General features: G+C 42.0%; 13 protein-coding genes and 1 pseudogene across 13 annotated transcripts; all 14 read left to right on the forward strand.

Annotated features, from left to right (window-relative positions):
- Window positions 1–3,878: 3,878 nt before the first annotated feature.
- On the forward strand, window positions 3,879–4,832 carry LOC105008498 (olfactory receptor 6N2-like). The gene has a single exon (XM_013134697.3). It carries the CDS (start codon window positions 3,879–3,881, stop codon window positions 4,830–4,832), a length of 954 nt encoding a protein of 317 aa, XP_012990151.3.
- A 7,317-nt stretch (window positions 4,833–12,149) lies between these two features.
- On the forward strand, window positions 12,150–13,112 carry LOC106024392 (olfactory receptor 52K1-like). Its single transcript, XM_013134686.3, has one exon. It carries the CDS (start codon window positions 12,150–12,152, stop codon window positions 13,110–13,112), a length of 963 nt encoding a protein of 320 aa, XP_012990140.3.
- Window positions 13,113–21,820: 8,708 nt separating this feature from the next.
- On the forward strand, window positions 21,821–22,777 carry LOC114839529 (olfactory receptor 10G4-like). The gene has a single exon (XM_029121159.1). The coding sequence runs from the start codon at window positions 21,821–21,823 to the stop codon at window positions 22,775–22,777; it is 957 nt and encodes a 318-aa protein (XP_028976992.1).
- A 13,388-nt stretch (window positions 22,778–36,165) lies between these two features.
- On the forward strand, window positions 36,166–37,123 carry LOC105007277 (olfactory receptor 10G4-like). Its single transcript, XM_010866152.5, is given in 2 exon segments — window positions 36,166–37,032; window positions 37,034–37,123. Coding segments are annotated over 2 exon segments (957 nt in total).
- A 7,298-nt stretch (window positions 37,124–44,421) lies between these two features.
- LOC105007278 (olfactory receptor 6N1-like) lies at window positions 44,422–45,369 on the forward strand. Its single transcript, XM_010866153.2, has one exon. It carries the CDS (start codon window positions 44,422–44,424, stop codon window positions 45,367–45,369), a length of 948 nt encoding a protein of 315 aa, XP_010864455.2.
- Window positions 45,370–49,146: 3,777 nt separating this feature from the next.
- LOC114839525 (olfactory receptor 10G4-like) lies at window positions 49,147–50,109 on the forward strand. The gene has a single exon (XM_029121154.2). The coding sequence runs from the start codon at window positions 49,147–49,149 to the stop codon at window positions 50,107–50,109; it is 963 nt and encodes a 320-aa protein (XP_028976987.2).
- A 9,482-nt stretch (window positions 50,110–59,591) lies between these two features.
- Window positions 59,592–61,758, forward strand: LOC106024393 (annotated as a pseudogene).
- Window positions 61,759–65,943: 4,185 nt separating this feature from the next.
- On the forward strand, window positions 65,944–68,227 carry LOC105007279 (olfactory receptor 1F1-like). The gene is made up of 6 exons (XM_013134688.2): window positions 65,944–66,090; window positions 66,479–66,531; window positions 66,833–67,054; window positions 67,227–67,343; window positions 67,483–67,680; window positions 67,972–68,227. Exons 1-6 carry the CDS (start codon window positions 65,944–65,946, stop codon window positions 68,225–68,227), a joined length of 993 nt encoding a protein of 330 aa, XP_012990142.2.
- Window positions 68,228–78,181: 9,954 nt separating this feature from the next.
- On the forward strand, window positions 78,182–81,735 carry LOC105007280 (olfactory receptor 52E8-like). The gene is made up of 6 exons (XM_010866155.2): window positions 78,182–78,334; window positions 79,573–79,625; window positions 80,079–80,300; window positions 80,847–80,963; window positions 81,063–81,260; window positions 81,471–81,735. Exons 1-6 carry the CDS (start codon window positions 78,182–78,184, stop codon window positions 81,733–81,735), a joined length of 1,008 nt encoding a protein of 335 aa, XP_010864457.2.
- A 5,006-nt stretch (window positions 81,736–86,741) lies between these two features.
- LOC105007281 (olfactory receptor 1500-like) lies at window positions 86,742–90,870 on the forward strand. The gene is made up of 6 exons (XM_010866156.1): window positions 86,742–86,888; window positions 89,223–89,275; window positions 89,495–89,716; window positions 89,970–90,086; window positions 90,223–90,420; window positions 90,606–90,870. The coding sequence occupies exons 1-6, from the start codon at window positions 86,742–86,744 to the stop codon at window positions 90,868–90,870; spliced, it is 1,002 nt and encodes a 333-aa protein (XP_010864458.1).
- A 10,504-nt stretch (window positions 90,871–101,374) lies between these two features.
- LOC105007282 (olfactory receptor 145-like) lies at window positions 101,375–105,393 on the forward strand. The gene is made up of 8 exons (XM_034293015.1): window positions 101,375–101,432; window positions 101,907–102,095; window positions 102,792–102,844; window positions 103,096–103,317; window positions 103,561–103,677; window positions 103,814–104,011; window positions 104,321–104,552; window positions 105,262–105,393. The coding sequence occupies exons 2-8, from the start codon at window positions 101,949–101,951 to the stop codon at window positions 105,391–105,393; spliced, it is 1,101 nt and encodes a 366-aa protein (XP_034148906.1). The 5' UTR covers window positions 101,375–101,432; window positions 101,907–101,948.
- Window positions 105,394–111,677: 6,284 nt separating this feature from the next.
- LOC105007283 (olfactory receptor 146-like) lies at window positions 111,678–116,591 on the forward strand. Its single transcript, XM_034293016.1, has 6 exons — window positions 111,678–111,824; window positions 112,153–112,205; window positions 112,571–112,792; window positions 113,147–113,263; window positions 113,937–114,134; window positions 116,339–116,591. Exons 1-6 carry the CDS (start codon window positions 111,678–111,680, stop codon window positions 116,589–116,591), a joined length of 990 nt encoding a protein of 329 aa, XP_034148907.1.
- Window positions 116,592–123,609: 7,018 nt separating this feature from the next.
- LOC117594692 (olfactory receptor 1-like) lies at window positions 123,610–127,381 on the forward strand. The gene is made up of 6 exons (XM_034293017.1): window positions 123,610–123,756; window positions 124,178–124,230; window positions 125,014–125,235; window positions 126,540–126,656; window positions 126,763–126,960; window positions 127,126–127,381. Exons 1-6 carry the CDS (start codon window positions 123,610–123,612, stop codon window positions 127,379–127,381), a joined length of 993 nt encoding a protein of 330 aa, XP_034148908.1.
- A 2,749-nt stretch (window positions 127,382–130,130) lies between these two features.
- LOC105007285 (olfactory receptor 1537-like) lies at window positions 130,131–140,171 on the forward strand. The gene is made up of 7 exons (XM_010866161.3): window positions 130,131–130,277; window positions 130,638–130,690; window positions 132,441–132,662; window positions 132,934–133,050; window positions 133,201–133,398; window positions 139,172–139,388; window positions 140,166–140,171. Exons 1-7 carry the CDS (start codon window positions 130,131–130,133, stop codon window positions 140,169–140,171), a joined length of 960 nt encoding a protein of 319 aa, XP_010864463.2.
- Window positions 140,172–143,985: the final 3,814 nt, after the last annotated feature.

Consider the following 143,985-nt stretch of genomic DNA (forward strand, 5'->3'; position numbering starts at 1 on the left):
GCTGAGTAACATCTTCCATCCATCTTTTCCAAACGTCAACCTGTTTTCCACCAATGTTCTGATTCCAACCATGTTGCTCTTTACAAAGATCTTTCAGCAGGAGTTCAATGGCAAGATGACCGGTGCCAGGAAGCCAAGGAGGCCGTAGATGGAGTTGACGATGGATAAGATGCCTCTTCTGGTCATTGGCTTGTATTGCAGCTTCATGCTGTAGGTGAAAGTATCTGTTTCTGTATCCCATTGCAGACCGAAAGCCCCCTCGACTGATAAAGCGTCATGGCATAGATCCATGTGTTTCACTTCATTGGCTCTGTGTATTTCGGGGATGGACATTAACACCTTCCTGTTATGGCTCATCCAATTTCGTCAAAGTGAAACCTCCACTGGCACACAAGGTGTGTAGATCCCTAGCCAAGATCACAGCATCATCTTCTGTCATTTACATAAAAGTTGCGCTGGACTGTTTAGACAGCTTCTGTTGGTACAGTGGCTTTGTGATTCTCTGCGGTTCATCTCAGTGCGTATGAAGTGACACTTGGCGTTGAAGTTGCCCCAAAAAGGTGCACTGTCATTCTAAACTCTTCCATGGGCTCATTCAATTTGGGACACCAAAGAAAACAGAGGAGATCTGTGTCTGGTTCTGGTACCTTCACTTGATAAATCATTGAATCTGCCATCACGGCTATAGGCTCCTCACTAAATTTTAAGAGGACACCAACTAATAAATTGGTCAGGTCCTTATAGTAACTTACTATTTAGAGGCTGGTCCTGAAACAAGGATGTGCAGTCAAATACCACTCATATCTTTATTTTCTTCGGATGGTACACCCCGTGGTGTTGTCATGGTTCAGCTGGTCTGCTTGAACTTGGACAGCGTAGCCTTTGTCAATGACGGTTTCCATGAAGCCTTTGTAATCTTCAAAGAACTCAGGATCCTTCTTGAGCTTTCTGAGCGAACTGGCTATGAACTGTTCTGCCACACAACTGTTAGAAATCGGCCATTTTGTATAGTATTTTTAATAATTGTCGCATACCCGTTTGTCAAGGGAGAGAGAAATTATATTATTTATTGCAGCATTAGAAAGTCTTGTTCATGAGGTTACGGACCTGGTCTTCCTTACACAACCTCAATCTCATCTCACTCAATCTCTTCTCACTGTAATGTTGGTTACAAGCTAATATATTCTTTGAAGGGTGTGTCTACCTAGCAAAGATCAGGTTTCCAAGACAATAACCCCCATGCCAAACGGTCAATGTAAACATTCCTGGGGTTAGAGCGCAACCTACAGAGATATAATTTAAACAGAGAGGTTTCTGTTCTTCTCATTATCTAGGCACATTCACTTCCAAAGAAACCTACAAACATATTGTAATTGTTAATGCTCAGATTCCACACAACGGTTCTCGTTCTTGAGCGGCAATCCAATGGTGTTATGTCCATTCTCAAAGACTGTTGTTTTCTGCACAGACTGCATGAACTGTTGGTCTTCATGGGACATCTATTCCTTGTCGTCATAGTTGCGCACTGAAAATTTTGTGTTGTAATGCTGGACCAGCAGCTTCTCAAATTCCATCACAGAAATCCTGTTCACTGAAAGATTAGGCAGTTTGTTCTCAGTGTCATTCACTTCCTTCCTTATGGGCCCATTCATGACCCAACCAATGGCAGTCTTCACCACATAAGAGGCTCCTTTTCGACTGTTGATGATGTGCCATGGCTCCATTGCTCTTGAACAGTTTGCACCAATAAGTAGGCCAACATCCGCTTCTAATTCTGGCAAGCATACTCCACTGAGATAAGGCCACTTTTGGATATCTGATTGCTTGAGTACTTTCTCGGTGTGAACAGGTATGTTGCTGTGAGTGTACACCTTAGGTAGCTCAATATACTTGGTGTCTTCCAGCCCGCATACTTCCAGGTCCGATATCACATAACTGTTCATGAGTTTCTGTTCTCCGGGTTTGTCTTGACCCATGGTGCTGAGAAGTATTTGTGTTGGTTTCCCTTTAATGTTCAGCTTCTTTCATAGGTCTTCTGTGCACAACGTTGCTGTGCTGCCCGGGTCCATAAAGGAGTACATTTCCATGTACTTGTCGCTCTTTCTAGACTTAATCTTCACCGGTACTATTGACAACACACATTAAAACTCTGTGGCCCAACCAGTGCAATGGGGCTATCACTCAAACAGTTAATACTAGCTAGTTAGTACATTTTAAACTGAGTAATGTGTTTGTTTCATAATAGTAATCTAACCCACATTTTATCTAAATATTCAGTGAACAAAGGTTTAGCTGGATAACTGAAGCTAACAAGCTTTTGCGAAAGTATATTTTAGAGCTATTAAATTATTTAGAGCTATTACATTATTATGATCGTTATAACAAAAAAATATAACATTAATGAAATACCTTAGTATGTTATTATGAAAAAATGACATTAATCATATTACTCATATTTTTACGTACACCACTGTAATACTAGGCTGGAGTGTTAGGATAGCAATGGATGACAAAAATGTTGAACCACTTATATTTTGTTATTGGTTTAATTCTGTGTTTCTCAATCCTGGTCTTTGGGACCCAAAGGTGTGCCCATTTTTGTTTTTGCCATAGCACACCTGTTTCAAATGTGGCCCCACCACATATACACTTGATTGACGAAATCAGGGCCAGTTCCAGGCATAAGCAACTTAAGCAGTCACTTGGGGCTCCCGATTGTTAGGGGGCAATCGACTTCTAGGGTGCCCTCGACCGTTGGTGTAGATGGGGCTACAGAGGACATTTTCCTTAGGGCCCCCAAAAGGCTAGAGTCGGCACTCAATGTAATCAACCCATCATCAAGCTTTTTATTTGAATCAGGTGTGTGAGTGGTAGGGCAACATGTGAAACAGCTATGTGAGTTCTAGGGCACCCTTTTGTGTCACGAGGACCAGGATTGGGAAACACTGGTTTAATGCATTTGGAGATATTAGTGACGCTGATCTAAAGATGTTGTCATTAGATATGGTAGGTTACATTGCACACCAGAATCCAGCTACCAGATAATTTTCTGTCTTGGTCAAGTGCATGAGAGCTCAGAGACATGTGACACTGTGCATTTTAATCTGATAACCATTAAAACCTTTCAGATCATGAAAAAGTAGCAGGCTGTAATGCATCTCAATGTGTTATACACAATACTCTAACTACATCAGTGACAGTGTAACAAAGGACCAGACAAATACTTCAAAATTCAGGGACCAAACTGGAATAGCCTGGTGAAATATAAATTGTGAAAATAACTTCAGTATCGGCTCTCATTACACATTTAGTACATGTGAGCTCAGAGATACATGACAGAGTAAAACAAAAATGATTAAACGATACCATCAGGGTTATTCAAATATGTCTAGCTCCTCAATAATGCTAATACTAATTATTCCTTGGTAGTTTTCCAGGTTACAGACACCCTGATGACAGGAAAAGTGTGAAAGACTGCAGTGCAGCAGTACAGTATGTGGTCTAATTGGCTGAAAGTTTTATCATACACACAGACTTTTGCCTGTTTAACCACGTGGGGCTGAAAGTTAACATCTGTCATGCGCACACACACACCTTCCCTGTTTTCTCCACGTGGGTTGGTCACTTATAAGGGCTGACACTACTAGTGAAAAATATCACACAGAGAAGTGTTAGCGCATTGTTTACTTGCTTTAATTTTGATGCTGGATTTAGGATTTTATGAACTGACATTTTCATTTGTGCATTATTCTACCATTTGTTGCCTTGGCATTGTAATATAATTCACTTTTACTACTGCTATTTCCATATGAACCAGTTTTTATTCAAAGCAATATAGGGAAGAATATTTTAATAACTTTAAAAAAATTGCTGAAAAGATGTCTTATACTGAACTAGTGAATTTCACAGGGCACAATATGGAGGAGTTTATCATTACAGGATTTGACCAACTCTCCCACCAGAAGCTCCTGGGCTTCCTCATCTTCTTCACTTATTTCCTGGTGCTTCTTGGAAGTGTCACCAACATCTGCATCATCGCGACAGACAGGCGACTCCACACACCAATGTACATCCTCATCTGCAACCTGGCCTTGGTGGACATCATGTACACTACCAGTGTCAGCACCACCATGATCTCTGTTCTGCTGGCTGAGGTCAAAACCATCTCCTACTACTCCTGCATCTCACAAATGTACATCTACCACCTGGGGGACATTGAAGAGTGTCTTGCACTGTCTCTGATGGCTTTGGACAGAACAATTGCCGTCAGCTCCCCTCTTCGATATCACAGCATCCTGACCAACCCACGCATCTTCCTGTTGATCATAGCTTCCTGGTTGATAGGGTTAGGAGCAGCAGTGACGTTAGCAGTACAAGCAGAAGGCCTTCCATTCTGTCAGCCCATCATCAGATACGTGTTCTGTGACTTTCCTGCTATGGTCAGAGCTGCCTGTGTCGACCCTGAACCTTATTGGATGCTAGGCGTCATCTTGGGTATTTGGCTGCTTGGTGTACAGTTCACATTCGTTTTACTGTCGTACATGAAACTCATCTACACAGTACTGAGGCTGCCCAAGACTGAGAGCAGAGTGCAGGTGTTTAATACCTGTATTTCTCACATCATTGTGGTGTTGAGTTACTTCACTCCCAAGATTGTTGTATCGTTGTTGACTAGGATAGGCTTGACATTGACTCGGACAGAGCGTAATAACTTACAAATTGTAGCCACTCTTTTGCCTTCTCTGATCAACCCTACCGTCTACTGTCTGAAGACCAAAGAGATTAGAGGGAGACTGGTTCAGATACTGACTAGAAAAAGAACTATAAAATGAAATAAAATTAGGTTGTACATACAACTGATTCTATGGAAAACAGCACTATGATTTTATGCACTTTGTACATTCACCATTCAACTGAGCTAAAAACCGCATCATCATCATCACCCATTGAATGTGATCTCCATGAACACATCAACATCAGCTTAAAATGCTATATTGCCTACAAGCACAAACAGCTTGAACCTAGGCCCTGATTTCTGTTGAATAACCATACTGTACTCTAGATGACATTCTGAGTGTGTGTACATTTGCTTCAGAAATAAGTAATTCTAATGTTACTATGTCCATTTAATTTATGTTTTTGTTAATGCTATAAATACATATATAATAAGTGAATGGGCAAGGGTGTTGAAACTGTTGACTGGTACTATAAATGTAAATAATATACTTAAGTTCCTTGATTGTTGTTGGATTTTCAAGTTATACCTGCACGCTGGCAATTAATTACAGTCTACAACACTGACTGCTTAATCGGTTCTTTGTCTGGTATTAGCCTTTCATGGCAAACTGGAAGTGCTAACAAATGGAAAGAGAAAATCAGATTTTTTCTGCTCTAACAAATTGCCCAATATTAGGTGATTGCATTACTGTCAATATTACTAGTTTAGCATTTTTTCTGTATTCAGAAATGTATATGTAGCAACTAATGTAAGGTGCAGCATATCAGAGCCTTTTGTTATTACATTTGTTAATTTGAAAGTAATCTTCACATTTAAATATTGTCTTGCTGTGCCACTACATTTCATGCTGCTACTGTTTATTAAACAATAGAAAGAAGCTTGATTGTTAACCGACTCTATATCATTGAACTGACAGGCAGTTTGGAGAAGTGGTAGATCATTTAAAAAATAATTTATGTTAAATATACACAAGTTTAGCCTTTCATATAAAATACATTAGCAGGTAATGTGCAATACATTGGCAGATAATTTCCACCAGTACAGTAATTAATACATTCATAAAAAATAAGTGTATTTTCCCAGTGTTTTATCATCACCACCTTCCATTATTAGTAAATCAATTCAAATAAAGTCAAAAATCAGTGATTTATGGCCAATGTTTGTAAAAGAAATTGCACAGCTGAGCTAAAAAGGATCCCTGAAAAGTGTTATGTTTTAATGTTCTAACTTTGTGCCCAATGTCTGACATTTTTATGACATTAGATATGATAATGATTGTCCTAATAGATTATGCACACAAACATAATCTAAAAATTATATTTGGTTAATGGCGAAAGTCAAAGAATTGAGCAATAAAGTCGCTATTGGGTCCGATGGAAAGAGTGATTTGAGGGTTCTGGAAAACAAAAGAGGATTAGTCACTTTTGCAAAACAAAAGCCAAATGGCACACTTTGTGCCAATAGGCCCTTTGCACTTTGGTCGTATAGAGCAGATTCTCTAGAGAGGTCTAGAGAGAGCAGGATCTCTAATATGCTCCCTGCTTCCATTCGTATACCTTGCGAAAGGACATGTGCGTCAAGTATGAAAAAATACGTACAGGATATCCGACAAAAATAATGTACTCTAAATGTTGACGTATCTGGTGGACATTAAGCGATAGCCAATGCACACGCACCACCCGGAACAGAAAGTACAGGGTTTTGAATGTACATGCGGACAACTTCGATGTACACGCTAGCGGCCTACACTTCCACATTGTCATAATACGTGATTGGAATTATAGATAAATAGATCACGGACAATTTATACATTTTTAGGGGCAATTTGAGATCCGGAGCTATTCATAAAAGATCTGACGCCCAGGCCTAACGACTCCAATGCTTTAAAGTATTACCCCTTTCGGCATCAGCTTCTTTCGGTAAGCTCTCGGTCCCTTTTCTAGAGCAACTAACCACGTTCTGCACATTGCCTAGACATGTTACAGCATTGCTCAGTTTAGTAGGTTTTTGTTTCTAAGTAGTGGCACTTTGTTTCTTTCTTCACCACCGTAAATGTAACACTTGTTGGAGTTAGTCTTGCGCTATTCGTAACGCAAACGAAGAGACAAGATAATTTCCTTTGAGAAATTTTATTGGAAAACAAAATTCTAATGTCCAACACACGGTCAAAAAACTATGTTGCTTCCTAGAGAAGCTAACTCCCAGAACTGACCAAAGTTACGTCCACTATATGCTACTACTACTCTGTGACATATACACACAGATATACACATATATATATATATATATATATATATATATACATATATATATATATATACAGTGGGGAGAACAAGATTTTATACACTGCCGATTTTCAGGTTTTCTTACTTACAAAGCATGTAGAGGTCTGTAATTTTTATCATAGGCAACACTTCAACTGTGAGAGACGGAATCTAAAACAAACCAACCAGTAAGAATTCCGGCTCTCACAGATCTGTTAGTTTTTCTTTAAGAAGCCCTCCTGTTCTCAACTCATTACCTGTATTAACTGCACCTGTTTGAACTCGTTACCTCTATAAAAGACACCTGTCCACACACTCAATCAAACCGACTCCAACCTCTCCACCATGGCCAAGACCAGAGAGCTGTGTAAGGACATCAGGGATAAAATTGTAGACCTGCAAAAGGCTGGGATGGGATACAGGACAATAGGCAAGCAGCTTGGTGAGAAGGCAACAACTGTTGGCGCAAATAATAGAAAATGGAAGAAGTTCAAAATGATGGTCAATCTCCCTCGGTCTGGGGCTCCATGCAAGGTCTCACCTCGTGGGGCATCAATGATCATAAGGAAGTTGAGGGATCAGCCCAGAACTGCATGGCAGGACCTGGTCAATGACCTGAAGAGCGCTGGGACTACAGTCTCAAAGAAAACCATTAGTAACACACTACACCGTCATGGATTAAAATCCTGCTCAAGCCAGCGCATGTCCAGGCCCATCTGAAGTTTGCCAATGACCATCTGGATGATCCAGAGGAGGAATGGGAGAAGGTCATGTGGTCTGATGAGACAAAAATGTAGCTTTTTGGTCTAAACTCCACTCGCCGTGTTTGGAGGAAGAAGATGGATGAGTACAACCCCAAGAACCCCATCCCAACCGTGAAGCATGGAGGTGGAAACATCATTCTTTGGGGAAGCTTTTCTGCAAAGGGGACAGGAAGACTGCACCGTATTGAGGGGAGGATGGATGGGGCCATGTATCGCGAGATCTTGGCCAACAACCTCCTTCCCTCAGTAAGAGCATTGAAGATGGGTCATGGGTTGGTCTTCCAGCATGACAACGACCCGAAACACACAGCCAGGGCAACTAAGGAGTGGCTCCGTAAGAAGCATCTCAAGGTCCTGGAGTGGCCAAGCCAGTCTCCAGACCTGAACCCAATAGAAAATCTTTGGAGTGAGCTGAAAGTACGTATTGCCCAGCAACAGCCCCGAAACCTGATAGATCTGGAGAAGGTCTGTATTGAGGAGTGGGCCAAAATCCCTGCTGCAGTGTGTGCAAACCTGGTCAAGAACTACAGGAAACGTATGATCTCTGTTATTGTAAACAAAGTTTTCTGTACCAAATATTAAGCTCTGCTATTCAGATGTATCAAATACTTGTGTCATGCAATAAAATGCAAATTCATCATCATCATCATCTTCTGCTTATCCGGGGCCGGGTCACAGTTGAAGAGTACCTATGATAAAAATACAAAATAATTTTTGTAGGAAAACCTGCAAAATCGGCAGTGTATCAAATACTTGTTCTCCCCATTGTTTGTGTATGTATGTGTGTGTGTGTATATATGTATATGTATATACTCACCTAAAGGATTATTAGGAACACCATACTAATACTGTGTTTGACCCCCTTTCGCCTTCAGAAATGCCTTAATTCTACGTGGCATTGATTCAACGCTTTCAAAGGTGCAGAAAGCATTCTTTAGAAATGTTGGCTCATATTGATAGGATAGCATCTTGCAGTTGATGGAGATTTTTGGGATGCACATCCAGCGCACGAAGCTCCCCTGTTCCACCACATCCCAAAGATGCTCTATTGGGTTGAGATCTGGTGACTGTAGGGGCCATTTCAGTACAGTGAACTCATTGTTATCTTCAAGAAACCAATTTCAAATGATTCAAGCTTTGTAACATGGTGCATTATCCTGCTGGAAGTAGCCCTTAGAGGATGGGTACATGGTGGTCATAAAGGGATGGACATGGTCAGAAACAATGCTCAGGTAGGCCGTGGCATTTAAATTATGCCCAATTGGCACTATGGGGCCAAAAGTGTGCCAAGAAAACATTCCCCACACCATTACACCACCACCACCAGCCTGCACAGTGGTAACAAGGCATGATGGATCCATGTTCTCATTGTGTTTATGCCAAATTCTGACTCTACCATCTGAATGTCTCTACAGAAATCGAGACTCATCAGACCAGGCAACATTCTTCCATTCTTCAACTGTCCAATTTTGGTGAGCTCGTGCAAATTGTAGCCTCTTTTTCCTATTTGTAGTGGAGATGAGTGGTACCCGGTGGGGTCTTCTGCTGTTGTAGCACATCCGCCTCAAGGTTGTGCGTGTTGTGGCTTCAAAAATGGTTTGCTGCATACCTCGGTTGTAACAAGGGGTTATTTCAGTCAAAGTTACTCTTCTATCAGCTTGAATCAGTCGGCCCATTCTCCTCTGACCTCTAGCATCAACAAGGCATTTTCGCCCACAGGACTGCCACATACTGGATGTTTTTCCCTTTTCACACCATTCTTTGTAAACCCAAGAAATGGTTGTGCGTAAAAATCCCAGTAACTGAGCAGATTGTGAAATACTCACCAGCCTGTCTGGCACCAACAACTATGCCACGCTCAAATTAGCTTAAATCACCTTTCTTTCCCATTCTGACATTCAGTTTGGAGTTCAGGAGATGGTCTTGACCAGGACCACACCCCTAAATGCATTGAAGCAGCTGCCATGTGATTGGTTGATTGGATAATTGCATTCATGAGAAATTGAACAGGTGTTCCTAATAATCCTTTAGGTGAGTGTATTTTGGTAAATAGCCAAAATAACAAAACATGTCAGTGTCCAATTATTTCCAGACCTATACTTAGGTCAGTGGGGAATGGATGTGCGTGGGGTGTAGGATTGGATTCATTGTGATCTGTTTTAAATCTGAAAATTAAAAAGACCACTGAAAGCATTTGACTTTACATCGGCATGTTCAAGACGTACTACGCAGGATTGAACACGCCAATTGCGCAGGAATTTAATGTTATACATGCGCCCTGTACAGAAGGTCGATACCGTTCTGACACAATTGACTCCATACATGGAATTCTTGGAACACACTGATTGTCAGCAGTACTAAATGGGTAAGAATCCATCACCATAGGGTTCAACTCTGTTCATGCATTCTGGACACAGAGTCACCAGGCTTCCTAATAAAAACAAATTAGATCAAAGCTGCAAGCAGCATTTATCGGGGTTCAAGCTGTTAAGGCCTTTAAGCACCCAAACATCAAAAGACATTACGTTTTATTTAGCAAGCATTTAACCACTGAAATAATAAATGGAGAAGTCCATTCACAGCCAATACAGGCATTGTAGCATTGGAAATGTAAAATCGATAATTATTGATCTAGAGAGTCCATAGAATCATCGTAGACTGAATTGGTTCCGAAAGGCCGAAAGTCCAGGTACTAGTTCGCGAAAGTAGGTTTTTAACATATTCGCGAATATTAAATGAACAGTTTGATTGACAGTAGTGGTTCTTGAAGCAAAGTTTTTCAGCATGAGGAGATCTATCAAGTGATATGCATTTTTTGACGAAATTTGTAACAACACGTGATTAGAGAGCCTTAAAACTCGTTAGCGCCAACTAGTGGCCGATTTCTTTCAAAATTCTTACAGACCTCTAGGACCTTGTGCCAAACATGCCCACCAAGTTTCGTTCTGATCAGAGTATGTCAACCTGGTTTAATAGGTGCTCAAATCTCATTGGCCAATGGCGGCCATGTTTTTTGAGATACGCCAATATCCTCTTAGGCATACATGGTGCCTTGGGCAAAGACACTGCATACCAAATTTCAAGTAATTTGGACAAACGGTCAGGTGTCTATACGTTTTTCGTATTATTTTTCGTATTATAGCGCCACCATGTGGCCAATCGACGCAGTTTTTTTACTGTGACCTCAGACTGACTTCTAACACGTGTATACCAAGGTTGATGAAGTTTACTTAACTACTTCTTGAGTTATAGCCTTTTTAGTAAAATAGGCTCCTCCCACAACTTTAATTTTGCGCCCCCTAGCGACCATGAATCGAAATTTAAACTTTTTTTTGATAATTATTGATTTTCAGACTCCATAGAACATTTCTACCTTGGTTTGGTTCCGATCGGGCGAAAATCCAGGGACTAGTTCGCAAAAGTAGGTTTTTGACAAAATTCAAAATGGCGGAAAATCTATCATGGCGTAAATGAAATCGGAGATATACGTTTTGTTCGTCTTGAGCCAAGGATTACAGGTATATAAGACACTTGAGTCTACGACATACGGTCTAGGAGTGATGACCACTTTCGCGCTTTAGGTCGCTATAGCGCCACCTATGGGCCAATCGGGCTCATATTTTGATAACCTCTCCTCGATTGTTGTACTACCATATGCCAAAGTTTCAAAGCTCCAGCTCTTACGGTTTGGGCTGCACGATGCGTTTTACGGCAGAAGAATAATAATAAAAAAATCTGTACAATAACAATAGGGTTTCAGCACTTCGTGCTAAAAATATAAGAGTTGCTCTCAGCTTTGGTATATTGGCCTTATAGCACACATCAGGCCATATTGCTTAACTATACCCTCATGACTCCTCTGGTGTAGGTGTGTACATCTACAATACTACTGGTCCTATATTCTTCTGGCAATTTACTGCTCATTGTCCCCTTGATTACAGGAAAGGTATGAAATCCTGGTGTGCTGCAGAATGCAAACTAATTGGCATAAATTGTTATATGCTGCTCAAAAATATTTCCTATCAGGGGCCAAAACCTAGGCTACTATTAATTGGCTGTGATATTCTGTTCTGTCATTTGGGAGCCCCCTCTCCCACACCTTCTCTGTTTTTCTCCACGTGGACTGGTCTCCTACGGTATAAGGGCTGACAATGTCATAGTGACACAGTATCACATCTAGGCAGGGGTCTTAGTGCTCGGTCAACTGAATAAGCTTCACTTTGGGTGCTTGCTCTTTCCTAAAGAAGAAACTCTGTCTTTTGTGTAACGATTTATTGGACTCTTATTTTTTACAGTGGAGTAATTGTGTTGTACTTTCTTTATGCTATTCGGTGATAATAGTGTTTTAGTATTTTAACTAGTTGAAAGGGCTGATAATTCAAGATGTTTTATAGTGAACTTCTAGTGAATTTCACAGGGCAGAATATGAAGGAGTTTACCATTACAGGATTTGACCACATCTCCGACCAGAAGCTCCTCGGCTTCCTCATCTTCTTCACTTATTTCCTGGTGCTTCTTGGAAGTGTCACCAACATCTGCATCATCGCGACAGACAGGCGACTCCACACACCAATGTACATCCTCATCTGCAACCTGGCCTTGGTGGACATCATGTTCACTACCAGTGTCAGCACCACCATGATCTCTGTACTGCTGGCTGAGGTCAAAACCATCTCCTACTACTCCTGCATCTCACGCATGTACATCTACCACCTGGGTGACATTGAAGAGTGTCTTGCCTTGTCACTAATGGCTTTGGACAGAACTGTCGCCATCAGCTCTCCTCTTAGGTATCACAGCATCCTGACCAACCCACGCATCTTCCTGTTGATCATTGCTTCCTGGTTGATAGGGATCGGGGTAATGGGGAAAGTAGCAGCTCAGGCAGACAGCCTTCCATACTGCCAACCTGTCATCAGATACGTGTTCTGTGACTATCCTGCTATGGTCAGAGCTGCCTGTGTCGACCCTGAACAATATTGGACGTTTGGTGTCATTTTGGCTATATGGTTGGTTGGTGTACAGTTCACATTCATTCTGCTGTCCTATGTGAAACTCATCTACACTGTACTGAGACTACCCAACACTGAGAGCAGAGTGCAGGTGTTTAATACTTGTATTTCTCACATCATTGTGGTGTTAAGTTTTTATGCTCCAAAGATTGTCTCTGGTCTGTTGACAAGGATAGGCGTAACACTCAATCTGACAGAGCGTAATGCCATACTGATTATAGCTACTCTTTTGCCTTCTCTGATCAACCCTACAGTCTATGGCCTGAAAACTAAAGAAATTAGAAAGAGATTGGTTCAGATACTGACTACAAAAAGAATTACATCAATGATGTGAAAAATCAGATAGTGGACAAGTGTACATTAATTACATTGCATTACTTTAATTCAAAAATTATTTTTGTACAGTCTACTTTTGAATTATCAGCGTCCATGGTTTAAATGTATTCTTCTGGTAGGACTTTACAAACTTTGTAAGGATAAGTAAAATCCTGTGTATGTGTAAATATACTTAGCAAATAATGGATCAATCATTCTGATTGTCCTGTATCAAAACCATTTACTTTATTCCCTCCACTTTATTAAAAGAAGACAAAATTAAAAGAAGACATTTACATTACCGTTTAGATTTTTGGGGTCACATAGAAAGCAGTGTTGACATTTATTAGTGACCTCAAACTTTTGAACGGTCGGGTTGTTTCTCTGATAACCCTAAGCACACCATTTGGATAGTTATATGAATATTACTAGTGTATCCATGCATTTTTGTATTCACATATATTTTGAGTGAAAACTACCATTAAGGATATATTTGAGATATTAATTATAATATTTAGAATTGTATAAATACCTTCACCTTTGTGATAAGCTGTTGTTGTCCCACTACATGTTATACTGCTGCTTCCTTTTCATTAAAATATTGAAAGGAACTTTATAACACTTTATCTTTGAAACAAAAAACTTTTGAGAAGTGGAGAACGGGATGTATCTGTTATGCTGATATAAAATATTGTAGCTATTTTAATGTCTGGTCTCATAAAAACTTTTTCGATGTTACTCTAAATAAATATATTGTAGATAGTTGTTCATTTGTTGAGTGTGTTGATATAATAGAAAGCCAAATGTGTGATGATGGAAAATGCACAAAAGTTCAGTACATCCAGTACATGTTGTGCCTGTATAAAATCGAGACACTATGAACTTGAACTACAATAACAATGTCTCACAACAAAGCCAAAGCTGTGATGATGGGAAATTCACAAGTTCGGGTGAATAACCCTAACAAAAAGTAAACCCTGTAACACTAGTACATGTGTAACGATCCATGGGGAGACGGAGGCAGACGCAGAGTTTGAAAAAACTGAGCTTTTAATGAACACACAGGAAAAACCAAAACCTAGTGCCATGCACTGAGATTCAAAACAAAAATAAACACCGGAACATGGAAAATGACATGGACTCACACAACACAATGACCGACCAGAACAGAGAAAATAGATTAACTAAATACACAGACTAACAAGGAGAACAGAAACAGGTGGGGGCTAAACACAGGTGAAAGGAATAGACTGATCAACTGAAACGAGAACAGGAAAGACCAAACAAGGACATGACAAACCAAGGACACACAGAAAACACGTTGCGGAACGGTCCTGTCCGGCTGGGACCGTTACAGTACCCCCCCTCCAGGCGCGGCTCCAGCTGAAGACAAAAGGAACAATGGGCGGGGCACAAAGGCGGAGGCTCAGGAAGGGAACAGGACAGGACCGGGCTGAGGCTCTGCCATTGGTGCACTGACCAGGAACCTGCGGAGGATCAGGGGAGCCGGCGGAGGATCAGGGGGAACCGGCGGAGGATCGGGAGCAGGGAGAACATGAGCCAGCGGAGCGCAGGAGCAGGGAGAGCAGGAGCATGGAGAGGGTCAGGAGCAGGGAGAGCATGGAGAGAGTCAGGAGCAGGGAGAGGGTCAGGAGCTGGCGGGGGATCAGGGACATGGAGAAGACCAGGAGCCAGAGTGTGGAGAACTCAAAATTACACAACACACAGCCATTAATGTCTAAATCGCTGGCAACACCCCAAAGTGAAAATGTCCAAATTTGTCTATTTTGTGTGGCCATCCGTTATTTTCCAGCACTGCCTTAACCCTCTTGGGCATGGAGTTCACCAGAGCTTCGCAGGTTCCCACTGGAGTACTCTTCCACTCCTCCATGATGACATCACAGAGCTGGTGGATGTTAGAGACCTTGCGCTCCTCCACCTTCCGTTTAGGTTGCCCCACAGATGCTCAATAGGGTTTAGACATGCTTGGCCAGTCCATCACCTTTACACTCAGCTTCTTTAGCAAGGGAATTGTCGTCATGTAGGTGTGTTTGTGGTCGACTGCCCTGCGGCCCATTCTCTGAAGGGAGGGGCTCAATCTCTGCTTCAGTATGTCACAGTACATGTTGGCATTCATGGTTCCCTCAATTAACTCTAGCTCCCCAGTGCCGGCAGGACTCATGCAGCCCCAGGCCATGACACTCCCACCACCATGCTTGACTGTAGGCAAAACATACTTGTCTTTGTACTCCTCACCTGGTTGCCGCCACACACGCTTGACACCATCTGAACCAAATAAGTTTATCTTGGTCTCATCAGACCACAGGACATGGTTTTAGTAGTCCATGTCCTTAGTCTGCTTGTCATCAGCAAACAGTTTGTGGGCTTTCTTTAGAAGAGGCTTCCTTCTGGGACGATAGCCACGCAGACCAATTTGATGCAGTGTGCGGCGTATGGACTGACCCCTTCAACCTCTGCAGCAATGCTGGCAGCACTCTTACGTCAATTTCCCAAAGACAACCTCTGGATATGACGCTGAACATGTGCACTCAACTTCTTTGGTCGACCATGGCAAGGCCTGTTCTGAGTGGAACATGTCCTGTTAAACCGCTGTATGGTCTTGGCCACTGTGCTGCAGCTCAGTTTCATGTTCTTGGTAATCTTCTTATAGCGAAGACCACCTTCATGTAGAGCAACAATTCTTTTTTTCAAATCCTCAGAGAGTTATTTGCCATGAGGTGCCATGTTGAACTTCCAGTGACTAGTATGAGGGAGTGTGAGAGCAATCACACCAAATTTAACACACCTGCTCCCCATTCACACCGGAGTCCTTGTAACACTAACGAGTCACATGGCACCGGGGAGGGAAAATGGCTAATTGGGCCCAATTTGGACATTTTCACTTAGGGGTGTACTCACTTTTGTTGCCAGCGGTTTAGACATGCATGGCTGTGTGTTGAGTTATTTTGAGGGGACCGCAAATTTACACTGTTATACAAGCGGTACTCTCACTACTTTACATTGTAGCAAAGTGTCATTTCTTCAGTGTTGTCACATGAAAAGGTATAATCAAATATTTGGAAAAATGTGAGGAGTGTACTCACTTTTGTGAGATACTATTCATATAAACACATGCAAAAATCTCTTAGAATTTATACATTACTAACTAAAGCATTTAAACTAACATGAACCTTAGAAATTATAATGACATTATAAAGCCGATTTTACCCAAATTATTATTAATCATGTAGTTCCTAGTTTACTCTTACCTAACTACTCATAATGTCCATTAATGTGCATGAACTGTCAAACTTCTTTCCTGTCATGCTTTTTATCAAATTTTCTCACTCAATCCTCTCTCCTGACATGGATTCTTCCAACAAGAACAGTTTGTTTACAGGCTTTTCCAAAATGCTGGTCTTGGTTTTTATCTTTGCTCTTCGTATCATTCCACCGGATTGCGCTAATGTTTGAACTATTCTTCCCATGAGCCAGGAGTTGCAATGGGAAGAACTATCCACTAGCAGCACAACATCTCCAGCTGTGAAGTTTCTTCTTGGCCTTGAAATTTTCTGGCGTTCTTGAAGAAATGGAAGATACTCGCGTGTCCATCTGGTCCAGAATAAGACTGCCAGATACTGGACTTGCCTCCATCGCTTTCTTGTGTACAGGACTTCTTTGCTTAAGATGCGTGTGGGCATGCAGGGTTGAGACTTCAGCCACAATAGGTGTTTAGGTGTTAGAGGCTCGAGGTCTTTTGCGTTGTCCGAGATACTTGTGAGCGGCCTGCCGCTGATGATGCTCTCGACTTCACACAATACAGTCGTCATTCACAGCTTGCTCTTTCAATATAGAATTGAGGATTCTTCACACTGTTCGAATTTGTCTTTCCCAAACCCCGCCTTGGTGGGATGCAGCTGGACTGTTGAATATCCACTGGATTCAAGAGTGGTCGCAAGGCTCTTTCAAACTTGTCATTAACCAGATGCTGAACCCCCTCTCCGAACACCCTTTCAGCGCCCACAAAGTTAGTGCTGTTGTCAGAGCGCATGATAGTAACTTGACCTCTTCTGGATACGGAACGGCAAATCGCATTGATGCAGGAGTCTGGGTCGAGGCTGTCTGTAACCAGTGTGCACAGCTCTGAGGGTGAGGCATGTGAACAACACGCCATACCTTTTGACTGTACTCCGGCTCGGCTTTACAACAAATGGCCTGAAATAGTCAACACCAGTATTGGTAAAAGGGGGCTTGTCTAATTTGAAAAGCTGACTGCTGCGACTGACTTGTTTGCCTTTCTGCAGAGCTTTGATTTATTCTCTAAACTGCTGCCTTTGACAGAACTGAATTATTTCTGATTCTGCATTGACCAGATCATCCAAGTTAAGTGGTTTATTTTCTGTTGTTATTCTGTATTTCTCCAAATGCCATTCTAACTTTGATCTATGGTTTTCGGGGTCATTTTCGGTTTGACTGATTGTTCTTGGTAACTCTTTCCTTTGCTCTTTCAATTGCCTTAAAGTTGTCTTTAGTTTTAGAATCCAGGCCACGGACCTTTTTAATGTATGCCTGTCTGTGTAGTAGTTGATCAGTTTGTTCATTGGTTCCAAGTTGGCTTCGAATTTGTTTGCGTTTACTGTAACTGTATTCTTGACCTCCGGATCATCTTGAAGGCTTTCTTTCCTTTGAACACGTTATTTTGGCCAATCACATTCATTGTTCATCAAGAAATTCGGTCCATTAATCCATGTTCCACCTTGCACCAAATTCTTGGCCTTCAGGCTTGTGCTGGATTGATCTGCAGGATTTTCTGTTCTAACGTACTTCCATTGGGATGGCTTGGTGGCTTCTTGGATCAGTGCGATTCTGTTCACAACAAAGGTTTTGAAACGAGCAGTTTTGTTGTCAATGTACCTGAGTACTGTAGTGCTGTCTGTCCAGGAGATAAACTGTTGCAGTGGAACCTGAAGTTCATCTTGTCTATCTTCACCGCTACGACTGCTGCTGTCAACTCAAGTCTGGGGATTGTGACCTTTTTGAGTGAGGCCACTTTTGACTTCCCCATCAGGAAAGAACAATGTTTCTTGTCTTGCAGATAAGACACAGTGCCATACACTTACTCAGAGGCATCTCGAAAATTAAGTAACCGTGCTGTGGCAATTCATCCAAAGTCTGAAGATTACACCTGTTCACCTGGAATTCAGGGAGCTGAGTAACATCTTCCATCCATCTTTTCCAAACGTCAACCTATTTTCCACCAATGTTCTGATTCCAACCATGTTGCTCTTTACAAAGATCTTTCAGCAGGAGTTCAATGGCAAGATGACCGGTGCCAGGAAGCCAAGGAGGCCGTAGATGGAGTTGACGATGGATAAGATGCCTCTTCTGGTCATTGGCTTGTATTGCAGCTTCATGCTGTAGGTGAAAGTATCTGTTTCTGTATCCCATTGCAGACCGAGAGCCCCCTCGACTGATAAAGCGTCATGGCATAGATCCATGTGTTTCACTTCATTGGCTCTGTGTATTTCGGGGATGGACATTAACACCTTCCTGTTATGGCTCATCCAATTTCTGAGCAAACTGGCTATGAACTGTTCCGCCACACAACTGTTAGAAATCGGCCATTTCGTATAGTGTTTGTAATAATTGTCGCATACCCGTTTGTCAAGGGAGAGAGAAATTATATTATTTATTGCAGCATTAGAAAGTCTTGTTCATGAGGTTACGGACCTGGTCTTCCTTACACAACCTCAATCTCATCTCATTCAATCTCTTCTCACTGTAATGTTGGTTACAAGCTAATATATTCTTTGAAGGGTGTGTCTACCTAGCAAAGATCAGGTTTCCAAGACAGTAACCCCCATGCCAAACGGTCAATGTAAACATTCCTGGGGTTAGAGCGCAACCTACAGAGATATAATTTAAACAGAGAGGTTTCTGTTCTTCTCATTATCTAGGCACATTCACTTCCAAAGAAACCTACAAACATATTGTAATTGTTAATGCTCAGATTCCACACAACGGTTCTCGTTCTTGAGCGGCAATCCAATGGTGTTATGTCCATTCTCAAAGACTGTTGTTTTCTGCACAGACTGCATGAACTGTTGGTCTTCATGGGACATCTATTCCTTGTCGTCATAGTTGCACACTGAAAATTGAGTGTTGTAATGCTGGACCAGCAGCTTCTCAAATTCCATCACAGAAATCCTGTTCACTGAAAGATTAGGCAGTTTGTTCTCAGTGTCATTCACTTCCTTCCTTATGGGCCCATTCATGACCCAACCAATGGCAGTCTTCACCACATAAGAGGCTCCTTTTCGACTGTTGATGATGTGCCATGGCTCCATTGCTCTTGAACAGTTTGCACCAATAAGTAGGCCAACATCCGCTTCTAATTCTGGCAAGCATACTCCACTGAGATAAGGCCACTTTTGGATATCTGATTGCTTGAGTACTTTCTCGGTGTGAACAGGTATGTTGCTGTGTGTGTACACCTTAGGTAGCTCAATATACTTGGTGTCTTCCAGCCCGCATACTTCCAGGTCCGATATCACATAACTGTTCATGAGTTTCTGTTCTCCGGGTTTGTCTTGACCCATGGTGCTGAGAAGTATTTGTGTTGGTTTCCCTTTAATGTTCAGCTTCTTTCGTAGGTCTTCTGTGCACAACGTTGCTGTGCTGCCCGGGTCCATAAAGGTGTACATTTCCATGTACATGTCGTTCTTTCTTGACTTAATCTTCACCGGTACTATTGACAACACACATTCAAACTCTGTGGCCCCCGTGAGGTTGCAGGACTCTTGCATGATAGAAACTTGAGTGCACGCTACTTCGCTTCTTTGAGCACCATAATGCGTCTCAGGTGAGACAGAACTGTCTTCTTTTACTATGTGTAGAATGTCTGGATGTTTTTAAAAAATTAACTAATTCATATGCATAGCTGCTGTAGTTGAAGCTAGTCAGTGAATTCCCAACCAGTGCAATGGGGCTATCACTCAAACAGCTAATACTAGCTAGTTAATACATTTTAAACTGAGTAATTTGTTTGTTTCATAATAGTAATCTAACCCACATTTTATCTAAATATTCAGTGAACAAAAGTTTAGCTGGATAACTGAAGCTAACAAGCTTTTGCGAAAGTATATTTTAGAGCTATTACATTATTTAGAGCTATTACATTATTATGATCGTTATTAGAAAAAATATAACATTAATGAAATACCTTAGTATGTTATTATGAAAAAATGACATTAATCATATTACTCATATTTTTACGAACACCACTGTAATACTTGGCTGGAGTGTTAGGATAGCAATGGATGACAAAAATGTTGAACCACTTATATTTTGTTATTGGTTTAATTCTGTGTTTCTCAATCCTGGTCTTTGGGACCCAAAGGTGTGCCCATTTTTGTTTTTGCCATAGCACACCTGTTTCAAATGTGGCCCCACCACATATACACTTGATTGACGTAATCAGGGCCAGCTCCAGGCATAAGCAACTTAAGCGGTCGCTTGGGGCTCCCGATTGTTAGGGGGCAATCGACTTCTAGGATGCCCTCGACCAATAGGGGAGATGGGGCCAGAGATGACATTTTCCTTAGGGCCCCCAAAAGGCTAGAGTCAGCATTCAAATGTAATCAACCTATCATCAAGCTTTTAATTTGAATCAGGTGTGTGAGTGTTAGGGCAACATGTGAAACAGCTATGTGAGTGCTAGGGCACCCTTTTGTGTCACGAGGACCAGGATTGGGAAACACTGGTTTAATGCATTGGGAGATATTAGTGGCACTGATCTAAAGATGTTGTCATTAGATATGGTAGGTTACATTGCACACCAGAATCCAGCTACCAGATAATGTTCTGTCTTGGTCAAGTACATGAGAGCTCAGAGACATGGGACACTGTGCATTGTAATCAGATAACCATTAAAACCTTTCAGATCATGAAAAAGTAGCAGGCTGTAATGCATCTCAATATGTTATACACAATACTCTAACTACATCAGTGACAGTGTAACAAAGGACCGGACAAATGCTTCAAAATCCAGGGACCAAACTGGAATAGCCTGGTGAAATATAAATTGTGGAAATAACTTCAGTATTGGCTCTCATTACACATTTAGTACATGTGAGCTCAGAGATACATGACAGAGTAAAACAAAAATGATTAAACGATACTTGTCAACGATACCATCAGGGTTATTCAAATATGTCTAGCTCCTCAATAATGCTAATACTAATTATTCCTTGGTAGTTTTCCGGATAACAGACAACCTGATGACAGTTTTCCGGGTTACAGACACCCTGATGACAGGAAAAGTGTGAAAGACTGCAGTGCAGCAGTACAGTATGTGGTCTAATTGGCTGAAAGTTCTATCATACACACAGACTTTTGCCTGTTTAACCACGTGGGGCTGAAAGTTAACATCATGCGCACACACCTTCCCTGTTTTCTCCATGTGGGTTGGTCACTTATAAGGGCTGACACTACTAGTGAAAAATATCACACAGAGAAGTGTTAGCGCATTGTTTACTTGCTTTAATTTTGATGCTGGATTTAGGATTTTATGAACTGACATTTTCATTTGTGCATTATTCTACAATTTTTTGCCTTGGCTTTGTAATATAATTCACTTTTACTACTGCTATTTCCATATGAACCAGTTTTTATTCAAAGCAATATAGGGAAGAATATTTTAATAACTTTTAAAATATTGCTGAAAAGATGTCTTATACTGAACTTCTAGTGAATTTCACAGGGCACAATATGGAGGAGTTTACCATTACAGGATTTGACCAACTCTCCCACCAGAAGCTCCTGGGCTTCCTCATCTTCTTCACTTATTTCCTGGTGCTTCTTGGAAGTGTCACCAACATCTGCATCATCGCGACAGACAGGCGACTCCACACACCAATGTACATCCTCATCTGCAACCTGGCCTTGGTGGACATCATGTACACTACCAGCGCCAGCACCACCATGATCTCTGTACTGCTGGCTGAGGTCAAAACCATCTCCTACTACTCCTGCATCTCACGAATGTACATCTACCACCTGGGGGACATTGAAGAGTGTCTTGCACTGTCTCTGATGGCTTTGGACAGAACAATTGCCGTCAGCTCCCCTCTTCGATATCACAGCATCCTGACCAACCCACGCATCTTCCTGTTGATCATAGCTTCCTGGTTGATAGGGTTAGGAGCAGCAGTGATGTTAGCAGTACAAGCAGAAGGCCTTCCATACTGTCAGCCCATCATCAGATACGTGTTCTGTGACTTTCCTGCTATGGTTAGAGCTGCCTGTGTCGACCCTGAACCTTATTGGATGCTAGGTGTCATCTTGGGTATTTGGCTGCTTGGTGTACAGTTCACATTCGTTTTACTGTCGTACATGAAACTCATCTACACAGTACTGAGGCTGCCCAACACTGAGAGCAGAGTGCAGGTGTTTAATACCTGTATTTCTCACATCATTGTGGTGTCGAGTTACTTCACTCCCAAGATTGTTGTATGGTTGTTGACTAGGATAGGCTTGACATTGACTCGGACTGAGCGTAATAACTTACAAATTGTAGCCACTCTTTTGCCTTCTCTGATCAACCCTACCGTCTACTGTCTGAAGACCAAAGAGATTAGAGGGAGACTGGTTCAGATACTGACTAGAAAAAGAACTATAAAATGAAATAAAATTAGGTTGTACATACAACTGATTCTATGGAAAACAGCACTATGATTTTATGCACTTTGTACATTCACCATTCAACTGAGCTAAAAACAGCATCATCATCATCACTCATTGAATGTGATCTCCATGAACACATCAACATCAGCTTAAAAAGCTATATTGCCTACAAGCACAAACAGCTTGAACCCAGGCCCTGATTTCTGTTGAATAACCATACTGTACTCCAGATGACATTCTGAGTGTGTGTACATTTGCTTCAGAAATAAGTAATCCTGATGTTACTATGTCCATTTAATTTATGTTTTTGTTAATGCTATAAATACATATATAATAAGTGAATGGGCAAGGGTGTTGAATCTGTTGACTGGTACTATAAATGTAAATAATATACTTATGTTCCTTGATTGTTGTTGGATTTTCAAGTTATACCTGCACACTGGCAATTAATTACAGTCCACAACACTGACTGCGTAATCGCAGACTGAAAGAGAAAATCTGATTTTTTCTGCTCTAACAAATTGCCCAATATTAGGTGATTGCATTACTGTCAATATTACTAGTTTAGCATTTTTTCTGTATTCAGAAATGTATATGTAGCAACTAATGTAAGGTGCAGCATATCAGAGCCTTTTGTTATTACATTTGTTAATTTGAAAGTAATCTTCACATTTAAATATTGTCTTGCTGTGCCACTACATTTCATGCTGCTACTGTTTATTAAACAATAGAAAGAAGATTGATTGTTAACCGACTCTATATCATTGAACTGACAGGCAGTTTGGAGAAGTGGTAGATCATTTAAAAAATAATTTATGTTAAATATACATAAGTTTAGCCTTTCATATAAAATACATTAGCAGGTAATGTGCAATACATTGGCAGATAATTTCCACCAGTACAGTAATTAATACATTCATAAAAAATAAGTGCATTATCCCAGTGTTTTATCATCACCACCTTCCATTATTAGTAAATAAATTCAAATAAAGTCAAAAATCGGTGATTTATGGCCAATGTTTGTAAAAGAAATTGCACAGCTGAGCTAAAAAGGATCCCTGAAAAGTGTTATGTTTTAATGTTTTAACTTTGTGCCCAATGTCTGAAATTTTTATGACATTAGATATGATAATGATTGTCCTAATAGATTATGCACACATAAACATCATCTAAAAATTACATTTTGTTAATGGCGAAAGTCAAAGAATTGAGAAATAAAGTCGCTATTGGGCCCGATGGAAAGAGTGATTTGAGGGTTCTGGAAAACAAAAGAGGAATAGTCACTTTTGCAAAACAAAAGCCAAATGGCACACTTTGTGCCAATAGGCCCTTTGCACTTTGGTCGTATAGAGCAGATTCTCTAGAGAGGTCTAGAGAGAGCAGGTTCTCTAATATCCTCCCTGCTTCCATTCGTATACCTTGCGAAAGGACATGTGCGTCAAGTACGAAAAAATACGTACAGGATATCCGACAAAAATAACGTACTCTAAATGTTGACGTATCTGGTGGACATTAAGCGTTAGCGAACGCACACGCACCGCCCGGAACAGACAGTACAGTGTTTTGAATGTACATGCGGACAACTTCGATGTACACGCTAGCGACCTACACTTCTACATTGTCATAGTACGTGATTGGAATTATAGATAAATAGATCACGGACAATTTATAAATTTTTAGGGGCAATTTGAGATCCGGAGCTATTCATAAAAGATCTGACGCCCAGGCCTAACAACGCCAATGCTGGTCTGGGGCTCCATGCAAGATCTTACCTCGTGGGGCATCAATGATCATGGGGAAGTTGAGGGATCAACCCAGAACTGCATGGCAGGACCTGGTCAATGACCTGAAGAGCGCTGGGACTACAGTCTCAAAGAAAACCATTAGTAACACACTACACCGTCATGGATTAAAATCCTGCAGTGCACACAAGGTCCACCTGCTCAAGCCAGCGCATGTCCAGGCCCATCTGAAGTTTGCCAATGACCATCTGGATGATCCAGAGGAGGAATGGGAGAAGGTCATGTGGTCTGATGAGACAAAAATTTAGCTAAACTCCACTCACCGTGTTTGAAGGAAGAAGATGGAACACCATCCCAACCGTGAAGCATGGAGGTGGAAACATCATTCTTTGGGGATGCTTTTCTGCAAAGGGGACAGGAAGACTGCACCGTATTGAGGGGAGGATGGACCGGGTCATGTATCGCGAGATCTTGGCCAACAACCTCCTTCTCTCAGTAAGAGCATTGAAGATGGGTTGTGGTTGGGTCTTCAAGCATGACAACGAACCGATACACACAGCCAGGGCAACTAAGGAGTGGCTCCGTAAGAAGCATCTCAAGGTCCTGGAGTGGCCTAGCCAGTCTGCAAACCTGAACCCAATAGAAAATCTTTGGAGGGAGCTGAAAGTACGTATTGCCCAGCAACAGCCCCGAAACCTGAAGGATCTGGAGAAGGTCTGTATGGAGGAGTAGGCCAAAATCCCTGCTACAGTGTGTGCAAACCTGGTCAAGAACTACAGGAAACGTATGATCTCTGTTATTGCAAACAAAAGATTCTGTACCAAATATTACGTTCTGCTTTTCAGATGTATCAAATACTTGTGTCATGCAATAAAATGCAAATTCATCATCATCATCATCTTCCGCTTATCCGGGGCCGGGTCGCGGGGGCAGCATTCTAAGCAGAGATGCCCAGACTTCCCTCTCCGTAGATACTTCCTCCAGCTCTTCTGGGGGGACACCGAGGCGTTCCCAGGTCAGCCGGGAGACATAGTCCCTCCAGCGTGTCCTAGGTCTTCCCCGGGGTCTCCTCCTCCAATTTGTAGTGGAGATGAGTGGTACCCGGTGGGGTCTTCTGCTGTTGTAGCCCATCCGCCTCAAGGTTGTGCGTGTTGTGGCTTCACAAATGCTTTGCTGCATACCTCTGTTGTAACAAGGTATGCAACAAAGCATTCGGTTGTAACAAGGGGTTATTTCAGTCAAAGTTGCTCTTCTATCAGCTTGAATCAGTTGGCCCATTCTCGTCTGACCTCTAGCATCAACAAGGCATTTTCTCCAACATGACTGCCGCATACTGGAAGTTTTTCCCTTTTCACACCATTCTTTGTAAACCCTAGAAACGGTGGTGCGTGGAAATCCCAGTAACTGAGCAGATTGTGAAATACTCAGACCAGCCCGTCTGGCACCAACAACCATGCCACGCTCAAAATTGCTTAAATCACCTTTCTTTCCCATTCTGACATTCAGTTTGGAGTTCAGGAGATTGTCTTGACCAGGACCACACCTCTAAATGCATTGAAGCAACTGCCATGTGATTGGTTGATTAGATAATTGCATTAATGAGACATTGAACAGGTGTTCCTAATAATCCTTTAGCTGAGTGTGTGTATATATATATATAAACACACGCATGCAAAAATCTCTTATAATTTATACATTACTAACTAATGCATTTAAACTAACATGAACCTTAGAAATTATAATTTAATTATCATAACCAATTCTTCACCGAATTTTCCCAAATTATTAATATTAATCAACTAGTTCCTAGTTGGCTCTTACAGTACATTATTACACAGATTCCACATATCCATACACCATTTCCCCCAATTTTAAAGGGATTTTTGTTGTATTATAGTACAATTAAATTATATATTAATAATCCAACATTTCCCCTCCATGAACTGCCACTTTAACATGGTAGAGGGATTTGAGTACCCGAGTGACCCTAGGAGCTATGTTGTCTGTGTCACGGCTTCGGGGTTTGAGGAGCAAGGAGGAGCAGGAGAAGGCGTGGTGGAAGGTTATTTAATAGAATCCAATCGAACATATACAGCTTCACAAAGCGTAGCACAGCTCTACAAACAGGTAGAGACAATCACACACAAAGACAGGGGGAGCAGAGGGAACATATATACCGGGGGAAACAGCGATGATGAGGAACAGGTGCACTAAACGAGACACAGGTGAAATGTATGATGAGACGGTGGTGTCAGAAGGCCGGTGACGTCGACCGCTGGGGCCCGCCCACTGCAGGGGGAGGTGAACCAGCAGAGGTCGCAGTTGTCACAGTACCCCCCCCCTGACGCCGGCCTCGGGGCCGACCCGGGGGGCGCGGAGCAGGGCGGTCCGGCCGACGCTGATGGAAGTCGCGGACAAGGACGGGAGCCAGGACGTCCTTCACCGGAACCCAGCTCCGCTCCTCCGGGCCGTACCCCTCCCACTCCACGAGGTACTGGAGGCCCCCCGCCCGGCGCCTCGAGTCGACGATGGAGCGGACAGAGTACGCCGGGGCCCCCTCGATGTCCAGAGGGGGAGGGGGCACCTCCCGCACCTCACACCCCTGGAGGGGACCATCCACCACCGGCCTGAGGAGAGACACATGAAACGAGGGGTTAATACGGTAGTCGGGGGGAAGGCGCAACCGATATGTTACCTCGTTGACTCTCCTCAGGACTTTAAAAGGCCCCACAAACCGCGGGGCCAGCTTCCGGCAGGGCAGGCGGAGGGGCAGGTCCCTGGACGAGAGCCAGACCCGGTCGCCCGGCCGATACACCGGGGCCTCCCCGCGGTGGCGGTCTGCAGAGGTCTTTTGACGGCGGACAGCGAGCTGGAGGCGGGATTGTACTGCCTCCCATGTGCCCGCTGCCCGCCGGAACCAGTCGTCCACCGCAGGGGTACCGGTCTGGCTCGGCGTCCACGGCGCCAGGACCGGCTGGTAGCCCAGGACGCACTGGAAAGGCGTCACTCCCGTGGAGGAGTGGTGCAGAGAATTCAGTGCGTATTCCGCCCACGGCAGAAACTCTGCCCACTCCCCCGGCCGGTCCTGGCAGTAGGACCGGAGGAACCTACCCACTTCTTGATTGACCCGTTCCACCTGCCCGTTGGACTGGGGATGGTAGCCCGAGGTCAGGCTGACCGAGATCCCCAGGTGCTGCATAAATGCCTTCCACACCCTAGACGTGAATTGGGGACCCCGGTCAGACACGATGTCCTCGGGCACCCCATAGTGCCGGAAGACGTGTGTAAACAGGGACTTCGAGAACCGATCCACAACGACCAGGATGGTGGTATGGCCCTGGGAAGGGGGGAGATCAGTCAAAAAATCAACAGAAAGGTGGGACCATGGTCGTTGTGGAATGGGCAAGGGGTGCAACTTGCCCACAGGTAGGTGCCGGGGTGCCTTACTCTGGGCGCACACCGAGCAGGAAGAGACGTACACCCTCACGTCCTTGGCTAAAGTGGGCCACCAGTACTTACCGGCCAGGGCGCGCACTGTTGGCCCGATGCCAGGATGACCGGAGGAGGGAGATGTATGCGCCCAGTAGATGAGGCGGTCGCGGACAGACGCCGGCACATACGTACGGCCCTCAGGGCATGTGGGCGGAGAGGGCTCGTTGCGCTGCGCTCGGGCGATGTCCGCGTCCAGTTCCCATACCACCGGTGCCACGATGCATGACTCCGGGAGCACGGGAGCATCATCCACAGGCCTCTCCTCCGTGTCATGCTGGCGGGACAGCGCGTCAGCCCCGACGTTCTTACTCCCCGGCCTGTAAGTGAGAGTAAACACAAACCGGGTGAAGAACATAGCCCACCTTGCCTGGCGAGGGGTCAGCCTCCTCGCTGCCCGCATGTACTCCAGGTTCCGGTGGTCAGTCCAGACGAGGAAAGGGTGTTTAGCCCCCTCTAACCAGTGCCTCCACGCCGACAGAGCTCGAACCACGGCCAGCAGCTCACGATCACCAATGTCGTAGTTCCGCTCCGCCGCACTGAGCTTCTGGGAGAAGAAGGCACAGGGACGGAGCGTGTTACGACACCCCGTCCGCTGGGAGAGGATGGCACCGAGCCCACAATCGGACGCGTCCACCTCCACGATGAACTGGAGCGACGGGTCGGGATGGGCCAGGACCGGAGCGGTGGTGAAACGGTGTTTCAGTTCCACAAACGCCCGCTCCGCGTCCACGGTCCACCTCAACCGGGTCGCCCCCCCCTTCAGAAGGGAGGTGATCGGAGCCGCGACCTGGCTAAAGCCCCGGATAAACCTCCTGTAGTAATTAGAGAAGCCTAAGAAACGTTGCACGTCCTTGACCGTGGTTGGGGTCGGCCAATTACGCACGGCGTCAATGTGAGGCTCCTCCATAGCCACACCTGTGCTGGAAAAGCGATATCCCAGGAAGGACACAGACGACTGGAAAAACAGACACTTCTCGGCTTTCACGTACAGGTCATGCTCCAGCAGTCGAGCCAGCACTCTGCGCACTAACGAGACATGTTTGGCGCGGGTAGCAGTGAATATCAAGATGTCATCAATATACACTACCACTCCTTCGCACAACAAGTCCCGGAATACGTCGTTGACGAAGGACTGGAAGACTGAAGGAGCATTCATCAACCCGTACGGCATCACTAAATACTCGTAATGGCCAGATGTGGTACTAAAAGCGGTTTTCCACTCGTCTCCTTCCCGGATACGCACCAGGTTATAGGCACTCCTGAGGTCTAATTTAGTGAAAAAGCGGGCCCCGTGCATCCTCTCCACCTCCGCAGAGATCAAAGGGAGAGGGTAGCGGAACGGAATGGTGATCTTGTTCAGCGCCCGGTAATCGATGCACGGGCGCAAACCACCGTCCTTCTTTTTCACAAAAAAGAAACTCGAGGAGACCTGTGACTTGGAGGGCCTAATGTATCCCTGTTCCAACGCTTCCGTAACGTAGGCGTTCATAGTCTCCGTTTCGGTGCGAGACAGTGGATACACGTGACCCTTCGGGAGTGCGGCTCCGTCAACGAGGTCTATCGCACAATCCCCCAGCCGGTGTGGTGGCAACACAGCAGCCTTGGCTTTGGAGAAAACCGTAGCCAAGTCCCTGTATTCGGGGGGAATGGGCACGGCGGGCGCACTGTCTGGACTCTCCACCGAGGTCGAGCCAACGGAAACACCCAAACACCTACCCTGGCACTTCCGCGACCACCCCGACAGACGTCGACTAGACCAGGAGATGACGGGGTCGTGTAGGGATAACCAGGGGAAACCTAAAACTATTGGGAATGTGGGTGAGTCGATTATGTGAAAGGATATGGTTTCACTGTGTCGGTTGTCGGTAACCAGGAGGAGGGGAACAGTGCAACTCGTGACCAGACCTGACCCTAGTGGCCGGCTGTCTAGAGCTCTCACGGGCAGGGGGTTGTCGAGGGCCTGGAGGGGTATGCGTGACCGCAGGGCAAAAGACTTATCCATGAAATTTCCGGCTGCGCCTGAGTCTACCAGCGCCTTACACCGGGAGAGCCGCGGAAAGCCGGGGAACCTAACAGGGACAGTGCACATAGAGAGGGAAGAGGTTAGTGGTGAATGTGCATGTGCTACCTGGGGTGATGCGGAAGTGCCCTGCCTGTCACCTCTTGACTCGGGGAGGGAGGTGCGGTGCGGCGCGGTTGTACGGCCTCGTTTCCTCTTGGAGGCACTCCGCACCTCTCCTCCCCTACACCTGCCCGACAGCGCAGCCGCCCCCAGGGCCATGGGGACGGCGGCGTCTGGTTGGCAGGGTGGAACGGGCGGGCCTCTTCCGGGACGTCCTCGGGCAGCTAGCAGGTTGTCGAGACGGATGGACATGTCCGCCAGTTGGTCAAAGGAGAGGGACACGTCTCGACAAGCCAGCTCCCTCCGGACGTCCTCGCGAAGGCTACACCGGTAGTGGTCGATCTGAGCCCGCTCGTTCCACCCCGATCCCGCTGCCAGGGTCCGGAACTCCAGAGCGAATTCCTGCGCCGATCTCGTCTCCTGCCGTAAGTGGAACAGTCGTTCACCCACCTCTCTCCCTTCGTGTGGATGGTCGAACACGGTTCGGAAGCGGCGGGTGAAATCGGCGTAGCTGCCCTGGGTGGGCTGCTCGGTGTTCCAGACGGCGGTGGCCCACTCCAGGGCTTTTCCGGATAGGCAGGAGACGAGCAAGGTGATCTTCTGAGCCTCGGTCGGCGCAGGGTGCATCGCCTGGAGCGCGATGTCCAGTTGTAGGAGGAATCCCTGGCAGCGGTCCGCCGCCCCGTCGAAGTCCCTGGGCAAGGGGAGATGCAGTGCCCCCATGCTAGGCGGCGAGGAAAGGGCAGGCGGAGAAACGGCCGGTGCTGCGGGGGTCTGCTGGCTCAGCTCTAGGCGCTGTACCGCTTTCAAGACGTTGTCCATTGCCGCGCCTAGGCTGGCCAGCATTGTTGAATGTACTCGGACCGCCTCCGCAACACCGACCTTGCCTGTGGCTCCTGTAGGCTCCATATCCTTGCTGTATTTCTTAGGTGTGTGATTCTGTCACGGCTTCGGGGTTTGAGGAGCAAGGAGGAGCAGGAGAAGGCGTGGTGGAAGGTTATTTAATAGAATCCAATCGAACATATACAGCTTCACAAAGCGTAGCACAGCTCTACAAACAGGTAGAGACAATCACACACAAAGACAGGGGGAGCAGAGGGAACATATATACCGGGGGAAACAGCGATGATGAGGAACAGGTGCACTAAACGAGACACAGGTGAAATGTATGATGAGACGGTGGTGTCAGAAGGCCGGTGACGTCGACCGCTGGGGCCCGCCCACTGCAGGGGGAGGTGAACCAGCAGAGGTCGCAGTTGTCACAGTCTGGGGCTATATGACCCTGGTAGGGTCTCCCAAGGCAATGGGTCAGACTAAGAGCGGTTCAAAACCCCCTTAATGAGGAAAAAAATTATGAGTTCCGTGACCTCGCCCGGTATAGCGCAGCCGGGGCCCCACCCTGGAGCCGGGCTCAGCCCGAAGGAGCGACATGGGGCCACCTTCCCGTTGGCTCACCACCTACAGGAGGGACCATAAGGGGCCGGTGCGGAGAGGATCGGGCGGCAGTCAAAGGCGGGGGCCTAGACAACCCGATCCCTGGACACGGAAACTAGCTCTAGGGACGTGGAACGTCACCTCGCTGGCGGGGAAGGAGCCTGAGATCGTGCGTGAGGTTGAGAGGTTCCAACTAGAGATAGTCGGGATCACCTCTACGCACGGTTTGGGCTCTGGAACCACACTCCTTGAGAGAGGATGGAATCTTCACCACTCTGGAGTTGCCCATGGTGAGAGGCGGCGGGCTGGTGTGGGTTTGCTTATAGCTCCCCAGCTCTGCCACCATGTGTTGGAGTTTACCCCGGTGAACGAGAGGGTTGTTTCCCTGCACCTACGGGTCAGGGATAGGTCTCACTGTTGTTTGTGCCTACGGGCCGAACGGCAGTGCAGAGTACCCAACCTTCTTGGAGTCTCTGGGAGGGGTGCTAGAAAGTGCTCCGACTGGAGACTCTATCGTTCTACAGGGTGACTTCAACGCCCACGTGGGTAATGACAGTGACACCTGGAGGGGCGTGATTGGGAGGAACTGATTGTGCTAGTTTTTGTGCTAGTCACAGTTTGGGCGTGATTGTGCTAGTCACAGTTTGTCCATAACGAACACCATGTTCAAGCATAAGGGTGTCCATCAGTGCAGGTGGCACCAGGACACCCTAGGCCGCAGGTCGATGATCGACTTTGTTGTCGTTTCATCTGACCTCCGGCCGTATGTCTTGGACACTCGGGTGAAGAGAGGGGCGGAGCTGTCAACTGATCACCACCTGGTGGTGAGTTTGATCCGATGGCGGGGGAGGAAGCTGTACAGACTCGGCAGGCCCAAGCGTACTGTAAGGGTCTGCTGGGAATGTCTGTCCGAGTCTCCTGTCAGAGAGATCTTTAACTCCCACCTCCGGCAGAGCTTCAACTGGATCCCGAGGGAAGTTGGAGATATTGAGTCCGAGTGGACCATGTTCTCCACCGCCATTGTCGAAGCAGCCACTCGGAGCTGTGGCCGTAAGGTCTCCTGTCGAGGCGGCAATCCCGGAACCCGGTGGTGGACACCGGAAGTAAGGGATGCCGTCAAGCTGAAGAAGGAGTCCTATCAGGCCTGGTTGGCTTGTGGGACTCCTGAGGCAGCTGACGGGTACCGACAGGCCAAGCGGACTCCAGCCCGGGTGGTTGTGGAGGCAAAAACTCGGGCCTGGGAGGAGTTCGGTGAGGCCATGGAGAAGGAGATTCTGGCAAACCATCCGGCGCCTCAGGAGAGGGAAACAGTGCCCTACCAACGCTGTTTACAGTAGAGGTGGGCAGCTGTTGACCTCAAATGGGGATGTCGTCAGGCGGTGGAAGGAGTACTTCAAGGATCTCCTCAATCCCACCGTCACGTCTTCCATTGAGGAAGCACAGGATGAGGGCTCAGAGGTGGACTCGTCCATCACCCGGGCTGAAGTCACAGAGGTGGTCAAGAAACTCCTCGGTGGATGAGATCCGCCCTGAGTACCTCAAGTCTCTGGATGTTGTGGGGCTGTCTTGGTTGACACGCCTGTGCAACATCGCGTGGCGGTCGGGGACAGTGCCTCTGGGATGGCAGACCGGGGTGGTGATCCCTCTTTTTAAGAAGGGGGACCGGAGGGTGTGTTCCAACTATAGGGGGATCACACTTCTCAGCCTCCCCGGGAAAGTCTATGCCAGGGTTCTGGAGAGGAGAATACGGCCGATAGTAGAACCTCGGATTCAGGAGGAACAGTGTGGTTTTCGTCCAGACCGTGGAACATTGGACCAGCTCTATACCCTCTACAGGGTGTTGGAGGGTTCATGGGAGTTTGCCCAACCAATCCACGTGTGTTTTGTGCTTTTTTTGTCGTGTTGGCCCCTTCAAGCCAGGACCTTCAGCATGCACTGGGATGGTTTGCAGCCGAGTGTGAAGCGGTGGGGATGAGAATCAGTACCTCCAAATCCGAGGCCATGGTCCTCAGTCGAAAAAGGGTGGCTTGCCCACTTCAGGTTGGTGGAGAGTGCCTGCCTCAAGTGGAGGAGTTTAAGTATCTAGGGGTCTTGTTCACGAGTGTGGGAAGGATGGAACGGGAGATTGACAGACGGATCGGTGCAGCTTCTGCAGTAATGCGGTCGATGTATCAGTCTGTCGTGGTGAAGAAAGAGCTGAGCCGCAAGACGAAGCTCTCGATTTACCGGTCAATCTACGTTCCTACTCTCACCTATGGTCATGAGCTTTGGGTCATGACCGAAAGGACAAGATCCCGGATACAGGCGGCTGAAATGAGCCTTCTCCCCAGGGTGGCTGGGTGATCCCTTAGGGTGAGAAGCTCGGTCACCCAGGAGGAGCTCAGAGTAGAGCCGCTGCTCCACCACATCGAGAGGGGTCAGCTGAGGTGGCTTGGGCATCTGTTTCGGATGCCTCCGGAACGCCTTCCTGGGAAGGTGTTCCCGGGCCCGTCCCACCGGGAGGAGACCCCGGGGAAGACCTAGGACACGCTGGAAGGACTATGTCTCCCGGCTGGCCTGGGAACGCCTCGGTGTCCCCCCGGAAGAGCTGGAGGAAGGGAGAGGGAAGTCTGGGCATCTCTGCTTAGACTACTGCCTCCGCGACCCGGCCCCGGATATGCGGAAGATGATGGATGGATGGATAATCCAACATTTTAGTATGATAATTGGACAAGTCTACACCCTTCTTTTAGTACCCATCATATATGGTGTCTATCTGTGTTTTTTCCACATTTTCCAACTTTAAAATTGATTTAGTCAGGAGAAATTATTTACAGAAAGTATTTGATTGCATAAGCATTCACACCCTTTGATATGACACACCTGAATGAGCAGTGGTACAACCAATTGTTTTTAAAAGTAATGTAAGTAGTTGAATTGAGTCCACCAGTGTTAAGGTGTTTCCGATAATTACAGGTTTGTCAAGGACGGCCCGTCCTCAAAAACTGAGTATCTAAGTGAGAATGTCAATATGGGGCCACCAAAGGCCTAAAGCAACTCTAATGGAGCTACATTCATCCACGGCTGAGGTGGGAAACACATATTTGAGATAAATGCATAATGTTCACCTAAGGTCCCCATCCAACTATACAGATACTGAGCAAGTTCTTTTAGAAAACTGGGAAAACATGGCTGTCAGATGCCCATAGCTGCTAGAGACTCATGGCTTTCTCTCTAGGTTTCTTCCTACATTTCGGCCTTCTTAGGGAGTTTTTCTTAGCCACAGAAATTCAACACTGTTGTTGTTTGGTCCTTGGGTTTCAGGCTGGGTGTAAAAAACTGCTAATGTAAAAAGGGCTTTTTAAATACATTTGACTGATTGATTGATTTAATTACTGCCAGAGGTACCTCTACTAAATATTGACCATATGATGTGAAGAATTATGCAATTCTAATCTGTTATTTTTCCTGTGAAGGTGCTAGGAAGTTGAGCAAAAAGGGACGTATCAAATAGAAAGAAAACCACAAAAAACAGATTGCGATTTGTAATTTCATCAGCACCACAACTGGCTTGGGCAAACAAACATATAAGTACAGCAATCCACAAAGACAACAGGACGTGGGCAACATAAATAGGGTGTGCGATCAGGTGAATGGGACTCTGGTGTGTGTGGAGTGTGTTGCTGCCATCATTCCCATTTCAGCGGCCAATCTGACTGTGTGTCCCTCTCAAGATAATCTGTCTGGTCAGGGTTGAGTAATTTGTTTTTACAGCCTGGGAGCTGAGGCTCTCAGCTAGCTCAACACCTGTTTTTGACCTTAAATAGCCTGACTGAATTTTTGTTCCAGTTGCCTTTGTCACACCACACCACTTAACTACTTACAGGTGACAGACAACAATGTCCATTTTAGTTGTACTTTTTTATGTTTGGTATATATGCAATTGTATGGCCATAGAATGCCATGAAATACATAATTTTAGATTCAATAAAACAGAGCAATGACTAGGACATGGCTTCTGTGAAAATCTTCTTTTGGATCAGAAATCTTACAAAACATACTGACAAGATGTGAGTAAACACTTCTGTAGAATAAACATAATTAAAGAAATTAACTAATTAATATGCATAACTGCTGTAGTTGAAGCTAATCAGTGAATTCTAAACCAGTGTAATGGGGCTATCATTCAAACAGCTAATACTAGCTAGTTAGTACATTTTAAGCTGAGTAATTTGTTTCATAATAGTAATCTAATCAACAGTTTTGCTAAAAAAGTGTGAAAGGCTGCAGTGCAGCAGTACAGAATGTGGTCTAATTGGCTGAAAGTTAACATTTATCACCAACACACACACACACCTTCCCTGTTTTCTCCACGTGGGTTGGTCACTTATAAGGGCTGACACTACTAGTGAAAAATATCACACAGAGAAGTGTTAGCGCATTGTTTACTTGCTTTAATTTTGATGCTGGATTTCGGATTTTATAAACTGACGTTTTGTTGCCTTGGCTTTGTAATATAATTCACTTTTACTACTGCTATTTCCATATGAACCAGTTTTTATTCAAAGCAATATAGGGAAGAATATTTTAATAACTTTTAAGGGGCGTATGCTTAAAAGATGTCTTATACTGAACTTCTAGTGAATTTCACAGGGCACAATACGGAGGAGTTTACCATTACAGGATTTGACCAACTCTCCCACCAGAAGCTCCTGGGCTTCCTCATCTTCTTCACTTATTTCCTGGTGCTTCTTGGAAGTGTCACCAACATCTGCATCATTACGACAGACAGGCGACTCCACACACCAATGTACATCCTGATCTGCAACCTGGCCTTGGTGGACATCATGTACACTACCAGTGCCAGCACCACCATGATCTCTGTACTGCTGGCTGAGGTCAAAACCATCTGCTACTACTCCTGCATCTCACGCATGTACATCTACCACCTGGGGGACATTGAAGAGTGTCTTGCACTGTCTCTGATGGCTTTGGACAGAACAATTGCCGTCAGCTCCCCTCTTCGATATCACAGCATCCTGACCAACCCACGCATCTTCCTGTTGATCATTGCTTCCTGGTTGATAGGGTTAGGAGCAGCAGTGATGTTAGCAGTACAAGCAGACAGCCTTCCATACTGTCAGCCCATCATCAGATACGTGTTCTGTGACTTTCCTGCTATGGTTAGAGCTGCCTGTGTCGACCCTGAACCTTATTGGATGCTAGGCGTCATCTTGGGTATTTGGTTGCTTGGTGTACAGTTCACACTTATTTTACTGTCGTACATGAAACTCATCTACACTGTACTGAGGCTGCCCAACACTGGGAGAAGAGTGCAGTTGTTTAATACCTGTATTTCTCACATCATTGTGGTGTCGAGTTACTTCACTCCCAAGATTGTCACTTGGTTGTTGACTAGGATAGGCGTAACACTCAGTCTGACAGAGCGTAATGCCATACTGATTATAGCTACTCTTTTAACCTTCTCTGATCAACCCTACAGTCTACTGTCTAAAGACCAAAGAGATTAGAAGGAGATTCATTCAGATACTGACAAGAAAAGCAACTCCAAAATAATGAGATTGTAAAAAGAACAGATTAAATACAAGCAGCACTCTGTTTTTATGCGTTTTGCATAAAACATACATTTCAATAGAGCTAACATCATCAGAGTTCCCTTTGAATGTGATCTGCATGATTACAATAAGATTGGCTTTAGTCCAGGTGTCATTCTGATAATGTGTACATTTACTTAAGAAATAACTATTCATTTTTCCATCTCCATTACACTTTTGTAAATGCTGTACCCCTGAAAAGTTTAAAGATAATAGGCAAGTGTGTCCAAACTGACTGGTAATGTGTGTGTTTGTCTGTATATATATTTTACAATAAATAATCTACTTATGTTCCTTGATTGCTGGTGCAGTGGTCTCTTAAATGTTTCTGGAGCTGTATCTAACAATATCCCAGAATTTAGGTTATCTAGCTCTGGCAGCTAATGTTCATGCATTGTGTGTGTTTGTCTGTATATATATTTTACAATAAATAATGTACTTATGTTCCTTGATTGTATTTCCATCCATCCATCTTCTACCGCTTATCCGGGGCCGGGTCGCGGGGGCAGCAGTCTAAGCAGGGATGCCCAGACTTCCCTCTCCCCAGACACTTCCTCTAGCTCTTCCGGGGGGACACCGAGGCGTTCCCAGGCCAGCCGGGAGACATAGTCCCTCCAGCGTGTCCTAGGTCTTCCCCGGGGTCTCCTCCCGGTGGGATGGGACCGGAACACCTTCCCAGGAAGGCGTTCCGGAGGCATCCGAAAAAGATGCCCAAGCCACCTCAGCTGACCCCTCTCGATGTGGAGGAGCAACGGCTCTACTCTGAGCTCCTCCCGGGTGACCGAGCTTCTCACCCTATCTCTAAGGGATCGCCCAGCCACCCTGCGGAGAAAACTCATTTCGGCCGCCTGTATCCGGGATCTTGTCCTTTCGGTCATGACCCAAAGCTCATGACCATAGGTGAGAGTAGGAACGTAGATTGACTGGTAAATCGAGAGCTTCGCCTTGCGGCTCAGCTCTTTCTTCACCACGACAGACCGATACATCGACTGCATTACTGCAGAAGCTGCACCGATCCGTCTGTCAATCTCCCGTTCCATCCTTCCCTCACTCGTGAACAAGACCCCTAGATACTTAAACTCCTCCACTTGAGGCAGGCACTCTCCACCAACCTGAAGTGGGCAAGCCACCCTTTTCCGACTGAGGACCATGGCCTCGGATTTGGAGGTACTGATTTTCATCCCCACCGCTTCACACTCGGCTGCAAACCGTCCCAGTGCATGCTGAAGGTCCTGGTTAGAAGGGGCCAACACGACAACATCATCTGCAAAGAGCAGAGACGAAATCGTGTGGTCCCCAAACCTGACACCCTCCGGCCCCTGGCTGCGCCTAGAAATTCTGTCCATAAAAATTACAAACAGAACCGGTGACAAAGGGCAGCCCTGCCGGAGTCCAACATGCACTGGGAACAAGTCTGACTTACTGCCGGCAATGCGGACCAAGCTCCTGCTTCGGTTGTATAGGGACCTGACAGCCCTTAGCAAAGGACCCAGGACCCCATATTCCCCAAGCACCCTCCACAAGATGCCGCGAGGGACACAGTCGAATGCCTTCTCCAAATCCACAAAACACATGTGGATTGGTTGGGCAAACTCCCATGAACCCTCCAACACCCCGTAGAGGGTATAGAGCTGGTCCAGTGTTCCACGGCCCGGACGAAAACCACACTGTTCCTCCTGAATCCGAGGTTCTACTATCGGCCGTATTCTCCTCTCCAGAACCCTGATTGTATTTGCTTTACCAAAAGTTACACCTGCAAAGCTAGCAATTCATGACACTGTACAACTCTGTGTGTCATAGGTTCTTTGTATGGGATTTGGCTTGACTGGTAAACTGGGATTGATTACAAACTAAAAAGAGGAATTAAGGCTTTTTTCTGCTCTAACAAATTGCCCAATAGGTCATTGCATTAAGTGAATTAGGTGATTGCATTACTGTCAATATTACTAGTTAAGCCATGTTTTTGTATTCAGAAATGCATATGTAACAACTAATGTAAGGTGCAGTGTACCAGAGGCTTGTGTTATTACATTTGTTAATTTCAAAGTAATCTTCACATTGAAATACTGTCTTGCTGTGCAACCACATTTCATGCTGCTACTGTGTATTATATTATCGAAAGGCGCTTGATTGCTGACGGTCTCTTTATCATCGAACTGATGGGCAGTTTGGGAAAGGGGTAGATAATTTTTATATACTAAAATACAATACTGTAACAATTAATACACAATACTGTAGAATTCATTATACAACACTGTAACAGTTAATACACAACACTAAGGCAGTTAATTGTCACCAGAATAGTAATAAATACATTCACAAAAAATGTATTCTGTTTTCCCAGTGTCTTATCATCATTTCTGATGGTGACGAGTATGCCTACAGGTGGGAGATTGACCATCTTGTGTTCTGGTGCTGTCAGAACAACTTGGAGCGCAACATCCTAAAGACAGTAGAGATGACAGTGGACTCCAGGAGAAACACAGCAGCCCATCCCACATTGCCCTGGGTGGCTCCCCAGTCAACTCTGTGGAGTCCATTTTCTTTCTGGGCACCGTCGTCACCCAAGACCTCAAATGGGAGCTGAATATCAGCTTACTTACAAAGAAAGCTCAGCAGAGGATGTACTTCCTGCGGTAACTGAAAAAGTTCAACCTGCCAAAGACATTGATGGTGGACTTTGGCAGGTTGAACTTAGGTGGTTGTGAAATTCTATCCATACAATTAAAAGAACTTTGCGGACCTTTTTAAAAAGATAGACTACTTTTAGTTAGCGACGTGTTCCATTTTAGTGTAGTATTAGGCAGGACAATAGAACGCATAAAATTCACCCTAGCCTCAAAAACGGCAAAAGAACGCTGGCTGAGCTGGAACGCTAGCGCGTCTTTATAGCAAGTTCATTCAAACGAACCTTCGTTCAGCCTCTTCTAACCTGAATGAAGCTTAAAATTCCATAGCCTCAACAAAGCACCAAAACAGGTCTCCTCTTTTATTTTACTACTGTAACCTAATTTCACAACGAAACTGAAAAATAACAACTGGCATAGGAAGTAAACATCTGGTCCTATATGGTATTAATTGTGCTTAAACCTGTGTTACGTGAAAGTATATTAAAAAGAATCTGACTATTTCTAGTCTAGCGTTTGAAGTCATTGAATGGCGCAAGCCATATTTTATTAAAAAGAGGACATTCTCCAGATTAAAATGATGCCCCCACTTGTACCTTGAACCTAAATGTGTCACGTACATTATTATTATTTTTTTTGTACAACAGCAACACTCATCTTGTTGTGAGTTTAGGTGTTTACTAATGCGGATGGGTATTAGTAAGTAAACCGGAAACTGCAATGCCGACTTCTAGACAAAAGCAGAAGTTCCTCACTACGCTGGTGCACAGAGCCTATACACAGCTTACCTGCTGTTATGATGTTAGTTCGCCCAAAGACACACCCACAAGTATGCTACAGGCGAAGCGCTGTGTGCGATGCTAGCGTTGGCTACGCGAAATTTCGCGAAGAGGGTGAATGCACCGTTAGATCTACGCGCAAAGCCAACCTTGCGATGTTGTACATGGAATACGATCCATTCGATCTTTCATACGCACAGCTGACCTCTCTATGTTCTAAATGCAAATAAGATGTGTTAATCTAAGGCCGACGTCAGCAAGAAGAGGAATGCGTGTTATCTGGGATGACCTCATATGAATCTCCCTGATAATAACGAATCCACATAGGTTCAGTTAAGCCCCAAATGTTTTGTCAAACGCCCCAAATCTTTTAGGTTTTTTAAAATAACTTCAACTTTGTTTCATTTCCTCTGTCTTTCTGACTGGAGCGGCAAAAAATTAAACAAAAGCTCTATTACCGTGCGTGGTGGCGGACGGTAATGCATTGCGCATCTCTCAGCTTGTTTGCAAACTGCCAATAAAAACTAACGAAGAAGAATATAAATCTTCTTCTTCGTCGTTAACTTGTAATAAGTGGCTGGTGGGCTGTTGTCATGCATGTTGTCATGCATGTTGTCATGCATGTTGTCATGCATGTTGTCATGCATGTTGTCATGCATGTTGTCATGCATGTTGTCATGTTGTATGTTTCATCAGTGTTGCGAGTTTACTGGCTAACCGGCTGAAGTTATGGATATAACGTTTTTCATACGGAACAGGAACATTAGTAACTGACCTCACCGGCCGGAGAGTGATTCAAAAGCAGCGTCAGACGAACCGCGAACAAGTGTTGCAGGTTTGTGAATCCGCTTTTGTAACACTTGAGTTAAGTGACTGTATTGCTGGCTAGCTAGCGAGTTAACCTTATTAGTTGTTATTAAGAGAAATTAGTTGCTAATAGAGATGGGTCGGATGATTTGTCTGATTATTTGTCATTTACACAGGGGGGTAGGGGTGTTGGGGGGGGGGTGGCACTCGTAAAACCAAAACACACAGCTTGTATCAAATGCTAAGTTATCTCAGGGCATGTTTTACAGCTAATCTCGGCACCTTAGTGGGATAAGAAGAGAGACTAATTGAGAAATATAGTGATAAATAAGATCAGAAAGACATGAGAAAGTTTATTTCCTCCTCCTGATGACAACAATTCCAAGTACAGATGCATCAATATCACTGGAAAACTGATTCCCCCCCCCCATACTTTAATTTAAAAAGTAAATCTTTAATATATTCTACATTCATTACATAAAAAGTACAATATTTCAAGCCTTTTATTGTTTTAATCTTGATGATAAGGGCTTACAGCTCATGTAAATCAAAACTCCAGTACAAATGTATTAGAATTTTAGAAAAAAAAAATGTATACGACCTGACAAGATCTCTAATAAACTAATCAACTCAAAACTAAAAAAATATCTTGTTCTGGTGGTGCAGCGCAATGACCTTTTCCACAATATTCAAATTTTTTGAGATGCCCATGTAATAATATAATAAACTTATAAGTATTTACATAATTAAAGGAAGGTTTATGATGAACAGTAATAATGAATAAATAGTAGCAGCAGAGTATTACTAATTAAATGAATATCACTGTCCACAATTTTATATGTAAGCTTTTTACAACGCATCATTATTTTACTGTAACATATTACACAACATCATCTATATTTAATGCAGAAATTCTGAACAAAAAGTATACATATTTAATAATAAGACACACCAAATTCCAATTTTACCTATGTAGGCGAACTTAAAAATAGTCAGATAATGGTTGCCTCTTTTTAGTTGCCAGGGGTGAAAATAAGTCATCCTTAAAATGTTTGGTGTTTTGGATTCACTACAGCTGGAGAACAATTAAATACAAAATAGGTTGTAGGCTCTACTGGGTCATCATTTTCCCAGATATTGTATCGAATTTTAGGCATTCTATTATCTCAAACAACCTGAAAAATAGTGCATTTGGCTGACGTAATTGGGAGAAAAAAATCTCTACCGGGGGAGCATGCCCACGGACCCCCCTAGGTTTCGGCTAAGGCCCAAATGTTTATATCGTCTGGCTCCGCCCCTAGTTAGCATACCAGAATCAATAATTATTATTCTTCCTTCTTTCAGCTATAAATAACAGACTGTACATTCAATCAGTGATGACATTCTTATAACTACCTTTCCGTTTTGACTTAATGTAATGTAGTTTCGTATTTTGGAGGAATGCGTTTATGCTTGGGGAAGGGGTATTGTGGATGTGTAATTGTATTAGTATTTGTGTTTTGGACTTCTGGGCCACCGTACCCGGGCCAAGCCTACCACTGGTACACCATTCAGGAGAATTGTTTTCTTATTCTGAAATTATATGTTTAAAATACAAAACAAAAACACTGTTATAGGATAAAACCTCTCCCCTATTGTAATTACTAATGTAATCGTGTCTCAGGTGTTAACCAATGACCTAATCAGTTGTTAGTGATTCACATGATTTCAGGTTTAATCTTTCTGCTCATTGCTTAGTAGGCTAAATTGAAAAGTCAGCCCTCAACCACGAGTAACAAGGACTTAAAAAAGGTTTCAGTGGCTTTGAATATCCCTTGGAGGATGGACAAGATGATGTTAAGAAATGAAACATTTCAATTATAGCGTTATCAACTCTCAATCAGGACATCCATTCAAACTGGATGCCCGAGCAAGGAGATGATGGAGGCTACATATGGTAATTCTGACAAAAAAATATGTTTTAAATTTAAATAGTCACTTACACAATGAAGGATAATTTAGAATTGCACACTATGAGTTTATTTGCATTTCGAGAGAGAGGTTAAAATGGTACACAGACTGATCTTAGTTCCCATAATAATTTTGAATATACACCGACATTAAAGACTGTGCAGAATTGAACAGTCGAGGGGCAATAGAGAGATATATGTGCGCAAGAGACTTGATGTATTTCCAAACAATTGATCTCACACTGGCAAAACTCTGGCCAGTCTCTATTGAAAATGTGGCACGTGCTACATTTTCTTGACTTAAAGGTACAAGGAGCTAAAAAGATGTCCAATGAACGTAAGCAGTGCTAAATGGCTAAGAACCCATGACCTCAGGGTTCAACTCTGTTCATGCATTGTGGTCACCGAGTCACCAGGCTTCCTAATAAAACTAATAAGAATTGCTCTCAGCTTTAGTATATCTCAGCTTTGGCCTTACAGCACACATCAGCCCATGTTGCTTATTAACTATACCCTCAGGATCCCTCCTGTGTGGGTGTCTACATCTACAATACTACTGGTGCTATGGTCTTCTGGCAGTTTATTGGTTATTGACGCCCTGATGACATTGAAGGTGCTGTGTTGCAGTATGTGATATAATTGGCAGAAAGTTTTGTGTCGCACAAGGTTAAAAAAAAAAGAGTTTCTATCAGGGACCAAAACCTAGGCTACTATTAATTGGCTGTGATATTCCGTTCTGTCATTTGGGAGCCCCCTCACCCCCGTCTCCTACGGTATAAGGGCTGACACTCATAGTGACACAGTATGACATCTAGGCAGGGGTCTTGGTGCTCGGTCAACTGAACAAGCTTCACTTTGGATGCTTGCTCTTTCCTAAAGAAGAAACTCTGTCTTTTGTGTAACAATTTATTGGTCTCTTTTACTTTTAACAGTGGAGTTATTGTGCTGTATTACTTGTTCATGTCTTTGTGGTTTGATGCTTGAGGATATCATTGAATAGTTATTCTATTAATAGATTCACTATTTATTTGAAGTTATTCCGTGATTATAGTGTTTTAGTTAAGTATTTTAATAAGTTGTAAGGGTTGATAATTCAAGATGTCTTATACTGAACTTCTAGTGAATTTCACAGGGCACAATGTGGAGGAGTTTACCATTACAGGATTTGACCACCTCTCCCACCAGAAGCTCCTGGGCTTCCTCATCTTCTTCACTTATTTGCTGGTGCTTCTTGGAAGTGTCACCAACATCTGCATCATTACGACAGACAGGCGACTCCACACACCAATGTACATCCTCATCTGCAACCTGGCCTTGGTGGACATCATGTACACTACCAGTGCCAGCACCACCATGATCTCTATACTGCTGGCTGAGGTCAAGACCATCTCCTACTACTCCTGCATCTCACACATGTACGTCTACCACCTGGGGGACATTGAAGAGTGTCTTGCGTTGACAGTCATGGCTTTGGACAGAACTGTCGCCATCAGCTCGCCTCTTAGGTATCACACCATCCTGACTAATACACGCATCTTCCTGTTGATCATTGCTTCCTGGTTGATAGGGTTTGGGGCCATGGGGGTGTTAGCAGCTCAGGCAGACAGCCTTCCATACTGTCAGCCCATCATCAGATACGTGTTCTGTGACCACCCTGCTATGATCAGAGCAGCATGTGTGAACCCCGAACCCTATTGGATGCTTGGCATCATCTTCGGTATTTGGGTGCTTGGTGTACAGTTCACACTTATTTTACTGTCCTATGTGAAACTCATCTACACTGTACTGAGGCTGCCCAACACTGGGAGCAGAGTGCAGGTGTTTAATACCTGCATTTCTCACATTATCGTGGTGTCGAGTTATTTCACTCCAAAAATTGTCTCTGTGTTTTTGACTAGGATAGGTGTGAAACTCAGTCTGACAGAACGTAATGCCATACTCATTGCAGCTACTCTATTGCCTTCTCTGATCAACCCTACAGTCTACTGTCTAAAGACCAAAGAGATTAGAAGAAGACTCGTTCAGATACTGACTAGAACAAAATAGATTTGTTTTTCAATTACATTTTAAATAGAAGATTCAATATAAACAGCATTCTTTTTTTTATATATGTTTTGCATAAAACAGATTTCAGTAGAGATAGCATCATCAGAGTTCTCTTTTACTGTGATCTCCATGAACATAGTAAGAGCTTAAAAAGCGACATTGTCTAAAAGCGCAAACAAGCTCTTGAATCCAGTCCCTGATTGCTCTTCAATAATTATTGTCCAGGAAACATTCTGAATGATTGTAGATTTTTCCATCTCCATTAGACATATACCTTTGTTAATGATATATTTATACATATATGTTTAGTACACACGAAAGGTTTCAAGTGAATTTGCAAGTGTGTCCAAACTGACTGGTACAGTATATACAGTTAGGTCTGGAAATATTTGGAAACTGACACAATTTTCATAATTTTGGCTCTGTACGCCATTACAATGGATTTGAAATAAACCAACCGAGATGAAACTGAAGTGCAGACATTCTGATTTAATTCAAGGGGTTGAAGAAAAATATTGTATGAAACGTTTAGAAATTGCAACCATTTTTCAAACACAGTCCCCTTATTTCAGGGGCTCAAATGTAATTGGACAAATTATCACAATCATAAATAAAATGTTCATTTTTAATACTTTGTAGAGAATCCTTTGCAGGCAATGACTGCTTGAAGTCTGGAACACATGGACCAAATGCTAGGTTTACGCCTTTGTGATGCTTTTCCAGGCCTTTAATGTAGCTGTCTTCACTTGTTGTTTGTTCGTGGGTCTTTCTGCCTTAAGTTTTGTTTTTAGCAATTGAAATGCATGCTTGATTGGGTTGAGATCAGGTGACTGACTCGTCCCTTGCAGAATATTCCACCACTTTGCCTTAAAAAACTCCTGGATTGCTTTTGAAGTATGTTTTGGGTTGTTGTCCATCTGTAAATTGAAGCGCTGTCTAATCAACTTCGCTGAATTTGGATGAATCTGAGCAGACAATATATCCCTATACACTTCAGAATTCATCCGGCTGCTTCTGTCTTCTGTCACATCATCAGTAAACACTAGTGATCCAGTACCATTGGAAGCCATGCATGCCCATGCCATCACACTGCCTCCAACGTGTTTTACAGATGATGTGGTATGGTTCGGATCATGAGCAATTCCACGCCTTCTCCATACTTTTTTCTTCCCATCATTCTGGTACAGTTTGATCTTAGTTTCATCTGTCCAAAGAATGCTTTTCCAGAACTGGGCTGGCTTTTTTAGATGTTTTTAGATGTTTAGAAGTCTAATCTGGCCTTCCTGTTCTTTAGACAACAGCTTCCAAATGCGAATGCCACACCTGGAATCAGCTCCAGACCTTTTACCTGCTGAATTGATGAAGAAATAATGAAGGAATAACCCAGACCTGTCCATTAGTTAATTGTCCAATTACTTTTTATTCCTTGAAGAAGAGGGGGCTACATAATAAAGAGCTGTAATTCCTAAATCCTTCCTCCAATTTGGATTGGATATGTGAAAACCCTCACATTAAAGCTACGAGGTTACACTTTAAGCCCATATCTGTTATTTAACTATTACTTGAATATACACTCACCTAAAGGATTATTAGGAACACCATACTAATACTGTGTTTGACCCCCTTTCGCCTTCAGAACTGCCTTAATTCTACGTGGCATTGATTCAACAAGGTGCTGAAAGCATTCTTTAGAAATGTTGGCCCATATTGATAGGATAGCATCTTGCAGTTGATGGAGATTTGTGGGATGCACATCCAGGGCACGAATCTCCCGTTCCACCACATCCCAAAGATGCTCTATTGGGTTGAGATCTGGTGACTGTGGGGGCCATTTCAGTACAGTGAACTAATTGTCATGTTCAAGAAACCAATTTGAAATGATTCGAGCTTTGTGACATGGTGCATTATCCTGCTGGAAGTAGCCATCAGAGGATGGGTACATGGTGGTCATAAAAGGATGGACATGGTCAGAAACAATGCTCAGGTAGGCAGTGGCATTTAAACGATGCCCAATTGGCACTAAGGGGCCTAAAGTGTGCCAAGAAAACATCCCCCACACCATTACACCACCACCACCAGCCTGCACAGTGGTAACAAGGCATGATGGATCCATGTTCTCATTCGGTTTACAGCAAATTCTGACTCTACCATCTGAATGTCTCAACAGAAATGGAAACTCATCAGACCAGGCAACATTCTTCCAGTCTTCAACTGTCCAATTTTGGTGAGCTCGTGCAAATTGTAGCCTCTTTTTCCTATTTGTAGTGGAGATGAGTGGTACCCGGTGGGGTCTTCTGCTGTTGTAGCCCATCCGCCTCAAGGTTGTGCGTGTTGTGGCTTCACAAATGCTTTGCTGCATACCTCGGTTGTAACGAGTGGTTATTTCAGTCAAAGTTGCTCTTCTATCAGCTTGAATCAGTCGGCCCATTCTCCTCTGACCTCTAGCATCAACAAGGCATTTTCGCCCACAGGACTGCCAGATACTGGATGTTTTTCCCTTTTCACACCATTCTTTGTAAACCCAAGAAATGATTGTGCGTGAAAATCCCAGTAACTGAGCAGATTGTGAAATACTCACCGGCCCGTCTGGCACCAACAACCATGCCACGTTCAAATTAGCTTAAATCACCTTTCTTTCCCATTCTGACATTCAGTTTGGAGTTCAGGAGATGTTCTTGACCATGACCACACCCCCAAATGCATTGAAGCAGCTGCCATGTGATTGGTTGATTGGATAATTGCTTTAATGAGAAATTGAACAGATGTTCCTAATAATCCTTTAGGTGAGTGTATTTTGGTAAACAGACAAAATAACAAAACATGTCAGTGGGGAATGGATGTGCGTGGGGTGTAAGATTGGATTAATTGTGTTGTTTTAAATCTGAAAATCAAAAAAGACCACTGAAAGCATTTGACTTTACATCGGCATGTTCAAGACGTACTACGCAGGATTAAACACGCCAATTGCGCAGGAATTGAATGTTATACATCCGCCCTGTACAGAAGGTCAATACCGTTCTGACACAATTGACTCCATACATGGAATACTTGGAACACACTGATTGTCAGCAGTACTAAATGGGTAAGAATCCATCACCACAGGGTTCAACTCTGTTCATGCATTCTGGACACTGAGTCACCAGGCTTCCTAATAAAAACAAATAAGAAAATATAAGAGTTGCTCTCAGCTTTGGTATATTGGCCTTATAGCACACATCAGGCCATATTGCTTTACTATACCCTCATGACTCCTCTGGTGTAGGTGTGTACATCTACAATACTACTGGTCCTATGTTCTTCTGGCAATTTACTGCTTATTGTCCCCTTGATTACAGGAAAGGTATGAAATCCTGGTGTGCTGCAGAATGCAAACTAATTGGCATAAATTGTTATATGCTGCTCAAAAATATTTCCTATCAGGGGCCAAAACTTAGGCTACTATTAATTGGCTGTGATATTCTGTTCTGTCATTTGGGAGCCCCCTCTCCCACACCTTCTCTGTTTTTCTCCATGTGGACTGGTCTCCTACGGTATAAGGGCTGACACTCATAGTGACACAGTATCACATCTAGGCAGGGGTCTTGGTGCTCGGTCAACTGAATAAGCTTCACTTTGGATGCTTGCTCTTTCCTAAAGAAGAAACTTTGTCTTTTGTGTAACAATTTATTGGTCTCTTTTACTTTTAACAGTGGAGTTATTGTGTTGTACTTTCTTTATGCTATTCGGTGATAATAGTGTTTTAGTATTTTAACTAGTTGAAAGGGCTGATAATTCAAAATGTTTTATAGTGAACTTCTAGTGAATTTCACAGGGCAGAATGTGAAGGAGTTAACCATTACAGGATTTGACCACCTCTCCCACCAGAAGCTCCTCGGCTTCCTCATCTTCTTCACTTATTTCCTGGTGCTTCTTGGAAGTGTCACCAACATCTGCATCATCGCGACAGACAGGCGACTCCACACACCAATGTACATCCTCATCTGCAATCTGGCCTTGGTGGACATCATGTTCACTACCAGTGCCAGCATCACCATGATCTCTGTACTGTTGGCTGAGGTCAAAACCATCTCCTACTACTCCTGCATCACAGGCATGTACATCTACCACCTGGGTGACATTGAAGAGTGTCTTGCACTGTCTCTGATGGCTTTGGACAGAACTATCGCCATCAGCTATCCTCTTAGGTATCACAGCATCCTGACCAACCCACGCATCTTCCTGTTGATCATTGCTTCCTGGTTGATAGGGATCGGGGTAATGGGGAAAGTAGCAGCTCAGGCAGACAGCCTTCCATACTGCCAACCTGTCATCAGATACGTGTTCTGTGACTATCCTGCTATGGTCAGAGCTGCCTGTGTCGACCCTGAACCCTATTGGATGATATCCATAATCTTGGGTATGTGGTTGCTTGGTGCACAGTTCACATTCATTCTGCTGTCCTATGTGAAACTCATCTACACTGTACTGAGGCTGCCCAACACTGAGAGCAGAGCGCAGGTGTTTAATACCTGCATTTCTCACTTCATTGTGGTGTTTAGTTTCTACGCCCCCAAGCTTGTCACTTGGCTGTTGACTAGGATAGGCGTAACACTCAGTCTGACAGAACGTAATGCCATACTCATTGCAGCTACTCTATTGCCTTCTCTGATCAACCCTACAGTCTACTGTCTGAAGACCAAAGAGATTAGAAGGAGACTGGTTCAGATACTGACTAGAAAAAGAATTACAGCTAAAAGATGAGGTAGAGAATTTCCGATTCTATCGGAAACAGCATCAATTGACAAATAATTTCCAATTTAGCTTAGAGGTCAGCAGAGGTCTCTTTGAATTGGATCTCCCTGAGGTTGGTATCACTAACACTGCAATGAACAGCTGCATTGAATTCAGACCCTGTTTTCTTTTGAATAACCACACTCCAGTAGTCATGAGTTTTTCTAGTAGCGTTTTACATGATCAACCTTCTTCCATCACACAAGGTTGAATTGTTATTACGTGTGCATTTGTTTAGCAAATAAAGCTATTTTCATCTAATTTGCGTTTAAACATTTTCGTGAATTGAATGACCAAATGATGTTCCTTAAGTGTTGCAATATCAAGAGTTCTAACTGCATTTCTGCAGTTCTAAGATAGCATTTGATTGCACTGTGCACAACTCTGGCTGTGTCAGTCCTTCGTATGGTTAAGATTTGACTGACAAACTAAAAAGATGAATTAAGATATTTCTATGGCAACCACAAGCACAAGGTTAGAACACTGTGTCACAATCAACACTACCATGGTTTCGATGTATTCAGAAACTGTTTTGTTCAATAAGAACAACTGTAAGTTAGATTTGTGAATTTTAACAGGTATTATTTTGAAGGCACCCACACTACATGTGTCATCACAGTCAATGCTGGTAACGCCTTTTCACTGCTACAACTGATTGATTGTTACCCGACTCTTTAGAACTGAGCCGACGGGACAAAGGGTTACCTTAGGGTATACATTAGGGTTCCTTGATACATTAGGGTTACAGTAATGTACAGTACTATAGCTACGCTGTGCTACGTAGCTTTGGTACAGTATGTAACACTTCCTAGCAGTGTATTAATTAATAATCACCTCTGGTAAATGTTCCCCAGTGTGACAGCGTCACCTGAATGGGTCATTGTTAATGAATGAACCCAACCAGGGCCTGGTTATTGAGGTCTGTTGGCATGGTGATGGAGGGGGCCGTGAGAGCTTAATATCAATTCTAACTAATTGTGGTTTAATGTCGCCTGTCACAACATTCAGGGGAAGCCTGACATGACTGCTGTGTGTGTGTGTCTGCCAGTGTGTGTGTGTGTGTCTGTCCCAGTGCCTAGACTCAGCAGGCTACTGTCTCCTCAGGTGTGGCCACATTCTAATTGGCCCCCTAATTGGGGGCCAATTTGTTAACTTCAGGGAGTGTGACATTAGATCCTTTGAGAAAGTTAATGACCTATTATTTAACCTACTTACCGCCTTCTAACATTGAGGGAAGTAAAGGGTTCATGTAAAGAGAAAGACAGCCTTCAGAAAGATTCAGCAGATTGTAACATTTAAAATATGCTCCGGCCTGTTACTTAAAAAATGGATGAGTCTGCCTCTACTTCCTCCCTCCCTCCCTTCTGTCTTCTCTGATGTTTACATCACTAAACTAATGAGCAAAGGGGAGGGCAGTAAACTCTAGAGGAGGCAGTATTCTCACAGGTCAGCCTCGCTGTTACTGTTGCCCTTTGCAGATAACAAACATTGCTGACAGTTCTCTCCCTCCCTTTTCACCCCCGCTCCTGTGTCATCATTATTGACAATCCCTCCATCCCTTCATCCCTCTTGTGTCATCATTTGCAGAGTGCGAATTTCTAGGCAATGTGGACAAACATGTCCTCATTAGGTATCTCAGTAGACTGACTCAATGCTTGGCAAGGCAACAATATGTTGACAGAAAGGTAGGGCCTACTGTTTCACCTTCCATGAAAGCACTGACTAACATGGGAAAAAACTAGACCTGATAAGGTCATTAAATCTTTTCACATTAAATCTTTTTCAGAGTGGATCTAAATGGTCAAAATAATATTAATTACATGTTTTTGATACAACTAGTACTAGGACTCGGTCTTCTGGAACTTTGGGATGAATGTCAATTTGCCTAATTTGTCATTGGCTACTTTGTACTTGTCAGACAGACACACACAGATACACACAACACATATAACTCCACGTTTCCAGATCCATCTCAGAAAGACTCCACTCCTGAACTCTGTCAGTAACAGATTTTCAAGAAGAGGTTTCTAAGAAATGGAAAATGTATGTGATCACAAAATCTTTTAATCTTTTTTTTACTTGTATCATTCAGAACTTTTGTAAGTGCTTGAAAGTAGTGTATGCACATCCCTCGTGTTTGATATGAATGTGACACCACCAAAATAATATTCTGCTTGGAACTACAACAGACATGTCTAATTATAGACCTATCAGCATACTTCCCGTCATATCAAAAATAGCAGAGAAGTGGGTAGTCAGACAGTTGACGGCTCATCTGGAAAATGTCCAACCTTCACTACATCCATTACAGTTTGGTTTTCGGACCCATCACTCCACCGATAGTGCCCTGTGTTTGTTAACAGAAAACATAAAAGGTTTGCTTGACAAGAGTCCTTGTGTCGGGGCTGTCTTCTTAGATTTGAAGAAAGCCTTTGACTCTGTTAACCATCAGATTTTAATATCCAGGTTGACTCAATTTAACATTTCTGATCAAGCACTTTTATGGTTTAAATCCTACCTGTCCCACAGGAAACAGTACGTGGTAGTAGATGGTGTCAAATCTCCCTGTTTAGATTCTGGAGTTGGTGTCCCACAGGGGTCTGTCCTTGGGCCGGTTCTGTTCTCTCTTTTTATCAATAACCTACCAAATTCATGCCCAAACGTCTTCTCGCAGATGTATGCGGATGACGCAGTAATTTACACTCAAGCAAAAACCATCCAACAAGCAGCTGCTGATCTCACTACAGCCCTATCCTATGTGCAGGACTGGCTCAAAAATTCATGCCTCATGTTGAACACCAGAAAAACTGTGTGCATGTACTTCTCAAAAGAGTTTGTCGAAGTAAGCAGATCAAATGTCTTCTTGAATGGAGAGGAACTTCACCTGGTCTCAGATTTTAAATACCTTGGGGTAGTCCTTGATTCAACACTCTGCTTCAAAAGTCATGTAAAAAAAGTAGCAAAGGTTGTCAAATTTAATCTTCTAAATTTTTGGCACATTCGAAATAATTTAACTATGGGTGCTGCTAAAACATATTTTTATTCAATGATTATTTCTCATTTTGATTACTGTTTGACTACCTGGTCTCTTGCCTGCCCCACAACACTTAAAACCACAGAAAGCCTATATAAAAAGGCATTAAAAACATTAGATAAAAAAACGCTATCCCACCACCACTGTCAAGTTTTAAAAAAACATGGACTATTGAATTTTCAAAATATGATTAATTAAAAATGGCCTGTTTGATATACAAGGTCCTTCACTCCCTCGCTCCGCCACCTCTGAAGGACTTTATTAAATCTAAAGAATATTCTTTGAGGATCACGCGAGCCTCTACCAGAGGAGACTTGATAATACCTCACAAGCGCACCACCTTCGGTCAGACGGTCCTGTCTGTCCAGGGTGGGAACCTGTGGAATAGTCTTCCTCTAACATTAAAAGAATGTACTACATATAGCTCTTTTAAAGTCCAGTTGAAGAAATGGCTATGGGAAAATCAAAGTTGCACACATTAGTATATGTTTTATCCTTTTTTAAATTGTTTTACTTTGTAATGTGTATATGGATTAGTGTTTTCGAAGTTGAATGTAGTTTTGTGTGAATATTGTATATAGGTTTTAGCAAATTTATGAACTGACTGTAGATGTAAATTTTATTTTGCAATGTTTTTGTGAGCTGTGTGATCTTAGCTCGTGGGACTACGGATGGAAATTAGCCCTTGGCTATAATCCGGCATTTTTACATGCATGTACTCCATGTTTTGTTCATTAACATGCACTGTCCCAAATCAAATAAAAGTAAAAAAAAAAATTATAATAATACACCCGATTCCACACATTCCTGAACAGCAGCAAATTAGTAAATTGTGGTGCGTTTCTAATTTTAAAGAATTGGATGAAAAAACTAAATTAAAAACAATTATTGGAGAGGGACCTACAGCAAATATTTGAGCCAGATTTGTGCACATTTGTCATACCCTGAGGAACAGTGAGTTATCCTGCATGCACAAAACACACACAAACAAATATCCATACTCGTACTACATACGCTCAGATACACAATCACACACACCTACATTCTTAATTGTATTTATTTTAAACATGATTTTAATGATAATTGTATGCATTTTTATCTTATTACATTGTTAAATGCTTTGGCAACATTGTTCAAAATTGCAACTTTCATGTCAATAAAGCCCACTGAATTGAATGGCCTCTTTAATAGAGCTTCAGAGTTTCTCTTCAGAGATGGGAGAACCTGCCAGGAGGGCTACCACCTCAACAGCACTCCATGAATAAGGCCTTCATTGTAGAGTTGCATAATGGAAGCCATTCATGAGTAAAATAAGTAGAAAATCCATCTTGCACTTGTCAAATGGCACTAATGGACACTTTATGAAAACCAGAAAGGCAAGCCTAGCTCAGCCGGCCTGCAATTAAAATTGATTAATGTGGTTGGACTCATTGGATTCAAACCCAGGTCTCCCAAATGAGGGGCTGTGTCTTTAATAGTGCCCTATGTTTGCCCAGTGTTGGTATAGCATCTCAACATTAGATCATTGTGTCACGTATTAACATCACCCTAAGTTTTAATATTTCGCAAGACACCATTTAGCATTGTGTTAAACTGAATTACATTTCTTACCTCCACCACAAATAGCATCTATGAACTGTATGGCTTTTGCCACTGGCCGTTTTAACAGCTTAATAGCCAGTAATAGGCTTACTAGTATCTAACTTACTACTTGGAATAGTTAAAAGATTTGAGCAAGTTCTAGCAAGACTGAATATGAACTAAACACAGCCAAAGTCAGTTCATGGCACAAAAATGTTTGTGTTTCTTTCATTTGTGAATGACATTGATACAATAATTATCAATATAGGTGACGAAAGCTGACTTATTCGTCAAGTGAAAAGATGAGAGAATCGTGGAAACCCCTACTCTTTTACTGCCCAAGGGGTTTTTATCTAGCCTATATTACCCCAAAAATAATGCACGGATGCGTTGTTCGAAAATCCACCAAAAATGGTCACAATATAAACAGTTTCATTACAGGCTTACTATAACGCAGCTATGGAAGGTTGTAGCCAGGGACATTTTTATCTATCTGTCAGTCAGTAAGAGACATTCACTCCTCTTACTGAGCGCTTACGGGGTCCAGCAAAAAGAAAAATTGTATCTGTCAGGCCTGAATGTCAAAAGCCATGTCTGGTGGAAACTTGGTACTGCTCATCATCTGGCTAATACCATCCCTAAGGCGAAAGCAGTGGTCATGCAGGACTGGCTTGGTGGCATGATGGACAAATCTGTGAATGTCAATTTCCAGATCTGAATCCTATCTGTTACCCCAGACCTGATGATTACAGTTACCCTATGTTCCCTAGCCAATCTGACACCTTGAGAGCATCTGCAGGTGAACAATGGAAATAACAGCCCAAACCCTGGTGTGCAAAGCTGGCAGAAGCATACAGGAGTGGAAATTTGAACATGACATCCAAATAATTTCATTTTTGTGGTTCTTAACACTGATCTACAGAAAGTTGGCAGTAATGGTTTTCTTTAGTATTGTTTTTCTGTTATTCTAACTTATTGCCACACACTATCTTGAATTGTTTGTAAATTCTATATGAAGGAATGGGAGTGGGAGGAGTGTACTGTGAGTAGAGTATATTTGTTTTTACCATATACTGTAAGGGAATTAATGTATAATTACAGGGGAGTAGCCCATTCTATAGGTCCATAAAACCAGCTTGTTGTTCCTAGATACTTTGCACAACTAGTGTTATATCCATTCTGTTTGGTTGTCTTTACTTCTTCCCATGCACGCAAAGATTTAAAGACCTTCATAGAGCTTCGGACTCATTTATCATTCTTGCGTAGAAACGGGCGTATATGTTGGCGTAAGATTTTGCTTACACTCCTCTCACCGCCTGATTTATGAAGCTGTGCGTACCTTTAAAATCCAGGTGTATGCAATACCTGCCCTTGATAAATGCCGCGGCTGAAAACGATCGTCATTAGAATAACACGCCCCTATATATTCAAGTCTCCGCTTCCCCCACGGGATTTTACGCCATGGACACACGGAAGATGGCAAAAAAGAGAAACTTCTCTCACGTGGAGATTGAGACGATCACCAGGGAGGTAGAAAGAAATAAAATGTTTTTATTTGGCAGTTTTAAAAGAGGGTTCTGGAGAGGAGAATACGGCCGATAGTAGAACCTCGGATTCAGGAGGAACAGTGTGGTTTTCGTCCGGGCCGTGGAACACTGGACCAGCTCTATACCCTCTACGGGTGTTGGAGGGTTCATGGGAGTTTGCCCAACCAATCCACATGTGTTTTGTGGATTTGGAGAAGGCATTCGACTGTGTCCCTCGCGGCATCTTGTGGAGGGTGCTTGGGGAATATGGGGTCCTGGGTCCTTTGCTAAGGGCTGTCAGGTCCCTATACAACCGAAGCAGGAGCTTGGTCCGCATTGCCGGCAGTAAGTCAGACTTGTTCCCTGTGCATGTTGGACTCCGGCAGGGCTGCCCTTTGTCACCGGTTCTGTTAGTAATTTTTATGGACAGAATTTCTAGGCGCAGCCAGGGGCCGGAGGGTGTCAGGTTTGGGGACCACACGATTTCGTCTCTGCTCTTTGCAGATGATGTTGTCGTGTTGGCCCCTTCTAACCAGGACCTTCAGCATGCACTGGGACGGTTTGCAGCCGAGTGTGAAGCGGTGGGGATGAAAATCAGTACCTCCAAATCCGAGGCCATGGTCCTCAGTCGGAAAAGGGTGGCTTGCCCACTTCAGGTTGGTGGAGAGTGCCTGCCTCAAGTGGAGGAGTTTAAGTATCTAGGGGTCTTGTTCACGAGTGAGGGAAGGATGGAACGGGAGATTGACAGACGGATCGGTGCAGCTTCTGCAGTAATGCAGTCGATGTATCGGTCTGTCGTGGTGAAGAAAGAGCTGAGCCGCAAGGCGAAGCTCTCGATTTACCAGTCAATCTACGTTCCTACTCTCACCTATGGTCATGAGCTTTGGGTCATGACCGAAAGGACAAGATCCCGGATACAGGCGGCCGAAATGAGTTTTCTCCGCAGGGTGGCTGGGCGATCCCTTAGAGATAGGGTGAGAAGCTCGGTCACCCGGGAGGAGCTCAGAGTAGAGCCACTGCTCCTCCACATCGAGAGGGGTCAGCTGAGGTGGCTTGGGCATCTTTTTCGGATGCCTCCGGAACGCCTTCCTGGGAAGGTGTTCCGGTCCCATCCCACCGGGAGGAGACCCCGGGGAAGACCTAGGACACGCTGGAGGGACTATGTCTCCCGGCTGGCCTGGGAACGCCTCGGTGTCCCCCCGGAAGAGCTAGAGGAAGTGTCTGGGGAGAGGGAAGTCTGGGCATCCCTGCTTAGACTGCTGCCCCCGCGACCCGGCCCCGGATAAGCGGGAGAAGATGGATGGAGTTTTAAAAGAGGAATAAAAGATGATGATATGATGTGGAGTACCATTCATTAACATTAATATTTGCATGACAATTTGTAATATTCGTCTTATTATTTTATGATATTTATTATTAATGTCGTTTATTGTTATTTAGAAGAAGAATGTCGTTATTATTATTATTTCTATTATTATTATTATTATTTAAAAGAAGAAGAATGTGATTTTTATTATTTTGTCAGTCTGAATTATATTTTGGTCATTAAAAGCCTTTTATTACTGAACCCAGTCCGTGCGCAACTGCCGAGCCTAACCCTGAAACGTCATGTAAAGTGCACAGGCTCGAATCTGAAGGAATACATATAAATCAAATGCTTTGGTAAAGTCACACAAATTAAACATTGAAGACCATGTTGCACAAAAATAAACACTGAAGTGTGTAATTATTATGTTGTTGTTTTTTTTACAGTGGGTCATAATATATCATATCTTTTAGTTTGTCAGTGCGTTAGGATTTTTTTTCTGCGCATTTTCGCACTAACTCAAAACGTGCATACACCACCCCCTGAGCTGGCGTAGGATTTGAAGGTGCCGTACGCCAACGTCTGTATTGATATATCTCAAAGTCACCGTGGTTTTGGGTGTACGCCAGGTGTACGATGGAAATTTGGTGTACGCACTTTTGATAAATGAGGGCCAAGAAGAGTAATTGCCAATAATTGCAGAAAAACACAAAAATCCTAATCCAAAAATCTGAGTCTGCTTCCAAAGGCACTTTCACAAAGTACTGAATAAATGGTCTGACTGCTTATGTACCTGAGATATTCACTCATGAGATATTTACTTATTTTTCATTTTCAATAAATTGCCACACATTTCTAAAACGATGTGTTCACTTTGTCACAGATGCAAGCAGGTACAAATTCAGTCTATAACACAAGAACATTTTGAGAAATTAATACGTTCCAAAGGCATTGTCCAATGGCGTATCTTACCATACCAGAGTGACCTGCTGACAGCTGGGTGCATGATTGGCTAAGAGGGCTACTCTATAAAGCTGGATAAATGACTTGCTTAGATATTCTGCAATAAATGTACATTTGTCAGAATGATTGGCTTGCCAACAAACAAAAACACAAACTATGTTGCTCTAGCCCAGAAAAAAAAGAACATGCAGTAAATTGGACCAACTCAGACAGGTGTCCCTAAGCGCCTTCTTAGCAGAAACTACAGAAAGACATGCACAACAGTTCAACAGGGATGTCTACATCATTTAGGGTAGGTACAGGAGACAGAGGTACGGTGGCCCAGAAGTGACATCCTACTAGAGCTTCAACATTGGTTTACAGGTATAATAGTGCAGGGGGTCTAAGAGCCAAACCCACATGTTGGTGTTCTGGCCAACCCACACCAGCAGACTACTGATGATAGACTGTTGGACACTGTCTGTGGTAAGCCCTGCTAACAGCTTGTTAACACTATGCAGTTGTACCATGTAAAACTATTTATACTGTGAGCGGGCTCACTAGATAAGTTCACCAGATATATTAAATTTTTCATATGATTACTCCTTTTAAATTGTTTTTATTGGTCAATTTTTTGTCAAGTGCATTGAGATTGGTATTATGCACTTGGTATTATGATTTGAATGAATGGAAGAAATATGGAACGAGCGGCAGCTGTACAGTGTTATTCTGTAGGTCTTTTGGTAGATTTTGGAACTGTATCTGACATCAGTCTGAAGATAAATGCATTTAATTAGAAACAACATTCATTCCATGGTTTAACATACCGTTAATCATTCAGTTTTTAAGAAAATGTTATTTGTCTTTCTTTATTGTATATTTTTGGACAATTAACTGATCTTGGATATGTATGTATGTAGGTAAGTTGCATTGACAATGCTGCAATCATAAGTGGACTGTCTGAATGGATTAAGAAACAAACTGTAATATCATGTTATTGCTTTACTATTTCTTTCCACAGCCTACTAACATTTAGAGGGAACTGATAACACCACAAGTCAGGATGAGTTCCATGAGCTCTGACCCAAACCAGTCAGAGAACATCACCTCCATCATCCGACCCCCTTACTTCTACATCAGTGGATTCACAGGGATCCCCCACATGAAGTACTACTACTTCTTCCTCTCCCTCATATACATCATCTCTCTGGTTAGTCAAGTAGCCATGGTTCAGGTATCTGACCACAAACCAGATATTGTTAGTCTAGGAGATCAGTCAGAAATGTTTACAATTCTGCATACAAGCATGAAATATGGTATACTACAAGTAATTTCAGCAGGAAATGTAATGTGCCTAAGTAACCTAAGTTAGTAACCTAAGTGATGTTACCTCGATCGCCTGAGCAAATAAGGGTGATCAGACCATCTGAAAAGCTGTTACGTGTCTATCCAAAGCGCTCATAATTTGCTTCCAGGGTCAATGTGAACAATAGTTAATTTCTTGCTGTCAGACCACTCCCTTAGTGTGTCAAAAAGACAAACCAAATCATCCACTGTTTTTTTGCGTGATGGCTTTTGTTTCTCTGATCTAGGTGGGAAACACATTTGTCATGGCCATCATCTATGTGGACCACAGCCTCCACAGGTAAACGCTAAATCTTTAGCAAGAAATGTAACCCCTAACTCTTAACCACTAACTTGCTTGTTTTGAAGCTAAAGGACAGTCAGTAAAGTACAGATTTCCATTTCAAACAACAATGAAGATTGTGTCATTTTTTCAGCCTATTGACAAATAAAACCAATAGTAAGTTCAACACGCTGGTTTAGAGAGCAGGCCCAGGTTTTAGTTGGCCTGAGGCAAGGTTTGGTAATCTCCATACAGATAACGAAGTATACATATTATGTTAATTAGCAGACCCAAGTACATGGCAGTGTTCAATCTGGCCTTCACGGATATTTGTGAGAGCACGGCCTTGGTCCCCAAGCTCCTGGATATGTTTCTGTTCAGCAGACAGCTCATCTCCTACGACCAATGCCTCTCCAATCTATTCTTCGTCTTCCTCTTCATTACCATGCAGTCCTTCAACCTCACTATCCTCTCCTGCGACAGACTGGTGGCTATCTGCCGCCCACTCAGGTGATAGATAATGAAATCATTTAATCAATTAAAACTTATCTAAATTGGTTGTCCCTAGTGGAATTAATCAAGTATTTTGACAAATAAGAAACCTAATAAAACAAGACATTTGTGGAACCACTGCAATAGAATTTACAATTAAACAATACAAATCTACAATTATCACATTTCATCACTTTTTTCCACTGTTTAGGTACAACGTGCTGGTGACTCACAGGTTCATGTTTCAGCTGATGGGTGCTGCCTGGGTGTTGAATTTGCCTGTTGATTCTGATCTCTGTGGGCCTCATCACACGCCTCTCATTCTGTAGGTATGTAGACGAAAAGACAAAATATTATTTAGGTTTAAATCCTGGTATGTATGCTCGGACAAGAAAGGGTGCAGAAATCAAATGCGTGTTCCTTGCAATACAGACAGTAAATATTTAGTGTTTTGTAGGTCTGTGGTGATCAACAGCTACTTCTGTGACCACGGCCCCCTGTTCCGCCTGGCTGCCCCCTGTTCCAATGTGCTCCCTAACATAATCATTTCATACCTCAACCCATGTTTAGTCCTCTGTCTTCCCATCGTCTTCATCGTAGCATCTTACATCTGTATAACCCACGCCCTCTTCACCATCACACTTCCCCAGGACAGGTGAGAAGGAATATTAATCTGAGATATATATTTAAAGATCTAAATAGATTGTTGTGGAGTCCAGAAACATGTTGTTACCATGATTAAATTCTTGGAGGGACATATGTCAGGAAGAATTGATAATGCCATTTTAACTTATTGGATGTTTTACCACTCTCTGGCTACTCCACTATATTTACATCTCTCTCTTTTTCTCTCTTCCTCAGACACAAGGCCATGAAAACATGCACTTCACATCTCATACTTATCGCCATATTTTACCTGCCCATTCTTCTTACATATATGTTATTTTCCTTCATACCGACTAACATGAGGATCATCAACCTTTCCCTGACCTCTGTACTTCCCCCGATGCTCAACCCCATCATATACGTTCTGAAGACGGAGGACTTCAAGGAATCGGCCATGAAGCAGATAAGAAGAGCAGCCCAGAGAGTAATGGGTCCAGTCAAATAAAAATAATATACTAAATATTTTCTAAGTTTGTCTATACAGTGGGGAGAACAAGTATTTGATACACTGCCGATTTTGCAGGTTTTCCCACTTACAAAGCATATAGAAGTCTGTAATTTTTATCATAGGTACACATCAACTATGATTGACGGAATCTAAAACAAGAATCCAGAAAATCACATTGTATGATCTTTAAGTAATTAATTTGTATTTTATTGCATGACATAAGTATTTGATACATCAGAAAAGCAGAACTTAATATTTGGAACAGAAACCTTTGTTTGCAATTACAGAGATCATAAGTTTCCTGTAGTTCTTGACCAGGTTTGCACACACTGCAGCAGTGATTTTGGCCCACTCCTCCATACAGACCTTCAGGTTTCGTGGCTGTCTCTGGGTAATACAGACTTTCAGCTCCCTCCAAAGATTTTCTATTGGGTTCAGGTCTGGAGACTGGCTAGGCCACTCCATGACCTTGAGATGCTTCTTATACTTTTAATCCATGATGGCGTAGTGTGTTACTAATTGTTTTCTTTGAGACTGTGGTCCCATCTCTCTTCAGGTCATTGACCAGGTCCTGCCGTGTTGTTCTGGGCTGATCCCTCACCTTCCTCATGTCCCACGAGGTGAGATCTTGCATGGAGCCCTAGACCGAGGGAGATTGACCGTCATCTTGAACTTCTTCCATTTTCTAATAATTCTCACCAAGCTGCTTGCCTATTGTCCTGTAGCCCATCCCAGCCTTGTGCAGGTCTACAATTTTATTCCTGATGTCCTTACACAGCTCTCTGGTCTTGGCCATTGTGGAGAGGTTGGAGTCTGTTTGAATGAGTGTGTGGACAGGTGTCTTTTATACAGTTAATGAGTTCAAACAGGTGCAGTGACTACAAGGTAATGAGTGGAGAACAGGAGGGCTTCTTAAAGAAAAACCAACAGGTCTGTGAGAGACGAAATTCTTACTGGTTGGTAGGTGATCAAATACCTATGTCATGCAATAAAATGCAAATACATTTTCTGGATTTTGTTTTAGATTCCATCTCTCACAGTTGAAGTATACCTATGATAAAAATTGCAGACCTCTACATTCTTTGTAAGTAGGAAAACCTGCATAATCGGCAGTGTATCAAATACTTGTTCTCCCCACTCCATGTTAGTATTGCTTCATTTGATGTAGTAGTTTGATATAATACTGTTTGTGTAAGTTAGTGTATCTGCTATTGTGAATGATAGAGGCTTGAATTGATTGAAAGGGAAAACATTATTTTGTTTATCAATTTGTAGAGACATAAAAACAATATCATAATCAAACCCAAAGTAAACCCCCAATATAAATAACTTTTCAGTTTTTTTAAATCTTACATACAGTATGGCCCCTTTAAGTTCATGGCTTAAATTTCCCAAAATCAGTATATATTTTCATTACACAAATGCTTTTGTTTGTTTAAAACAGTTATTTTGTCTTTCATAGCAACTAGTCATACTTTCTTGTAATTTTGATTATGTGATTGAGTGAATATTGTTTACTGATAAAATATTAAATACCACAGATACTATGATATATATACAAAAAGATGGGGTAGCATTGGATTGATAAAAATCCATACAAGCCTATCACCATGCTGGCCTGATTGAATTTGGTCATTTCATTATGTAACCTGATTCCATTATGTTTGTGTTAACTGCACACATTTTCTGTTACTGTGTTCAGCAGAATCTTGTGAACCAGGTGATATTAGTCCTTACAGTAAATACGTCACCAAAATGTGTCATTTGCAAAGTCTGTAAATATGAAACCCTTTGTGACATATCAATCAAACCGTTTGATAGTATAAATCAAACAAAAGGGGACAGCCTGAGGAACTCATGTCGGGGTAAGCACAGTACGCTGTAGGAAAACCGACAATGTCATTTTCCCTAATAATAAAATAAAAATGAACAACTTTTTTCATCTTTTGGATACAAAATAAGCAAAGGAGTAAATTATTGACCAATTTTTTTTTTATTTTTTAGCTTTTTCCACATTTTATGGAGAACTTTTGGAATCTGCTTTTATGCACAGTAAAATGACATACACTCTCATTGTAAAATAAAATATTTCCCAATATTTTTTGGAAATTCATCTAAAAACTATTGCATATGTTCATTTTTAAGTCACTTAATTTAGTGCCTTGGACTTGTATGTAATATAAAGAATTAAAATATACAGCTCTGGAAAACATTAAGAGACCACACCAGCATCTGGCATGAAGTGCAAGGCTAGGACAGTTTGAAACAGGCTCCTTGGGGCAGGGCTAAATTCGAGCAAAGCTAGAAAAAAGCCCTTCACCAATGAGAAGCAAAGAAGAGCCATGCTGAAGTTTGCAAAAGAACATAAGGATTGGACCGTAGAGGAATGGAGCAGGGTAATTTTCTCTGATGAGTAAAATTTTCAGCTTTGCCCAACACCTGGGCTTCTAATGGTTAGACAGAGATCTGGAGAGGCCTACAAGTCACAGTGTCTCACACCCACTGTGAAATTTGGTGGAGGGTCGGTGATGATCTGGGGATGCTTCAGCAAGGCAGGAATTGGGAAGATTTGTCTTTGTGAAGGACGCATGAAGATAGATGGTCACAAGCCATTAAACAAAGCCGAGATACCTCCTTTTTTTTTTTTCCGGAGTGGCATAAAGTCAGCCAACAGCAATGTGACAGACTGGTGGAGAGCATGCCAAGACGTATGAAAGCTGTAATGAAAAATCTGGATTCTTCCACAAAATATTGATTTCTGAACGATTCTTAAGTTTAAATATTAGTATTTTGTTGTTGAAAAATGAATATGAATTTGTTTTCTTTCCCTTATTTGAGGTTTGAAAACAATGCATAGTTATTTGGACCAGTTGTTGTTTTCTAGAAAATAAATACTGTACTCTAAATGATCATATTTGTATTTGGAATTTGGGAAATAAATAAACATACAAAAAGAAAAATTACACATAATAGATAGTGAGAAGGCAATCAGATGATCTGATAAAAGATCCACAAGGCCTAAACCAAGGGGAGTTTTTGGAAAAATACAACATTGAATAGCCTACAAAAACGGTGTGTCTTTGCGGATCCCTCCTGGGGGTGCCAGTGGGGCTAACGAGTTGATTTCACTGTCAGTGTATAGGCCCAGACTCTTAGTTTAAGCACATACATCGTTTGTATATAGGTGATATGAATAAGCTATCAAAAAACTGAGTGGAGTTTCTGATAAAGAAAGTATTTTTTACCTAGGGAATACAATATTATCATGGGTATTATTAACATGATATCAATATTAAATTTTTTATTACATGTCACGATTATCATCAATACTGGTATATCTCGACACCCCCAGTCTGAATGCTTTTGAGTCTGAACACGTACTTTCTTTTCAGTAAATCATTACACATTTCTAATATATGTTTCTGCTTTGTCATTTTGTCATTAGTGTGAAGATTTTTCTTTCAAAGCTATAACACCACAGAATGTGGAGTGTGAGTGGATCTGACTACTTTCTGAAAGCACTGTATGTTTGGTGCAAGGCTACATGTACTGCATTTAATAAAGTCAACAATAAAAAATAAAAAAATCCCTACAATCGATTTAAACAGAGAAATCGAGAAAGGCTTTTGCAAACTTGTGGAAGAGCCACAAACAAATTCACAAACAACACCTAGGCTACGTATGTCCTACACAAACAATGTTAACCCAGAGGGAAAATCCCATTCATTATTAGCAAGTATAATACTGGAGGTGGTTTCAGAGCCAGCGCCACAAGTTGTTATCTAGTCCAACACGCATCATCAAATTACTGTAAACTGTTGGATACAGTGGTAAAACCAGGTAAGATTTAATTTAGTATGTATTTGTACAATGTAAGACATTATGTTGTATTTGGGTTCACCAGGTATGAACAAACTGAATATGTTTAAATGTTCTTATTTAATTTGTTTGAATTTTTAGATTGCATTTAGATATTATGATTTGAACTAATGTAAGAAACATGTAATCAGACAGCTTTACAATGTTATTGCTTACATATTTTTTAGATTGTTAAGCTGTACTACAATTAGCAGATTTCTTTTATTGATGATTTCATTATCACAAGGTTTGAACAGCATATGTAACAATACATTTTTTCATGTATTATTACCAGCCATAGGGAACTGCTAAGACCATCTCAGTATGAATTCCCTGACCACTGACCATACCAGGACAGAGAACATCACCACCATCATCCGACCCCCTTACTTCTACATCAGTGGATTCACAGGGATCTCCAACATGGAGTATTACTATGTCTTCCTCTGTTTTGTATACATCATCTCTCTGGTTAGTCGATATAGCTATGATTCAGGTAGTTAATGTTGGATGGTTCCGGCTTCAGAAACCAGACTTTGTTGGTCTTGTGGATAAGTCAGAGACATTAATAATTATGCATAAAACATGAAAAATGGTACATTATACATAGTTCAATTTCATTTGCACATTCAATGAGCCTAACCATTACAGTGGTGGGCTATTAACCTAAATGTTATTAGCTTTATTCAGCAAAGCACTAAATCAAGTCACTCCCAATTTGACCAGTGTCGCCAATGTTTAAACTCTTGCCATGACCACATTCTCTTAGGGTGTCCTGGGGAAAGTTAGGATATGTCAAAAACACAAAACAATGCATCTGCTCATATTTAGGGTAATGGGTTTTATTTCTTTGGTGTAGGTGGGCAACACCTTTGTCATGGTCGTCATCTACATGGATGGCTGCCTCCACAGGTATTTTATAACGACACTTAAACCGCATCCTACAGCTTCTAGTCTCTCTGAAGCAGAGTATGTGTGGTATCTCGGGGTTTGTAACTGAAAGAACACACAGCAAAATACATATTTCCATTTCGACAATAAAGGTTGTGTCATATTTCTTTTCATTGAAAATCAGGTTTATAAACTAAAACCATTAATTGGTCCTGGAGGCTGGTGTACACAGTCGGCCCAAAGCTTTTAGTGGGCCTAGGCAAGGTTTGGTTCTCTCCAAAGGGGATAATGATAACACATAACACAGTCTCTTACTTTACAGCCCAAAGTACATCGCTGTGTTCAACCTGGCCTTCACAGATGTGTGTGAGAGCACAGCCCTGGTTCCCAAGCTTCTGGATATGTTCCTGTTCAGTAGACAGTTCATCTCCTACGACCAATGCCTCTCCAACCTATTCTTTGTCTTCATCTTCCTCACCATGCAGTCCTTCAACCTCACCATCCTTTCCTATGACAGACTGGTGGCCATCTGCTTTCCACTCAGGTCTCAGATAACATAATGACTGAATTATTTAAAACGTCTAGATAATTGCCATTGAAAAGTATTTTGACCAATGAAAATCACAATTGGACAATACATTTGTGGTAACTTTGGATTAAAATTGAAGATAGAATATTACAGTTATCACATTGCATTGCATATTTCCTCTGTCCAGGTACCACATGCTGGTGACTCACAGGTCCATGTATCAGCTGACAGGTTCTGCCTGGGTTTTGGCCTTATTGATGGTTCTGATCTCTGTGGGCCTCATCACACGCCTCTCCTTCTGTAGGTAGGCAGTCCTGCGTCTCACTCCGAAGCCGGGAATTTAACAGGTTTAAATCCTGGGGGGTTTGCTAAGACAAAACATTTGCTGAAGACAAATGTATGTTCCTTGCAATTATGGACAGTAACTATCTAGTGTTTTGTAGGTCTGTGGTGATCAACAGCTACTTCTGTGACCACGGCCCCCTGTTCCGCCTGGCTGCCCCCTGTTCTGATGTGCTCCCAAACCTTGTGATGTCATACCTCAACCCCTTTTTAGTCCTCTATACTCCCATGGTCTTCATTGTAGTGTCTTACGTCTGTATAACTCATTCCCTCTTCACCATCACACTTCCCCAGGACAGGTAAGAAGGAATAGTAATCTGAGCTACAGTACATATTTAGCAGTACACACCATTCTGCTTATATACTGTATATACTGTATAAAGTATTTTTGCACTAGTGGCCTAACGTTATGCATTCTCAGAAACATTTTGTTACAGTGATTACCTTGTTAAAGGGGTAGATGTTAGGAATCATTGAGAATGCCATTGAACCTATTGGTTTTACCATCAATACTTTACTGATTCCTGACCCTTCTGTCTCTCTCCATGCTCCACTATCTTCATCTCGCTCTATATCTCTCTCTTTTTTAGACAAAGAGCCATAAAGACATGCACCTCACACCTCATACTAGTGGCCATATTCTACCTGCCCATTAACATCACCTACCTTCTATTTTCCTTCATGCCAACTAACATGAGGATCATCAACCTCTCCCTGACCTCTGTGCTGCCTCCCATGCTCAACCCCATCATATATGTTCTGAAGACGGAGGAGTTCAAGGTGTCAGCCAAGAAGCTCCTCAAAAGAGTAGCCCAGAGAGATGTGGGTCCAGTCATAAAAACATAATCTATGAAGTGTTTTCGAGTTAAGATGAGTTATGCTCACAGTATCTCACAAAAGTGAGTACACCCCTCACATTTTTGTAAATATTTGATTATATATTTTCATGTGACAACACTGTAGGAATGACAGGCTACAATGTAAAGTAGTGAGTGTACAGCTTGTATAACAGTGTAAATTTGCTGTCCCCTCAAAATAATTCAACACACAGCCATTAATGTCTAAACCGCTGGCAACAAAAGTGAGTACAACCCTAAGTGAAAATTTGTCCCAAAGTGTCAATATTTTGTGTGGCCACCATTATTTTCCAGCACTGCCTTAACCCTCTTGGGCATGGAGTTCACCAGAGCTTCAGAGTTTGCCACAGGAATCCTCTTCCACTCCTCCATGATGAAATCACGGAGCTGGTGAATGTTAGAGAACTTGCGCTCCTCCCCCTTCCGTTTGAGGATGCCCCACAGATGCTCAATAGGGTCACCCAGCTTTACCCTCAGCTTCTTTAGTAAGGCAGTTGTCGTCATGGAGGTGTTTGGGGTCATTATCATGTTGGAATACTGCCCTGCGGCCCAGTCTCTGAAGGGAGGGGATCATGCTCTGCTTCAGTATGTCACAGTACATGTTGGCATTCATGGTTCTCTCAATGAACTGTAGCTCCTCAGTGCCGGCAGCACTCATGCAGCCCCAGACCATGACACTCCCACCACCATGCTTGACTGTAGGCAAGACAAACTTGTCTTTGTACTCCACACCTGGTTGCCGCCACACACGCTTGACAGCATCTGAACCAAATAACTTCATCTTGGTCTCACAGGACATGGTTCTAGTAATCCATGTTCTTAGTCTGCTTGTCGTCAGCAAACTGTTGCGGCCTTTCTTGTGCATCATCTTTCAGACGAGGCTTCCTTCTGGGACGACAGCCATGCAGACCAATTTGCGGCATATGGTCCGAGCTCTGACAGGCTGACCCCCCACCCCTTCAACCTCTGCAGCAATGCTGGCAGCACTCATACGTCTCTTTCCCAAAGACAACCTCTGGATATGACGCTGAGCATGTGAACTCAACTTCTTTGGTTGACCATGGCGAGGCCTGGTCTAAGTGGAACCTGTACTGTTAAACCGTTGTATGGTCTTGGCAACCGTGCTCCAGCTCAGTGTCAGGGTCTTGGCAATCTTCTTAAAGCCTAGGCCATCTTTATGAAGAGCAACAATTCTTTTTTTCCAGATCCTCAGAGAGTTCTTTGCCATGAGGTGCCATGTTTAACGTCCAGGGACCAGTAAGAGGGAGTGTGAGAGCGATGACACCAGATTTAACACACCTGCTCCCCATTCACACCTGAGACATTGTAACACTAATGAGTCACATGACACCGGTGTTAGAAATCAGCGGTTACATATAGTGGTCAAATAATGTAGAACCCGTATCAAATCGAGGGAGAAGTTCGCTCAAGTCTATTGGAAAATTGCAGCACAGATGTCATTCGGTGAACGTTCCATTATCTTCTCACTGTAAATATAGTTGCCAGCTAGCCTATACATTAAGGGCGTTTCTACCTAGCAAAGATCAGGTTTCCAAGATAATAACCCCCATGCCAAACGGTCAATGTAAACATTCTTGTGGTCATCAGGTTATAATCTAAACAGAGATGTTCTCATTATCTAGGCACATTCACTTCCAGACTCAAAATCAGACTCAACATGACATCATGATTAAAACATTTCCCCCAATGTCTATTGAACAATCAAAACCCCCCTTGTCCGTATCATGATCCCTGCGACAATATCATACAAAAGACATATCCTGTTGTTCCTGTGAAAGATTCTACATTTAAAATAGGGAAAACATGTACCTTTAACAGGAACCAACTATAATAGGGAACAATTCACTGTGCAAACATACCATGATAGCCATCATAATGTAGATCATTAAGCATCATCACAAAATACGCCAAAGTCCAATATTGGGATTGTCATCATACAGAGTTTCCCACCTGTCTTGCGAGAAACAAACCATACATACGAAATCACCATATAGGAACATTTAGGAAAATCTTAGTTTCTAAGGAAAGAAGTTAGTTTCCAATCAAGTGTCCTTCAGTTCTTGTCTTCAGTTTTCTTTGTCTTGCATCATTGATGAAAGTTCCAAAATCAGTTATAGCAGTCAGTGTGATGTGGACCCAGCAATTTGCCTGGCTGTCCTAACAAGTCAGTGTAGGTGTCTAATGGAACAGTGAGTTTCCTACATTTCACTAATTCAAGATTAACACCAACACAGTGTCTTCCACTGTGTTGGGACCATGTGACCTGTCCATTCAACTGGCCCACGGTACTCTGACCTGTAGTATGTGGAGTCTCCTCTCATCTCTCTGTCAATAATTAATCTAGAAATGGAGTGTGAAGCGAAGTTATCTGACCCTGGCATCATTCTGCCATGTGAGTGGTCAGGAACATTTGGAACAGATTCCACCAGTATGGTTGTAGAAATCCTTCTTGAACATGTTGCTGGTACTCACACACTCAGTTGTCTGTGTCCAGTCAATAACGTGATGCATCATCAGAAAAGGGGTTGTGATGTCCCGATCTGTTCAAAGTATAACTGCAAAACAACGATTAGTGTGGTTCAACAGTCCATCAGACTTTCATCCACTGGGTATTGTTCCATAACCTCCCAACAATGAAGACAATAGATCAGTCCTGAAAACTTGTGGATCTCAGAAGTTCAATCATCAGAGTGAAGCTTACACCCTATTGAGACAAGTTTCCATAATAGTCTATGTCAAAGTTCCTTTTCCATCCAGAACTGGCTTGGTTGATGTTTGATTCCTTGTGCTATGTATTAATGTCCGATAGAAACTAGCAGTGGAATAAGTTGTCAGACTTGACTCTGCTTAGCCAAATCCGAAATGGAACATTAAAATCTTAGACCTAACATCAAACAAAACAATATCCAAATAAACCAATTAAAAACATCCTGTAAACTCCTTATAAATACCAATTTGATTTGCCTTGAGCCCTAAGCTCAACTCTTTCCAATCATAATGAAATTATCATATCATACATCCCCCCGCCTTCACTTCATTAAATCAATGGAAACTGACACCATGAGTGAATGCAGAGCAATGACAAATACAGCCACAGGAGGCGCCATCCTGAAACCGCACTGGCCATCTTTTCAGGATGGACATGAAAAATTGAGATGTGGTAATAGGGATGGATCTGGAATCCATATGGTAAGGAATTGCATCCTGTATATTCATCAAAACAAAGTGAATATGGTAAAAAATATGAACATTCACTAACACCATCAAAGACATCAATTTTTAACACGGTCGCTTGTGCGAAGGAATTATAAACCATATAACCTATTAACAAATGTGTCTAACATAGCTAAACAGCTCTCAAATTTAACTTTACCATAGGACCATCACACAGGTCTGCGAAATTGGCTATCATGCATTTAGAATATCCACCCCAATTTATCCACCTATTTTATATTTTACACATTTTAATTCGTGGCCCAGTCATGGAGTAACTAGGTCTTCTCTCTAATTTATCCACCCCTAGAGATATTGTACACGATTGCAATTCATGGCCCAGTCAGGAAGTAACTAGGTCTCCTATCACTACCTGTGCTCTTGTAATACTCAATTTGTTTGTTAAATTATGTGGATTTTAGACTCAGCAACTTTTCAGCTGTTCACAAGAAACAGGAACAAACACCGACTCCCTTGCGGGTACACGCAGCCAGCTTCGTCTCAGGATCTCCAGCAAAACCCAGTAATTTTTGGTAGAATCTAAATCTCCAACCATCCGGGTTACAGCACCAAAGTGTTAGAAATCAGCGGTTACGTATAGTGGTCAAATATTGTAGAACCTGTATCAAATCGAGAAGTTTGCTCAAGTTTAGCATAGATGTCATTCGGTGAACGTTCCATTATCTTCTCACGGTAAATATAGATGCCAGCTAGACTATACATTAAGGGCGTTTCTACCTAGCAAAGATCAGATTTCCAAGACAGTAACCCCTTATGCCAAATGGTCAATGTAAACATTCCTGTGGTTATCAGGTTATAATCTAAACAGAGATGTTTCTGTTGTTCTCATTATCTAGACACACTCACTTCCAATGAAACGTACATTCATATTGTAATTTTTAATGCTCAGATTCCACACCGGGGTGGGAAAATGGCAAATTGGGCCCAATTTGGACATTTTCAGGGGGTGTACTCACTTTTGTTGCAAGCAGTTTAGAAAAGGCTTTGTGTGATTTTGAGGGGAAAGCAATTGTTATACAAGCTGTACACTCATTAATTATAGCAAAATTTCATTTCTTCAGTGTTGTCACATGAAAAGATATAATCAAATATTTACAAACATGTGAAGGGGGTACTCACTTTTGTGAGATACTGTATATCAATTATACATTTGCCATCTCAATTTGACTCAACTCTTTGATATACTGCTCTATGTGTACACTAAAGTGCATTTTCTATAGTTAATGATTGTTGCTTGACTTTAAAATAACTACATATTCTTAGTATATTTCTATATATATACTTTTAAACTTCCAATAAAAATCACTTCATTATTTATTAACTATTGGCTTGCTTTACTCAGTTCTCCATTAATATCTGTACCCTTGGTAAATATAAGCAAAACAGGCAGTGAAAAAGTGTTTATCCTCTTGATCTTTCATTCAAAATATTAACAAAAATCGAAATAAAACATTTAAACTAAAACATTTTAAAGAAAATAAATTATTATTATAAGACCAATATTTCTCTCAAACATGTGTTGTCACCACTTCATGTAATACATTGTGCAACCTCGTTTTGCCAAGATAACAGCTCTGAGTTTTGTTTTATAATGAGGTTGGCAAAGAATCTGAACACATGGCAAGGGATCTGAGGCTCTTCCTCAATACTTCCAGATACAGTGGGAGAGCAAGTATTTGATACACTGCCGAATTTGCAGGTTTTCCCACTTACAAAGCATGTAGAAGTCTGTAATGATTATCATAGGTACTATTCAACTGTGAGTGACGGAATCTAAAACAAAAATCCAGAAAATCACATTGTAGGATTTTTAAATAATTAGTTTGCATTTTATTGCATGACATAAGTATTTGATACATCAGAAAAGCAGAACTTAATATTTGGTGCAGAAACATTTGTTTGCAATAACAGAGATCATACGTTTCCTGTAGTTCTTGACCAGATTTGCACACACTGCAGCAGGGATTTTGGCCCACTCCTCCATACAGACCTTCCCCATATCCTTCAGGTTTCGGGGATGTCGCTGGGCAATATGGACTTTCAGCTCCCTCTAAAGATTTTCGATTGGGTTCAGGTCTAGAGACTGGCTAGGCCACTCCAGGACCTTGAGATGCTTCTTATGGAACCACTCCTTAGTTGCCCTGGCTGTGTGTTTCAGGTCATTTTCATGCTGGAAGACCCAGCCACGACCCGTCTTCAGTGCTCTTACTGAGGGAAGGAGGTTGTTGGCCAAGATCTCGCAATACATGGCCCCATCCATCCTCCCCTCAATACGGTGCAGTCGTCCTGTCCCCTTTGCAGAAAAGCATCCCCAAAGAATTATGTTTCCACCTCCATGCTTCACGGTTGGGATGGTGTTCATGGGGTTATACTCATCCTTCTTCTTCCTCCAAACACAGCGAGTGGAGTTTAGACCAAAAAGCTCTATTTTTGTCTCATCAGACCACATGACCTTGTCCCATTCCTTCTCTGGATCATCCAGATGGTCAATGGCAAACTTCAGACGGGCCTGGACATGCGCTGGCTTGAGCAGGGGGACCTTGTGTGCGCTGCAGGATTTTAATCCATGAAGGCAGAGTGTGTTACTAATGGTTTTCTTTGAGACTGTGGTCCCAGCTTTCTTCAGGTCATTGACCAGGTCCTGCCGTGTAGTTCTGGGCTGATCCCTCACCTTCCTCATGATCATTGATGCCCTACAAGGTGAGATCTTGCATGGAGCCCCAGACCGAGGGAGATTGACCATCATCTTGAACTTCTTCCATTTTCTAATAACTGCGGCAACAGTTGTTGCCTTCTCACCAAGCTGCTTGCCTATTGTCCTGTAGTCCATCCCAGCCTTGTGCAGGTCTACAATTTCATCTCTGATGTCCTTACACAGCTCTCTGCTCTTGGCCATTGTGGAGAGGTTGGAGTCTGTTTGATTGAGTGTGTGGACAGGTGTCTTTCATACAGGTAACGAGTTCAAACAGGTGCAGTTAATACATGTAATGAGTGGAGAACAGGAGTGCATCTTAAAGAAAAACTAACAGGTCTGTGAGAGCCGGAATTCTTACTAGTTGGTAGTTGATCAAATACTTATGTCATGCAATAAAACGCTAATTAATTATTTAAAAATCATACAATGTGATTTTCTGGATTTTTGTTTTCTTTTCCGTCTCTCACAGTTGAATTGTACCTATGATAAAAAAGTATCAAATACTTATTCTCCCCACTGTAGAGTGGACTTGACCAAAATCAAGGACAGACTGAACTAAAAGCGAGAAAAAAGGAGGGTCTTTTTATTTTATTTAAAGTTGTCAGTGGTGGAACAGGATTTAATGTGGGATGGGAGACTATTCCAAAGCATGGGAGCAGCTACAGAAAAAGCTAGGCTACACCATCCTTCCTGGAGTGTAGGTTCTTGCTTCTTCCAAATAGTTTATTTTTAAAAACCAATGTCTATGTATGATCCGATGTTTTAATATTTAATATAATTGATGCAACTGTTATTTACTCTTATTGATTCTTATTTCATTTTTCATCTCATGTTGAGTAGCAGAGGACTTTGAAATGTATGCATAAAAAGCACAAATCGGGGCATCAAAATTCCCCAGAAGGAAATTAAGTGTCTGACACTCAAATCCTCATCGGGGAGGACCCCCAGACCACCCGGCTTTTGTGTCTCCCGGGCTTGGAGCTGCTGGCAAGGTGTCCCTTATTTTTTCACATTGAAGGTGGCAACCCTACTTATAACTGTCATGGTGCAGTGAGCAGCAGCGCCACCGTGCCATATATTCTCAAGTTCCCATATCACACGAAAACATCCCGGATTGTCACGTCTCCAATCTTTCACACCAGGTCCCAATTTGTATCGTTTGTATGTGTTTAAATGTTTCCCCTCTTCTCCCCACATTGTGGATCATTGTTGCTGTTATGTCTGTTCGTGTGTCGGTGAGTGTTGCTTGTGTGTACTGTTTGGATATTAGTTGTTAAGACGTGTTGTCGCGCAACTTTCTTTTCATACAGTATATTAGTTATCGTTGTCCGTTCGTGTTCGGTTTTGTTTGTTTTTTGATTAAACCCCACAAACGAGAGAAATGCCTGCGCCTGGTTCCTTAACCAACACTACACCACAACTACAACATTACAATAACTGTACATTTCAAACAAACTAATCAGTATGGCGACTAATCAATAACTAACAAACAGCAACGTATTGCTTTTATAACATTCCTTTAACTTACAAAGTTGGATCGGCTCGTATATATTTATGCGTGTGTGTGGGGAGTTCCAACAGTCCAGTGAAGTGGAGTGTCATAGAGAGCTTGCTTTGTTGTTGTTGGTTAGCCGGAGACTACTTTACGTCTCTGAAGAAACCCTAGGATCTTCATGGTACCTAGGGTCGCTATCTGAGTTCGCCAAATAGTAACTCATACACAGGGTTTTCAATATACCTAAGCTAGGCCTCTTTTGGCCAAACATACCTAGGTTGCTATGGAGACATAGTTTAAAGGCTAGCTAGCGGCTATAGCCGTAACTAACAAATTAAGTTACAGTGTATCACAGACAACCCTGAAATCCAACTAAAATAATTTATGGTATATGGAGTCGTTATCTCGTCTAGTTGCTAGTTGGTCCCGGACACAGCCAAAACAGTGAAATATAATATATAATTTCAAAAATGTACTACAGTTCACAGATTTCTATCTTAACAAGAATAACCGTCTCAAAACTAACCATCTCGAACCTTCTCTTCCAAAAACCAACCAAACAAAACATATCCTCAAACCAAAATACTTAGTCTCGCCCCTCTCCTTGTACCTACTCCCTTCACACCCCCTCTCATTGACTAAGCCAGCCCAGACTATCTCCGGGCTACAAGAACAGAATATAAAGCATTTCAGATACACACGCCTTTAGGCCGTCAAAACAAGAAACCAGGCAAGCCTAGTTCAGCAGTCTCGCAATAGAAAGCGTTGCCTTCTCAAGATTCAAACCCATGTCTCCCATGTGAAAGACTGTGTCGTTAACCACAACACCACGGAGCTATATGTGCCATGATAGACTCTTGTCTCTATCCTGAACAAATCCTCTTTTGCCACTGGCCGTTTTAATCGTTAATTGGCCATTCGTGAATGAAATTCATACAGTTAAACTGACTAATGTTTCTCACTAAGTTTACCTCCACCTCAAATGGCGACTATGTATTACATTGGCCACTAGCCATTTTAACAGCGTATTAGCCAGTAATATGCTTTACCGGTATCTACTAACTTACTGGAATAGTCATAAGAATTGAGCAATTGCTGCCAAAAGCTATTGGAATAGTCTGCCAAAGCTTCATTTCATGGTATAGGAACTTCTTTTTTTCTTTCCTTCATGATAGCTTTTGCCTGCACAATTTAATTTCTGTCATGATGGGAAAAAACATGAATCTTTTCTATAAAAATGTACCCCCACCCCCTTGAATCGTAGAATGACCCGGTGATAAAATTGGTCCAACATTATCCAAGAGCAGTAAGACATTTTCTTTGACCTCAGATTTCACTTGTATAGTATCATTTGACTTAACATGCAACACAAAAGCTTTCATGTTCGGCATAATTCCACATTAATTATGCTAGCCTGTCGTTGAGCACCCTGAGCCAGAACCCATTGCTCCTCAGTTCCTCTAAATTGCCTGCCACAGATTACTGGAGAAGACACACACACCTTAGCGCTGCTAATTAAAAGTTGTTACCCAAAAAATGTAAGTAATAAGGAAAATAAATAAAGTAAATAAAAATGTGAAAACTACAAAAAAAAAAGTCATAAAAAATGGAACAATTAAAAACAATGAGTAAAAGCAGATAACAAACAACAAACCAAGTACTTTAACAAGTTGCCAGACAATTAAAACACATTTTAACAGTTTAGGCAGGGTTCCCTAACCTCCTGATTAGCTAAAGCTGGAGGATAGCATGTACAACTAATGTATATAATGAGCAACATGGTAAAACCAAATGGACATTCAACAATACAGTTAAAATGTGTAGTTTGCTCAGTCTATGCATGTCATACATAAGTACGGTGGTCCAGAGGGAACATCCCATTACATATTCACAACTGGGATGCGTATATAAAAGTGCAGGCAGTCTCAGGTCTTCAGTTCAACACACATCAGCAGACTACCGAAGATAGACTGTTGGATACTTTCTGTGTTAAGCCCAGGTAAGACTGTGTGTGTGCTGTTTGTGGATTCCTCATTCAACAGTTTATCTAACTGAGGGATTATAACATTATACTAAGCTTTATAGATTTGTCCTTGCATCAATCATTTGATTCTCAATTTAGAAAAACAATGATCCTATTATGAATGTATTGTCATTTCAAAATCATTCTCACATTATTAGCGCTTTAAAATTATTTTTAGAAGTTATGTCAGTGTTCATTCAAATATATTATAATAATTGTTTTCTTTTTATGTAACCCTAAATTAGCTTCATACTCAAAAGTAAACCTGTAAATCATTATAAATAATTTTTTTACAAATTGTTGATCTTAGGTAATTTGCAGTAATAATATTTCAATGTCACATGTCACAGGTTAGAAAGCGTTCTGGTGAGATGGCATACAACATTTATTACTTAGAAATAATATGTTAATAGTTATTAAAATGTATTTTCACAGCTTACTAACTTTCAGAGAACTGATGGACCCCCCAGTCAAGATGAGTTATCTGACCTCTAACCCTAACCAGACCGAGAACAGCAGCACCATCATCGTCATCAGACCCCCTTACTTCTACATCAGTGGATTCACAGGGATCCCCCACATGGAGTACTACTATGTCTTCCTCTGTTTTGTATACCTCATCTCTCTGGTTAGTCCCCAGCTCTAGACCAGAGGATTAATAACTAACTCTGGTCCAGGAAGCTAATATCTAATTCAGTTTCAGGAGGTTAATAAGTACCTTTGGTCTAGGAGGTTAATACCTAGTTCTGGTCCAAGAGGTTAATACCTAGTTCTGGTCCATGAGGTTAATATCTAGTTCTGGTCCAGGAGGTTAATATCTAGTTCTGGTCCAAGAGGTTAATACCTAGTTCTGGTCCAAGAGGTTAATACCTAGTTCTGGTCTGGAGGTAAATATCTAGTTCTGGTCCATGAGGTTAATATCTAGTTCTGGTCCAGGAGGTTAATATCTAGTTCTGGTCCAGGTGGTTTATATCTAGATCTGGTCTAGGAGGTAAATATCTAGTTCTGGTCCATGAGGTTAATATCTAGTTCTGGTCCAGGAGGTTAATATCTAGTTCTGGTCCAGGTGGTTTATATCTAGATCTGGTCTAGGAGGTTAATATCTAGTTCTGGTCCAAGAGGTTAATACCTAGTTCTGGTCCATGAGGTTAATATCTAGTTCTGGTCCAGGAGGTTAATATCTAGTTCTGGTCCAAGAGGTTAATACCTAGTTCTGGTCCAAGAGGTTAATACCTAGTTCTGGTCTGGAGGTAAATATCTAGTTCTGGTCCATGAGGTTAATATCTAGTTCTGGTCCAGGAGGTTAATATCTAGTTCTGGTCCAGGTGGTTTATATCTAGATCTGGTCTAGGAGGTAAATATCTAGTTCTGGTCCATGAGGTTAATATCTAGTTCTGGTCCAGGAGGTTAATATCTAGTTCTGGTCCAGGTGGTTTATATCTAGATCTGGTCTAGGAGGTTAATATCTAGTTCTGGTCCAAGAGGTTAATATCCAGATCTGGTCCAGGAGGTTAATATCTAGTTCTGGTCCAGGTGGTTAATATCTAGTTCTGGTCCAGGAGGTTAATATTTAGATCTGGTACAGGAGGTTAACATCTAGTTCTGGTCCAGGAGGTTAAAATCTAGTTTTGGTCCAGGAGCTTAATATCTAGTTCGGGTCCAAGAGCTTAATATCTAGTCCTGGCATCCGGAGGTGAATGTGTAGTTCTGGTTCAATGTATTATGTAGAGTCAGTGTCAACATCTTGGCCCAGTTAATAAGGTGGATTTTCTTTCATTTTCTGTAGAAAGCACACTTGTATTTACTTGTATTTTCACTTTGACATGTTTTTTTCTCCCACTCTGTGTGTGTCTGTACTGGGTTTAGGTGGGGAACACCTTCATCATGATCGTTATCTATGTGGACCAGAATCTCCACAGGTAATCAGAACTCTTATCTCAGTGTAATTTATACTATTCAGCGTAGTGCCACATTTGTTGAACCATTTGCATTGACATTCTACCAACCTGCCTCTTAGCCGATGAGGCTTGGTTGTCAGAACATCGAACTTGCAACACCAAGATTGTGGGATTGATCACCATGAGGAACCAGTGTGTAAATGTACAGAAATGTTGTATGCACTTAGTCGTGTAGGTTGCTTGGCATTTGCTATATCACACAAACGTACAAATCTCTCAACATGGCTTCTGAAAACAAACCACTGTAGCAAAACCATCATTATGGTCTATAATTAATGGTTTGCAATGGACAGCTCTTTATGATCTGCACTTTCTTCTACTCTCTTACTGAATGTGTTTTAGTAGTCAGATGTCTATATTTGGATGTTTTAATGTTGTACAACCTTTCATTTATATCATGATCTTACCTTACAGCCCCAAGTACATTGCAGTGTTCAGCCTGGCCTTCACAGATGTATGTGAGAGCACGGCCCAGGTCCCCAAGCTCCTGGATATGTTCCTGTTCGGCAGACAGTTCATCTCCTACAACCAATGTCTCGCCAACCTATTCTTCGTCTTCTTCTTCCTCACCATGCAGTCCTTCAACCTCATCATCCTCTCCTATGACAGACTGGTGGCCATCTGCTGCCCACTCAGGTCTCAGAAAATATATACAATGAAATTATTCAATAAGGGCCTCCTGAGTATCTCAGGGATCCAAGACCACTTTTTCATAGAGGCGTCACTACACCCAGAGACCAGTATATGATCACAGACAGCCGTGACCAGCAGCCTCCCCTGGGAGTTGCTGATTGTCGCCCCAGGCTGAAGGAGGTGCAAGGTGGGGACTGGCTAACCATTCCTTGTATCATTGCACTCTAGTGACTCACAAGGTTTGACGGGTCCACTAACCAATTATGGTAGTTAGTTGCCGGAGCGTTCTTCTCTGAGCATGATAGCCCTGGCTACATTGCTGGGTGAGATAGCACTATGAAAATAAGCAAAATGTCCTGGTCAGGCACGTCTCACAGGACACATGTCCACTATCTAAATATGTACAACACTTCCGAGCATGTTACACCTTGACAAAATAATCAAGCATTTTAAACTGAATGTTTTTTTTTCAATTTCAGAAACACATTTTAACCACATAGTGTGTGTGGAGGATGTTTTCTAAGTTACAAAGTTCTCTCCACTGGCCAGGTACCACATGCTGGTGACTCATAGGTCCATGTTTCAGCTAACGGGCGCTGCCTGGTTTGGCTCTCTGTTAACCGTGTTGATTGCTGTGGGCCTCATCACCCGACTCTCCTTTTGTAGGTAGGACTGGACCTTCAACCACTTCACATCCCAGGCCAGGCTTTAGATGCATTTTTGTTGATTGCTGTGATATTTAAATAGACGTGGATTGTTTTGTAGGTCTGTGGTGATCAACAGCTACTTCTGTGACCACGGCCCCCTGTTCCGCCTGGCTGCCCCCTGTTCTGATGTGCTCCCTAACATTATAATTTCATACCTCAACCCCTGTTTAGTCTTCTATATCCCCATGGTCTTTATCATAGGATCTTACATCTGTATAAGTCACGCCCTCTTCACCATCACATTGCCCCAGGACAGGTGAGAAGGAATTGTAATCTGAAATATATATAAATCCATGTACTCTGTTCTTGTTCTAGATCTAAATAGTGTTTTGGCTAAGTTTCTCATTGGCATCTCAAATCTTTGATTGGTTACGAACTTGTTAAAGTTGCTTATATTAATTGTTACTCACTGCAGTACGCTGACACTTTTTTTTCTCCCCTCTTTTCATTTTTATTAATCTCTCAGACACAGGGCCATAAAGACATGTGCCTCACACCTGATACTCGTTGCAGTATTCTACCTGCCAATAATTATCACCTTCCTCCTCCAATCCCTCATACCAACTAACCTGCGTATCATCAACCTCTCCCTGACCTCTGTGCTGCCTCCCATGCTGAACCCCATCATATACGTTCTGAAGACGGAGGAGTTCAAGGAATCGGCGAAGAAGCTGATCAGTAGAATACTTCAGAGAGCCGTGGCACCAGGGCAGTCCACATTAAATTCTTGAAGTGTTGCCGACTTAATTTATTTGGTTTATTTATCATTTTGCTATTGCTGTCTTTGTTTGCCTTTGTTTGTTTCAGGTCCCCCTCAATGAAATAACAAAGGGACTGTGTCTGTCTTAGTTTGTTCATTAGTACGCCCATGTACACATTAGTCACTCGCAATTCCTCAGACTGACCCTACATTGCCATGTGAAAGCTATGGGTATATCTGTCACAGTCAATAAGTGATGTTTTATTTAACTGATTTGGGTGTAATTCCTCTTAACCTGAGACATGTTTAACAACAAGCCATTATTCAGCTTGTTCCCAGCATGAAACAAAAAAGTGAATCTGAGTCAACAGAGGACAAAGGTTTTTTTCAGATGTTTTCAGATTTAACCAGGTACTACTACATCTATGGAAATATAATGAATAAAACAGGAATGCCCATTTGAGTTAATGATGGTGAGTAACTGCTCACAGGTCTTCGGTATGGCCGACTCTGTCCGGAGTCGTCAGTCTGGTCACATAGACATCGCCATAACGGTTGCAAACTAAGGGAAAGCACATGATACTGTAGGAAAATGGAAATGAGAGAAAAAAAAATTCCAAAATAATAAAATGTATTTTAAAATTAAAGCTTTTACTTTTGGCCGAGCAGTAAATAAATAAACCAACGTGCCCCCCCCCCCCCCCATTTTAAGTGTAAGTGTAAATCTCGTAGAATGTTCTTTTATGTAACACTAAAGGCACTTTCATTTTCCTCTTACACGAGTACACAGGTCCTACAAATTAATATCAAAATTCAAAATGAGTTATGCTAAATTTATCGTTTAACAATTGCACATGTTACATTTGTTCGGTCGCAGGTATAATAATTGAGGTGGTCTTATAGCCAACACCACTAAGACTTTTGGATACCACGTTAAGACCAGGTAAGATACAGTTAAAACAAATAGTTGTACCATGTATGTTCACCAGGTAAGAGTTTACCTAATGATGGGAAAAACATCAGCTTTATATTGCTATTGCTTGTATAATTAATAAGATTTTCAACCTTTTAAAAATATTTTTATAATACATATACATATATTTCAGTCTACCCAGCTTTTGTACAATATTTCTCACGTCTTGATTATCAGCATTTTATGTGATAACAGTATGTATGCAACTAATCTCATTTATATATTCATTTAAAAAAAAAAAATAATAATAGCCAGAATAACTGCCTTTGCATTATTGATGCTTAAATTATCAATATGACAATCAAAACGTCATACAGTGGGGAGAGTTTTTGATACACTGCCTATTTTACAGGTTTTCCTACTTACAAAGCATGTACAGGTCTGTAATGTTTATCATAGGTACTCTTCAACTGTGAGTGACGGAATCTAAAACAAAAATCCAGGAAATCACATTGTATGATTTTTAAGTAATTAATTGGCATTTTATTGCATGACATAAGTATTTGATACATCAGAAAAGCAGAACTTAATATTTGGTACAGAAACCTTTGTTTGCAATTACAGAGATCATACATTTCCTGTAGTTCTTGACCAGGTTTGCACATACTGCAGCAGGGATTTTGGCACACTCCTCCATACAGACCTTCTCCAGATCCTTCAGGTTTCGGGGCTGTCGCTGGGCAATATGGACTTTCAGCTCCCTCCAAAGATTTTCTATTGGGTTCAGGTCTGGAGACTGGCTAGCCACTCCAGGACCTTGAGATGCTTCTTACGGATCCACTCCTTAGTTGCCCTGGCTGTGTGTTTCGGGTCATTGTCATGCTGGAAGACCCAGCCACGACCCATCTTCAATGCTCTTACTGAGGGAAGGAGGAAGATCTCGCGATACATGGCCCCATCCATCCTCCCCTCAATACGGTGCAGTCGTCCTGTCCGCTTTGCAGAAAAGCATCCCCAAAGAATGATGTTTCCACCTCCATGCTTCACGGTTGGGATTGTGTTCTTGGGGTTCTACTCATCCTTCTTCTTCCTCCAAACACGGCGAGTGGAGTTTAGACCAAAAAGTTTATTTTTGTCTCATCAGACAACATGACCTTCTCCCATTCCTCCTCTGGATCATCCAGATGGTCATTGGCAAACTTCAGACGGGCCTGGACATGCGCTGGCTTGAGCAGGGGGACCTTGCGTGCGCTGCAGGATTTTAATCCATGACGGCGTAGTGTGTTTCTTTGAGACTGTGGTCCCAGCTCTCTTCAGATCATTAACCAGGCCCTGCCGTGTAGTTCTGGGCTGATCCCTCACCTTCCTCATGATTATTGATGCCCCATGAGGTGAGATCTTGCATGGAGCCCCAGACTGAGGGAGATTGACCATCATCTTGAACTTCTTCCATTTTCTAAAAATTGCACCAAAATGTTTTGCCTTCTCACCAAGCTGCTTGCCTATTGTCCTGTAGCCCATCCCAGCCTTGTGCAGGTCAACAGTTTTATCCCTGATGTCCCTACGCAGCACTCTGGTCTTGGCCAATGTGGAGAGGTTGGAGTCGGTTTGATTGAGTGTGTGGAGAGGTGTCTTTTATACAGGTAATGAGTTTAAACAGGTGCAGTTAATACAGGTAATGAGTGGAGAACAGGAGGGCTACTGGTTGGTAGGTGATCAAATTCTTATGTCATGCAATAAAATGCAAATGAATTACATAAAAATCCTACAATGTGATTTTCTGGATTTTTTTTCTATATTTCGTCACTCACAGTTGAAGAGTACCTATGATAACAATTACAGACCTCTACATGCTTTGTAAGTGGGAAAACCTGCAAAATCGACAGTGTATCAAATACTTGTTCTCCCCACTGTATATAAATTATAATACTATTTTTAATTTCTAATGACTGCCCTGCTGTTTTAGAAATATGTTGTGAGATTGATGATTGTTGGGTAACCTATATAATGCCATGACAAAGTATTACTTATACACTGACACATTTTTCTTTCTCTTTTTATTTCTATTAATCTCTCAGAAACAGGGGCCATGAAGACTTGCGCTTCACACCTGATACTCGTTGCAATATTTTACCTGCCAAATAATATCACTTTCCTCCTCCAATCCCTCATACTAACTAACATGAGGATCATCAACCTCTCCCTGACCTCAGTGCTGCCTCCCATGCTCAACCCCATCATATATGTTCTGAAGACAGAAGAGTTCAAGGAATCATCCACAAAGCTGATCAGGAGAGTATTTCAGAGAGCCGTGGCACCAGTGAAGTAAACATCAAATACCTGTAAACAAGTAAACATCAATATTTGTAATAACACATAACTTTAGGTTGATTGTACTGTATACTGAATAATTAAACAATAATGAAACAACATCTGCAACAGGATCAGGTTAATGTGTGTGATCTGGTGATAACTACATGCCTGTTTTTCAAAAGTAATCTACAGTACCTTTATTTTGCCTATTGGAAATAAAATGAATGCAGAGACATTTACTGAATAGAAAAGGAGCCCCATTCATTTAAATGAATCCTCTGTTCTATTCATTCAACTTACCCCCTTGCAATTCTAGATATTTTTGGGGGTTATGAAAAAAGGTTTGCGGCAATTCTATTGAAAAGGAGATGCTAATTGTTTGTAAGTAAATTTGCACACATTCTGAATGGAAAACCAGTGCTGCCACATGCCTAGGTATAGAGTATATGAACTCTACAAACATTTGTAACACAGCAATAACCAAAGTCGGGTGATCATATAAGTCATGAGGCCAGTGTTGCCAGCTGCAAACGTGGGCTTAACAGATGCAGTGCTGGAGTAGAACAAGCAGATGAGGGGTGAATTGCTGCAGTAATTAGGAACATGTCTAAAGTGGACATACTAATCTTTGCTTCTCATGTCGGTCAGGAAGTTAGCAACCCATTGACGATGAAGCTAGATTTTTTGGTAGTATTTCTGGGATGACGGTATTGAATGCAGAGCTAAAGTCCACAGACAGGATCTGTGCACACATCTTTGGGTTGTCAAGGTGTTGAAGGAGGAAATTGATAGAGTTCTAACACATTGCCAAGTACATAGCAATACTCACAACATTTTGCAGAGACATTCATATAATGCAATTTACATTAGAGACTGCCTACATGTCCATACTTTTTTCTATCGTCCCCCCTCCACATGGGAATCAAACCCACAACCCTAGCATAGCAAGCTCTATGCTCCACCATTTGATCTACACAGAGGGGTTTGGTAGGTCAAGGTTGGTTCCATGCACTAACCTCTTCCATTTGCCAGGCTTTGGCTAAAACACAACAAAATGTCGGGAAAGTGAAGGGAACTGAAAACTTGTCAAAGGCTCTGTCAACAAATGTAAACATGCAACAGCTAAACATGTCTCGTTCTCTCAGTCATTGCATGACAAACACAATTACGGTGGCCCAGAGGGAACGTCTTATTTCAAAATCATCTCTGGGTTGCGTGTATAATAATAGAGGTGGTTTCAGAGCCAGCACCACACGTTGGTCTTCAGTCCAGTGCACATCATCACACTGTTGAAGACACCGTTGTATGAAGGCCTTGGAAAGCCCAGGTAAGACTTAGTCTGCACAGTATTTATAGTTACATTGTAGGACTTTATGGATGAAATCTAAACCCACAAGGTTACAGTGCTTTTCCTCATATTGTTATTTTATTTTCAAACCTTTTTTGAATTCATCAAATAGGTTTGTTTATTTTTTTTTATCTATACTTTTTATAAAGATGGATATTCATACAAAAATATTCACATTCAGATTGTGGTAATCACCTTTTTTTGCAGCTGGTATTGAATGCAATATCAATAATTGCAAATGTGTGATTTTCTTTGTTTGATCTAAAATAACATTGTGTTCAACTTTGGGGAATTCCCTTCTCATTAATGCTTTAATCATACTTGTATCAACATCAGCATTAGGATGAAGTTATGCATCTATTGATATAGCATTAAGTAATAAATATATTCCTTTTTAATGAGGTGTTCATGGATAAAGTATTTCCACAGAATATTACCGGCCAGAGCAAACTGACCAGTCAGGATGAATTTCTTGACATCTGACCTCAACCAGACAGAGAACATCACCACCATCATCCGACCCCCTTACTTCTACATCAGTGGATTCACAGGGATCCCCCACATGGAGTACTACTATGTCTTCCTCTGTTTTGTCTACATCATCTCTCTGGTTAGTCCACAGGTCTGCTCCAGCGAGTTCACATGCAGCCAGTGTCAGCTATTAAATCCATTTAACAGTACATTTTAAATGTATTAGCAATATGTGTCTGTATTCTGTTGTTTGTATTTTATTGGCTTGAACTAATATATTGTATAGTGTTATTTTATATTTCAATTTTTTTTTTAAATGTTATAATATAAATGTGGCCTTGTTTGTGTATTTCTACATTTACATTTGTGTATTTTTTTTCACATTTCTTACAGTGTAATGAACATTTATTATTTAGCACAATTATTTAGCACAATTTTCTTTGAACATGTTACCAATATTAAGGATGTTGTTAAGGTTATGTGAATACAATTAATTGATCTTTTTAATTTAATACTACACTTTGCAAAACTATCGTGTTGTATTTGTATTTTCATTTGTTTCTAAGATTTTGGCAATTGAGTTTAAAAATATTGAAAATTTCAGACTGTTCATAAACTTCAAAATGTATATTTCTACATTTCCTTTAGTGTTATGAAATGTTATTATTCAGCACAGTTCATAACGTTCATGCAATCCATTAAATTACATACAATAATGTATTTAAAATGTGTAGAAATACTATAGAAAATGTACCAATATTAAGAATTGTGTTAAGGTTAAGGTGGATTCAATCCACTGTTTCTTATGTTATGAAACCCATAGATAAGATCCACCATTGTTTTTTGTTATTATATCCATTATAATCTACACTCACCTAAAGGATTTTTAGGAACACCTGTTCAATTTCTCATTAATGCAATTATCTAATCAACCAATCACATGGCAGTTGCTTCAATGCATTTAGGGGTGTGGTCCTGGTCAAGACAATCTCCTGAACTCCAAAATGCCTTTGTGATGCTAGAGGTCAGAGGAGAATGGGCCGACTGATTCAAGCTGATAGAAGAGCAACTTTGACTGAAATAACCACTCGTTACAACCGAGGTATGCAGCAAAGCACTTGTGAAGCCACAACACGCACAACCTTGAGGCGGATGGGCTACAACAGCAGAAGACCCTACCGGGTACCACTCATCTCCACTACAAATAGGAAAAAGAGGCTACAATTTGCATGAGCTCACCAAAATTGGACAGTTGAAGACTGGAAGAATGTTGCCTGGTCTGATGAGTCTCGATTTCTTTTGAGACATTCAGATGGTAGAGTCAGATTTTGGCGTAAACAGAATGAGAACATGGATCCATCATGCCTTGTTACCACTGTGCGGGCTGGTGGTGGTGGTGTAATGGTGTGGGGGATGTTTTCTTGGCACACTTTAGGCCCCTTAGTGCCAATTGGGCATTGTTTAAATGCCACGGCCTACCTGAGCATTGTTTCTGACCATGTCCATCCCTTTATGACCACCATGTACCCATCCTCTGATGGCTACTTCCAAAAGGATAATGCACCATGTCACAAAGCTCGAATCATTTCAAATTGGTTTCTTGAACATGACAATGAGTTCACTGTGGCCCCCACAGTCACCAGATCTCAAACCAATAAAGCATCTTTGGGATGTGGTGGAACGGGAGCTTCGTGCCCTGGATGTGCATCCCACAAATCTCCATCAACTGCAAGATGCTATCCTATCAATATGGGCCAACATTTCTAAAGAATGCTTTCAGCACCTTGTTGAATCAATGCTACGTAGAATTAAGGCAGTTCTGAAGGCGAAAGGGGGTCAAACACAGTATTAGTATGGTGTTCCTAATAATCCTTTAGGTGAGTGTATTGTTTTTTATTATGTTACATACCTGCATCATAATTTAATACAACACTTTGAGAAAGTACTGTTATATTTGTATTTTAATTAGCTTCTAATGTACTTGGCAATTGAGTTACATTTTTTTATTTCTGACAGTTCATAAGCTTGAATTTTTTTTAATTTTTCATAGAAAGTGTCCTATTTTATTTGAGAACCTAACAAGAACCTGTGGTGTAATTTCACCCACACAAAGAAAATTAAAAGGGTACTTCAGCTGTTCCTATAAGAAAACATTTCCTGCATTTCAGAAATGCTCTAGTCCCCTGTCTAAACAAGGATATAATGTAGTGACAGACTGGTGGCGCTGCTGTTAGGCTGTCTCGGCCACATACAAGCTTTGGGTTGTGTGCCCTCAAGACTGCAGACCCTAAAAGATGAAGGCACAGCAATTTTCTCAGATCTCTGTGCTGTTTGGAGAAGTTACTCTCTGTGACTTGAGGGCCTGTGCACATGTGAATGGTTTAAATTGTTAGATCCTTATCAAGCATTTACATTTTGGGAGTCAAAGAAAGTATTGAATAGCTGGGTCTTTGTGTGTCTTTATCGGATCTAGATGGGCAACACCTTTGTCATGATCATCATCTATGTGGACCGAAGTCTCCACAGGTAATCAAACCTCTTATCTTAGTGGCATTAATACTATTCAGCATAAAACATACTTTATTGGTCCATTTGCATTGGAAATTCTACCCTTTTTAACTATTGGCTGAGAGGAGCACTGCTCTCACTGCTCATTCACTCCTCCCATTCAGCTTGTGATTCTAACTGGTTACCGGCCCGCAACATTTCCCCATGCTGATAATAAGTATTGATCTTACCTTCCAGTCCCAAGTACATCGCAGTGTTCAACCTGGCCCTTACAGATGTATGTGAGAGCACGGCCCAGGTCCCCAAGCTCCTGGATATGTTCCTGTTCGGCAGACAGTTCATCTCCTACGACCAATGTCTCGCCAACCTATTCTTCGTCTTCTTCTTCCTCACCATGCAGTCCTTCAACCTCATCATCCTCTCCTATGACAGACTGGTGGCCATCTGCTTTCCACTCAGGTCTCAGATAATAAATTCAGTTAAGAATTGAATGAATGGTGTCCCGAGCAGCACACTACCCTGTGGACTCAAGGCTCAGTTAAACCACAGGCTTAAGTCAAGGGACTGTCCCAGCTGGTCTTGTTGTGGAGGCTCTAATGGGTTGTGCATATCAGCTGCACATTGCTCCGGGCTAATGGACGTGGGGACTGGATAGCACCTCATTGATAAAATATACACAACTCAAGTTGAACAGCTTCTCTCCACTGTCCAGGTACCATGTTCTGGTGACTCACAGGTCCATGTTTCAGCTGACAGGCGCTGCCTGGTTTGGCTCTCTGTTTCCTGTTTTGATTTCGGTGGGCCTCATCACCCGACTCTCCTTTTGTAGGTAGGTACGACGTGAACCTGTAGCTAAAAGGTTTCTGGTTCAAATCCCCGGCTGGCTGAGATAATTAATGAGCAGAAGACACATTTCTGTTAATTGTAACATATGGACAGTTCATATGTAATGTCCTGTATTGTAGGTCTCTGGTGATCAACAGCTACTTCTGTGACCACGGCCCCTTGTTCCGCCTGGCTGCCCCCTGTTCCAATGTGCTCCCTAACATAATCATTTCATACCTCAACCCCTGTTTAGTCTTCTATATCCCCATGGTCTTTATCATAGGATCTTACATCTGTATTAGTCACGCCCTCGTCACCATCACATTGCCCCAGGACAGGTGGGTACAGGAATACTGTTCAGAACCAAACATGTAGCCATGCACTGTACTATTATATTTTTAGATCTGAATAATGTTTTAGTCTCATGCAGATTGCTGTGCATTCTCATCGCCACTGAACTTAATGATTTATAACTTGCTGACCTGAAACCTTTTCACTCTCCACTTATCTCTTTTCCTTTCAGACACAAAGCCATAAAAACGTGTTCCTCACACCTGATACTCGTGGCTATATTCTACCTGCCAATTACTGTCACCTTCCTCCTCCAATCCCTCATACCAACAAACCTGCGTATCATCAACCTCTCCCTGACCTCGGTGCTGCCTCCCATGCTCAACCCTATAGTTTACGTTCTGAAGACAGAGGACTTCAAAGAATCAGCCAATAGGCTGATCAGGAGAGTGTTTCAGAGAGCTGTGGGTCCAGTGAAGTCCACATCAAATCACTGAAGTGTAGTTGCCTTAATTTTTCTCGCCATTGCTATTTCCATTTAGTTTGTTTTGTCTTCGGTTCCCTACAGTAATTTTTCTTATATACCTTTAAAGCCTTAAGGGACTATAAACATGCCTTAATAAAAGCCTTTCATAAAAAATGTAGAGTAAAGAAAATAAATGAATAATTAAAAACGAATGAAATCACAGAAAAACATGCTTGAAGGATGAAACAGTGTAACTTTATAGGTGCGGGTCTACATTGCCTGACGCAAAAACTAATAACATATTACTTTGTCTTGATTATACTGTATAACAAACAATAAAATAATTCCAATGTCATCTGCCACAGAATCAGGGTTAATATTGGGGATCTGGTGATAACTACAGTTGTGCTCAAAAGTTTGCATACCCTTGGAGAATTGGTAGGTCACCTTTTTCTGCAGTAACCACTGGAGGGTCAACTTGGCCTTGTGCTTAGGGTCATTGTCATGCTGGAAAGTCCAAGAGCATCACATGCGCAGTTTTCGTGCACAAGAATGCTAATTGTCTGCCAGTATTTTCTAATAATGTGCTGCATTTATCTTGCCATCAATTTTCACAAGGATCCCGGTGCCTTTAGAGCTCACACAATCCCAATAAATCAGTGAGCCACCACCATGCTTCACAGTGGGGCTGGTATTCTTTTCACTATAGGCCTTGTTGACCCCGCTACAAACATAGCGCTTATGGTTGTGACCTTAAAGCTCTATTTTGGTCCTGTCACTCCAAATTACAGTGTGCCAGAAGCTGTGAGGCATGTCAAGATGTTGTTGGGTATATTGTAACTGGGCTTTTTTTCATTAAGGGGGGTTCAAAACCCCCTTAATGAAGAAAAACATTTTGAGTACCGTGACGTCGCCCGGTATGGCGCAGCCGGGGCCCCACCCTGGAGCCAGGCCCGGGGTTGGGGCTCGTATGCGAGCGCCTGGTGGCCGGGCCTTCCCCCATGGGGCCCGGCCGGGCTCAGCCCGAACGGGCGACGTGGGGCCGCCCTCCCGTGGGCTCACCACCCACAGGAGGGACCATAAGGGGCCGGTGCGAAGAGGATCGGGCGGCAGTCGAAGGCAGGGGCCTAGACAACCCGATCTCTGGACACGGAAACTGGCTCTAGGGACGTGGAATGTCACCTCGCTGGCGGGGAAGGAGCCTGAGTTGGTGCGTGAGGTTGAGAGGTTCCGATTAGAGGTAATCGGGATCACCTCTACACACGGCTTGGGCTCTGGAACCACACTCCTTGAGAGAGGATGGACTCTTCACCACTCTGGAGTTGCCCATGGTGAGAGGCGGCGGGCTGGTGTGGGTTTGCTCATAGCTCCCCAGCTCTGCTGCCATGTGTTGGAGTTTACCCCGGTGAACGAGAGGGTCGTTTCCCTGCGCCTACGGGTCGGGGATAGGTCTCTCACTGTTGTTTGTGCCTACGGGCCGAACGGCAGTGCAGAGTACCCGACCTTCTTGGAGTCTCTGGGAGGGGTGCTGGAAAGTGCTCCGACTGGGGACTCTATTGTTCTACTGGGGGACTTCAACGCCCACGTGGGCAACGACAGTGACACCTGGAGGGGCGTGATTGGGAGGAACGGCCCCCCGGATCTGAACCCGAGTGGTGTTCAATTATTGGACTTCTGTGCTAGTCACAGTTTGTCCATAACGAACACCATGTTCAAGCATAAGGGTGTCCATCAGTGCACGTGGCACCAGGACACCCTAGGCCGCAGGTCGATGATCGACTTTGTTGTCGTCTCATCTGACCTGCGGCCGTATGTCTTGGACACTCGGGTGAAGAGAGGGGCGGAGCTGTCAACTGATCACCACCTGGTGGTGAGTTGGATCCGATGGCGGGGGAGGAAGCTGGACAGACTCGGCAGGCCCAAGCGTACTGTAAGGGTCTGCTGGGAACGTCTGGCCGAGTCTCCTGTCAGAGAGATCTTTAACTCCCACCTCCGGCAGAGTTTCGACTGGATCCCGAGGGAGGTTGGAGATATTGAGTCCGAGTGGACCATGTTCTCCACCGCCATTGTCGAAGCGGCCGCTCGGAGCTGTGGCCGTAAGGTCTCCGGTGCCTGTCGAGGCGGCAATCCCCGAACCCGGTGGTGGACACCGGAAGTAAGGGATGCCGTCAAGCTGAAGAAGGAGTCCTATCAGGCCTGGTTGGCTTGTGGGACTCCTGAGGCAGCTGACGGGTACCGACAGGCCAAGCGGGCTGCAGCCCGGGTGGTTGTGGAGGCAAAAACTCGGGCCTGGGAGGAGTTCGGTGAGGCCATGGAGAAGGACTATCGGCTGGCCTCGAAGAGATTCTGGCAAACCATCCGGCGCCTCAGGAGAGGGAAACAGTGCCCTACCAACGCTGTTTACAGTAGAGGTGGGCAGCTGTTGACCTCAACTGAGGATGTCGTCGGGCGGTGGAAGGAGTACTTCGAGGATCTCCTCAATCCCGCTGACACGTCTTCCATTGAGGAAGCAGAGGATGAGGGCTCAGAGGTGGACTCGTCCATCACCCGGGCTGAAGTCACTGAGGTGGTCAAGAAACTCCTCTGTGGCAAGGCACCGGGGGTGGATGAGATCCGCCCTGAGTACCTCAAGTCTCTGGATGTTGTGGGGTTGTCTTGGTTGACACGCCTGTGCAACATCGCGTGGCGGTCGGGGACAGTGCCTCTGGGATGGCAGACCGGGGTGGTGGTCCCTCTTTTTAAGAAGGGGGACCGGAGGGTGTGTTCCAACTATAGGGGGATCACACTTCTCAGCCTCCCCGGGAAAGTCTATGCCAGGGTTCTGGAGAGGAGAATACGGCCGATAGTAGAACCTCGGATTCAGTGTGGTTTTCGTCCGGGCCGTGGAACACTGGACCAGCTCTATACCCTCTACGGGGTGTTGGAGGGTTCATGGGAGTTTGCCCAACCAATCCACATGTGTTTTGTGGATTTGGAGAAAGCATTCGACTGTGTCCCTCGCGGCATCTTGTGGAGGGTGCTTGGGGAATATGGGGTCCTGGGTCCTTTGCTAAGGGCTGTCAGGTCCCTGTACAACCGAAGCAGGAGCTTGGTCCGCATTGCCGGCAGTAAGTCAGACTTGTTCCCAGTGCATGTTGGACTCCGGCAGGGCTGCCCTTTGTCACCGGTTCTGTTCGTAATTTTTATGGACAGAATTTCTAGGCGCAGCCAGGGGCCGGAGGGTGTCAGGTTTGGGGACCACACAATTTCGTCTCTGCTCTTTGCAGATGATGTTGTCGTGTTGGCCCCTTCTAACCAGGACCTTCAGCATGCACTGGGACGGTTTGCAGCCGAGTGTGAAGCGGTGGGGATGAAAATCAGTACCTCCAAATCTGAGGCCATGGTCCTCAGTCGGAAAAGGGTGGCTTGCCCACTTCAGGTTGGTGGAGAGTGCCTGCCTCAAGTGGAGGAGTTTAAGTATCTAGGGGTCTTGTTCACGAGTGAGGGAAGGATGGAACGGGAGATTGACAGACGGATCGGTGCAGCTTCTGCAGTAATGCAGTCGATGTATCGGTCTGTCGTGGTGAAGAAAGAGCTGAGCCGCAAGGCGAAGCTCTCGATTTACCAGTCAATCTACGTTCCTACTCTCACCTATGGTCATGAGCTTTGGGTCATGACCGAAAGGACAAGATCCCGGATACAGGCGGCCGAAATGAGCTTTCTCCGCAGGGTGGCCGGGCGATCCCTTAGAGATAGGGTGAGAAGCTCGGTCACCCGGGAGGAGCTCAGAGTAGAGCCGCTGCTCCTCCACATCGAGAGGGGTCAGCTGAGGTGGCTTGGGCATCTTTTTCGGATGCCTCCGGAACGCCTTCCTGGGAAGGTGTTCCGGTCCCGTCCCACCGGGAAGAGACCCCGGGGAAGACCTAGGACACGCTGGAGGGACTATGTCTCCCGGCTGGCCTGGGAACGCCTCGGTGTCCCCCCGGAAGAGCTAGAGGAAGTGTCTGGGGAGAGGGAAGTCTGGGCATCCCTGCTTAGACTGCTGCCCCCGCGACCCGGCCCCGGATAAAGCGGGAGAAGATGGATGGATGGATGGGCTTTTTTTTTGGCTTTGGCGCAGTAGTGTCAGAGGTCCATAAGCAGTTCCCATATCTTTCGGAAGGCGTCCCCCTTATTTTTTAGGGCGTATGTGCATTGTTCCAGTCTTAAAGTTTCATTTAGGATTTGTTTAAACAGATTGAATGATGGGGGTCTTTGTTGTTTCCAATTGAGCAAGATGCATTTCTTTGCTATATACGATATTAAGATAATCCTCTTCCTGCATGTGGTGTCCAGTGTCTTGTCCAGTTCCGTGCCAAAGAGGTACCGTGTTGGTGTAATGCCCAGCAGGGTTTTCACAATCTTAACAGTTAGATCATGTACCGCCTTCCAGAAATGTTTTAATTTCCTGCATTACACCAATACACTTTTTAAGCAATGGAATGTAGTTTATGAGGTAGAGATCCTTAAGCAATCTCAGGTGAACGGTGAGATTGCCTTGAGTCTATTCAAAACTGACGAGTTAATTAATAATGCATTGGATTTTGTCAAATTGATTTTATAGCCTGAAATTGTTCCAAATTTAATGATAACATCCAATACTGCTGGGATTGATAGCTCAGGGCTAGTTAATTATAGAATTATATCATCGGCATGAAGTGAAATTTTGTTCTGTGTTTTCCCGATATTTATACCAGCAACCTCTTCATTAGCCCGTATGGCCTCTGCGAGTGGTTTAATTACCAAGTTAAATAAAAATGGAGACAAAGGGCACTCCTGCCGACAGCCTCTAAACAAATAAAAAATTTCAGTGAGAGTACCATTTATACACTCACCTAAAGGATTATTAGGAACACCATAATAATACTGTTTGACCCCCTTTCGCCTTCAGAACTGCCTTAATTATACGTGGCATTGATTCAAAAAGGTGCTGAAAGCATTCTTTAGAAATGTTGGCCCATATTGATAGGATAGCATCTTGCAGTTGATGGAGATTTGTGGGAAGCACATCCAGGGCACGAAGCTCCCGTTCCACCACATCCCAAAGACGCTCTATTGGGTTGAGATCTGGTGACTGTGGGGGCCATTTCAGTACAGTGAACTCATTGTCATGTTCAAGAAACCAATTTGAAATGATTCGAGCTTTGTGACATGGTGCATTATCCTTTTGGAAGTAGCCATCAGAGGATGGGTACATGGTGGTCATAAAGGGATGGACATGGTCAGAAACAATGCTCAGGAAGGCCGTGGCATTTTAACGATGCCCAATTGGCACTAAGGGGCCTAATTGTAAACCCTAGAAATGGTTGTGTGTGAAAATCCCAGTAACTGAGCATATTGTGAAATACTCAGACCGGCCCGTCTGGCACCAACAACCATTCCACGCTCAAAATTGCTTAAATCACCTTTCTTTCCCATTCTGACATTCAGTTTGGAGTTCAGGAGATTGTCTTGACCAGGACCACACCCTTAAATGCATTGAAGCAGCTGCCATGTGATTGGTTGATTAGATAATTGCATTAATGAGAAATTGAACAGGTGTTCCTAATAATCCTTTAGGTGTACATATTTGGGCTTGTGGGTTGCTATACATAGTTCTGACCCACCTAATACATTTTACACCAAGATTACATTTCTCCAGAATGGCAAACAAATATGACCACTCGACCCCTATCAAATGCTTTTTCTGCGTCAAGCGAAAGTAGTAAGGCTGTTCTGTTGTGTAGGGACGAGTGGTCAATTATATTTAAAAGCCTCCGGATATTATCAGATGCATAGCGTGCCTTCACAAAGCCGGACTGATCGGGATTAATGATCTGGGGCAAAAGGTCTTCCAGCCTGCGTGCAATTAATATGGATAATATCTTAACTGCTCCTTCTCATCCTCTGAGATAGAGGGTAGGGATATGTTTTCCAACAATCTGTGGACATCTGTTGCAGGGGGATTTTCTGACACGTAAAGCTGTTTGTAAAAATCGAGAAATTAGGACTTAATTGATTGTGTATCATATTTCAACTGGCCGGCCTCATTGCGTGTGTACTTTATTGTGCTTTCTGCACATTCTTTTTTGAGTTATAGGCTAGAAGTTTACTCGGCTAGTTACCATATTCATGATATTTCTGTTTTGTAAAGAATATAGGTTTTTTGATATGTTCTGTTTGAATGAGATTAAGATTAGTTTTGACTGCATTTAGTTTTCCTCTGCAGGAGATCGTCAATGGCATTGTCCCAAATCGATTAACTCTTTCTTAAGTTGTTCTGCTTGTTTAGTAATCATCATCATCTTCCGCTTATCCGGGGCCGGGTCGCGGGGGCAGCAGTCCAAGCAGGGATGCCCAGACTTCCCTCTCCCCAGACACTTCCTCCAGCTCTTCCGGGGGGACACCGAGGCGTTCCCAGGCCAGCCGGGAGACATAGTCCCTCCAGCGTGTCCTAGGTCTTCCCCGGGTCTCCTCCCGGTGTGACGAAACAGATGCCCAAGCCACCTCAGCTGACCCCTCTCGATGTGGAGGAGCAGCGGCTCTACTCCAAGCTCCTCCCGGGTGACCGAGCTTCTCATCTCTAAGGGATCGCCCGGCCATCCTGCGGAGAAAGCTCATTTCGGCCGCCTGTATCCAGGATCTTGTCCTTTCGGTCATGACCCAAAGCTCATGACCATAGGTGAGAGTAGGAACGTAGATTGATCAAGAGCTTCGCCTTGCGGCTCAGCTCTTTCTTCACCACGACAGACCGATACATCGACCGCATTTCTGCAGAAGCTGCACCGATCCGTCTGTCAATCTCCCGTTCCATCCTTCCCTCACTCGTGAACAGGACCCCTAGATACTTAAACTCCTCCACTTGAGACAGGCACTCTCCACCAACCTGAAGTGGGCAAGCCACCCTTTTCCGACTGAGGACCATGGCCTCGGATTTGGAGGTACTGATTTTCATCCCAACCGCTTCACACTCGGCTGCAAACCGTCCAAGTGCATGCTGAAGGTCCTGGCTTGAAGGGGCCAACACGACAACATCATCCGCAAAGAGCAGAGACGAAATTGTGTGGTCCCCAAACATGAAACCCTCCGGCCCCTGGCTGCGCCTAGAAATTCTGTCCATAAAAATTACGAACAGAACCGGTTTAGTAATGTTTAGTAATCGATAAATTTTGCAGATGCGTATGAGATTACTAATTACTGCTTTAGCCGCGTCCCACATCACTGTCTGGTTTGATTTGTTTGCTGGGGGAGGGATAACCGCAGGTAGACTGGTGAGTGGTCTGATTTAAGAATGGGCCCTATATCACATGAAACTATGGATGAGAGACGATCCTGAGGTATCCAGGCCTACATCAGCCGAGGCTAATCTTAGAGTCTTAGAAGCGTTGGGGTTAGACAATGTGGTTGGAGATTTGTCTAAGTTACTATCCATATGACAATTAAAATCTCCAGCAACTATTCCAAAGTCTGTATTATATTGATTAAATAGGCTGATTATATCCATCTTGAATTTAGGGTTATTTTAGTTTGGTGCATATACGTTCAACAATGTCAGTTCTTGTCCATATAGCATCCCCTTAATTAGTATTTGTCTTCGACCATAATCGCTATATTGCTACTTAAATATGCTAGTAAAGCTAGAGAAATAAACTTGCCAGACCCAATCTCTCTTAAGTTTTTTGTGCTCTTTATTGGACAAATGGGTTTCCTGAAGGAAAGCTATGTCTACTTTTTCTTTTTTTAAGAATGTAAGAACTCTCTTCCGCTTAATTTGGTGGCCAAGGCCTCTGACATTAAACGTTATTACATTAAGTGTACTAAACATACAGAGTTTTGCCTGCTACATTGGTTTCGTGTGACCATGGTAGAGTAAAAGTTAAAGAAAAAACAACATAAGACTAATGAACTAATAAAAGCAAAAAATATAACATGGGTAGAGCATGAGGGGGCGAAATCCTCGGAAGGTCCCCATGTCAACAAACAGCTTTTTTAAAGCGTTGAACTCCGCGGAGAAATCCTGGACGAACGCGAGTTTGGATCCGTCATGTGTAATGTCCCGTTGTCTCGTGAAGCGTAAGACGAATTCTTTATTATTTATATTATGTAGTTGGCCAGGTTTGCAAAGGTCTGGAGCTGTTTAATGTGCGATGTTGTAGGGAGCCGTCACACTATGCTGCCATCTTGTTCGGGCTCTCTAGCGCCCCCTCCCCCATCCTTTTCCATGTTTATAAAGTTCCAATACTTTTTTACACAGGTCTTTTGACAGTTCTTTTCTGCTTTCCATGGCTCAGTATCTAGCCTGCTCAGTGCATCCTTGTGAGAGGCAACAAACCCATTGACTGTTTATACACAGATACTAATTACAATTTAAAAAGCCACAGGTGTGGGGAATTAACCTTTAATTTCCATTTCTGCCAGGGCATGCAGACTTATGATCACAACTGTATATGTCAGTTTTTCATAAGCCATCTACTGTACAGTATCTTTACTTTGCCTATTGGAAATCACATTTATCCACTGTTTTAAACATTCTATTTGTAAGCATTTAATCCAGGGGTGGGCAACTGCCTAAAGGTCTTCTGTCAATATACCCCCTTGCAATTCCAGATATTTTTAGGGTGGTATGAAAAAAGGTTTGCTGCACTTCTATCATGCCATCAGTTGAAAAGAAAGTGCAAATTATTTTCAGAATCATTATAGTCTCTATCTGCTAAGAAGATTCACACACATTCAGAGTGGTAGAAAGTATAACTGGTGCTGACACATTCACTACCATTCTAAAGTTTTGGGTCACTTGTTTTAGAAAGAAAAGCACACTTGTTTCTCATTTAAATAACATCACGTCACAAATTCCGTGCAGACATTGTTAATGTCGTAAATGACTTTTGTATCTGGAAATGGCAATTTTTTTATGGAATATCTACAAAGGTGTACCAAGGCCCATTATCAGCAATAATCAGCCCTGTTTCCCAAAAGGCTTGTTGTGTTTGCTAATCCAAGTTTATCATTTTAAAAGGCTAATTGATCATTAAGAAACCCTTTTGCAAGTATGTTAGCACAGCTGAAAACTTTTGTGCTGATTAAAGAGTTGAGTAGACTAGTTGAGTATCTGGAGCATCAGCGATTGTGGGTTCAATTATAGGCTCAAAATGGCCAGAGACAAATAACTTTTTTCTGAAACTCGTCAGTTTGTGCCTAGAGGCACCTCTGTGGTCAGGCCCTGACTGTGGCCCCCAGGCGCATTGAGACTGGGCAGGGCCCGTGGTGTGTGGGGGCCTGTGGTGGGCGGGGGGACCATGGTGGGTGGGGGGCCCGTGTTGAGCATGGGGACCGCGGTGGGTGGTGAGACCGCGATAGGCCTGCGGCGGGTGGGGGCTCGTGCTTGGCCTCTAAAATAAATATTTTTTTGCTATTTTTGTTTTATATGGTGTTTGTAGATGTGGTTATCACTGTCAGATGTGGGCTGTTAGGTTAATCTAAGCCAGAATCGGCATTCCATGTGTATATACTGCATCATAATTTTTCATCCCAGGGACGGTTGTAAGGACAGCTTGCAACCCGGCCCGGCGTCACCGTACTACGCCAGTGCCCGGATCACTGCAACAAAGCTGTTCCAAGCCTCTTTCTCCTGACTAGTGAGCTTCTTGGGGAATTCATTGCACTCCAATATCTTCTTTATCTGTGGTCCGATGAAGACACCGGCTTTGATCTTTACCTCAGACAGCATAGGGAAGAAATCTTGAAGGTACTTGAAAGCTGCCGACTCCTTATCTAGAGCTCTGACAAATTGTTTCATGAGGCCCAGTTTGATGTGCAGTGGTGGCATCAGCACATTCCGGGGGTCCACCAGTGGCTCCCACTTGACGTTGTTCCTCCCCACAGAGAACTCGGTCCGCTGTGGCTAGTTCTGCCTGTGGTAGTCCACACTGGTATCCCTGCTGTCCCAAAGGCAAAGATAGCAGGGAAACCTGGTAGAACCACCTTGGAGACCCATCAGGAATGCCACCATTTGAAGTCTCCTATGACCTCCCAGCCGTACTCATCATATGTATCATGTGTATTAGGCAGCTGGAACTAAATTGAACTGGTGGGCTTAAGGTCCCTGTATTTATTTTACTATTTATATTACTGGAAAGTTATAGAAAGTTATAGAAGTTAATCCAAATTTACTCAGCACTGAATCCATTTCAAAATATCACTGTCCTGGTCACAAAAGCAATGTTTGTGGATAATTATACTTTTGTGGCTTAAGCAATTTGGAAATAACACTTATTACCCAGGAACAAAAAATAAAATAAAATGTCTTACGCAGTGTTATAGGTTAAGCTTATAACACAGCAAAATCTGGACAAAGTGAAGGGGACAGAATACTTCCAAAAGGCACTGCTGAAAAATTTGTCTCGTTCTCTCAGTCATTGCATGACAAACACAATTACGGTGGCCCAGAGGGAATGTCTCATTACAGAATCATCTCTGGGTTGTGTGTATAATAATAGGGGTGGTTTCAGAGCCAGCACCACACATTGGTCTTCAGTCCAACACACCTCATCATACTACTGAAGACAGACTGTTGTATAAAGGCCTTGGAAAGAGCAGGTAAGACTTAGTTTGTTCAGTATTTATAGAGACACTGTAAGACTTTACACTGTTGTGGAAAAAAACCTGGTGGATGAAATCTAAAACCCACAACAGGGTTGCAGTGCTTTTCCTCAAATGATTAATATGCTTTACAAACCATTTTTGAAGTAATCATATAGGTTTGTTTATTGTTTTATCTTTACTATAATATAGATATAATAATACACATCTTCACATTCAGATTTAGGTTATCAAATTTCTTTATAGTAGATTTTGAATGCAGTAGGAGTATATATTCAATCAATTTTCATGCAACATATAATTGTAATTTCTTGTGGGATTCCTTTCGCAAAATGATTTCTTTAATTATACTTAACATCTCACCATCAGCATGAGATGAGTTTTTTTTTATACAGCATTAATTACTGTATCTATTTATTGATAATGAGGTATTTTTGGATAATGTATTATATGGATAATCTATTTCCACAGATTATTACCAGCAAGAGTGAACTGATAACACCACCAGTCAGGATGAGTTCCCTGACCTCTGACCTTAGCCTAACAGAGAACATCACCACCATCATCCGACCCCCTTACTTCTACATCAGTGGATTCACAGGGATCCCCCACATGAAGTACTACTATGTCTTCCTCTCCCTTGTATACATCATCTCTCTGGTTAGTCCACAGCTCTGCTCCAGCGAGTTCACATGCAGCCAGTGTCAGCTATTCAGTACTGCAGTACATACAATAAAGTATTTAAGGTGTAGAAAGTTACCAATATTAAGAACATAGTTAAGGTTTATGGTGGACCTAATCAATTGTATTTTGTTATTTTAATTTACTTCTAATGTTTTTGGCAGTTTAGTTTAATAATGTTATTTCTGACAGTTCATAAGCTGGAAAATGTTTAACTTTTTCATAGAAAGTGTCCTATATTAATTGAGAACCTAACAAGAACCTGTGGTGTAATTTTACCTACACAAAGAATATTGAAAGGGTACTTCAGCTGTTCCTATAAGAGAACTTTCCTGCATTTCTGTTTTTGCCCTAGTTTCTTAAGTAGCAGCCTGTCTATACAAGCTTGGACAGCCTTGGATATAAAGTAGGGACAGACTGATGGCGCTGCTGTTAGGCTGTCTCAGCCACATACAAGTGTTCGGTTGTGTGCCCTAAAGATTGCAGACCGTAAAAGGTGAAGGCCAAGCAGTTTTCTAGGTTCTCTGTGCTGTTTGGAGAAGGTACTCTCTGTGACTTGAGGGCCTGTGCACATGTGAATCATGTACATTGTTAGATCCTTATGGGGCATTAATGTTTTGGGAATCAAAGAAAGTATTGAATAGCTGGGTCTTTGTGTGTCTTTATCGGATCCAGATGGGCAACACCTTTGTCATGATCATCATCTATGTGGACCGAAGTCTCCACAGGTAATCAAACCTCTTATCTTAGTGGCATTAATACTACTCAGCATAAAACATACTTTATTGGTCCATTTGCATTGGAAATTCTACCTTTTTTTTAACCTGTCTTGGTACCCATTGAGGAACACATACTATTGGCTGAGAGGAGCACTGCTCTCACTGCTCATTCACTCCTCCCATTCAGGTTGTGATTCTAACAGGTTACCGGCCCGCAACATTTCCCAATGCTGATAATATGTATTGATCTTACCTTCCAGTCCCAAGTACATCGCAGTGTTCAACCTGGCCCTCACAGATGTATGTGAGAGCACGGCCCAGGTCCCCAAGCTCCTGGATATGTTCCTGTTCGACAGACAGTTCATCTCCTACGACCAATGCCTCGCCAACCTATTCTTCGTCTTCATATTCCTCTTCATGCAGTCCTTCAACCTCACCATCCTCTCCTATGACAGACTGGTGGCCATCTGCTCCCCACTCAGGTCTCAGATAAAAAATCCAGTGAAGAATTGAATGAATGGTGCAGCATTGCGGCACTACCTTGTACCTCTAGGCTCAGTTGGCTAAATACAAGGGACTGTGCTAGTCAGTCTTGTCATAGAGGTGTCAATGGGCCGTGCATATCAGCTGCACATTGCTCCGGGCAAATGGACGTGGGGACTGGATAGCACCTCATTGATAAAATATACACAACACAAGTTGAACAGCTTCTCTCCACTGTCCAGGTACCACGTGCTGGTGACTCACAGGTCCATGTTTCAGCTGACAGGGGCTGCCTGGGTTGGCTCTCTGTTTCCTATGATGATTTCTGTGGGCCTCATCACCCGACTCTCCTTTTGTAGGTAAGTAGGATGTGAACCTGAAGCTAAAAGGTTTCTGGATCAAATCCCAGGCTGGTAGAGGTAAGTAATGAGACGAAGACACATTCCTAGAACCTGTTACATATGGACAGTTAATATGTAATGTCCTGTATTGTAGGTCTGTGGTGATCAACAGCTACTTCTGTGACCACGGCCCCCTGTTCCGCCTGGCGGCCCCCTGTTCTGACGTGCTCCCTAACATCGTGTTGTCGTACTTAATCCCCAGTTTAGTCCTCTATATTCCCATGACCTTCATCATAGTATCTTACATCTGCATCCTCCATGCCCTCTTCACCATCACACTGACCCAGGACAGGTGGGTACAGAAATTCTGATCAGAATTAATTATGTAGCCAATATATTGTATTCTTGTATTTATAGATTTAAATATAATTTTTGGTTTATACTGATTGCTCTGAAGCAGGGCCGGCCCTAGGCATAAGTGGCATAGGTGGTCGCTTAGGGCCCCAAATTGCTAGGGGGCCCCAGACCGCTAAGGGACATTTGCTTAAGCCCCCCATAAGGCTAGGTCCGGCACTGCTCTAAAGTCTTATCGTTAATGAACCAAATAAAATTATAATTTACTAAACTGAAACTTTTTTAATCTCCACTTCTTTCCCTTCAGACACAGAGCTGTAAAAACATGTGTTTCACACGTGATACTTGTGGCCATATTCTACCTGCCAATTACTGTCACCTTCCTCCTCCAATCCCTTATTCCAACAAACCTGCGTATAATCAACCTCTCCCTGACCTCTGTGCTGCCTCCCATGCTGAACCCTATAGTTTACGTTCTGAAGACGGAGGACTTCAAGGAAACGGCCAAGAAGCTGATCAGAAGATGGTTTCGTAAAGCTGTGGGTCCAGTGAAGTCAAAATAAAGAATGTAAAGTATTGTACAGTCATTGTATCCTGCAGTTAGCATCTATACTTTACTTGTTTGCGTTGTGTCCCCCAAAATCAAATCAAGAAGCTGACTGGATTTTATGTCTTCCTATATTATTTATTGACAAACATAAGCTAAAGCTGATCTGCCATAGTAAATGATTGATGCTTTGTATTATTTTATTTATACATTTTCAATAAACCTTTAAAGCCATAAAGCCATGTCCTAGCAAAAGGCTTGAATAAGATATGTAGAAAAGCAAAGCAATAAAAAAAAAAACATAAACACTTTATTAATCATTTGTTTTTATTAATAATGCCCTGACTGCAGCTGTATGTGTTACAAAATACATGTACAGTATCGTGACCACAAACATCATACTGATACGCTCCAGGAGTTATTTGCCGATGGTTTGGCACTGTGGTGCCAAAAGAGGCATTCAAAAATTGTGTTTGGGAGATATAAAATATTATTATTTATTTCAAAAGTCATGGTCAACCATTCATATCCATAGCTAGAATCGTCGCTTTAACTGCCTTATAGCTTTTAGCCTGATCCTCTGGGAAGTAATAGAGGGCCCCATGTACCTCATCGATCAGTAAGGGTCCAAGCTTCCCCAGTGCTTTTGAAGTTTAAGAGGTATGCCTCAAAGCTATCGGTCTCTGTCTGGCTGGGCCTAGGGTTGCTATGGTCCCTGTGTGGCACGTGTGGTGGCGGGCCAGGAACATAGTAGTCTGGCTCCTCTGCTCCACAATGAACTCCTAGTGTATGTCCTGCTGGGCCTGGCTTTTCTGGGCCAGCTGCCTGACTAGTCCCTCCATGGTTGTGTACTCCTGTTTTGTTGGGGCTAGTTTGCCCGCATCTTCCACCACTTTAGTATTTGGTTGCTTAGACGGGGCCTGTGATTGTCGAGGGATTACAATGGATGATGTAGCTTTTCACCAGGGGAATTGTCTTTCATTAACATGAAACAGAAAACAAAAAAAACCTCTAAATTAGGAGGCTCCTTCAAATGCTGTCCATCTGTTGGCATCTCCTTTTTTATATAGTAAGGAGCTTTGATTAATTGTCCTGGAGACGACAAAAGTTGGAGAGTTGCAGATGTCGGTTGAATCTTGAGGTCTTCCAGTCTGCAAAACTAAAACTAGATCTATCTGGACTTCTTGCCAGAAAATAGCCTTTACTTAAAAACATTAAATAACAAGCTTTAGAGTTGCTAAAAACTTATGTTTAGTTGCTGAACCTTATTTTTACCTTGTTTTTAACCATATTCTAAAGCAAGCAGGAGATTCTACAGAGAGTAAAAGGGTGGAATAAAGACAAAGAGAACAAGGGGCTGTGGGGCTCAGTCATGCAAACGCTTAGCTAGAGGTGCTGTCGCACAATGAGCGCAGCTAGTTCAGCCAGGGGACTTGACTGGACATTGGCTCAGCGATGCATTAGCTGATGTCGGAATCGCGCCTACCACAGTCTCAAGAATCCTAATGTAATTTGGCGGTATATTTAAATCGGTCAGGGTACTCACTCTGTCTGCTATTCTTCTGGTTATCTTGCATGTGGTAGGTAAACACTGGAGTCATTTGCAAGTATTGTTCTTGTCCATGTCTTGGTTCATATCAGGATCGGCTACAGACGTCAGGTCATTCATTACTGTTTTTGTTTGTCGGACCTCTTTCTTTTCGATATTGGCCGGTCAGGATTTGGAGGTTTCGTGACAAAGGTTCAGCATCCATCCTGTTGCTTCTTGATCTTAGAGCTACTTTTGACGCTATTGATCACTCCCTTCTCTTAGAGAGACTGGAAACCCATAGTGGGTTACGTGGACATGTTCTAGCCTGGTTTAAATCTTATTTATCTGAAAGATATCAGTTTATTAGTGTGGATGGCATATCCTCTGACAAGTCAAAGGCATGCTTTGGTTTTCCTCAAGGCTCAGTTCTGGGCCCATTATTGTTTTCACCATATTTGTAGCCTCTGGGCAATGTAATCCGAAATCACAATGTACATTTTCACTGTTATGCTGATGACACACAGTTATATATTTCAATAAAGCATGGAGAAGCCCCAAAATTAGCTACTTTGGAAGCATGCGTTTCAGATATTAGGAAGTTGATGACAGAGAACCTCTTGCTCTTAAACTCAAGAAAAACAGAAATGCTTGTTTTAGGACCCAAGAAACAAAGAGCGTTGTTAGCAGAACTCACTGTGAACCTCGACGGCTGCATGGTCGTATCCCAAAAAACTATAAGAAACCTCGGCGTTACCCTTGACCCTGACCTCTCCTTTGATGAACATATAAAATATGTCTCAAGAGTTGCTTATTTTCATCTTCAAAACATTGTAAAAATCAGAAACTTTCTATCAAAATCTGATGCAGAAAACTAATCCATGCTTTCTTTACTTGTAGACTAGATTACTGCAATGCTCTTCTTTCCAGTTACCCTGACAAATCAATAAATAAACTTCAATTAGTGCTGCACACGGCTGCTAGAATCCTCACTAGAACCACATTTTCTTTTACACATTACTCCTGTACTAGCATCCTTACACTGGCTGCCTGTTAGGGTTAGGGCTGATTTTAAGGTTTTATTGTTAACCTATAAATCAATACATGGACTTGCTCCTACTTACCTCGCTGAAATGATCCAGCCATACATACCTACACGTAACCTACGATCGCAAGATGCAGGCCTTTTAATTGTACCTAGAATTTCTAAACAAACAGCCAGAGGCAGGGCCTTTTCCCACTACTGTCCAATTAAGGTTAGAAATGCAAACTCAGTGCAAACGTTCAAGTGTCTACTAAAAACTAATCTCTACAGCATGGTTTGTGATTAGGTATAGCCTGGCCCGGGGGCCTGAAGGTGACCAGAAGGCTTGATACTGTCCACCCTTGCTGTCTTGCCAGGTGGGCTCTCGTCGCCACTGTGATGCCCTCCCTCCAATGCCTTTCGGGGGAAGAGTCACTGGCTCGTTGTTGTGTCTCTGTTGCACACTTGTGCAATTGGGTTGTACTCTGCTGGCAATACTCTGCCCTCATTCAGGGTGGTTGTGGTTGGTGGTTGTCCCTTTGGTTGATTCTTGGCAATGTGGGTGGGTTGATTCCCCCGGGTAGGGCCACATTGTCGCCGGACCCCCCCGTCTCAGTCCCAAGTTCTTGCGCTGCTATACTATTGTGCTGGGGGATTGGGTCAGTTCTCCTTCCCCACTATAAATCATTGTTGAAATGAGGAATGCATTTTCTGAATTTTCCCGTTTTAAACTTTAGGAGGACATAATGCAAGGCTGGGATCAGCAGAGCAATGGTGGGTAGCACAGTTGATTAACTTTGATTTCTCTTCATGCCACAATCCAGGGGCAGAGCATTAAAAATGGCAGAAGGCCCGTAGGGTTTTGATGGGTGACTGGGAACGGCTGAAGGTGAAGGAAGGGGTTGCGACGTAGCAGGACCCCTTGTAGCGAGGACATGGTGAATTAGCCGCCATCGTAGTATCAACAACACAGAAGAGGGTAGTGTGGACCAGGTATCATGGCCAATGACCAAAGACTGCTGAAGGCCCTGCGTGAGTATGAGATGGGTATGAGATTTTGGGCTAAGGACTGTGTATTGTTAACAGTGGCTGCTATTGTGGAAATGTACTGAACTGATGAATTGGTTAATTATACCATTGTATAGGAGTTGGAAAAATCATTAGCTACCTGTTGTGTTGATAGTGAAGTGCTGTGTTTGTGTATTTAGACAGTAGGAAAATGCAAGACTATGCTAATACAGAGCTAAACTATTCAATAGAACAAGCCTGATAGAGACCATATACATGTGTTGCTCAAAAGCCAGCTATTTTGCAAGATGTTGTCATACCTTCTTGCCCATAGAAAACGAGGTGTTTCTGACCTGTATGGCAGACAGACTGTAGTGTCTTTCTGTCTCTATTTGCAAAAATGAATAAACTGTATCTATCACACCGCCCATAGGGGCAGGCCCCATTATGTTCTTTTGAGCATAGCTACCCGTGGGAAGTATTAGCCCTGGACTGCTTGTCCTTGGGCCAACCTGGAGACAGATATCAGTGCATATTTGTGATGGATGATTTTTTTTCTAGGTTTGCCTTTGCTGTGCCTACCCAAGACCAGACGACGGCCACTACAGCCCCGAAAGTATGAACCCAGGTATTTTATACTTTTGGATGTTCAGAAAGTAGTTCTCAGTATCTGATCTGAGTGAATGGGCTGATGCTGGAGTGTGTATGCTCTTCCAGCAAAGCTGGACAACGGTGTTGGGACACTACCTGGAATTTTGGCGGCAAGAAGGACCTCACTCCCATAATGGTAGTATCAAAAGCATCCTCCCAAAAGGCAGGACGCTTTTGATACTACTTATCGCAATATAATTTGAGAATCAGTAATATAACTTATCAGAATCAGTATTCAGCCGTATATCATTTAAAACTTTAATGAGGGCCGTTTCAGTACTGTGGTGAGGTCGGAAACCTGACTTTGTCTAAGAGACCGCTTGAAGTCACAAAATTGCTGAGTTGATTGAAGACAACCTTCTCAATGATTTTGGCAATAAAAGGGAGTTTTGATAAAGGTCTAGTTGTTAATTATAGATTCATCCAGTGTCCTCTTTTTTAATAGGGGCTTAGTGGCAGCTGTTTTTAGAGACGTTGGGAAAATGCCTGATTGCAAAGAGCTATTAACTATTTGTTGTAGGTCCATTGTTATAGAGTTAAAAAAATGTAAGTCTGATGGCAGTGTGTCTAGACAGAAAGTGGAGACTTTAAGATGTCGAACTGTTTCTTCTAGGGATTTTTGATCAATTGTATTAAAATGCGACATAATAACCAAGTTATGTTGATCATTCCCGATAGATGTTGCTGTCTGGCCCTGCGTAACTCATTGTTGAAGCTACCAAGGCTTTGTTTATAGGTGTCATAATGAATTTGAAGTTTAGTTTTCCTCCACTAATGTTCCGCTTTCCTACATTCTCTTTTCAGGGCGCTTACCATCATGGTGGTTCTCCATGGTGTTTTCTGTTTTGCTCATAGTTTTCTTTACCTTTACCAGTGCAACACAATCCAGTACATCAACTGAATCACCACTTATTGTTGGAGAGATAGCTATGGCTTCCATAAACTGAGCATTGGTACTCTCATTAATGTACCTTTTCTTAACAGAAACAGAGTTTACTGGAACGTTTGGGGTGATAAGTGAATCAAAAAAGACACAGAGAAGATCAGACAGGGCCAAGTCTTTTACCATGACAGAAGAAATATCGAGACCTTTAGAGATAACCAGATCTTGAATGTGGCCTTGAGTGTGTGTATGCTCTTTCACATGTTGAGTGAGATCAAAAGTGTCAAGTAGTGCAAAAAGTTATTTGGCATATCGTGGAGGTCTGTAAATGATTAAAAAAAAATGTTGGGGGGTACCCTTCAATGTAAAATACAGGTATTCAAAATAAATAAAATTACCTAGTGTATTTTCTTTGCACTGGAATGTATCTTTGAATAGGGCAGCCACTCCTCCTCCTTTCCTACCATTTCGTCATGTATTTAGCCACATTTTCCGGGTACTGTCTCGTTAAGAATTGCAGCACTACAATCTTCTGTTAGCCATGTTTCAGTGAGAAATATAAAATCTAGGTTGGAGGATATTATAATGTCATTTACCAAGAATTATTTGTTGGCGAAAGATCTGATATTAAGTAAAGCCAGCTTATTATATATATATTAAGAGTTCCTGGACTAGTAGGTTGACGTGTTACAGTTAACAGATTAGACAAGTTTACTTTATGAGTTGCATGCTCACGGTTCCTTCTATTTCTAATCAACACAGAAATAGAGATACTGGGTCCTAGCTTGTACTCAAAAAAGTCTGCATTGCTATTTTCACAATAGCAGGGACCCGAAGCACATCACAGAGTATGTTCTGTGCTCTCTGGAAATAAAGATACGAATGCAAGACCTATAGTTTGCAGGTCCGCTTCTCTAACCTCTATTTAACAAGGGGTGGTCCGTCAGTCAGTCACTCACTCAGTAAGAGACATTCACTCTTCTTGGCAGGCTCTGCTTATGCGGCCTGGCAAAAATGTTATAGTAAAACCATGTTGAAACCATAACAAATATTATTTATTAATAAAGCTCCTGTTACATCAGCAGTTCTTACTGCCACCTTTGAAGTGAGAAACACACATTTGACAAACAGTGTCCCTAAAAAAACAGTCAGACCTAGTGTCCTTAAGCTCCTGATTAGCTACAGGAGCTAATCAGGAAAGGCATGGGCAAACTGTACTTAACAACATGGAACAGATAGGAATACTTTTACATAACATTTATTTAACTAGTTTGCTCAATCCACCCATGTCATCAACAAGCACAGGGAACCACATGGGAAATTCTACTACAGATTCACCATGGTGTTGCAGGTATAATAGTAGAGGGAGTCTCAGAGCAAGCCCCACAAGTTGGTCTTCAGTTCAACCAACATCACCCAGACTTATCAGGGCAAAGAGTTGGATACATTCTCTAAATTAAACTAGGAAATACCAGGTAAGACTTATTTTACAGGATTTGCAATATGTACTATATAAGGTTTTCTCCTGACTTTTGGGTTCACCAGGTATCAGTTTACCTAATGAAAGGATCATTAGTCTTATACTGTTATACCTACTAATTTGGTATTATTATTATTTATTATTTTATATTTTGTTTATTTCATCAAATATTGATAATAGTTTGTTGCATTTGTAAAGCGCTTTTCATTATAGAGGAATAATCATTAAATAAGTGCATATCTGTTCTATTTATGAATGTATTTTCATAAACAAATATTACACATTTGGATGGAGCAGTTTACACCTTTTTTTACAGACTGGTGTTGAATGCAATAATAGTATATATTTAATGTAATATGATTTTATGATGCATTTTAAGCATTTTGATCTTGGATGAATGCAATATCTTTATTGATACCCAAATTATAAAAAGTGAATTAGCATGAAAACAATTATCTATTTGTTTGTAATAATGTATTATAGGAAAATGTATCTCCACAGGTTATTACCAGCTAGAAGGAACTGATAACACCCCCAGTCAGGATGAGTTCCCTGACCTCTGACCTTAACCTGACAGAGAACATCACGACCATAATCCGACCCTCTTACTTCTACATCAGTGGATTCACAGGGATCCCCAACATGAAATACTACTATGTCTTCCTCTGTTTTGTATACATCATCTCTCTGGTAAGTCTGTAGGTCTAGACCAAGGGATTATTTACTAGCTCCGGTACAGAACTATCACATCTATTTTGTCCCGTTAAAGATCTTGAAAAATATTCATTTTATTATAGAAAGCATATTTCAACAGTATTTTCACTGAAAAACCTAAAAATAACATAATAGCCAAAAGTAAACTGTATAGTATAATTACAATTAAGCATTTTGCAGTGAGATGGATTGCCGACACAACCATATCTTGCTGAGGACAATGCAAAGTGCTACAACCTGACCTGTTTTTTTTTTAATGTTCATACCTGTGTAAAACATTTGTTTTTGTGTTTTTTGTATATAGGTGGGCAATATCTTCATTATGATTGTTATCTGCATGGACAGCAGTCTCCAAAGGTAATCTCTACAACTTACAATAGGGTCTGGGAGCAGAGCAATTCTCTGGCTGCGGGGACATTCCACCCAGACTCCATCCATCAGTTCAGGGATTCTAAACGGGTACTGGTATGCCGCTCAATTAAGAAAGTATTATGAATACCAGTAGCAGGTCCAGCACACTGGTTTACATTTGGTAGCAGGTTTAAAGTTCACAAATAAAAATGTACTGATCATTATGATTTTCTACTTTTCTCAGATAATATTGTAAATGTTCCGTCTGTCCATGTATGATGGATCTGTAGGTCTTATCTACATTTTAAAAAACGGAGCGGCAAATAACATTTCCCCCAAGGTAACTATAAAATCATGACATTACCTTGCAGCCCGAAGTACATCGCTGTCTTCAACCTGGCCTTCACAGACTTGTGTGAGAGCACGGCTCTGGTCCCTAAGCTCCTGGATATGTTCCTGTTCAGTAGACAGTTCATCTCCTACGACGAATGCCTCTCGAATCTATTCTTTGTCTTCCTCTTCCTCACCATGCAGTCCTTCAACCTCATCATCCTCTCCTATGACAGACTGGTGGCCATCTGCTTTCCACTCAGGTCTCAGATAATACAATAAGTAATAAAAAATTATAATTATGTGAATTAAATCAACCTGCCTAACAAACCCTTGTTGGGTAAGTATTTTGACATGTATTGACTGGTAATTGAAAAACACAATCCCACCACATTGAAAAACTAAATCTAAATTAAGTGAGGAAGTATACATGTTGTCAATGGTCAACTCAATATAAACATTGCTGATACATTGCTATGGCAGGTTTCAGTGAATCTCAGGTTCATTTTTGTGAGTGCCACACTGTGGCACTCACAACAGTAATTCACGCTCTGGACAAGAGCATCTGCTTAACTCCATGTATATTTAAAAAATGTAACAGCTTACTGTCACTACAGGTACCACACATTAGTGAATCACAGGTCCATGTTTCAGCTGACCGGTGCTGCCTGGGCGTTGGCTGTGTTAATTATTTTGATCCCTGTTGGATTCATTACACGCCTCTCCTTCTGTGGGTAAGTATCCCATTGGCTAATGAAGTGGGCCAGTAGCCAAAAGGTTACTGGTTTGAATCTGAGACCGGTGCTGGGATGATTTTTTTTTATTTAACACACATTCCTGCTCTTTCTAACATATGACAGTAATGGAGCACCTGAAAAACCTAACAGTTTCATTGCTCCAGCAAGCGTGAGGGAAGGACATATCCATCCAGACTCTAGTGTTATTGTATCTATAAATTATTTCTCCAGTATTGAAATAAGTTTGCCACGTTAGCCCATGACATGGTGATACAGCTGCCCCAGTGGAAAGAAAATCTATGAGGGTGACCATTTAGATGCAGATCCGATGCTCATTCACACCAACATTTACGAATCCCAGGGGGCATTGCCCTTACCTAAGGGAAAACCTATTCTTTAGACACTTTCCAACCAGACGGGAGCTATTTAAGTGTGTCACGTTATTTGTCCCTGGGATTCATAAATGCTGGTGTGAATGAGCACCGGCCCTGCATCAAAAACCAGATTGATGTGAGACGTCCCTTTGACGTTTTGTCTTTTGTCATTTTGTCTTTTGTCTTTTTATGTCTTAAATAAGGATTCTCAGGGAAAATCCTTCTACCTTCACCTGTCAACTCGTGGCTCACTGGACAGTACATGGAGAGTACATATATATTGTCTTGTGTTGTAGGTCTCTGGTGATCAACAGCTACTTCTGTGACCATTATCCTCTGTACAGTCTGGCAGCCCCCTGTTCTGATGTGCTCCCTAACGACGTGATGTCATACCTCAACCTTTTTATAGTCCTTTATATCCCCATTATCTTCATCATAGCATCTTACATCTGTATCATCCATGCCCTGTTCACCATCACACTTCCCAAGGACAGGTGAGAAGTAATAAAATCAGAGATACTTATAAATTTTCTTTAAAATAAATACTGTATGATATCAATCAGTCAAAAACATTTTCTACAGTGGGCTTTTACAAAATACCCAGTAACCCCAAGGATCAAGCAACAATACACACTGTTGAAGCACAGTGGCTAGGAAAAAAACCTATAGGGGGCAACATTTTGGATGAAACCTAGAGAGGAACCAGGCTCGCAGGGGTGACCAGTCTCTTCTGGCTAAGCCTGGTGAACAATTTAAGAGTAAAAGTTATAATAATGAATAAATGACTGTGCGCTGTGTCTAGCGTCTATAAAAACCTATCCTGGACAGTTGCATGACCAGGGACTGTGGGGTGGGGTGGGGGGGTCATCTGGTATCGCCTTGATCTGCAGCATAACCAGGAGGATTTTGGACAGGGACAGCAAGAAGTTTTTCGAGCCTGGTAATCCGGAAAATGAGAGCCAAGACTTATGAGACTTATAAGTTTAAACGGAGCAGGAGCCACAGAAAATTTAAAGAGCACATTCCTTAGATTTACAAGGATTTACAAACAGCAGCATAAGACCTTAAGGCTGAGACAGGGGGGTCCAGTGACACTGTGGCCCTATCCAGGGGAGGCCCCAGATGGGGCCCAGCATGCAGGGAGTCAGTCCACCCACATTGCCTAGTATCAACCAAAGGGAAACCAAACAACTGCAACCACCCTGAAATGAGGGCCGATTATTGCTAGCAGAGTTCACTCCAATTGCACGATGGGCACAACAGAGGATGGTTTCCCTTTGGTTGATGAATAGACAACAACAAGCCAGTGACTCTGCCGAATGGCATTGGAAAGAGGGCAACCCAGTGGCGATGAGAGCCCACCTGGCAAGACAGCAAGGGTGGACAATGTCAAGCCTTTCCATTCACCTTCATACCCTTGGGCCAGACTGCACTTACTTAATCATAAACCATGCTGAAGAGATTTCTCTTTAGTAGACACTTGAAAGTTTGTCTACAATTCTAATTAGCTTAATTAGCAGATCATTCCACAGTAGTGGAATTATCTGCTTTTTATATAATAATTTCAATAGTGTGAATTTTTTTTGGAAATATTAATAGCATTTAATTTATTGGAAATAGTTTTTATGAAGATGCGTTATAAAAGGCATGCATAATTATTTTTATTGTTTATTAATAGTATTATGTATTAGTATTAGTCAGAACAGGGACCAAGTCCCATTTTTGCAAGTCTTAAGGAAGTCTCAAGTCATAACCTCCATTATAACCAAGTTATAATGGGTAAGTCTCAAGCTAGTGCCAAGTTCCACAACTCAGATCAAGTCAAGTCACAAGTCCCTCACTTTTGGTTTCAAGTCTTCAAGTCAATGGTTAAGAAAAAATCTGTAATATGATGGAGATTATCAAATCTTTTTTTGTTGATGAATTATGGAATTAACTTAAAGGAACAAAATATTATTGAGTACATTGTCTTTGTGTATTTATATGTTGTCAATTGGATTCATGTTTTTACATAGGAGGAGCCTTTGCATGTTAGTAAATTCAAGAATATAACCAGAAACACATAGCTAAAGAAATGAGGAGATGCCATGAGAATATCATTGGTAAATCAGAATGGAAGAACATACTGTATAAACCTCCATGAATCACTGTTCCTAAACTAATCGCCAGGAAATTCCTTGAATAGAATTTAGTGTCCCCATCTCTCCATTTCACTAATGTTATTTCAACAGTATTTTGTTCTGTTATCACCTCATGTTAGCTAGCTAGCTAGGTAAAGCACAGCCATAATTTCATTCTTTCCTGTCTTTGTGGAATTTCAAGTGTCTCACAATGTTAGGCGTTGTGGCTATTGCATCAGTAATTTTAGTTTTGCATGTTTTGCATACTGCTGTCATTTTCTTCCCCACCACGACATTTTCCTCAAATCTAAATGTAATGATTTTCAGAACCTTGATCTACATGCCATGATAGCTAGCTCTCATTCTTGTCTGAATTGATTACCTAACTTTGACAGCAAAATGCTAGTTCGAGTAAAGGTGCAGGGAAAATTGTAGTTTTACTGTACTAACAATAGCTTTCCACCACATCCTCTATCCCTCTCTTGTTCGTCACTTCTCCTCTCTCGGCATCCCTTTCTCTTTTCCCTCTATCTCTTTTTCCCATGTCCTCTGTCCCCTTCTCCACCTCTCTGTTTCAGACACCGAGCCATAAAGACATGCACCTCACACCTGATTCTAGTGGCCGTATTCTACCTTCCAGTTAATATCATCTACATCTTCTCCTTTTTACCCACCAACATACGGATAATCAACTACTCCCTGACCTCAGTACTGCCTCCCATGCTGAACCCCATCATATATGTTCTGAAGACAGAGGAGTTCAAAGTATCAGCTAAGAAGCTGGTCAGGAATGGAGCCCAGAGAGCTGTGGGGCCAGTCAAATCAACATAACACATTCAGTGTTTTGGAAATTATATGAAGTGTTTTCAAAAATGTTTTGCATCTCACAATTGCTCTCTCTATGTAACTTGAGGATCCATGCTTAGAGGACATTAAAGATAAATCTCATTCAAAAGCTGAGTTTAGGAATAAATGGAATTTCACAGAATTAGAACTATGTCCCAGTTTTCCATGGTTTCTGACATGCTCACCACTGTTAGCGCCCAAGATAAAATACAACGCCACTGACATGAGAACTGCTCAAGGTTGTTAACATTTCTTCATGAAACAAATGTAAGTTATTGGTCAATTTGGGATGAGCAGATAGCCTGGAACAAAAATGACATGGATTCTTGTTCTCAACTCTATAGGTCAGCAGTTGAACAACCGCTTGAACAACTCTCTAAATCTAACACATTTTATATTGTCTGGTCATGTCTAATGTAATCAAACAGTATGTATCTGAACTTTCTGAAACTTTTTCCCATTTGTCTTAAGATTTACATAACAATATATTTTCAGGATCTGCCAGCCCGCCATTATAAGCGATGAATGTTGTTGCCCAAGCTGGATTTGATCTGCAGTTCCCTTTGTGACAGACTGCGTCTTTAACCTCTACGCTATTTAAACAGCTACGCTATTTATGCTTTTGAAAAGTGAGGATCGAACCTCAGTCGCCTTCATGAGAGGCCACAACCTCTACTCTGTTTAACAATGAGTTTTTAGGTGAGATTTAAAAGAATGCACTTTACAAAATTAAAAAAGTAACATTGTCTATTATCTTTTAACAAGCATATTAATCAGCACAATAGGCTGCAGCGGCATCAAGTAATCTCCTGAAAAAATAACCATTAGGTTGGTATAGCGTCTCGACATTAGATCATTTTGTCACGCATTAACATCTCACCAAGTTTGAATATTTCGCTAGACAATTATGCATTGTGTTAAACTGACTAATCTTATTAAGATTACTTCCACCACAAATAGTATCTAGGATCTGTATGGCTTTTGCCACTGGCCATTTTAACAGCTTATTTGCCAGTAAAAGGCTTACTAGTTTCTACTAACTTACTATTTAGAATAGTCATAAGAATTGAGCAATTGCTAGTGAGAATGAAGATTAACTTTACACTGCCAATGATATTTCATTTCATGGTTCGGCAACCCATTTTTTCTTTCATTTGTGAATGGCATTGATACAATAGCGATATACAGCTGCGGAAAGGTTTTTTCTTTCCTTTCCAAAAAAGTCGAAGGAAGGTTTTGAGTGAGGAACAGAAGGGTTAAAATTAAAAGTCCACTTGAACGCTTCTGTTCCTCACTCATAACCTTCCTTTTCAACTTTTTTGGAAAGGCAAGGAAAAGGTGCAGTGGTCTCTTAATTTTTTTCCGGAGCTGTAGGTGATGATAACCTTTTTGTCCATTGAAAAGAGAATCGTGGAAACCCCTACTCTTGTACTGCGCAAGGGTTTGTGAGCTACTGTATATTAGGCTACCCCAAAAAGCATGCACGGATGTGTACTTCGCGAATCCATCAGAATTAATCGGAATATAACCATAAACAATTAGATTTTAGGCTTACTATAACATTGCTTCTGGTTGTGACAAGGTCAGTCAGTCTCTCACAGAGACATTCTCTCTTCTTCACTGGCAAAAATACCAACATAACAGGGTGGACAGTTTTCTAACAGCTTGGACAGTAGCATAACAGGGTGGACAGTTTTCTAACAGCTTGGACAGTAGCATAACAGGGTGGACAGTTTTCTAACAGCTTGGACAGTAGCATAACAGGGTGGACAAAACATTTCCCATTTCTTCACTTCTCATTTCTAAAACAACCATGTATGTTCCTGTGTTTCAGAAGGTTGAAATTATTGTCCTGCATCAGGTAAAGAAAACAACTAAGGAGAGTGCTGAAATAACTGGAATTGGGTTAGGAACTGTCCAAAGTATAATTAAAACATGGAAGGATAATGGTGAACCATCAACCTCTTGGAATAATGTGGTCAGAAAATAATCTTGAATGACTGTGATTAAACACCACTTACCTTTGTTGAAGTTGCTTAGTAAAGTTGAATCGTTAAAAAATCTACATAACTTTCGTAACTCAATACTACGAGTGCAGCGTCGCCTATAGAGGCTTTGCTCCTATTGGTTAACCCTTCTGCCAATCGTCAGACGACCTCTGCTCGTCAACCAGAGATTGCAGGAATGACAGGACAATGTCGATTTCATAGCAAAAGGGGGTCCACGTACCCCATGTTCGGATCACGTAAATCCAGACAGTTGATGTGGCGCTCTGACGGAGACCACACACCTTTCACAGAAAGGTACGCCCCGTCCCAACCCGTTAAATATGCATCTGTGAAAACTGGACATACACCGTCACCCTGTCCATGGGAACACCATACAAAAGAGTGCGTGGGTTCCTCCAAAACTTGAGGGCCAACTTGAGATGTGCAGACCAGCGCCAAAGCTTCTCAGGCATAAAAGCTACATTGCCTTCTCATGCATAAAAGCTGAAAGCCCAGCAGCAACAGGACTGAGAGAACCGAAACCGTGCGTAATGGACGGACACACTCGAGGACCTGCAGAGTCGCTTCCCTCCGCGCATCTGAAAAAACTTTCTTTTAGCTAGGCCTTTTTAGCCAGGCCTCCTCAACATCATCTTAGGATGAGGCACAATTCTGTGCCTGCTCAGCCAAACGTCAGAGAATAGTACTGGAGGCGATAGGAGCTGTGTTCTCCCGGGTCACCTCCCCCTTTGAATCTGAATCCTTGGCATTGGAGTCCTCCTCAGGGAGGAGACAGAGTGGACATCAGTGGGAGGGACTGCCTCAGCAAACCAAGCCAGCTGCATCATCCGCTCTAGAAGAGAGAGGCTCATCCACAGTGCCATCCAGAATGTGCTGTGGGCCCAGACACGCATAGCAGAGCTTGTGCGCATCGACCACAGCATCCAACTCAGGACACCTGCACGCCAAATGGTGGGCAGTTGGCGGCCGAGGCGCCGGGTTAGATAAAACCTCTCTAGCGGATGGAATTGGTGAAACCATCCCTGGCTTGTCAAAAATCACTGCAGCTTGCATAGCAAAACGTTCTCATGACCAAAACATGGAGGCTGAGTGGGGTGTGTGCCTCTCTGATTTAGCTGCCAGGCCAGGTGGCAGCAAGAGGTGAAATTTGCATATTTACATTTTCAGTGCCTGCCGCTTTGCAGAGGGGTAAACCAATAGGAGCAAAGCCCCTATGGGCAAAGCTTCATGAAATAGAACTCATGGCCATGATTATTTTTGAAAGTAAGAGCATTTCCACTCACACAATGCAGTGAGAACTCTTAGAATTGGGAGTAAACAGTTGTGTGGATACAAGAAAACCACTTGTTAATGAGATTAATCGAAATATAATGCTTCAATTTGCTAGAGATCGCAAAGATTGGCAATGAAAAAGGTAATGTCATCTAATAAGTCCATCCATCCATCTTCTCCTGCTTATCCGGGGCCGGGTCGCGGGGGCAGCAGTCTAAGCAGGGATGCCCAGACTTCCCTCTCCCCAGACACTTCCTCCAGCTCTTCCGGGGGGACACCGAGGCGTTCCCAGGCCAGCCGGGAGACATAGTCCCTCCAGCGTGTCCTAGGTCTTCCCCGGGGTCTCTTCCCGGTGGGACGGGACCGGAACACCTTCCCAGGAAGGCGTTCCGGAGGCATCCGAAAAAGATGCCCAAGCCACCTCAGCTGACCCCTCTCGATGTGGAGGAGGAGCGGCTCAACTCTGAGCTCCTCCCGGGTGACCGAGCTTCTCACCCTATCTCTAAGGGATCGCCCGGCCACCCTGCGGAGAAAGCTCATTTCGGTCGCCTGTATCCGGGATCTTGTCCTTTCGGTCATGACCCAAAGCTCATGACCATAGGTGAGAGTAGGAACGTAGATTGACCGGTAAATCGAGAGCTTCGCCTTGCGGCTCAGCTCTTTCTTCACCACGACAGACCGATACATCTCCCGTTCCATCCTTCCCTCACTCGTGAACAGGACCCCTACATACTTAAACTCCTCCACTTGAGGCAGGCACTCTCCACCAACCTGAAGTGGGCAAGCCACCCTTTTCCGACTGAGGACCATGGCCTCGGATTTGGAGGTACTGATTTTCATCCCCACCGCTTCACACTCGGCTGCAAACCGTCCCAGTGCATGCTGAAGGTCCTGGTTAGAAGGGGCCAACACGACAACATCATCTGCAAAGAGCAGAGACGAAATTGTGTGGTCCCCAAACCTGACACCCTCCGGCCCCTGGCTGCGCCTAGAAATTCTGTCCATAAAAATTACGAACAGATGTACCCTATTCCAGAGTGATGGGCACATCTGGGTAAGAAGGGAAGTGCATAAAGCAATGCACCCATCATGCATAGTGCCCACTGTAGAAGCCTCTGGAGTCAGTGTTCTGTGATCTGCGGTTGCTTCAATTAGTCTAGGCTCAGCAACGTTATGTGGCAATAAAATGAAGTCAGCTGAGTACCTGAATGTACTCAATGACCAGGTTCTCCCATCAATGTTTTTTTTCTTCCTTGATGGCACAGGCATATTCCAGAATGATTCAACGGGCTCAAACTGTGTGTGTGTGGTCCAGGGAACACGAGGAATACATTTCCTATACATGAATTGGGCACCACAGAGTCCTAACCTTAGCTCCATTGAATGCCTTTTGGATGAGCTGGAGATGACTTGATGGAGTCAATACAATGCAATTCTGAACGTAAATAAATGTTGTGATGTTGCGTAAGGTTGTCGAAACAGCAAATGTGTGCTGTAATCAAAGTTATAGGTGGTCCATCAAAACTTTGCAACATATTTTCAGTCTAGGCACTGCTCAAAAATAATAAGGGAACATGCAATCATCACAGTATTACATCGAGTCAATTAAACTTCAGGGATATCTATCTATCCAGTTAGGAAGCTTGAGAGATTGTGAATCAATATACCTGTTTTGGTGAAAATGAAAGTGACAACAAATTCACTGGAGACACAACAGCAAGACAACCCCAAAAAAGGGAATGGTTTTGCAGGTGGTGGCCACAGATAATTATTTTCTAGTTTTGCCTTTTGCTAGTATCCTTGTCACTACTGGTATCATGAGATGGTGCCGGCAGCCCATTCAGGTTGCACAGATAGTCCAGCTCATCCTCGATGGCACATCCATACGTGGTGTCGCAAGAAGGTTTGCTGTGTCTCCCAGTCTCAAGTGCATGGAGGAGATCCCAGGAGATGGGCCTTTACTAGTGATGGCCAAACAAGGCTTTATTTGCGTTATTTTAGCTGCAAGATATTATGCTGGCGGCACTCAGATTTTCTTTATCACAATAAAAGCCATCACTGAACTTTATAAGGCAATATAGTTAACAATCCAGTCTGTAAAAAAGAACAGTATCTGAAAGGACATTAAACATAAAATGTACAGACTAGATGTTTAACCATATTGCCTTTATAGATTTCAATGATGATGATTATTTTGAAAAAGGCACCACATAAGGAAATTGACCAAAACCAGAATGTAATGATGTGTAAATATTAATTCATATATTCACTTTGAAATGTTGAAACAGTAACATTTCATTAAGTTGGAAAAATACATGCCCATTTTGAATTTGATGCCAGCAACACATTTCAAACAAGCAGGATGGTCCCTTTAATATTTTTGCCCGGAGGACGCGGCGTTCATTATCCCCAAAAAATAATTGCAGATTCTGATTTGTCGCTGGATGCAGCACTTTTACGCTGAGAAACGTCGTTCTTAAAGTATTTGCCTGCACAGTCTTTCACAGAGTGGTGGACCCTTCCCCTCTTTACTTCTGAAAAATTCATTTTCTCCGGTGTTAGAAATCTGCCGTTTCGTATAGTGGTGAAATAATGATTTCTTGGTCAAGTGAGATAGGAATTAAATTATTTATTGCAGCATTTGATAGTCCATTGTTCATGATGTTACAGACTCGATCGCATGTCACTCAATCTGAAAGAAACTGTTGGACCTCTACTTTACGGACATTGCAACCTGGAATACACACCACAGTACTGTAAGCCCATTGGCTGATTACGGTCGTGCTTTGACTGAACGTGACTTCCTGTGTACGGATAAACAGATGTTCTGTTGTAAACGTAACAGAACATCTGTTTATTTATCAGTACGAAGGAAAAACAGGTTTTTTGAAACGTGTTGCTGGAATCAAATTCAAAGTGGGCATATATATATTCAAGGAACAATTATTTCCATTTTGCACAGCATCCCAAATTTGTAGACAGGGTTGTAAAATGTATTTTTATTGTTCAGAAAGTAACTTCACAGTCTAATTGACTCAAATGAGTTACTGGGCTACCTCATAGAAACAACAAAAAAACTAAACAAAGAGAACAATATCAAACTTTGTTTCCCTGAGGTCCTCATTAGCAAGCATGAGAAAAGCTTGTGTGAAACTAAAACATTAAAAGATATTTGAACACAACAACAAGTCAGCTAACATCTCTATACAGCACAGTTGTCAAAACATGTCTACACAGTACACGTCATAAACAGACACTGTGCCCCGGAGGTGACATAATTCTACAGATCACCTATTGGGTTGCAGGTATAAGAGAGGAGGTGGTGTCAGAGCCAGGATCAAAAGTTGGTGTACAGCCCAATACACATCTGCTGACAATTAACTCTTGGATACAGTGGTAAGACTTAGTTTACACACCCACTTTAATGTACATGGGTACCAGGTTTATAAGCTGTTTATATTCCTTTGGTTTATATCTTATTTTCATATAGATCAAATGCATATAAATACATAGATATAAATATGATATATACATAGCATACACAAAGTAATATTCATGTATTTCATGCCTTTCTTTTTTATTGCTAAATACATTATACTATTTACAAAATGGATATTTGCGTTAAGTAATGTATCAATGTACTAATTTATTTAACATTTACTAACAGATGATGTATTCTCACAGCTTTTTATGAGCTCACGGGAACTGAAAACTCAGTCAGGATGAGTTCCGTGACTTCTGACCTTAGCCTAACAGAGAACATCACCACCATCATCCGACCCCCTTACTTCTACATCAGTGGATTCACAGGGATCCCCAACATGGAGTACTACTATGTCTTCCTCTCCCTCATATACATAATCTCTCTGGTTAGTCCACAGCTCTGGTTTGGATCTGGACCATTAAGCTTCTGCTCATTATGTGTAGCCAGTGTCAGCTAGTTGGATTATTTCATATTTTGATAGTCCCAATAGTGTGCCTGTAGACGCTCTACAGATTGTCTACTGACTATCTGTATCATTTGAACTAACTACTAACCCTTATCTATATCCTACCCCTAACCTTTATTTGATCCCTAACCTTAACCCCTACCATAAACCTTATTCTAAACCTAACCTTAACCTTACCAACTGATATTTTGTTTAAAGTTTGTTGAATATTTATAGCATTCCTATCTAGAGAACATCCCCAGATGGAAACTGGGACTCTCAAAATAAAGTGTAACCAGCAAGCTTGCTATATTCTTGCTCTCAGAAGCACAATTGTATAATATTTGCCCTTTGTGTTTAGGTGGGCAATACCTTCATCATGGTTGTTATCTTCGTGGACCACAGTCTCCACCGGTAAGGACACCTCTTTGTCTCAGTGACAGTAATACCTGACAGCGTAGTGCAAACTTTTATCGGGCCATTTGCAGGAAAACTCTGCCTGCTGCTTCATTGGCTCCTCATTCAGACCTGGGATTTTAAATGGGTACCTACATCCCTCTCACAAAGGACCTGAATAAAACAATTCTGGTTTACAATGACCGCCCAATTGTGATAGTTTTTTAAACAATAGGGATTTTGTCCAAGCGGATGAGAACGTTTGATCTTTTGTACTTTTCATCGTAACTTTATATCTTTAATCATAGCTGGTCTAAAAACATCCAGAAGGCTGGTATAAGGTTGTTAGTTTATCAATTGCATTGTAAAGATTTTCCTGCAGATCTCTCTATTTACTATGACATCCTGTGACCAACAGGATGCTGTACAGTTCTCCTCCACCAAGCCATACATCTGTTAAATGAGAAATTATTATTCAATATCTTCCGGTCAATCTCCCCTACTGACGCCATGCACACACACTTGAATGCTGTTACTGATGTTTATTATCTGCCACTACTCAAATGTGCATAAACCTATATTTAGTACTATTTTTATTATCTCGTTCTTGCTTTTGTTTTACTGTTAGTTAACATCTGTTCTTCACAAAGCCTTGCTCACAAAGCATTTGATGATGTGATTTAATTGTCAGAATTTTGTTACATTTATTCTTTATGTTTTGATTACATGTCTTTATTATGTGCTCAAAAAAGGCACCAAACAACCCATTGGTGCTAATCTTGTCATTATCTTACCTTGTAGCCCCAAGTACATCGCAGTGTTCAACCTGGCCTTCACTGATTTATGTGAGAGCACGGCCCAGGTCCCCAAGCTCCTGGATATGTTCCTGTTCGACAGACAGTTCATCTCCTACGACCAATGTCTCGCCAACCTATTCTTTGTCTTCGTCTTCCTCACCATGCAGTCTTTCAACCTCATCATCCTCTCCTATGACAGACTGGTGGCCATCTGCTACCCTCTCAGGTCTCAAATGATGAATAAATTAATTTATTAAATATACTTAGGAAGTAACTAGGTATCCTATCACTACCTGTGCTCTTGTATTACTCGATTTGTTCATTCAATTATGTGGATTTCAGACTCAGCAACTTTTCAGCTGTTCACAAGAAACAGGAACAAAGACCGACTCCCTTGCGGGTGTACGCAGCCAGCTTCATCTCCAGCAAAACCCAGTAATTTTTGGTAGAATCGAAATCTCCAACTATCCGGGTCACATCACCAAAGTGTTAGAAATCAGCGGTTACGTATAGTGGTCAAATAATGTAGAATCCGTATTAAATCGAGGGAGAAGTTCGCTCAAGTTTATTGGAAAATTGCAGCACAGATGCCATTTGGTGAACGTTCCATTGTCATCTCACCGTAAAGATAGATAGCCAGCTAGCCTATACATTAAGGGGATTTCTACTTAGCACAGATCATGTTTCGAGGAGTCAACCCCCATGCAAGATGGTCACTGTAAACATTCCTGTGGTTGTCAGAGCGCAACCTACATAGACAATCTAAACAGAGAGGTTTTGGTTGTTCTCATTATCTAAGCACATTCACTTGTAATTGTTAATGCTCAGATTCCACACTTACATAATTGTCCTCTCAGGGATCATTCAGTCAAATGTTATTTCCATATCCCATTCCTCAAAATAAAATAGCCAATGATGAAAACAAAACAAAACAAAAATATTTATCTTAGATAACTAGAGTAAAAATAAAATTACAGTTTGGTCTCACAGACTAATGCATCGAGATAAATCAAAATGTTATGCAGGCCTTAAATAAATAGGTATAAAGAAATACTGTATATGGTATATCGACGAGCGTACAGTGGCTGCAGGAAGCCTCACTAAAGGTTTTAATTGTGACTGGAATCTAAATGCCAGTGTCGACCGATCACTAGGCACACACAGCATCTCAGAAATACATCAAAGGTTTGTTTCCACATAGTTCAATAATATATACAACATACAGCTATGGAAAAAATTAAGAGACCACTGCAAAATTATCAGTTAATCTGGTTTTACTATTCATAGGTATGAATAGTAAAATGAACCTTATTGTTTTATTCTATTAACTACTTAATTTTTTCCAGAGCTGTATATGAATACTACTCTAAATATATGAACTGTATGCAATAACAATGTATTTTAAGTTGAATTATTTGACTGACGATGAAACAAAATTGTTTGAAAATAGAATTTGGATGAAATTACTGTAAAACCATTGAGAATATGTCTATGATCATATTCAACAGCTTATTTCCCCTGTTTGTGCAGGTACCACATGATAGTGACTCCGAGGTCCATGATTCAGCTCACAGTTTCGGGGTGGGTTTTTGCAGTGCTGATTGTTTTGATCGCTGTGGGCCTCATCACCCGCCTCTCCTTCTGTAGGTATGTAGCCCAGTTGCCAGACCTGTAGGCAAAAGGCAAGAAATTTGCAATTACACATTTCTGTGTATCACTAATACACAGACAACAAACATGTATTGCGTTGTAGGTCTGTGGTGATCAACAGCTACTTCTGTGACCATGGCCCCCTGTTCCGCCTAGCAACCCCCTGTTCTGACGTGCTCCCGAACCTTGTGATGGCAAAACTCCTCCCCTGTATAGTCCTCTATATTCCCATAATCTTCATCATAGCATCTTACATCTGTATCATCCACGCCCTCTTCACCGTCACACTTCCCCAGGACCGGTGAGAAGGAATACTGATCAGTGGCATATTTATTTACCTAAACATTTTGTATCTTATTGTATTTCTCTTGTATTGACCCTAAGAGTGACATATATTTTGACTGATAATGCCATTTAAATGAGATTTTATTGCATTATGTACTTACTGTACTGACACTTTCTGTAGGATCAGAGCCATGAAGACCTGCACATCTCACCTGACACTAGTGGCCATATTCTACCTGCCTGTTATCTTCACCTACCTCCTCCAATCCCTCATACAAACCAACGCCCGCATCATCAACCTCTCCCTGACCTCTGTGCTGCCTCCCATGCTCAACCCCATCATATACGTTCTGAAGACGGAGGAGTTCAAGGTATCGGCCAAGAGGTTCCTCAGAAGAGTAGCCCAGAGAGAGGTGTGTCCAGTGAAGACAACATGAAGTAGAAAAAGTGTTGTCAGAATAATTTATGTCTCCTTATTGCTATTGCCATTTGACTTGTTTTGTCTTTATTTGTTTTATATAATACTGCGGTGTAAGGTATATAGTACAGTGGAGAAAGTACTTTTAGATGTTTAAATTTTTTTATGCATGTAGATCTACAACCAAAACCAAAAGTAGGCACTCTGAGGGAACAAGTAACATAATTTGTAAATGATGAAAAGTTGTTGTGTTTTAATAACTGGTTCTTGGTGACTGTCCAGCTGTTGCCACAGCAAATCCTGATTTAACACTTGACTGTGAATGCAGTGTTTGGTTTTCAGTGGACACAAAAGTGTCAAGGCTCACACAAAAGACCAGACTCACAACAGGAAAACAAGGAAACATGGGAAACATACACGTCGAATTGGCATCATTACAGAACACAGGTTAAATACACCAGGAATAACAGGCAGGTGGGAGACACCAGGTGGGGGTGGAACACAAGACAACAAAAATGAATTAAATCAGACGGAAAAGTCATCACAAAACTTCCATATATGTTAGAACACAGTACCCCTTAATGACAAAGCCAAAACAGACCCTTTGCCGTGACACTCCAAAAGGAGCTCAGATGCATCCTGTGTCCTCTAAAACTTGATTGGATCTGTGGTAAATTTCATTGATATGTCCCTCACATGAAAATGCATGTCAGACAAAAATCCTTGTCCAAGGAATTCTACATTGACGTCCTAATTTGTCAAGGCATAGATCTGGGGAAGGTTAAAAAATATTGCTATAGCATTGAAAATACCCAGGAGCACAGGGCTCTGTCATTTTTAAATGGAAGAAGTTTGGTAGCACCAAAGACTCTTCCTAGATCTGGCCGTTTGACAAAACGAAGTAAACAAGCAAGACAGGCCATGGTCAGGGAGGTGAACAATAACTAAATTGCCAATCATATGGGACTTCTGAGTTTTCTCTGTGATGGGGGAACCTGCTAGAAGGAAAACCTGTTCAACCCTCCATCAATCTGGCCTTAATGGTAAAGTGGCTTGTCTAATGAGACCAAAATCAAACTATCTTGCCAAAATGATAAGCGCTTTGCCTGGCGAAAACAAGGTACATTACCACTCAGCACTTGGCTGATACCATCCCTACAGTAGGGGATGGTGGTGGGAGCATCAGGCTATGGGGTTGCTTCTGAGTGGCAGAGACTGGGAGAGTGGGCAGGATTTAGGGAAAATATTTGCCTCTTTTCAGATTTTTCAGATTTTATTTGAATGTTATAAAATGTTCAACCAAAACATAATAGTAAATAATAGGGCCATGACTGAATTACAGAACAAGCAATTCCCTGTGTGAAAGTAGTAGCCTCCCTTTAAACTCAATAGGTAGAGGTATCAACATAAGCTGCAACAACAAAAAGACTCATGTAGTTGTTCAAACTTATTTTCAAAGGAATGTTTTTGAAGAATTGTTCATTTTACTTATTAATTTCAAAATGTCTGTTAATAACTTAGATTTTTCTTCCTGTGCATCTGCTGTATGGACAGCTTTGACAACTTTTAAATACATTTTGTTGTAGTTTTTTGTCAGTGTATTATAAATCCACTTATACAGAGCCATAGTTAATTAAATTCCTGATGGCAAGTTGTCCAGGTTCTGAGGCAACAAACCATCCTGAAAACATCACCAGCAATTCTGAAAACATAACATCACAATCCATTGTGAAAACATAACATCACCATCCATCCTGAAAACAAAACATTACCAACCATCCTGATAACATAACATTGCCATCCATCCTGAAAACAAAACATTACCAACCATCCTGATAACATAACATTGCCATCCATCCTGAAAACAAAACATTACCAACCATCCTGATAACATAACATTGCCATCCATCCTGAAAACATACTGTAACATTACCATCCATCCCATAAACATAAAATTACCATCTAGCCTGTAAACATAAAATTATCATCCATCCTGAAAACATAATATTACCACCACCATGCTTGTCTGTTTATGTGTAATAAATACTAACAGAAACTACGCTGAGACATAGTTATCTTTTACAGTTGAAACCTCCAATACAGTATTCAATTCTGCCTGTGAAATCATGACAGATACGGTGGCCCAGAGGGGACATCCTACTAGGGACAAACCATTGAGTTGCAGGTATAATAGAGGAGGTGGTGTCAGACCCAGGACCACAAGTTGATCTTCAATCCAACACACATCATCAGACTACTGAAGACATACTGTGGTAAGACCAGGTAAGACACATTTAACACAGTATGTAGTTCTACCATGTAAGACTTTACTGTTGGACTTTCTGCATATAAAGCAGCCTCAGTTTTACATTATTATTTATTGTTTCATTATTTGATATCTGTAAAACCACTTTGTGACAACTACTTGTGTAGAAAGTGCTTTATAAAATGAATGTTATTGATATCTTTTATATGAACTTATTCTCCTTTAAAAAAAATCTCAAATTGCAATTGAGTTGCAACTACATTGAATGTGATAGTATATGTTATGGAATATGCATGTATTCCTTTAATACTTTTTAGTCTAATTAAATATCGATCTAAAATAATTGCCTTGTCTTTATTGATGTATAGATGATTAGCTACACGACTAGAGAATTGGTATTTCGTAATGTATCATTTTATTTATGTGTTATGATATATTCATGGCTTTGTGTACTTTCATGCTTGTTACCAGCCAGAGAGAACTGATAACACCACCAGTCAGGATGAAATCCATGACCTCTGACCTTGGCCTGATAGAGAACATCACAACTATCATCCGACCCCCTTATTTCTACATCAGTGGATTCACAGGGATCCCTCACATGGAGTACTACTATGTCTTCCTCTCCCTCGTATACATCATCTCTCTGGTTCGTCCACAGCTCTGGTCCGGGGTTAATAAGTATCTCTGGTCCAGAGGTTAATAAGTATCTCTGGTCCAGGGGTTAATAAGTATCTCTGGTCCAGGGGTTAATAAGTATCTCTGGTCCAGGGGTTAATAAGTATCTCTGGTCCAGGGGATTAACAAGAGGTCATCTAGTTGTTTCACTTAATTTTAACATGCACACCTACGTTTAGTAGGATATTTACTTACATTTACAGTGTGTATATTGATATATTTATGTACACTATTGCACCATTTGGGACCATAACTACTTTAAAAACATAATACCTTTTCTGGGATCAACTGAATATGAAGGATTTAAAATGTATGTGTCCATTGGTTCTAGATCGGCAATTCCTTCATCATGTTTGTCATCTCCATGGACCGCAGTCTCCACAGGTAATCAGTTCTCTTATATCCTGAGTAGCTCTTCTGTAAAGAAGATGCCGTTTTCCATGACAGGGTCTGAGTCTTCTAATTTCATGGAATGTGAAAATGTGAATCAGTAATACTATACTGGATAATGCTTCCTTTATTCATCAATTTGAATGGACATTCTACCTTTAGTTCAGTCCCAATACCCAACCTGACAAACAGCAACACACTAGAGAGTCTGGGAGTAGCACAGGGTCTGCTGCAGAACAAATCTCTGGCTGCTGGTTCCTTCCAGATTCCCCTCATAATGTCAATGATTCTGACTCGAAAAACTACAGTTCTTCATGATTTTCTACTCCCTCTGTGATTATTGTTAAAGGAGTTTCCACTGAAAATGACACACTCCTGTGATAATATAGGTTTTGACATTTGTCTGCATGATACTGCATGTTAACAACCAAAAAGTGAAACAGATTTTGACTACAAAACTCACACTGCTGCACTCTTTCTAAACAAGCTGTGGATGGCAAAGGTAAATTTTTGCCTCAGTGGATGGTATGCTATTAGTAAATATAACATTATAAAGCCAATATCAACATGTGATGAAATTAGATCATTGTAAAATTGCTTTACCAAACTTCACTGTCAGTTTAGACCTTCACTGTCAGTTTATGTACTTTTAAGAACCGCCAATGAAAAATACAGTTAGGTCCGGAAATAATTGGACAGACACAAGTTCTGTTATATTGGCTGTTTACCAAAAATATATTAAAATTAAAGTTAAACAATGTATATGGGAAGTCTCTCAGCTTTAAATTGAGGATATTCTCAAAAGCTGTTTCATGGACAGTTGTGGGCATTTTTTTTGTAATTTTTTCACCAATTAAGCAGGTAAAATGTCTAGAGTTGATTCCAGGTGTGGCATTCACATTTGGAAGCTGTTGCTTCCAAAGGAGCTCTCAATGCAAGTGAAACACGCCATCCTTACACTGCAAAAAAAAAAAAAAGATCCATCAGAGAGATAGCAGAAACATTAGGAGTGGCCAAATCAACAGTTTGGTACATTCTGAGAAAAAAAATTATGCACTGGTGAGTTCTGAAACACAAAAAGGTTTGGACGTCCACAGAAGACAACAGTGGTGGATGATCGTAGGATGTGTTCCATAGTAAAGAAAAATCCCTTCACAACATCCAGCCAAGTGAAGAACACTCTCCAGGAGGTAGGCATATCATTATCCAAGTCTACCATGAAGAGAAGACTTCACTAGAGTAAATAAAGATGGTTCACCACAAGAATCCATGGCTTCCAATGGCACTGGGTCATTAGTGTTTATTGATATGACAATAAGACAGGAGCAGCTGGTTTTATTCTGAAGTTCATAGGGATATATATGGGCCAGGCAAAGCATCACAAAGAAGGAAACCCAGCATTTGGTAATGTCCATGCGTTCCAGACTTCAACAAATCATTGTCTGCAAAGGATTCTCGACAAAGCATTAAAAATGAACATTATATTTATGATAGTGTTTATTTCCAATTACATTTGAGCCCCTGAAGTAAGGGGACTGTTTATGAAAATGGTTGCAATTCCTAAACGTTTCATAGGATATTACTTGTTCAATCACTTGAATTAAAGCTGAAATTCAGCACTTCAATTGCATCTTAGTTGTTTAATTTCAAATCCATTGTGGTGGCATACAGAGCCAAAAATATACAAATTGTGTCACTGTCCAAATATTATATTTGATAATCAAATCATATGTTTTCCTTACAGCCCCAAGTACATCGTTGTGTTCAACCTGGCCCTTACAGATGTCTGTGAGACCACAGCCTTGGTCCCCAAGCTCCTGGATATGTTCCTGTTTGACAGACAGTTCATCTCCTACAACCAATGCCTAGCCAATCTATTCTTCATCTCAATCTTCCTCTTCATGCAGTCCTTCAACCTCACCATCCTCTCCTATGACAGACTAGTAGCAATCTGCTCCCCACTCAGGTTTTAGATAATAAATACAATGAAATTATTACATTTAATTTAATTCAATATATGTTGAAAATTGCCTCCTGTGGGATACATTTTGTACTGCATTTTGGATTAAACTTTACTGAAAAGTTACTGAATATGTTTCAAACACATTTCCACCACATGGGTACATTAAATTGACAGAGGACTCAATCCAATCAAACCAATGAGAATGTATTTACTAACTCAGTGCGGATAGGAGCATCTGCTAAATATTTCCATCTTATTTCCTCTGTCCATATAGGTATCACATGTTAGTGAGTCACAGATCCATGTTTCAGCTGACCGGTGCTGCCTGGGTGTTTGCTTTGTTAATTGTTTTGTTCCCTGTGAGTTTCATCACACGCCTCTCCTTTTGTGGGTATGTATCTGAGTGGCTAATTAGGTGGAACAGTAGCTGAAAGGTTACCAGTTTAAATCTGAAGCTGGATTTTTCTATAAAAATAAATGTGCATATCTTCATGTTTCCGTTATCCTATGGACAGTAAACACGTTTTGTCTTGTAATGTAGGTCTGTGGTGATCAACAGCTACTTCTGTGACCACGGCCCCCTGTACCGCCTGGCGGCTCCCTGTTGTGATGTGCTCCCGAACATCGTGTTGTCATACTTCATCCCCTGTTTAGTCCTCTATATTCCCATGGTCTTCATCATAGCATCTTACATCTGTATCATCCATGCCCTCTTCACCATCACACTTCCCAAGGACAGGTGAGAAGGAACGCTGATCTTTGCTATCTACCTGCATTTATTTGTACATTTTCTTTACGTCTGAGAAAATGTTATCCCCTAGCTTTTCATGAGAATTGATTAATCCCACAAGATAATGCATTTTAAACAATTTGAGCTTGTCTGAGAAGTAATTAACTTGTTAATACAGTATCATACATTAACTTAAAAAAGACACTCACAAAAAATAAGTGAAAATGACGTAACATAGATTATATTAAACCATAGGGTAAATTAATTGATAAAACTGCAATTATATCTATGAAGAGAAAGCAATTCATAGTATTGTATAATATTGTACATATACAATAATATTTCTATATATTTGTAGAACAGTTTTCTGCATTAGATTAGACAAAACATCTGTTGTGGAAATTGGCACAAATTATGAAGAAAGGCCTGAATACACAAATAAAACGTTTATTAATTGCTGGAAACAATGTTTACAGTCTCATGTGCAGCAAACTACTTGTTGAAAGACATCCAGACCCTGGCTAAATATGACTTACCGCAGGGCCCCCCCCCCTCCTCCCATGACACTAATGTAAATAAAACTTTCAAGACTGGTAATTTATTTACAGAAAAAATAACAGATACAACCAAGATCTCTTTAACAGATTAACAGAGAGCCTATGATCTGCTAATGACTTGTACAGATGTGAGCCATAAACAAATAAACAACGGCCACATTTCTTCCCCCACAATTTCTTCATCCACACATCCTTGTTATCGAAACCACAGTAAAAGAATACATTAGTGGCATTCTTTGTATAATGGAAATCAAACATTGTTCAAAAGGATTGTCCCATTACTGTTGCAGATGTTCCCAAGTTGCACTTGTAGATGTTTTCCTTTCGCTTTTCTGCCCAGTTCATCACAAGCCAGCTCCATGGGGTTTAAGTCTGTGCTGACCATTCCATGATTTGAAGCCTACTGTCTTGTTTTATTCTTGTAAAGTAGTTCTGAAAATGTCTGGAGGATTGTTTTGGATCATTATCTTGCTGGACCCTTAACCAACTAGACGTACACCAGATGGTAGTGCACAATGCAGTGGTAGCCGTTTTGTTTCAGGGGGGCCCTTACACTTTACAAGTCACATACTCTGGATCCAACAAAAGAGCCCCAGACCATCATGCTTCCTCCTCCATGTTTGACAGTTGATGTCACACACTGAGGAACCACCAATTTGCCTACTAGATGGCATGCAAAACCTTTGCCTGATGAACCAAAGATTTCATTTGATTCATTGTTCAATAAGTCCTATTTCCAATCTTCAGTAGTCCACTGGCAGTTCTTCCTGTAAAGCCTCTTATTTATTTATATTATTTTCCCATCTCAGCAATGGCTTTCTTACTGCCAAACCTGCAGCTCGAAGTCTTTTCTTCATAGTGGAAACTGAGACTTGCTTACTTTGACCATTGTTAAGCTGTGCTTGAAGCTGTTGTCCTGTGAGCTGCCTATCACGCAAGCTGTTTACTCTCAGAAAATGGGTGCAGGTAGTTCAGCCAGGAAAACCAGAGTAGACATTGGCTCAGCGATGCATCAGCTGTTGCCGGAATTGTGCCTACCACGTTCTCAAAATTCCTAATCAAATATGTCAGTCTATTTAAGTCAGTCAGGGTACTCACTCTGTCTGCTACTCTGCTGGTTGTCTTGCATGTGGTCACTAAACCCCCTCCCCCCCACCACCCCAGCCTCACCCCCACAATAACATAGTCTTTTCCAACACTGTTTTGACAGTAAGAAACCAACAAAAGTGGGGACAACTGTAGGTATTGTTATTTTTCAGTTGTTGGTAACCAAAACATTCATTTTTAACCTCTGGCAGTTTACCATTATTATTCACTGGACTTGAAATGCTTAAATAAACCAGTAGTGTGGACATTAGCAATATTATTATACATCAATAGTACACTGCTCAAAAATATTAAGGGAACACATAAATCACACAGAGTCTCGATGAACTAAATATATTAAAGATCAAAATCACCAGGGCTGGATTCAAACTCATAACGAAAATCTAAAAAAACTATTGAAATCACAGGCTGTACCATCTTGCGTGAATTTCCTCACGGCAACTCAAAATGATGAGACGGCAGATGGTGTCCTGGTGGATCTCCTCCCAGGCCTGTATTAGGGCATCAGTGAGCTCCTGGACAGTCTGTGGCGCTACTTGGCAGCATTGCATGCACCAATCATTTATGTCCTAGAGGTTCTCAATTGGATTCAGGACCGGGGAACATGAGGGCCAGTCAATGGCAACAATGCCTTCATCATCGATGAACTGCCTATACCTCTGGCCACATGAGGCCTGGTTCTGAGGATTCCATCCGAGTACCTAACAGCAGTCAGGGTACTGTTGGCTAGCACGTTTAGGTCTGTGTGACCATCCAATGATATGCCTCCCCACACAATCACTGACCCATGGCCAAGCCGGACATGCTGGATGATGTTGCAGGCAGCAAACATTCACCACGACGTCTCCAGACTCTTTCACGTCTGTCACATGCTCAGTGTGAACCTGTCTCATCTGTCAAGAGAACGGGAACCAATGGCAGGCCTGCCAAATCTGGGGCTGCACGGTGCTGGGCTGTGAGCACAGCTCCCACAGGAGGACGTTGGTCCTTCATGCCACCCTCATGGAGTCTGTCTCTTACAGTGTGGTCAGAAACATGCACACCAGTACCTGCTGGAAGTCATTTTCTAGGGCAGTGGCAGGTACTCCTCCTGTTCCTCCTCGCACAAAGAAGCAGATACCGGTCCTGCTGTTGCGTTGATGTCCTTCTATGGGCCTGTCCAGCTCTTCACTTCTAATGGCCCATCTCCTGGTATGTCCTTTTTGCTCTTGAGACTGTACTGGGATACACAGCTATGTACTGAGAGACACAACACATTTTCTTGCAACCGCACGTATGGACGTGCTATCCTGAAGGAGCTGGATTGCATGTGCAACCTGAATGGGCTGCAGGCACCGCCTCATGCTACCAGTAGTGACAAGTACACTAGCAACATGCAAAACTAGAGAAAAATCAGTCAGGAAGGATAAGGATAAGGAGAGAGCGATTATCTGTGTCCACCACCTGCAAAACCATTCCCTTTTTGGGGGTTGTCTTGCTGCTGCCTCTCCAGTGCACCTGTTGTCACTTATTTGCACCAAAACAGGTGACAATGATTCACAATCGCATATGCTTCCTAACTGGACAGATTCATGTCCCTGAAGTTTAATTGACTTGGTGCTATACTGTGATGATTATGTGTTACCTTAATTATTTTGAGCAGTATACGTATCAATATCATAAATACAATGTATATATACTATATACACTCACCTAAAGGATTATTAGGAACACCACACGAATACTGTGTTTGACCCCCTTTCGCCTTCAGAGCTGCCTTAATTCTACGTGGCATTGATTGAACAAGGTGCTGAAAGCATTCTTTAGAAATGTTGGCCCATATTGATAGAATAGCATCTTGCAGTTGATGGAGATTTGTGGGATGCACATCCAGGGCACGAAGCTCCCGTTCCACCACATCCCAAAGATGTTATATGTGACATGGTGCATTATCCTGCTGGAAGTAGCCATTAGAGAAACGGTACTGGGTGGTCATAAAGGGATGGACATGCTCAGAAACAATGCTCAGGTAGGCCGTGGCATTTAAACCATGCCCAATTGGCACTAAGGGGCCTAAAGTGTGCCAAGAAAACACCCCCCACACCATTACACCACCAGCTTGCACAGTGGTAACAAGGCATGATGGATCCATGTTCTCATTCTGTTTATGCCAAATTCTGACTCTACCATCAGAATGTCTCAACAGAAATCGTGACTCATCAGACCAGGCAACATTCTTTCAGTCTTCAACTGTCCAATTTTGGTGAGCTCGTGCAAATTGTAGCCTCTTTTTCCTATTTTTAGTGGAGATGAGTGGAACCCGGTGGGGTCTTCTGTTGTTGTAGCCCATCCGCCTCAAGGTTGTGCGTGTTGTTGCTTCACAAATGCTTTGCTGCATACCTCGGTTGTAACAAGTGGTTATTTCAGTCAAAGTTGCTCTTCTATCAGCTTGAATCAGTCAGCCCATTCTCCTCTGACCTATAGCATCAACAAGGCATTTTCGCCCGCAGGACTGCCGCATACTGGATGTTTTTCCCTTTTCACACCATTCTTTGTAAACCCTAGAAATGGTTGTGAGTGAAAATCCCAGTAACTGAGCAGATTGTGAAATACTCAGACCGGCCCGTCTGGCACCAACAACCATGCCACGCTCAAAATTCCTTATATCACCTTTCTTTCCCATTCTGACATTCAGTTTGGAGTTCAGGAGATTGTCTTGACCAGGACCACACCCCTAAATGCATTGAAGCAACTGCCATGTGATTGGTTGATTAGATAATTGCATTAATGAGAAATTGAACAGGTGTTCCTAATAATCCTTTAGGTGAGTGTATATTACCAGATATCACTATATATTAATATCGATATGAATATCTCAGGACTTTAGAATGACATATGAAAATTCTTATCATTCAAACTGAATTAAGGGTTCTTATGTTTTTCTCAATTCCTGGGATGAGTAATATCGCTTTTAGTAATTTTTTTAATAAAGTTTTCATTTACCAAATTCACCAGTTTGTTATTTTTAGTTTTGACCTCTGGTGTCCCCACACACCATCTTCTGCTTTCAGTATATGCTAGACAAAAACACATTCCTACACTGTAAAACCTAACGTATTTCTTACTCAAATGTTTCTGCTAAGTTTCTGCTAAGTGTAACTCAAAGTTAGATAAATGTTCCCAATAACTTAAAACATTTATGTTTTACTTTTGCAAGTTTAAAATGAAAATATTCCCAGCATGCTCAGCTTCAGGTTGTTATTTTGGAAACATTTTATTATCCTATTTTTGCATGGACTTTAACTGATTAATTCATCTTAGATACACAAACATCAAACACATACATTTGTCTAAAGTAATCCAATTATGTAGTAAAATAAAGATTTTGCAACCACTACTGAAATTATTGTAACAATGACATAAAAAATCTTCCTGTCAAAATTTCCTGTGGGAACTGTGCATTATTTTTTGCAAGCCAATACCTTTTGGGTAGCTTTGCAAAAAATAAAAATATAAATAAAAATAATTATAATAATATCTGGTTAACCAGAAATTTCAGCAAAGCAGTGAGTTCATTTTTGGAAATATGGGAATTTCCTGAAAGTTAATAATGGTTTGGCTTTGTGGGAACTGGGCTAGGATATCAACCTTACAGCACAATGTATTTGAGGGCATCTGAAATTATAAGTCCATAAAAGCTAAGGGGGTTGCTTCAAAATAAAGATTTTTGGGATATGTTAAGTATTCACAGTCATGGGTTGTAACTTTAGGGTTCACTTGAAAGAGCAATGCATATTGGGAAATCATTTTCTCCTATATTTTTATGTAAAGTAAACTTGAAATAAACCTGAAACTATTAAGTTCCAATAAATTGTAATTTGTAAGTAATTACTTACTTAACAAAATTAAGTTAGTTGACTTAAATATTGTGAGTATTTTAAGTATTCTGAACTTATTAGGTTTTACTGTGTAGTCAGTCGTGCTTCTATTGGCATTATAACAGTACTGAAGAGTGTGATTAATTTGTTTGAGATAAAAAATGTAGGAAATATTTATGTCAATAACATTTCTGTATTGACATATTTTGTGTATACAATACAATACTCTTTCCACCTATGTTCTCTATGTTGCTCTCTCAGACACAGGGCTATAAAGACATGCACATCACACCTGATACTAGTGGCCATTTTCTACCTGCCAATTAATATCAGCTACCTTTTCGTCTCCTTCATCCCCTCCAACATACGGATCATCAACCTTTCCCTGACCTCTGTGCTGCCTCCCATGCTCAACCCCATCATATATGTTCTGAAGACGGAGGAGTTCAAGGTATCAGCCAAGAGGCTCCTCAAAAGAGTAGTCCAGAGAGCTGTCGGTCCACTGATATTTACATGAATAACCAAGTGTTGTCAAGCCTTTTTATATTCACTATTTCTATCTGTCTTTTATATACTATGCTAAAGACTCATACTGTAAATATAATACTACTGTTTAAGCGGAACCATATTGCGCCATGAGAAAGTATTGAACGTATATATTTTTCTTATTTTGACTCTTTCAATTTTAACAGATCTTTAACCAAAACCGAATTTCAGATGAAGGGACCCATAGTGAAAAAAATTATGTCATATATTTTATCGGAGATACATTAAACAATCCACATACAAAGAGCATAGTACCTCCATTACGCCAAGTCCCTCTCTCTACCAAATCCTCCCCCGCACACCAACACCCCACATGGGTACAGCTAATACTCTCATATGTTACAGCAACGTTGTGTATCATTAACTCATCTTAGCTACACAACGATCAAACAGACATTTTTCTGAAGTAATCCAATAATTTTGTTTTTTACCCCAAATGCTACTAAAATGTTCCTGTTAAACTTTTTTTTTTTTTGCTGTTAATCCAAAATGTTTCGCTGGATTCCCTTTCCAGGCAAGTTGCCTGGTTTTCCAGAAATCCCAATACTTTTGTTTGTTAAATTTCTGTGGGGAAATGGGGAAAGATTTTCAACCTTTTCTTTCTGGTCACTTTACTATGCAAGGAAGTCTGGATTAAACAAACTTGTGACATTTGTGTCCACAGAATATTCTTAAATCATTTTTGACAATTCTTGATGTGTATTTTCAGGTTTAGAAAACATGAGTAGATATTCTGAAAATCACGGTTGCCATTAAATTAAAATGTTTCATCTTATTTTAGGTTTTTATTGTGATGAATGACTGCATGCATGCTTTACACACAGATTTCTGCGTACAGAAACTTCATAAATGTGCCACCAGGATTTGGACATTCTCTACCATTTTTCCATCTAGATCCCCTCAGGCTCTGTCAGATTGGATGAGGAGTGTCAGTGAACTGCGATCCTCAGGTGTTCAATGGGGTTCAAGTCTAGGTTTGGGCTGAGCCACTAAACATCAGACCGGCACATCCGGGAACTTTGGCTCGCAACATGTTCTCGCTCCTTTTTGGGGGACAACAAACAACACTAGACATTCATGTAAAATAGCAATACAGAACAACCCTAATAGAGAATCACCAGAATTAAATTGGTTTATAAATTACCCAAAATATATTTTGTCAAATCAATATACACTCACCTAAAGGATTATTAGGAACAACATACTAATACTGTGTTTGACCCCCTTTCACCTTCAGAACTGCCTTAATTCTACGTGGCATTGATTGAACAAGGTGCTGAATGCATTCTTTAGAAATGTTGGCCCATATTTATAGGATAGCATCTTGCAGTTGATGGAGATTTGTGGGACGCACATCCAGGGCACGAAGCTCCCGTTCCACCACATCCCAAAGATGCTCTATTGGGTTGAGCTCTGGTGACTGTGGGGGCCATTTCAGTACAGTGAACTCATTGTCATGTTCAAGAAACCAATTTGAAATGATTCAGGGGTGTGACATGGTGCATTATCCTGCTGGAAGTAGCCATCAGAGGATGGGTACATGGTGGTCATAAAGGGATGGACATGGTCAGAAACAATGCTCAGGGAGGCTGTGGCATTTTAACGATGCCCAATTGGCACTAAGGGGCCTAAAGTGTGCCAAGAAAACATCCCCCACACCATTACACCACCACCACCAGCTTGCACAGTGGTAACAAGGCATGATGGATCCATGTTCTCATTCTGTTTATGCCAAATTCTGACTCTACCATCTGAATGTCTCAACAGAAATCGAGACTCATCAGACCAGGCAACATTCTTCCAGTCTTCAACTGTCCAATTTTGGTGAGCTCGTGCAAATTGTAGCCTCTTTTCCTATTTGTAGTGGAGATGAGTGGTACCCGGTGGGGTCTTCTGCTGTTGTAGCCCATCCGCATCAAGGTTGTGCGTGTTGTGGCTTCACAAGTGCTTTGCTGCATACCTTGGTTGTAACGAGTGGTTATTTCAGTCAAAGTTGCTCTTTTATCAGCTTGAATCAGTCGGCCCATTCTCCTCTGACCTCTAGCATCAACAAGGCATTTTCGCCCACAGGACTGCAGCATACTGGATGTTTTTCCCTTTTCACACCATTCTTTGTAAACCCTAGAAATGGTTGTGCGTGAAAATCCCAGTAACTGAGCAGATTTTGAAATACTCAGACCAGCCCGTCTGGCACCAACAAACATGCCACGCTCAAAATTGCTTAAATCACCTTTCTTTCCCATTCTGACATTCCATTTGGAGTTCAGGAGATTGTCTTGACCAGGACCACACCCCTAAATGCATTGAAGCAACTGCCATGTGATTGGTTGATTAGATAATTGCATTAATGAGAAATTGAACAGGAGTGTATGTCCACTATGCCTGCCATAGAATGCGCAAGCAAGCAAGTTTATTTATATTGCACAATTGAATGTGCTTTACAAAGAAAAAATATAAAAATACAATAGCCTATGAACAAATAATCAAATGAAAACATTTTAAAAAATCATACTAATAAAACATAGAATAAGAAAATAGAAATAAAATAAAAATGGGATAAAAACATAGGAAGATATAAAAGCTGTAAAGCTAAACAGTGCATGTAAGTATAAGTGCTCAGTCATAAACACTTGAAGGGTTTTAAACCTGGATTTAAAAATGTATACATTTGGGGCACATCTAAGAACTTCTGGTATTTTATTCCAGCTGTGTGCAGCATAACAGCTAAACGCTGCTTGACCATGTTTAGTTTGGACTTTGGACTCTATAAACTGACCTGTGTTCATGGATCTAAGAGCCCTGTTCAGTTTATAGTCTTCAAACAAGATATATAGAAAATATTAATATACATGGAAAATACATAGAAAAAGATACATAGAAAAGATTAATTTGTTCCATCTTAAATCATGTCCATCCAGTCTCCCAGCATCAAACTGGTGCAGTAACCCCACACTGTGGCCAGAGGTGTCCTACCCGGACAACTTACTGAGTCTCCAGGTAAGCAAATTACCATTGGGATAATTTACTTTTCATTCCTGCTCTAAAAATTGTATGCTAGCTAGCAATAGCAATGTGATCTGAAAACGGGCCTAGCTAGCTACGTTTGCCCAGTCTGCAGCTAATATGTTGAGAAGATTACATTGACAGCAGTACAGCATGACAACAAAGGTAATAGGTGCAAAACAGAATGGCAAGAGGGACAAACAACCAATTACACAGCAGCTCTTCGGCATAACAAACATTATTAATTCAATGCCTATGCCAATTGGCGTTTCAGTTTGTACAGTAAGTAAAATATAAAAGCCATTTTGAAAGCTACACCCTCCTCCTTCCATGACTTTTCCTAAATAGGCGTATATTACATTGTTCCGTTGTCAGAATTATAAACTCACAAACTGAAAACTATTTAGAGAATATTTACCAGTTTTTACCCTGTGTTCCTACTTCATCCGCCAAAGGCACACGCCACTTGGCGTTTGAACCAAGGTACTTATCACCCCTCACTGAATGAATGACATCAGTGGATGAATGGGTGATTCTCTCAGATAAAAGATCAGAGGCCTGGCTGAATGTAAATTAAATACAAACTCCTCGAAAATTCTACAAATGTATCACGCCACTGTTTTTTAATAGGAGACAAACAAAATATCAAACATCATTGGTCTATGAATTTCACTGAAACAATATATTTTGTTATGTAGGCTACTGTAAATAATTATTGGAAATTGTTTACATGCACAGTATTAACGTGTGCAACATGTGGCTTTTATTATTGCTATGTTCTATAATAATTAAAGTTTTCCCTATTCAGTCACATAAATTATCTAATGAAATGCATCAGTGTCCAGAATAAATTGACAGTTTTGCATATTTCAAAAAAAGTTATTTAGAAGTTGTCTTGGCCAACATTGGATGCTGACAGATAGCTAGCTACAGACAGCACAGTACTGAAGTAGTGAGTACTATTACGTACTAACATTCACAAACAAAATTTGAATGTTCATCTCCAATTATAAGTTTGAACTATAGTTACAGTGTATATGCCATTAGTAATTAGTTAGCTATCTTACCTATACTTACATGGCTAACTTACAGTGGATATAAAAAGTCTACACACCCCTGACTGAAAATGAACATTTCCATGCCAGAAACAGTTGAAATATCCATATACAGTGTTAGTTAAGGCTTACTATAACGTAACTACTGTATGTTGTAGCCAGAAAATGTATTTGCCTATCATGATTCAAAACGCTGGCACGGATGAGTACTTTCGAAAATCCACCAGAAGCAGTCGCAATATAACCATAAACTGTTTTATTTCAGGCCTACTATAGTGTACAGTGGATATAAAAAGTCTACACACCCCTGTTAAAATGACATATTTTTGTAATGTAAAAGAATGAGACAAAGATAAATCATGTCAGAACTTGTTCCACTTTTAATGTGACCTATAATGTGAATAATTCATTTGAAAAATATTTGAAAAACCTTCGAAGGGGGACATTTTTTAAATAAAAACCTTAACCTGG

Source organism: Esox lucius, chromosome 7 (assembly GCF_011004845.1).
Source record: "Esox lucius isolate fEsoLuc1 chromosome 7, fEsoLuc1.pri, whole genome shotgun sequence".
Lineage (NCBI taxonomy): Eukaryota > Metazoa > Chordata > Actinopteri > Esociformes > Esocidae > Esox > Esox lucius.

Coding starts and splice junctions, on each gene's coding strand:
- LOC105007285 (XM_010866161.3), top strand. CDS start 130,131: ATGAAATCCATGACCTCTGACCTTGGCCTGATAGAGAACATCACAACT. Junction 133,051..133,200: donor ACACGCCTCTCCTTTTGTGG/GTATGTATCTGA, acceptor CTTGTAATGTAG/GTCTGTGGTGATCAACAGCT. Junction 133,399..139,171: donor ATCACACTTCCCAAGGACAG/GTGAGAAGGAAC, acceptor TTGCTCTCTCAG/ACACAGGGCTATAAAGACAT.
- LOC105007278 (XM_010866153.2), top strand. CDS start 44,422: ATGTCTTATACTGAACTTCTAGTGAATTTCACAGGGCACAATGTGGAG.
- LOC105008498 (XM_013134697.3), top strand. CDS start 3,879: ATGTCTTATACTGAACTAGTGAATTTCACAGGGCACAATATGGAGGAG.
- LOC117594692 (XM_034293017.1), top strand. CDS start 123,610: ATGAGTTCCGTGACTTCTGACCTTAGCCTAACAGAGAACATCACCACC. Junction 126,657..126,762: donor ACCCGCCTCTCCTTCTGTAG/GTATGTAGCCCA, acceptor ATTGCGTTGTAG/GTCTGTGGTGATCAACAGCT. Junction 126,961..127,125: donor GTCACACTTCCCCAGGACCG/GTGAGAAGGAAT, acceptor CACTTTCTGTAG/GATCAGAGCCATGAAGACCT.
- LOC114839525 (XM_029121154.2), top strand. CDS start 49,147: ATGTTTTATAGTGAACTTCTAGTGAATTTCACAGGGCAGAATGTGAAG.
- LOC114839529 (XM_029121159.1), top strand. CDS start 21,821: ATGTCTTATACTGAACTTCTAGTGAATTTCACAGGGCACAATATGGAG.
- LOC106024392 (XM_013134686.3), top strand. CDS start 12,150: ATGTTTTATAGTGAACTTCTAGTGAATTTCACAGGGCAGAATATGAAG.
- LOC105007281 (XM_010866156.1), top strand. CDS start 86,742: ATGAATTTCTTGACATCTGACCTCAACCAGACAGAGAACATCACCACC. Junction 89,276..89,494: donor GTGGACCGAAGTCTCCACAG/GTAATCAAACCT, acceptor CTTACCTTCCAG/TCCCAAGTACATCGCAGTGT. Junction 89,717..89,969: donor GCCATCTGCTTTCCACTCAG/GTCTCAGATAAT, acceptor TCCACTGTCCAG/GTACCATGTTCTGGTGACTC.
- LOC105007283 (XM_034293016.1), top strand. CDS start 111,678: ATGAGTTCCCTGACCTCTGACCTTAACCTGACAGAGAACATCACGACC. Junction 111,825..112,152: donor TTGTATACATCATCTCTCTG/GTAAGTCTGTAG, acceptor TTTTGTATATAG/GTGGGCAATATCTTCATTAT. Junction 112,206..112,570: donor ATGGACAGCAGTCTCCAAAG/GTAATCTCTACA, acceptor ATTACCTTGCAG/CCCGAAGTACATCGCTGTCT.
- LOC105007279 (XM_013134688.2), top strand. CDS start 65,944: ATGAATTCCCTGACCACTGACCATACCAGGACAGAGAACATCACCACC. Junction 66,532..66,832: donor ATGGATGGCTGCCTCCACAG/GTATTTTATAAC, acceptor CTTACTTTACAG/CCCAAAGTACATCGCTGTGT. Junction 67,344..67,482: donor ACACGCCTCTCCTTCTGTAG/GTAGGCAGTCCT, acceptor AGTGTTTTGTAG/GTCTGTGGTGATCAACAGCT.
- LOC105007282 (XM_034293015.1), top strand. CDS start 101,949: ATGAGTTCCCTGACCTCTGACCTTAGCCTAACAGAGAACATCACCACC. Junction 102,845..103,095: donor GTGGACCGAAGTCTCCACAG/GTAATCAAACCT, acceptor CTTACCTTCCAG/TCCCAAGTACATCGCAGTGT. Junction 103,318..103,560: donor GCCATCTGCTCCCCACTCAG/GTCTCAGATAAA, acceptor TCCACTGTCCAG/GTACCACGTGCTGGTGACTC.
- LOC105007280 (XM_010866155.2), top strand. CDS start 78,182: ATGAGTTATCTGACCTCTAACCCTAACCAGACCGAGAACAGCAGCACC. Junction 78,335..79,572: donor TTGTATACCTCATCTCTCTG/GTTAGTCCCCAG, acceptor TACTGGGTTTAG/GTGGGGAACACCTTCATCAT. Junction 80,964..81,062: donor ACCCGACTCTCCTTTTGTAG/GTAGGACTGGAC, acceptor ATTGTTTTGTAG/GTCTGTGGTGATCAACAGCT.